At 38.3% G+C, this 144,179-nt stretch overlaps 1 protein-coding gene across 2 annotated transcripts; it reads right to left on the bottom strand.

Annotated features, from left to right (window-relative positions):
* Positions 1-38,696: 38,696 nt before the first annotated feature.
* Positions 38,697-143,922, bottom strand: Snx13 (sorting nexin 13). Of its 2 annotated transcripts, XM_051144953.1 has the most exons (26): positions 143,780-143,922; positions 106,174-106,286; positions 102,207-102,309; positions 99,469-99,558; positions 98,378-98,499; positions 91,250-91,371; positions 91,063-91,164; positions 89,763-89,851; positions 83,046-83,129; positions 79,842-79,980; positions 79,378-79,466; positions 76,868-76,967; positions 74,751-74,944; positions 73,300-73,404; positions 70,148-70,280; positions 68,092-68,129; positions 64,770-64,839; positions 61,480-61,652; positions 57,766-57,873; positions 55,926-56,036; positions 51,976-52,137; positions 50,774-50,845; positions 47,765-47,910; positions 47,478-47,546; positions 45,399-45,511; positions 38,698-42,159 (listed from the first exon to the last, which is right to left on the bottom strand). In XM_051144953.1, exons 1-26 carry the CDS (start codon positions 143,792-143,794, stop codon positions 41,912-41,914), a joined length of 2,910 nt encoding a protein of 969 aa, XP_051000910.1. In that variant the 5' UTR covers positions 143,795-143,922; the 3' UTR covers positions 38,698-41,911. The 2 variants fall into 2 exon arrangements, with proteins under 2 accessions (XP_051000917.1, XP_051000910.1); XM_051144960.1 differs by lacking the exons at positions 102,207-102,309; positions 143,780-143,922 and having other exon boundaries at positions 38,697-42,159; positions 106,174-106,272.
* Between the last annotated feature and the right edge of the window lie 257 nt (positions 143,923-144,179).

Below are 144,179 nucleotides of genomic sequence, written 5' to 3'. Positions count from 1 at the left end.
ATGAGATTGAATTCCCCTCTGTTGTCTATGTTGGACACCTCTACCTTTGTACATCATGTACACCATGATAACGTGACCTAACTCTCCTGTTACGTTCCTCTGTTCTTATATGTCACCACTTGTCTTTTTATTTTCAGGGATTAGAGGGAACAGAAACAGAAATCCATTCAAAGAAGACGATCTCTAGAGATTTCTAAAGTTTAATACATTTTCCTGCAAGGTCACCCTTGAAATTCTTTATGAAGGTAAAATCAGGTTGAACTGTGTCTCCAGAGCAGTCATGATCCAGGCCAGTTGGATGGGACAACCTAGCCCTGCCCTATGACCCCAGAAATGAGCAGAAGTTCTTTGGAAGACAGAAGTTCACACTGTGACCAAAATTTGATGCAATACTGGCCAGGATCAGGTAAAGACCTCCAGCCCTGAGTATTAAGAGATATTTTCCACCATCTCCTACCAAATAGGTTTTTATAGTTCTAAACTCTGAAGAAAAAGAACTCTCAACCATAACGAAGCAATGTTTGCTTTGAAAGATCAAAATTTCCCTCAACTGTGCTCTACTTAATTGAGTTTAGTTCTTGGTCGCTAAACACACATGCAGTTGGTATGCTGCGGATTATAGCTCTGTTGTGCCCTGCACACTTTGGACATGCCACCTGTATTAGTCAGGGATCTCTAGAAAACAAACTTACAGAATGGATATATACATATATATTTATATTAATATATAAGAATATATTCATATTCATGTATATATACATAAAGATATATAGAAGTATATGTATGTACACACTATATACACTAAGATATGTATACATGTGTACACACATATACATATATATATATGCTTATTATTAGTTGGGGTTTTATTGCTGTGAAGAGATACATGACCATGACAACTCTTATAAAGGAAAACACTTCATTGGAGCTGGCTTACAGTTCAGAGGTTTAGCCCACTGTCATCATGGTGGGAAGCATGGTGGCATGCAGGCAGACATGGTGCTGGAGGAGCTAAGAGTTCTATGTCTTGAACCACAGGTAGCAGGAAAAGAATTGGCTGAGACCTCAAAGCCTGATCCCACAGTGACACACTTCCTCCAACTCCAACAAGGCCAAACTTTCTAATAGTGCCACTTCTTATGGGCCAAGCAAACATTCATGAGTCTCCAGGGGTCATTTGTCTCATTCGTGAGTCTCGGAGGGCATTCCTGTTCAAACCACCTACATGGGTGTGTGTGTGGGGGTGTATGCCTGTGTGTGTGTATGTGTGTGTGTGTGTGTGTGTGTGTGTGTGTGTGTGTGTGTGTGTATGATTTATTAGAATTACTTTACAGGCTGCAGTCCAGCTAATCCAGCAATGGATGGCTGTCAACAGAAAGTCCAAGAATACAGGAGCTGCTTGGTCCACAAGGCTGGGTATCTCAGCTGGTCTTCAGTATATGCTGGGGTCCCAAATAAGGAGATTCCAATGCCAGTAAAAGAACAGGTGTGCTAGTAAGGCAAGAGCAAGCCTGCAAGAGCAAAAGCTTCCTTCTATGTCCTTGTGTAAAAGCACATCTTACCTTCTCACGATTTAGATTAAACGTGTGTCTTTCCACCTCAAAGGTCTGGACGAGAAGTGAATTCACCCACTTCAAACCAATCAGACTATCCCTTACAGGTGTGACCCTCCTTTCTGCACTGCAGTTCATTCCAGATGTTGTTAAGTTGACAACCAAGAATACGCATCATGCCACCACATGGCTGTCATTAGTTTGGTTTGATAATAATAAGGGTGTCTGCTGAAACAGTGATACAGAGGTGTCTCCAAAGAGTAGGCTTTTCTAGCATTAAAATAAAATTTTTTTTATTTAATCACTTTAAAGCCTGATCCCAGGCCCCTCCCTCCATTCCTCCTAGTACCACCCTCATTCCCCCCCCCACTAAGTATATCCCCCTCCAATTGTGGCCAGGTCAGGCAACCCAGATAGGGGAAGTGGATCCAAAGGCAGGCAACAGAGAGGCTTTATTGCCATTGTTAGGGGACCCACATGGTGACCAAGCTGCACACACATCTGCTACACATGTGTAGGGGGGGTCTTGGTCAAGCCCGTGCTCCATGCTTTTAGGTTAGTGGTTCAATCTCTGTGAGCCCTCGTTGAGTCAAATTAGTAGACTCTGTAGGTCTTCTTGTGGTGTCCTTGACCCCTCCAGCTTTCTCAATCCTTCCTCCCACTCTTACACAGAACTCCCTGAGCTCTGCCCATTGTTTGGCCATAAGTCTCTGCATCTGTTTCCATCAGCTGCTGGATGAAGACAGTTATGCCAGGCTCTTGTCTGTAAGTATAGCAAGGTACATTAGTAGTGACAAGGGTTGGCTCTCTCTCATAGGGTGGGTCTCAAATTAGGCTACTCATTGGTTTGCCATTCCCTCAATCACTGCTCCATCTTCATCCCTATGCTTCTTGTAGGTGAAACAAATTTTGAGTCAAAGCCATTATGGGGTGTGTTGGTGTCCGCCTCCCTTCACTGGAAGTCTCTCCTGGCTACATGAAGTGGTGATGTCAGGCTCCATATCCCCTGCTGCTAGGAGTCTCAGCTAGGGTCATCCCCATAGACTCCTGGTGTATTTCTTTAATGTTTGTTTCTTGAGCATCTGTAATATTCCAGGCTGGTGCTTTTTTTTCCCTAGAGTAAGGTGACCTTTCTCTGTCCAGTAGTGTTTGACCTGAGAACCCAGGATAACAGAAGGTCATGGTCATCAAAGATAGACCTGGGGCAGTGGTTTGTTAACTATCTTACCCTAATGAGGATTAAAGATGAGGATACTTATGGAAACATGCAGATCAGAATAAAGCTTTATTTTAAAAGAAACTTACCAAAAGGCAATAAATTGAGGAAAAGTGAGAGAGAGTCCTAACAGTGGAAAGAGATGGAAAAACCTTTGTGTGGGGTTTCTATAGGAATATGTCAGAAGCTGGACCAAGGTTGCGGTAATGACTACAGGATTAGTTAACACTCAGGCTTGTTACTGGCCAAGCCAATCGAGGGTCTGCATGCTCTGTGCATGTCCCTCTAGACCAACCCTGAAGATAAGCATGTACTGATCATGACCTACCAGTCCAAGCACAGGTTACTGCAGTCCACCTGTGACTGGCTCTTTGTTAGTTGCTGGCCTTGACTACCTGCTAGCTGCTAGTTACTGGCAGGTGTTGCTATCCTGTGACCCTGCAGGTGGTCTAGTGATGCTAATTATATTACACTCTTTTCTCACAGCTGTAATTAACTATCTGCATTCACTCTTCATAACCCCTTGCCTACAGGATACTATGAGAAGAGGAAATCTCAAGGAGCTATTTTCACTTAGTTTATTACAAAATTAAAAGCAAGGACATTAAAAGCAAGAATATATTACACATGTTCACTGGGGACTAGAGAATTAGGGAGCCAGTCTGCCATCACTGGCTTCGCTTTTCAGAGCCTTTGTCTATCTCCAGTCATATCTTCTTGGCTATTAGATGCCCAACTACAAGGCCTTTGTTTTTCATTCTTGGTATTCCAAATTTGACCATTTAAGCTTAACAATTTTAACCCTAATGTCCATTTTCACTCTCACTGTGTGAACAGATGTGGTCTTCACCAGAATACCTCTCCTCTGCTACCTCACAGGAGTGTAAGAAGAGAGCTACATTGAAAAGATAATACCCAAAAGTAAAGTTCTGAGTGGACAATATGGCAAAAGAAATAGAGAAGTGACCTAAATGAGCAAGGCACATATTCTTCAAGGCACAAGAAGAAGCAGTTAGAAATGGAAAGGGACAGAGACAACATGGAGTTTTCAGCAACTGCAAGGAAAAATATAGGACTTGACATCTGGGTATAAAAAGAAAAGTTCAGATTGTACAACAATTGTCGACATTGAAAGATTTGTCTTACATACTTTCAAAGCAATTTTTATTCCAGGGATGAGATACAAAAGGAAGGTTTTAGACATGGCACAAAATGCTTAGTTCTGAGCTTCATAAAATCAGTTTTACTAATGTTAGTAATGATGAACTGGAAGTGATTAGTGGGCAGGAGGAACTGTTAGGATCTTTTAAAACCAATGCAATAAAGCAGTAGCCAGCAGTCCTTAAGAAATGTTTGCGTCCCTTAGAAAAAGTCACCAGGCTCTGCCTCTGCATGTATAGAGAAAAGGAACTTTTCTGAACAACGCAGTCTGCAGGAACTCAGCTTTAAAGAGATAATTCGCAAAAGCAAGAATAGCCTTTCTTCACCAGTGGTAAGAGATTCTAGCTTTAGCCAGTCTCTCGTCTAGGTGTCTTTGTGCAGCACATGAACTGTACAGATCTATGAGAAATGGCAGCAGCAACACAGAGGTGATGGATTCATATAGCATCAAAAGGAAGCAGTAATTGATTGGATAATTAATACGCCTAGAATGAACTCATATCCCTCCCTTGTGTTGCAGAATACAGGCAAATGAGTCTAGACTAAGTCAAAATATCTGAATCTGTGCTTGCCACTGACAGATGCAGCCCAAGATGTGTGAATGAAGTCCTCCCTCATTTGGAGTTACTGGTTGTGGCCTGCTTCTTCTAGAAGGTAGGGTCTGTTAGAGCAGACAATGTTTCATTCAAATAGGATTGTGCATAAGATGACTATAAGCAATAGCCCTAGTTGAATGACATTCAGGGATAACGACAATAAACCTTTATAACAGATCATGAAGGCAATCCTTTATTCATCCCCACACCCCCTTCCTTCCTTCCTTCCTTTCTTCCTTCCTCCCTTCCTTCCATCCTTCCTTCCTCTCTTTCTTTCTTTCTTTTCTTCTCAATACTAAGGACAAACTCAGAGCCTTGTACATGCCTGGCAAGTGTTATGCCACTAAGCTATGTCTCTACTTGCCTAACCTACAACCCTCAATTACTATTCCAGTCAAACATAAATTTCAACTAGACCTCGTGAACTGCAGACTGTGTTGAGAGCTAAGAGACAGCAAAGGAAAACTGAGTAAGCCAAGCCAATGGGCACTTGAGGAAAGCTGGTGTAACCATGTGAGTTGATAGTTTTTCAAAAAATGATTTGATCAACTTGAAAGTATAAGGCTGATGCTAGATCTGACTATCACAACTGTAACCCTGCACTTGTGGGGCAAAGGAAGGGGTCATAGAAGTTGGAGCTCAGTCAACACTACAGACCGAGTTCCAGGCCAGCCAGGTTACCTAAAGAAACCCTGTACCAAAGGGGAGAAAAAGTAAAACAAGAAGAAAATATGAATGAAAAGGAAAGAAAGTTCACCAGACAACTCTATAGGACAGAAGTGAAAAGAGAGACAGGAAGCACTCTTTTCTTGTTATATAATTGTTATTCTCTATATTTTATAGTCAGAAAATTTCAGTTTAGGCTTACTTTTTAATCGGTGTTTTGGTGATGGTAATGGTGGTTTCATTTAGCTTTGCTGTTGAGTTGTAGGAGTGCTGCAAACTTTGTTTGTTTGTTGTTTTTGTTTTTGTTTTTTGGGCCAGGATTGCTCTTTGTAACAGCCCTGGCTGGCTTCGAACTCACAAAGATCCACTTGCCTCTGCCTCCTGAGTGCTGAGATTAAAGTCAGTGGGCTGCAAATTTTGGGTATTAACTTCTTAGCTGATATGTGTTTGGCAAGTGCTTTCTCCCATTCTCCCAGTCTCTTCACTTTGTTGATTATTTCTCTTACTACATATGAAAACCTCCTAAAGTCACTCAGAAGGTCAAGAGCAACTGAGGAAAGCAAATGACTTTGCAAGGGATAGTAGAGACATCACTTAGAAACAAGAGATGTGTACACAGAGAAAGGGATCAGGCCAAAAGACTCAGGGGCCTCTTGTCCACCAGTCTGTGCTTTCCAGTGACTCACAGCTGCAGCCCGTGATGTTTTCTGTCCTCTAGAGACCTGACACAGCAAGATTAGCTATTGGTGAGAATTCCTTCTGTCCTCCATCTCTTCGCTACAATACTTCTAAGTAATGGCCCCATGACTGACAGATTGTAGGTGATTTGAGAGATTCTGTCTTTGGGACACTGACCTCCGGATGATTTTTCCCTTCTAGTTGCTACCGCATTATTATTTGACCAAGCTTCTATCCCATACACTTCCTCAATTCTAAAGAATTCTTGCCAACCCCTATAGGTATCCACTTCTTTGTAGGAGACAAATCATGTCCTAAAATACAGAATTTCTGTGCAAAAAATGTATATACTAGTATAAGTTCAAAGGGGGCAGTTACTTTCATTTCACTTGGGATATCCTTGCAGTAGAACGTGGAAAGCATTGCCTCTGAGGAGCAGGGGGCACTAAAGTGGTACCTACAATAGTGTAGTGAATAGCATGCTGAAAACTAAGCACCAGATCTGATCTCTAGTCCAACGGCATCACACATCCACCCAAACAACCCTTGTCTGAACTTGGCTCTGAGAAAACAGCTTTTAGGAAATTCACTAATTAATCCCACAATGCTGATGGGTAATTGTGGGGAAAGAGAAATCTTTATTAGTTGTGCTGAGACCCTTCCCTTCCTAACTATGGCTGCTGTACATAGTTCATGTATGCTGTTTCACCAAGTGAGGCAACATGCAGTGAGAGAAACCCAAACTGAAGGACGCAGAAGTAAACTCTCTGGCTAACACAGCGGTTGGTGAGACCCTGGTCTTGGGCTGATTGTGGCCAAGCAGGTGAATGAAAAGTTGTTCAGCATCACTAGCCATCAGGAAAAAAGCAAGCAAACCACAATGACCTCATATCTGTTAGACAGACTATTGTCAAACTTTTACAAGATAATAGGTGTTGGCAAGGATGTAGAAGTGTCATTGCTGGGAACAGAAACTTGGATAGCCATCAAGGAAATCAGTAAGGAGGATCTTAAAAAGTAAAAATAGAGCTTCCACACAGAACATAGTAATCCCATTTCCATGTATCCATCCACAGGAAATAAAATCACCATCTCCAGGAGATAACTGTACTTCCATAGCCATTGCAGTGTTATACACAGCTAAGATATGGAAACATATTTATATGTATATACTTATATATAGATATGTATACATGAATGTCTGTACATATGTGTAAATATAGATTTTGCCTGACAGGAAAAGAAAAGGTAACGAAATATAGCAAGATGGTTATAAATATTTGGGGAGAGTTAAAGAATACCTCAGGGGAGTTCTCAGTCACAAGTGTGACATTTATATCACACACTCCCATGTCCCTGAGATGTGTCAGACAATGTCAGAAGAAGGCACACACAAAACAAAAACAAAAACAAAAAAACATTGTAAAAATCACAGGTCACAGTCTGGAGCAAAACAATGTCTTCTAGACAAGACAGGACCACCACACTCCGGGACTTGCTACAGCAGAGGCTGCCTGCACAAGACCTGCACAAGGTCAAGCCAGATGGCAACATTCTAACATTGTAGAAGCTCCATGAGTTCCCACCCCAAACTGAGAAGGTAGAACAATCTCCACCTGCTGAGGGAAAGAGTCAGCTGTCTTTAATGGTGAAGCCTCAGTAGGTTGAGTACTCTCTAGAACCTTACCCCACACCCAGGAGTGTGTGGGCAGCACAAATTGGATTCCATGAGTTGTTTTTTTAAGAGCCTGATGAGTTGTAGAGAGGAAAGAAAGGGGATGGATTTAGAAGAAGTTAGGGAGATGAGTGGGGGTAAATATGATAAAAAACATTGTATGGAATGCTAAAACAATTAATAAACATGCTATTAAGATACTTTACATTACTGCTGCCTATAATATTCTGATTCAGAGTGGAAAATATGAGAACAAGTACATGTTTTGAGGATATGAACAAATAAATAAAATGTTCATATATACACCAAAGAATATTATGAAGCCTGGAGGAAGAAAAGAATCCTGCATCTGGCACATCAGTGTGCTAAGTGAAAAAAGCCAGAACACAAGCAGTGCATGACCTTACCTACGTGTGGACTCTGCAGAGCTCAGACTCACAGAAACAGAGAATATGATGGTGGTTATCTGTCCTGAGAATTTTGGTTTCTTTAAAACCCCAGTTATGATATGTGAATATGTTTTTGTTTTAATCCCAGGTGTGGTATATGGAGCTTCTTCAGGTTGACCATATATGTATGTATGTATATAGCTCAGTGAGTAAGAGCACTTGCCACCAACTTGATAAATCTCCAGAACTCATATGGTGGAAGGAGAGAATTGTTTACTGCAAAGAATGGCCTCTGACCTCCATGTGTGCATTGTGGCACATATATACCCCTTTTAAGCACGCACACACACACACACACACACACACACACACACACACACACACATCATATCCATATACAATTAACTAAATAGATAATATAAAAAATACATTTTGAAGTATCAGCCATAGCACAACAAAGCCAAAAAAAAAAAAAAAAAAAAAACTTAAAAATAGAGAAATAATTAAAGGCAAGTAGAAGAAAAGGAAGTGAAACATATACCGTAAAATGTGAAAAAATATGATACTGAGCACTTCCATGGATGTGTCTAGCAGATGTGAATATGAGAACCTTGCCTCGTTCTTGTACCAGCTCCCCATATCACCATGCCCACCATCATCAGAAGCAGAACTGGGATGATCCCTCTTCTTGCTTCTAGCCTAACCGTGCTGCAGGGCCCACTCCTCTGGCTGTAACTTGTCTCTATTGTGGGTGCATCTTTGAGTTAACCTTTTATTGTTATAACAAAATACATCAGAAAGCAGCTTGAGGAAGCCTTGCTGGTTCTGTGCTGTCATGTCTGTACTGCTCCTGGGTCTGAGCACAAAGCATCTTGGCAGGGAGCATGAAGCAGAGCATAGAGACCCACCCCATGGTAGACACGAGGCAGAGGGGGAGGGAGGGTTGAGGGTCAAACATGTCCTCATTCCCACAGTCACAAAGTCCTTCAACTAGGATTCCTCTCCTAGCAGCCTATTCAGCTGTGTGATCTAAGCAGCTCTCAGCAGCGCCATCAGCTGGCTACCAAGGTTTCCACACATGAGCCTTCTAGAGGGATGTTCCCATGCAAAGCGCAGCAAATTGCCACCCCCACCCCCCCCCCCCCCCCCCCGCCCCCCCACCCCCCGTGCTGCAGCTAGTGCGCTGCCAGGGCAACGTGACAAGCAATTAAGGATTTCATTCTGCGTCAGGCCTGTTTACTTTCCAGCTAACAAATTCAACTCTTTCACGCGAAGAACAAATGCAAGTTTATAAAATGAATGAAGGCTGGGAAATGCCAAAATGAAAATATGTAATAAATAAAAGAAAAAAAAAACACCCCTTCAACGTTGCATCTGCAGATGAGCAGATTGCAAGCACAGCTCACTGTAATTAAACACCTCATTGTGGTAAACTACGCACCTTGCTTTCTGACTTGATGAGTAAGAAAGATACAGGTGAAAAAGAAGCAGGCATATCACGAGGTCCCCAAGGCCTGCACACCCAATGTTCACTGAATGGCAACCTGCCTAAGGGGTTGAGCTCGAGAGACATGGAGTCCAAGAACGGAGAGTGCTGTTTTATAAATTGAAGGTGGGTATTTCTTAGACAGGGATAATCTCTACTGTTTGGGCTCTAATTTTGTAACTTTTTAAAATGAAAAACATCTTTTGTTGTTTTTTTGAGATAGGGCATTGCTATGTAGCTAAGGCTGGTCCCCATCTCCAGATGCCCCTGCCTCCGACTTTTTGAGTGCTAGGGTTTGTACGCATGTGCTACTACAGTCAGCTAACAATAAGATGTCATAAGCGAAAACAATGGCTCAGCAAGTAAAGGCAAGGATTGCCACAAAGCCTGACACACATGGTGGATGAGAGAACCAACTTCAGGACTTCAGGATGTCTTTGTCCTCCATTAGTGGGCGTGGCATGTGAGCCTTCCCACTTCCACCCTCTTAAACACACATAAGCATCAACAACAAAACCTTTTTTTTTTTTTTTTTTTGGTTTTCGAGACAGGGTTTCTCTGTGTAGCCTTAGCTGTCCTGAACTCACTTCGTAGACCAGGCTAGCCTCGAACTCACTGAGATCCCTCTACCTCTGCCTCCCAAGTGCTGAGATTAAAGAAGTGCACCACCACGCCCGGCCACAAACCTTTTTTTTTAATGGTCAAATCCCCATCTGTTAGAAAAGACAGAAATGTTACAGGTTATCACATTCTGCCCTGAGAACCTGGGCGCAAGGACCATGATTTTTCAATCCTGTGCTTTTTGATGCTGCTTGGTCTCTGGGCCTCTGCTTTCTCAGTCCCTGAAGCAGCAATTCTCAGCCTGAGAGTCGCGACGTTCTGAAGTTGGTTCTCTCATCCACCATGTGTGTCGGGCTTTGTGGCAAGCCTTGCCTTTACTTGCTGAGTTTTTGCTTATGACATCTTCTTATTGCTAGCTGACTGTAGTAGCACATGCGTAGAACCCTAGCACTCAAAACGTCAGAGGCAGGGCTTCTGATAAGGGTTTCCATATCAGATATTTACATTACAACTCATAAGAGTAATAAAATTATAGTTATAAAGTAGCAAAGAAATAATTTTATGGTTGGGGGTCAGCACAACATGAGGAACTGTATTAGAGGGTCACGGCATTGGAAAGCTGAGGGATGCTGCCTTGAAAGGAGCTAACTGTACCCATTCTCCCAGCGCCGCCTTCCTTTTTCTCCTTTTCCTGCTGGGAAAGCGCTCTTGCTGAGGACAAACCCATAGCTAATGTCTGAGCACAGTTTGTGAAACCGCGTAGTTTTAGAAATCTAAGAAACACTAACACTGGGAGGAGAAAGGAGGAGGCCGTTATGACTGCTAGAACGCTGGGAATGTTCCGGTTCTTTTTGGATGAAAGCTGCGTGCGTCCTGGGGCACTGTGAGCTTGTGCTGGAAATCTGTTGGAAACCTGAGGTGGTTCCCAAACTTCCGGTTTCCCTGGCACATGGAACAAAAGCAGTAACACAGAGTCTTCTTAGATGTGACCACTAGAGGGAGATGCTGCTTAACAGTTGGGGCCTTCCGGTATGAGGGAAGATTGCAAGGCTGCCTGGCTCCCCCAACCGTTTATCCCAACACAGGTCGAACTAAGAATTTTAGTTTTCGGTTATGGTGAGCCCCTGTCATGTTGTAAAGAAAATCTAAGCAAAAGGTACTTTTTGTCTTCTTTGAACCCCACAGAATGAAAACAGCTAAACACTGTTTAGGGGCTGAAGAGGATCCAAGAGATGCCCGTGGCTAATCTAATGCCTGTTATAGGAACCTTGAAAATTGTCCCACTTCCTAAGAAACACGAGAGACACTTTGGACAGCATCCCTGGGGCATTACCCAGTCCTGCAGACACATGAGAAGAACTTTATATAACAGTTTGAGCAAAAGGAAAGCCACTAATTGAACTTTATAATTACAATGACTAAAACCTGAAGGATAAAAATTTTCCAAAAAGTTGGGGGGGGGGGATCTGCTAGGGGCTGGAGAGACAGCTGAGTAAAAAGCTTGACATGGGCGTGAGGGCTTGACTTAGATACCCAATATCCATAAAGCTGAGTATGGTGGCAGGCACTCGTAGTTCTGGCATGCCAGGGCAGTGTGAGGAGGATGCCTGGGGCTTGCTGTGCAGGGAAACTCTATCTCAAAAACAAAGTGCAGGGCCTAGGAAGATGACTTCAGTGGGTAAGAGCATGTGCTGTGAAAACCTCGGAACTTGAGTTCAAATCTTCAGCACACATTTAAAAACAAACAAACAAGCAAACAACAACAAACTGACATGGCTTCATATGTCTGTGACCCCAGGATTGGGGCTCAGGGAAGTTGGATCTTGAGAGCTTTCTGCAGAGCCAGCTTAGCCAGTTGTGGGACTCTATTTTAGTAAAAGACCCTTTTTCATGGCAGTAGTAGTACATGGAGTAATAGAAAATACCCAACATCTTGCTCTGGCTTCCACACACATGCATATAGACACACATAGATATACATGTTTCACATACACGTACATACAAATACATACACATGCCATGCCCTATACACAAATAAATGTTAAATGTGTGTGTGTGTGTGTGTGTGTGTGTGTGTGTGTGTGTGTGTGTAAACACGGGGGGGGGCAGAAAGAGGGCACTAGGTACCCTCTCTCATTCTCCACCTATTCCTTTGAGGCGTTGCCTCTTTGTAACCCTGGAGTTCGTATTTCCTCAGCTAACCTAAAAGCCAACGAACCCAAGAAATGCAAGAGCGGCTGCCTCTGCTCCCAAGTAAAGACAGCAGAGAACTGGGCAAACACAGCCTTTATATAGGGTTTTTAAGGGACAGAGCTTTCTAGGGCAGAGATTTTTCAGGGTGAGGATTGATGCAAGTCCTGAGCTTGGGAAAAGTTTGGGGATTGGTGGGGGTTTCATTCAGCCTTTTCACTTAAAATTGGCATAAATCTGAGAGGTCCCACTGAGGGGCTGGAGATGGGTACCGTGACAGAGGCTAGAACTGCCAATCTGACAGAGAGGTGTGGGAGAGGGGCCCTATTAACTTTCACCCTAAGGGATTTACATAGACTTGAACTCTTAAACTGGAGGAAATAATTTTCCTCAACTAAACTATGAATTTATAATAAAGGGTCAGATTTCTAGTTCTAGTCCCTAGCTGGTAGTGTCAGAACATGTAAAGTTCCCTGTCTCAAAGGATGCCTAGCCAGTTTATACATTGTTGCCACAGTGATGGCCCGCAGCTCACAGACTAGCTCTAGGTTGACACACTTCCCTCTCCCTGAGCTCCCTGTCAGCAATAGCCAGAGCTAAGGCCTTAGGTGCTGTTGTGTTCTCTGTGGCTTCAGTGACTCAGTTTCTCTAGGCTTTTGATCTCAGGTCCCAGGGCTGTGGAGACTCAGCCTCAGCCACTCTGGAGTCCTGAGGAGTTGCTGTCCAGAGGTGTAGAGAGGCCAGCAGCACAGGGGGTGGCACCCAGGGAAACTGAAGAGCTGAAGAGGGGGTACCCAGGGAAAGATTTAAAGGGAGCACAGAGGTAAAACTTGAAGTAGCCAGGCCTGGCTGCTGGAGCTCTTCATCAGGAGCCAGGTAACTTTCCTGCAGAGTACACAAGGTTTACCAAGTATCCAAAGTAAATAAAGGGAGTCTGGCAGGGAATATACAAGGAGGAAGGTCAGCTGGGTGCTTTCTCTGCCTCTCTGAGTTAGCAGGCTTTCACCCCAACAACTGGCTCAGAGTCTTTATTGATAAAATCAAACGCTTGAGATTTTGTTTAAAAACAACAGTCCAGATTTTTAGCTTCTATGTAAACTTACATAACTATCCCTATTGATTTTTGTCTTCATATGAGTAAAGTTAACAATGTTTGGAAATTCTTTAAAAGTGGTGTGTGTGTGTGTGTGTGTGTGTGTGTGTGTGTGTGTACTGTGAATATAACTGAGTTGAATTCTTTCCTTTATTTTACTGCTCTTATACATTGTAATGGATATTTTTTAAATCCAGTCCATTAAACTTGCATGTAGTGACACTTAGAGGCAAATTGCTGTGAAAAAAATTAAATAGCAAAAACTCTAGTGTGGCAGCCAGAATTCAAGTGTCAAACCACAGGGCTCTTGTCGGAACATGTTTGTTGGTATCAGTCTGGAAAACTGGCTCAGAGGAATGGACATCTGAGAGATGCTGAGATCCGTGTATCTTCTTCCCCGTCTAAAGCTAAAAAGATGATTTCGAAAGAGTCCAAAGTTCCACATTTTGAAGCAGCAATTTTGCAAGACAGCTTTGCTCACAGCACTGGTGGTGGACAGCTCCCCTTCCTGCAGCTTTGTCATATCCAGACTAACAGTGATCTCAAAAGGTGAACAGAGCTGGAAACCCAGATGATGACACCCTCCAGGCAAAACCTAAATGTCTTGCCCATGCTTGACCCACACCACATCTATTCCTTCTTCATTACACAGGTCCCTGAATGGATGGAGGAGGAGACATGGTAGTCCAGCATGCACAGGGAAGAGATGAGGACAGAGAACACAGGACTCCTCTGCCAATCTCTATCCCAACCAAATTATACAGCATGGTGCTACTATTCAGACATAACCAATATAGAAAACTACCTGAGTTATAAGGGAACAGTTTGATGGCCTTTCTCAAGTACAACACCCTGATTGGTCCCGAGGGACCATCTTCATATGATCCTCAAAGCATTTCTTCTGCTTCATCCTTGACATCACTCCTGCAAAGGCAGTCGTGTTCTGGTTCCTAACATGGTCACCTTTATCTGACCTTCAACTTGAAATGAGGCATCCAGACGCAGTGCAGCAATATGCAAGGCCCTGGGTTCATCTCCAGCATGGCAGAAATACTCAGAGGCATCCACGTGCCGTTCCCACTCCTGTCAAGCAGCAAAGCTCCTCCCAATCCGTCTGCATGGCGAGCAGGGCTGTTGCTATGCACGTGTCACCTCGCGCCATCATTCTGCTGTGTCACCTGTGTTCATATATCTTCATTTTCTCAGTCCTCTGCTTTAGGGTCTGCCGTGGTGTTTCTCCACAGAAACATTTATATCAGGATAATCATCACAACTAGTAGTGCAAATGCATTATGGTTCAAAGAGTCCAAGCCATTGCTTATGCAGGTCTGTTTCTTTTCAGGGGTCATCCCCACATTCTTTGACTCCAAAGTTACCCTTAGCCCATCTCCACTATAGCCAGTTAGGAAGAAGGTGTGAGCACAGGAGGCCGTTGAGTGAGGCTAGCCTGGGATGCAGCACTCGTTTCTGTGTCCAGGGTCTCTATAAACTACCGCAGGTACCCTCACTGGTACCCACACTGCAGAGGTTCTTGGGAAATGCAATCACACTGGGAAGCCAGATAACATGTGTAGTGATGGTCGGCTAGCATTCTCTTCCTATTGTGAAGTCTGCTTTGCTCAACCATTCTAAGGTGCATTCAAGCTAGACACCATCCCCGTGATTATGCTATCGAGCAAGCAAAAACACATAGCTCTGCTCTGATGTGACCACACAATGAGTGTCACATGGGGCAGTTGTGGCGCTGCACTAGAAATGTGTGTATGTAATGTTCCTAGTGCATTGTAGATCTACATTACTTGCCAGTTTTCTTTCAAAGGTTTTATGTTATAGTTGTAATATATTTTATTTTCCACTTATGTCATGTTCTTCTACTTAGGGTACAAGGATATTTTTATCAAAAGCTACACCATCTTTTGCTCTGAGACACCCTGCTTGGGAAAAGTGGCTTAACTCCTCTGAGAAACATTTCACATAAGGTCTTTATAGAAAAATGATAATAACTGTAGTAATAATAATGGCATCTTTTTAGACAAGTGACAGTGGATAATGATGGTGTGCTTGGGGCTGGGTACATGTAGCTGAGTGGTGCTACCATACGTACAAGGCTCTGGGTCAAATCCCAGAACTCCCTTAAATGGCTGTTGGTGGTTTTGAGAGAACATCGATTCCTATGCACACAAAATGGCATTTATCCTCTCTCAAGTTCCCAATGGTACTGACCATTTCGTTTCCCGCTAAGAACACTTACCGCCTGCCAGCATATCCAAAGCTAAGTGGATGCTTTGTAGCCAGTGCCTGTGTGGCTGTGGGACCGGTGTCTGAAGACTAACATGGCCAGGTGTCATCCCTCTGTGATGTACTAACCTCAGCATCTGGGCATGGGCTTAGGAAGAATGCACCCACTGCGTTTGCAGAGGTGCATGGCTTTGAATGCTCTAGAAAACTCAGTATCATTATTGAGGCTTCTAACAACTTTGACACTTAAAAAGAAAAGTTTTTTTAATTATCTGCTACTAAAAGAAAACAAAGCTCACTAAATAGCATGTGTCCTTTGTATTTTTCTTACCACTTAAGAATTATAATCCTCAATCTCTTACTAGAAAGCGGGAGGAAGTAAAGCAAAACAGATACCCTTACCTCACAGCACAGCCAGTGGGACAGCAGAGGAGTCCTGGGTGAGCACAGAGCAAGCAGAGCCAACCCCTGCTCCTGCAGCTTTTAACCACCACTGACTGACACTGCACAGACCCAGTCTCAAAAGAAACAATGGGAAAGGACAGCAGCGAAATAAGATTCCCGTGTGGAAGAGATCTCTGTGTTAACATGGTGGGGCAGAACCACGGGCCAAAGCCTTTGGATATAACTATCCTCCTAAGAGCTCTCTAAGATGCCACAACAGAGTTCTTAGTGGCTCTCTCTAATCATCAAGCAGAGTGCTGCCGTAAATCATGAAGATAAAAGACAGTTTCACCCAGAAGACTGGGCCCTCTTCAAACACCTGGCCCGAAAGGAATCAGGACTGTCACTCAGATACCCTGCTGTGGAATGGGCCGCTAGACTGCAGGTGCTGTGGGCCAACTGTCAAGGCACAGGGATTAATGACCAGACAGAAGGGCTAGCGATCCAGGCACACTTTAATCACTCAGCCCAGGCGGCTGATGGAATCACTTCAGGCCTATCCCTTTGTCCTGTGTTGCTCTGTTTATTTAAAGTTAACTAAGCTGTTCTCCTCTGTGAAAGGAAAAGTTATGTTTCCTTCCTTTCTTCATTAGCTTTTAATTTTTAATTGTAAAACACAATATAAGGTTCACTCTCTTAGCCCCACCAAGTGCAGTGCTCAAATCAGCTCTACAGTGCTTCCTCTAGCTATTAAGAATGACAAAATCTATTCTTTTTTAACATTAAATTGAGGCACTGCCCTAGACAAAATGGCCCCAGCATAGTAAAGCAAACAGAAAAGATGAGGTCTCTGGCTTTCTCTTCATCTGTATTTCTAGGTTGAAGACCAAACAGTATGAAAGAGCTAGGATAATCCAACACACACACACACACACACACACACACACACACACACACACACACACACACACACGCACATACACATGTACACATACACACACATATATACACATGCACACATATACACACACACACACACACACACGCACACACACACACACTTACAACTTGTGAATCCCAGAGGATCTTCAAATTATATGGGCTCTGCTTGGCCTATGTTCTGACACTGTCAAAGCAGATAGCTCAGAATTCCCATCCACCAAGAGCAGCAGCAAGATCCATTTCTTCTCAGCATCTTTATGTCTATGGTGTCTCAGAGAGATGCTCTGAGCCACATTCTGTGTTTTATTCAAATCTCTGTCATGTAAACAATTTCTAAGACCAAAGGAAGCCCCAACTGATAGTTGTCATGGGAACCTTGGTCCCATTCTCCTCTCTAGAGCCAGAAGTTCCTGCTATATGTAGAATCAGGTAGTTTCTTCCAAAAAGCACCCACCTGAGGAGCCATCACTGCAATCCTAGCATTATTCCCGGGATGCTACAGTAATCGCAGACTGCGTAGGCTCCAACAGGGATGCCCATGTTTTCTCTGTGTAAGTCAGGCAGTTTTTATTCTATCACTTCTATGTGCTTCCAGCTGTCCCTTTATCAAGCATTAGAACCCATTGTCAGCACGGCTTAGTACTCAGACATTTTCTGTTTTTAATGAAGCCATGAAATTTCATTATATCATATTCCAAACATTCCCAGACACTACTACTTGCTCAGCTCCCATGGCCACCAAACCAAAACTGAACTGATGGAGCGAGGACTATGAAATGTACAGTGTGGCATGATGCTATAGTGAGAGAGCTAAGTAAAACTCTCAGTATCTGTTCCTACGGGTCCGGGTCCTTAGAGATGGTCAGGACAATTTTACTCAGGTGGTCTCAGCCTCCCTTGTCCAGAGAACTGCCTGCTTATCATTGCCTTCATTTACAGATGGACAACTTTTGCTCAGGAAGGCTTGGATAAAAGGGCTGAGAAGCTAATATGGTAATGACTCTCTGCGGGTAACTGAGAGAAGGAGCTCAGGCCTGGTTACTCACTTTTCCATACATGCGTTATCCTGTTCATTTTCACCAAGTCTATCCCAACACTGGCAGCTCTGCCGTCTCTTATCTGTAGAGACCGAAGTAATTTTCTGATTGTCACAAAGAAGAACAAAACAGCGAAAGAGTTTTTAAAATCATGAGTTTTATTTTATCTTATTTATTTATTTTTGTCAAGGAACCACAGGATGCAAGCAGTATGTCCTTACTACAGCAGAAAAACACCTTCAGATTTAGACCAACCTCTCTTAATGAGAGGCCACGCTGCAGATCAAGGGAAACAGCATGTATTGTCCATGCACTGTCCTGAACATGAGGTGGACTATTTGGCCATCACTTGATTTGGCTGTTTTAAACAAGAAGGTTTTGACCGGCTTTATTCCATCTTTCTTTACATTTCCAGCAATGTGGCTGCAGTTACTAATTATGTAATGAATAAGAAGCTGAATTGTTTCCCCATCTCAAGGAACAAAGTGGTCCCCAGATACTCTGCTCATAGATTAGATGAAAAATAAACGGCTCCAGGGGAGTTGGCATGGGACTAGGGAGATGGAGCTTGTTCAAACACCGGAAATCTCAAATCTGAGATTAAAAATCTCCTGAGAATAGAAGCTGTGAGACAAAGCTCTCTCCTTGTTTTCATGAGTGCCTGAGGAGCATGTGACATAACCCAGGTGGCTACAGGTGGTCAGGCATGTGAGCTAGTCGCCCTGTTATTGGTCCCCATGCAAATAGAGCATCGCCAGCATCCTAGTCCTAGCCAATGAGATGCATTCATCCTCAAAGCCCCGCCCCACCACCCAAGATCTATAAGTGCTGGTTTCACATGAAATAAAACTTCACTACAGGTTGTCTGACACTGGTTGTTTATTCTGAGCAGCAGTACTGGGGCAAAGAAGGGCCTCCCTTCTCCCTGAAGAATTAATCACTGGACCCCTGGACTCAACTGCTAGCCAGGCAGTCATTACAGAACCTCCCTGGGCATGCGGTCAGCAAGAACCTATTTGTGCAGAGCGTGTTCCATGTTTGTGATTCCCACACCCAGGAGGCTGAGCCAAAAGGTCAAGGGTTCAAGATCAGCCAGAGCTATACACTGAGACCTTGACTCAAAAACATCGAGAGCTGGGGATGTAGCTCAGTGGTAGAACTTCACCTCCGGGTTTCACTTACTACCTCAGGAAGAGGAAGCTAGTATAAACTCTGTCAGCCTTTGGTCTTGCCTACAAAGAGTTTGGATTCTTGCCATAACTTTTGAGAATTGGTGTAAGCAAGCTGCCAGTCTCCTTCGATTGATTGATTGATTGATTGATTGATAAGGCTGAAGATCATATAATTTAAGAATGAGTAAAAGCTCCCCACTGCTATCCTTAATCAGAATCTGCTTTAAAAGAGAAATGTTGGTGACCAGGATATTGCAAGGTCTATGGTTTTCTAGTTTTTGCCTACTGTAACAAATGGTATTTGTTAAACTGAGGAAACAGACTTTTGAAATTGGCCTGTTGATTTTGTTTTCCCAGAGAAGCAAAGGAAACCCAAGAAATCTGCTTTTTAAATAATTGTTAGCAAGCCATATCTAAACATGATTACACATGATATACACAAGGCTATTAGATAAATGATTAAATGACTTGGTATGTTTAAAAGGATCACTCGAAATTAGGGATGAGTCCTTATGAATGTCACAATAGTGTTCTTGTAACTTAGGGGAAACATGGCAAGAAATGGTGCCCTTCGGGCTATAATGAAGAAGCCATTAGTACTTATAAATGACCCTAGGGTGCTATATAAAACAGAGGCCTGTTTATTTGATATGTTCTGGGTTTCAAATGCCTTTTAAAAGCCAGGGTATACTTTTCTTTGGGAAATCAAACTGCAGAGAGGCTCTATCAGCTTCTCCAGTCTGAACAACACACCTAGTATTTTTTTAAGTGGGACAGGGAAAGTTGGAAGAGCGAATGAGTGATGGGGTGCCCTGTGAAGGGAGTCCTCACTTCACTGCACTTCAAAGGGTGTGCTGGGAAGCAGGTGCGCCACCCTGTGAGGAAGGTGAGGGACGGTTGCTGTGTTGGAATGCACATGTGGCCAGACAGCAAACGAGGGTCCAGAAGATCAAAAAGAAACCTGAAAATCACAAGTCACCCCAATCCGTCCCTCTCAACTAGGATTACAGTGCCAGGCATCTGAAGGCGAGCACCTGATCTTTTCAGGGTCAGGAGCCAGGACTCCAGTACATCTGTAATGGATGCAAGGCAGTCTGTTTCACTGCTGCCAATTACAGAATGCATGGCAGCTGAAGAGCTCACAGATTTCTGAGTTCATGGAGGAAAGCTGCATTCCACAGGCTCTGTGCTTGTCTGAGGCATCTCTTTAAGCAAAGGAGTCTTTTAGCCCTTTGCACTTGCTCACAGTAACTGCTCAGCAACCGTACCCATGTTTCCCCAAACTAGCCCTGCCCTGTTTGCTAACACCCTGGTTAAGCCAGGACAACCTTGTGCCCTTCTGCCCTGAAGCACAGTCACACACATGCAGCAAAAACATGTATAAATCCTTCCGTGTATAAATGGGATCCAGTAGGTCAAGTAACCTTATTTGTTAAACCTGTGTCTTTCTAGAGAAAGAAAAAGAGGAAAGGAGGGAAGAAGAGACAGAGGGACGGAGGGAGGGAGGGAGGAAGGGAGGGAGGAAAGGAGATCCTTTTTAGGTTGATTTAGATTTAATTTCCCATATGTAGTATTAGCAGAATCAAGGAGTGAACAGCCGCTGAGGTATAGCAAAGGGCCTGGTGGGAACTATTTTCTCGCACCTTATGAAAAGCAGAATAACCTAGTCATTGATTCTGCTAATTACCTTTGTGAATACAAGCAATTCATAGGATACTCTGCACTCTGGTTTCTCACTTTCTAAAAGCTCTTAGTCCCAGTGGTGCATATGGAAAATGTTGACTAGGTCAACACAATATCTTAAATGGTAACTCAAGGATTAAAGTATCAGTCAAGGTTTTGTTAATGTATGTCATAATCGATCCCGTTCCCAAAATTAAATTTTGATTGACTTCTACTGTTTTTTTTTTTAAATACTAACATTGAAAACATATGTAAAATGTAGTCACAGTTTGGCGTTCCTTGGAGGGAAGACCCTAGAGACTGAAAATAATTCCTTTCTTCTCATTGGAATCACACTTGTGTGAGTACCATAAGCATCATTACAGAGGCCTTTCCCTCCTTAGCTAGTGCTAAAGTATCTGGAGAGGTTCAACAAAAGTAGACTTAGTTCTGCGGCTAGTATGTGTGGTTTATTACATTTCATAACTCATCTTGCATGGGTCAGTGTGCCCATCAGCAGAATTTCACAAGATAAAAAACCCAGTCCAATAAGTATTTAAGTACTATTCTCTCTGCTCAGGTCCCTAGGAATATTTGCTCATTTGATTTGATTACAAAAGAGCAAATCAATAAAATGTTACTGCCAGAAAATTTCAAGCTGTGCCTGCTCAATAAATGTATTCATTCAGTTGTCAGACATGGCAAATCATCTGGCAGAAACAGTATGCTCACTGATTATATGGGAAACACCAGTCCTTTGTAGGGAAATTTTGATAGGGAAACTCCAGTCATAGGACAATTGAGTTTTGTGAGTAAGATTTGTTATTTAGAACCTTCCAAGAAAACAGGAACTGAAAAAAAATCTAACTCAGTTACAAAGGTCTCTACATAGGGAATGTAAGTACCACTGGCTCTTGGTGACTTTCACAAAAGTAGGAAAGAACTCATCACTAAGTGAATAGGTGGTACGCTGAGGTGGGCTGAGGGGCTTGGCAGGGACAGCAAAGGTGCAAGGTGACGTAGTGTCACAGTGATATCCTTGCTCGCCATACAGTATCAGGGATTTGACAGCGTTCAACCTGCCATGGCTTCTACCCACATTGCCTTGCAGCATTCCCGTAGACTTCATTAGTCTGCAAATGCTTCTGATACATGCTCCCTCTCCTAGTTAACCATGTTGCTCATTGCTGTCCTGACTCCTACAATTAACAAAATATGATCAAGGAAGAAGTATGTGTAATACAGGAACATAAATGTAGATCTGAGCGGAAGACTAGGGAAGAAAGAAGTGAGAAGCCATTGGAAATGGGCGACTTACCTCAGGAAGTAGTTCAGCAGCTTACTAAAGAGTTCCCTTGTATGGCTTTGGGTACTAAGCCTGACATAAACAGGAAATGGAGACATTTTATTGTGTTGACCTTTGCTGAACACACACACACACTCACAGAGAGAGAGAGAAAGAGAGAGAGAGAGAGAGAGAGAGAGAGAGAGAGAGAGTAGGAGGGAGGGAGGGAGGGAGGAAGAATTCTGGGCAAGATGGTAGCCTGCTTGAAAGCACAAGATTGCCATATTGTTCAGGTGCCAAGTATAATGACTTCGGGGCTTCCTCAGTCAATGTTACATCCCATGCTTCACACGGCATCCTCTGGGGTCATCAGTGACTTTCCATCAAATCCATCTCTGTAGACCACTCAGAAAACAGAGTCTTCATGTGAGTACTGGATATGTGCCATGTTCCTAAGAGGAGCATGCAAGGAGAGTCCATTCTTGGCTCTCATAGGGACCGGGTTTTCCTTGATTCAAGTTGTGAGCCCTCGCATTCAAGTGCTGGACGGTCTAGCCATAACCACCTGACCCCTCACTCCTACCAGTACTATGAAGGTCACTACCCTAGCCTCTCGGTGCCCACCTCCCTTTACACTATCTTGCAGTGCACAACCCGGCAATGCCTTGCTTCGTGTTCCAGCTCATTTGCTTTGCTCCCCAGCTGTTGAAGCAAAAGAAGCCGGCTGTCCTTAGTGGTCCAGGATGTGCACCCTGGAAGCTTTAAGACCAAGCAAGGTAATCTTTTCCTCAGAAAAAAAAAAATCTTCTTAAAGCTTGCTAGCTCACGTGGCCACTCAGAGAACAGGCCTGAGAGGCAGAGCAGTCAGCTGGTTATCAAATGGGAGCTTGCTTGAGGTGCCCTGCCTTGAGCGGCCCTTTGTCTTTGCAACATCGCTTCTATTCCCTCACCTCTACTTCTCTGGGATTGATCTTCCCAATAATGCATCCAAATGTGAGTTTTGCTGGCAATACTTTATCTAAAAGTTGATCTAAAAGGTCCCTGATATTTTAAACTCTATTATATTCAACCTTCATCTTAGACCTCAGCCTGCTCTCTTAATCTCTCCCCAAATTGAAGATACTCTACATTGAAGGTATCATCCAGCTTGGTATTTACATTGAAAGAGACCCCAGTTGCTAGCCCTCATTTTCTTTTTGATTCTCCCTGCCTTGCCCTTTCCAGAATTGTTCTTCCCTCAGTTTACCTTGCAGTCCCGGGTCACCGGTCTGATAGGCCAGCATTTGTTTAGGTCCAGAGCCTCAAAGCTATCCCATCGTTTCATGATGCCCTCCAGTCTTGATGGAGCTCTCCTGACCTTAGGCTGCTCCACACACATGCGCAGCCCATCAGCATTATAGAACTGCCTTCTCATGCATCTGCGGACTGATTTCACTCAGGCTTTGCCGTGACCCTGGCGGCTTGGGTCTCAGTACCCTGGGTAGTGAGGAAAGAAGAAAGGACAGACGTACAGATCTGGGATCAGAAGGGGTTCTTCAGCCACTCCCGCCACAACGGGGAATCTCATTAGGCAGAGCAGAGGTGGGGAGCTTAGGTGGTCTTGGTAGGAGGCCACTCGAGGTGAGCAGTCTCAGGCTGGGGACACGGAGAGGAGCATGGTGCACTGCCAGCTTTTGCATACTCTGATAAATCACCCACAAACACTCACACTGGGTCTACTGGGAAGAGTACTCTCCCTGCTTTGCAGCCTGACCAATGGTAATGGCTTTGCTGATCACCCCATGGGCCCAAGGCCTTTAGAGTGCTGTGCCCAGGTGAAAATACTCACTCCAGACTTCATCACGGGAGGCTTCCTCCTCCACTCCCCACAAAGGCTGGTGATGGCTTCCAACTCTCAATGCAAGAAAAGACTGCAATCTTTGAAATCATACTTATCCCTGAAACCCACACTCTCAGAATCTTATTTCTCTGTATTAATTGACTGTTAGCTAATGTGGTTGACAGTGGCAGATTCATCACCAGAAGGCACTATGCATCTAGAGCCTGTTGACTCTGCTCAGTAACTCAGTTGAGAAGTCTGCAAATGCATCAATCATCCCTCAGATTACCAGATTTCCATTTTCCCAAAATATTGATGAGAAATAATAATGTGAGGAGAAGTCATTCCAGTTGGCTGTTTTATGACACAGCTACTTCTTGTCATAGGAGGGACAGTTCAACTCAAAACTAAGCACATGTGGTGGCGCTTTCCCACGATCTAGCACTGGGGCCTGTCTTGATTAGGGTTTCTACTGCTGTGACGAAATGCCATGACAAAATGTCACTTGGGGGAAGAAAAGGTTTATTTGGCTTCTGTCTCTACGTCACTGTTCAGGGACTAAAGCAGAGCAGGAACCTGGAGGCAGGAGCTGCTAAAGAGGCCATGGAGGGGTGCTGCTTACTGCCTGGGTCCTTGTAGCTTGCTCAACCTGCTTTCATAGAAAACCCAGGGCCCAACCGCCCAGGAGTGGCACCACTCACGATGGGCCAGGCCCTTCCCTCTGGATCACTAGTTAAGAAAAAGGCCTATAGTCTAATCTTATGGAGGCTTCCTCCTCTTTGATGACTCTAGCTTGTGCCAAGTTAACAGAAAACTAGCCAGCACAGGGCCCTGTGGAAGCTTCTGCTTAAAGCCAAGCCTGGGCTATATGTAGGATTCTGTCTCAAAAATCCAAGGTCTTGCCATGTAGCTGAGCATCAGTGAGCCATTCAAGGCTGGGTTTGATCCTTTTTGTGCTTCAAATCCCCTGTGCCAGAAACTCCCATGGTTATGTACATAAACCTGTGCTTGCCCAGATTGGCAAGCTGAGGCTGTCACAGTGACCGTGCAGTTACTTATTAACACCATTATGCAATCAGGGTGTAATTGACTAAGGTCCAGATAGCACACCTTTCTCCCACATTACTGTATGGATATGTTTTTTATTAATTTATTTATTCACTTTACATCCCTTCACTCCTCCCAGTCCAACACTCTCTATTCCCCGCCCCCTCTCCCCTAGTCCTCAGAAAAGGGGAACACCCCCCTACCCACCCACCCCAGCTTATCAAGTCGCATCAGGACTGAGTTTGTCCTCTTCCTCTGTGGCATGGAAAGGCAGTCCTGTCAGGAGGAGGTGATCAAAAACCAGTCAATAGAGTCCGTGTCAGAGACAGCCCCCATTCCCCTTACTAGGAGACCTATATGAAGCCTCCACTGCCTATTGCTTACATCTATGTAGAGGACCTAGGTCCAGTCCATGCATGGTCCTTAGTTGGTGTTTCAGACTTCATAGGCCCCTCTGGGCCCCAGTTAGTTGGCTCTGTTGGTCCTCTTGTGGAACTCTTGTCACCTCTAGGTCCTTTTATCCTTCCCCTGCCTCAATTTTTTTACTAGATTCTCTATGCTTTGCCCAATGTTTGGCTGTGAGTCTCAACCTCTGTGTTGGACCTGTGCTGGGTGGAACCTCTGAGAGGACAACTGTGCTGCACTCCTGTCTGCAAGCATAGAAGAATATCTTTAACAGTGTCAGGGATTGGATCTCTTCCATGGGGTGGGTCTTGGGTTGGGCCAGATGTTGGTTGGACATTTTCTCAATCTGCTCTATCTGCTCTATCTTTATCCCTTCCTGATTTGTAGGTAGGGTAAGTTTGGGATCAAAGGTTTTGTGGGTGAGTTGGTATTCTGCCTCCTCCACTAGGAGTCTTGTCTACTTTTCTTTGAACATCTGAGGAATGTGGAGCAAGTTTTTGTACTGTCAGCTTGCCTGTAGTTCCTGTTCTCACTGAATATTAGCACAGCTCCTTTGTTCCTGCGACAACCAAAGAGATGTACGACTTTGTAAGCTACTTCATAAATAGCACTGTCCCCACTGAAGAGTTTTATATATATTATTATCAAATGTTAATGTATCCCTAGCTTTTGCCCACCAAGGCAACAGAAGCCAAAATAGTTTGTTTCTGTTCTCCCTGAAAAATCAGAATATGAAACTGTCTTATTTTTACTTAGAGAACTGAAGGCCATGGCAGTACAGATATTCTGAAGCAAATATCATGAGTCTATATGTGACTTCTTCATAACAATCATGTCATAAATTAATTTCTGAGGAATTGCTTTAGATCTTCTCTGTGCTTTTTTTAACATTTAATTTTTTTCACTTGCTCCTTTCAACAGCCTAATCTGGGATAGGCAAGCTGACAATACAAAAACTTATCCCACATTTCTCAGATGTTTAAATATTGATTCATTTCCATCAATAAGTAAAAGTTCCCTGCATTGCAACTGTCTATAACCACTCAAGCTGGGGTCTATTGCTTTTTGATTTATAAACACCAGCGCATATCAACATACTTCTTTGGAAACCAGAAACTTCAGAGGTTATGTTCCAACTGGAATGGGAACACTTCAGCATTTTAGCAGCTGCGAGGTCCAGATTGGTACTTGGTTGCTAAAGCTCTCAAAGTGGGCTGTTGCTTTATCAGTGTGTCAAGAGTCTTTGGTTCTTGCCCTTGCACTGGTGTTCAGAACACAAAGCTGTAGTGCTGAGGGCACAAAGACCTTTCCATGCAGGTCTTAATTCAGCATCTCACCTCGAATTATCTGACAATATCTGACAGCTAGCAGAGACATTACTCTCCCAGACACACAAAGCTTTCAGGATAATGACTTTGTATCATAGTTTGCAACTTGCAATTAAATTGTATTTCTTTTTATACTAATATCTAGCAGAGTAAGTGGATCACAGAGATCAAATGTCCTGCTAGGAGCCAGGGCTATACATTCATTTTAAAGTTTGATAATTAAAAATGTCATCTAAATATGTAGATATTTTTCATAATACCTAGCTATAATATACATTTTTAATAATCCCTATATATGTGAATGTATGTGCATATGTATATATGTATGTATGTATGTATGTATGTATGTGCATGCTACAGTGCATGTATAAGGTCAGAGATCAACATGCAGGAAACAGTTCTTTCCATCATGTGTGTGAAAGGAATTTACATAATTAGCTTGGCAACAAACTCCATATATACCGAACCATCTTACAGCGCCATCATACTACACATTTTAAACTCAAAATATAATCAATAGGTGGTCCCCCAAAAGGCTTCTTCAAAAAAAATTATGTAAAAGACAAGCATTGGATGTTCCTTAGCAATAGTCACTTCAGAAGTAATCACGGGCTGTCTACAGGTCCTCAGAGAGCTGCCTTTGTGTCTTTGCACTGTTGTCAATGCTCCAACACAAAGGGGGAAGTGGACAGTGCCCATTTGTTTCAACCTTTTCACCAATGTGATCCTCTCAGCCCACACTTCCTTGAGCTATGATTTCATTGCCTTTACACATGTCTCTGAATGACAATGAACACTCAAGCCCATGCACAAAAGGCCCAGGTGCCCCTTGTTTCTTCTCTTGACAGTTCAGTGGCCTGGGCTATCCTTCTGGATTGTTAAAACATCACAAGTTGCCGTTTTCCTGAAAAATAAAGATCTCATTCTAAATAGGCAGGCATCCTTAAGGCCTGGAGAGGTTTCTCGTCCCATATTTTGGTATTCACATCTTTGCAAAGGATGACCAAGTAAAGAATTCTCATCCCAAGTTTAGTGGCACAGAGGTGCACCGTTCAAAGGAAACCCCCAGAATCCCCTCAGCACAAGCAGGAGCATTTTGCTGGGCTCCGAGCCACAGGTGTGTTGTTAAAAGGTTCATTTGACAAAGGCCTCTGGTTGGAAAGCAGAGCACACCCAATGTTTGTAATGTCACTCTTCACATTGTTAAGTGTTTTGTTCTGTCACCACTCGTTAAAACTGCTCAAAGTATGTGACAGAATGGTTGAGTTCCTGACATTAACCTTGAGATCTTAGGGACAACTTACTTGGCATCTCTCCCCTAATCCACGGTGGCCAACAAGCTCCACACAAACACCAAATCCTGCATGTTATGGGCTTTGTGCACCAACAAGGTCCTCTGAGGCTTGAAAGGAAATGGGTTGAAACTAATTTGCATGCCTGTGCTTTTTAAGGAAAGTTTAATTCTCATGTTTGTCAAGCTCTCCAATTACAAGAGCAAAGGTGATAATAGGCACACTGTGCGCAAAGCTCCCTGGAACTGCCAATGTTCTTTGCTTATTTATGGATATACTAAATGAATTTTAATACTGTCTACAGGGAGGGAAACGTCTCTGAAAATAGACTACAAATTCACACAAGCAATAAGGAAAGGTAGTTAGAGGTGGGGGAAGAGTGCCACACACATTTTCATAGTTAAATGTCTCATCCATTGGTATTAGAGGTTTCTGTCGGCTTATTCAAGATGTTTTCTTAAGTCTTTCTTGACAGGCCAGTTAACCAGGAATAATGATTTGCTTTTTTTTTCTGCTATTGCTGCAGATCAAGGCAAGCATTTCTGTAGAGATGCAGTGTTAATTTGCAGTTTCTTTTGCAGTGTTACTGGCACGTGGGCCATCCTGTGCTGGGCTTACAAGTTTGCACTACCGTGGCTGGTGAAGCAGGCCATGTCTCAGGGCAAAACTTCTTTCACCTCATTCCCTTTCAAGGCCAACTTCTTGCTCTGAGAACCAGTAATTTCTGCCTTGTGTGCATACCTAACAGGAAAGCAGAAAATTCTCTATTTAATACCCTTAACATAGGGAGAATGGTTGTTGGGACACAATGGTGAGCTTTGAAAATGCTAGACTTTCTGTCAGTGAACACTTACTGGGCACTTCCAGTGTGTGTTTATTACAAAACATAGTAAGGCTTACAGAGTAGGTCATATTTTGTTTTTTGTTTTTTTTTTTGTTTTGTTTTGTTTTGTTTTTTGTTTTTTTGTCTTGTTTTGTTTTTTCTTCAGGATAATTTTAGAACTGCAAGGCAACTGAAAGACAAAAACCAGTATTGTATACTGTCACATATGCTAAATTAATTTAAAATCGTAAGCAACGCTACTGTTATTTCTACAAGCCTTTCTTTATACACCCATGAAACCTTTGCCATAGGCTTCCCAGGGTCTCACAGTCTGGGCCTTATCCCCAGATTTATACACTGAGCCACATCCCCAACCGTCTTTGTGCTTTTAATGTTGTGATGCTGTTAGCCAGGCATGACTTGAACATACAACCCTCTTGCCTGGTTTCTCTTAAATATTTTGTAAAATGGCACAGGGGGAATTGGGGGCAGAAATGGACAGTGACATGAACATCTGTGAAAACTGATGTATTATTTTGCTTTACAGCATTCTAGAGGAATGTAAGTGGTTTTATGCTTCGGGTACAATGGTGACTGGAAGGAAATGATAAACCTGATGTCAGGTTTATAAAATTCCATGTATTAATAGTCACCCAACTGCAATTTATGTAAAACCATCAAAGTTTATCTCCATATGTAGGTCCATAATTATGGCACATTAGCACTGAGTGCATCAAAATATATATTAATATTTTGGTTGACATTTAGAATGAATATGTTTAAAACTTCATACTACCATAACTGATTTACTTTGAAAAAAGAGAAATCAGCCAGATATGATGTATACCTGAATTCCAGTATTTAGAAGACAGTAGGTTCTTGGGCTCAAGGACAGCTTGCATAACACAGTGAGCGAGACTGTGTCCAACAAACAACTGGGACGTATGCTGGCATACCACTAAATACAAAACATGTATTGGGTCCCTGAGATAAACATGTTGCCTGTGAGCCCTGCTCTGGGATTCCCCACACCATGGTTAGAGTTCAAGTCCTTATACACATCAGCCTCGTGCTCTCTAGGCATTATCCTAAGGCCGGAGTGATGACAACTTTCCATAGAGCTCATTATGCAAAAAGGCCCTGTGTACAGAGACCCACCAGTTATCGCCAGACTCTCTAGCCCCATCCCACTAGAGAACAGAAGCCCAACGGCGCTCTGTTTTGAAGTCAGTACACCTGGAATGCAGCCAAAGTGTCTGCAGCTTCCACAGGGTCATCAGATGATCCTGAAATACATCAATATGTCAGCACATCTCGACCAGTTCCCCAGGACATGTCCTCTGTGATGTATTGGAGCTTTCTGTGCTCTCAGCATCAGTCTGCCTCTGCATTCTCAGACCACCTCTCAATAAAATGGTGAACCAGGGCAATGCATTTCAGAACATAGGTTCCATGTTAAAATCATGTCTGGCTATCTCTCTGTTACAAAAGCTTTGAGCATTATGAATACTATAGTCAGAGTCCAGGCTTTGTAGCTGATGACTCCTTTTGAGTTTGGCTTCATCATTAGCATGATGTGGTCATCAGTAAATACAGGTGCTTCAGCACTAAACTGATGTATTATCTACTTCAATAGTCTTATTGAGATTTAGCTACATATGGTACATTTCAATAAGACAGTTTAGAGTTTACAAACTGGCTCAGTGCACAGAGGCACCACATGCTGAACTGACCTGATGACCTGAATTCAGTTACCAGATCTCACAAGGTGGCGGGAGAGAACCAATTCCTGAGAATTGTTCTCTGACCTTCAAGTGTACAGTTTGACATTATATGTATGCCTGCTCCAGGACTCAATTTTACCCACACACTCACATCTCTCTCTGTCTCTCTGTCTCTCTCTCTCTCTCTGTGTCTCTCTCTGTCTCTGTCTCTGTCTTTCTCCTCCTCCTCTCTCTCTCTCACACACACTGAATTAGAATATTTTCCTTATTCCAAAAAGGAACTTTGCATCCATTAAAAGTTATTCTCCGTTCCTGTTCTTGCCTAGTACCTTGTATCTCTGAAGAGTTCCTTCTCTACAAGAGTTCACTGAAACAGAACTGTGCCTTAGCTGACCTTTTGAGATTGCTTTCTTTCCCTTAGAGTGTTGTCAAGGTTTATTCACACAGCCACTATAGCAACACTGTACCCCAACACTGCTGCATAGCGTTGCATTATGTGAACATACACTTTGTGTACTGACTCAACAGATAGACATTTGTGTTGTTTCCATCTTTGTGCTATTATTATAAATATAGTGCCGGCATGAATATTTGATCACATGGTTTTATGTGGAGGAAATTTTTATTTCTCATGCATGCAGACCTAGGATAGAATTGCTTAGTTCTTAAGATAATTCTTCACAAATCATTTTGAAGAAATGAACAAATGGTGTTCCAAAGCAGTGTTTCCTGTGACCACAGGCATCATCTCTTTCTGTCTTCTTGTGTTTCTTACTGAAGTCAGACTATTGTGTGTATAGCTGCTGCACGGTGGCTTCATTTCCATTTCCCTATAGTCCTGAGCATCTTCTCATGAGTCCTGACCATTTTTATGTTCTTGCCCTCTCCCCCCCAACTCCATCCTGAGGAATATAGATCTTGCCATTTGCCCATAATTTTACTGGGTCATTTGTCTTTTTCTTTATTGGGTTGTGGGAATTCCTCATAATTCTGGATACAAGTTTCTTAACAACACATGACTTGGAAATGCTGTCTCTCCATAGGCCAGTAGCTTTCAACCTGTGCAGCATGACCCCCTTGGAAAACTTCTATCTCCAAAAGTATTTATATAACAATTCATAACCAGCAAAATTACAGTTATAGAATAGCAACTGAACAATTTTACGGTTGGAGATCACCAGAATATGGGGAACTGTTTTAAAGGGTCACAGCATTAGGAAGGTTGAGAACCACTACTGCAGGCTGTCCTTTTTCCATAAGAGTGTTCTTTGAGGCACAATGTTTTTTACTCTAATGAAGTCTAGCCTGCTTCATTTTCTTTTAGTTTCTTGTACTTTTAGCACCAAGTCTCAGAAAATACTGTTTAATTGGGTTATGATTGACTCCCATGTACTACAGAATTCTGATGACAGCAATGAGACGTGTGCACATAAAAGTCTGACAATGTTAATGTCAGCAGAAAGTAAACAAGTGTACAATTGATACCACCATTGAGAAATGTCCTCCAGCCCCACCCATCTTCATCCAGGTGCCTTGGGTCCCACCCCATTGCACTCTTTTGGCTTTCCCCCTGCTTGAACCCTCTGATTTCAGGCTATTCCTACCCTACTGCCTCTGGCATCTTTAGTGAAAGGAGGGGTCCATCTCCTTGCTTAAGCTAGGTTTGGGGGGCTGTCCAGGAGAGGGCAATCCTCAGCCAGAAGAGAATTCCTGGGAGAAGTTGGCATTCCCTCCCCAGTGTCCATCGCTTCCCGTGAACATGCTCCACTCTGGACATTTAAGTTAGAAAGGCACTACATAACTTAAATGTTCTCAACCCTTCCAGCCTAGGAACTGATAATCTGGGGTTTGGGTTTGAACAATTACAATGCATATAACTTTCCACCAAACCACCAATTTCAACTTTATAGCACAACAGTAGGTCCTAAACCTTCAAACCTTCTGTTTTCTGAAGTATCAAGCATCAGCACTGCAGTAGTAACATGATTGTGTCAAGAAAGCTTACACTGGGCTCAGGCTTAGAAATGCAGTTTCCTAGGGGGAGGCGGATGTGAGAGTGGAACTGGGAGGAGAGTAGAGAGGGGGCTGGGATCAGGCTATAAAGTGATTAAATAAATGAATGGGAGAGAGAAAATAAAAAGAAGAAATGCAGTTTCCTGACCTTCATGGAACTTAGGGTGAAAAGCACAAATGAGTAATGTGCTAAAGGCACATACAAAGTGACTGCCCCACAATAAAGCCAGCCACATGAACCGTGTAGGACTTGTCTCCCTGAACTGGTTTATGATGTCATAGAAAACCCATGGCTTGCTTTTAATAGGACTTGAGCCTGACCAATTTCCCTAAGGCCTTATACCTTAAAACCAGAGTCATCTACCCAGGGGACCATTTAGCAGTGCTTCCTTAAGATGCTGCCTGCTCACAGGGCAGTGCAATCCTCAAGCAGGTTTATTGAAATGCAGCGTCCAGAGCCTGGCCTCATACTGAGTGAATAGTGGCTGGTACACTCCTCAGCAGCTCCTCACTGTAAAGCATGAGGCGCTCACTGCCTCAACATGGGACTCACTTTGCCCAGTAAAAAGATAGCATCTCCCTTTAACTTCCCTCAGGGCTGGTGCCTTAACATTATAAAGGCAGGCTGTTGCTTGACTTTCTCTGGGAAGCAAACTCTGTTCAGCAGAGAAGAGACCAGGATAAGAACAAAGAAATTAATGCACTGAAGTCCAGCTTGGCCAACCAATGAGTTAAGTTTCCAGTAGTGTTGGCAACTCAAGGGTGGCTACACCAAGGACAGTATCCTCCTCTTGGCCATCTGCAGAGAGGGGCAGGACATAGAACTGCCTCTTGAACAGTGTTAGTGGACCAGCCTTGTGTCTCCTGCAGGCCACCACATCTGCTCTCATTTTACAACCACAATGTCCATAACATGCTTGGAGAAAGAGTTCCACAAGGCTGAATTTTATAAAATCAGCAAAACATCTATTGTTTAGAAAATGTGACAACCATGACATTTCCATTATACTTGTCCTGGGCCAGATGCTATTCTAAGTCCTTTATCTATATACCAACATGCTGGATATAATGTTGACACTATTAATGTCAAATCCTTTGCAAACACTCAAAGCTATGAACCAAAGCTCCCTGAACTGGTTTATGATGTCATAGAAAACCCATGGCTTGCTTTTAATAGGACTTGAGCCTGACCAATTTCCCTAAGGCCTTATACCTCCCAAATTTAAAAGCTCCCAAAATTAAAAGCCACACCTGTTTTTAATATTCCATAAGACAAACTGACTTGAGAAGAACCTCAGTGATTATATATGCCAAAGCCAAGCTATCTTGGGTTATTTTCCAGATCCCTTCATAGCCATTCATTGTCCACTTCTGTATTTGGCCTAACAGCCAACCTTATGATTATTAGACAAATATTCATGAAATGCACAGACTATCAACTTCCAGCAAACCAAAGGCCAAGGATGTCGTCAGACCACCTGACTCTATAGCAGAGTCTTCCACACTTTGCTATAACCTAAATGATAGTCCTATCAATACATCTGAAAAATATATTGATTTATAAAGCCTTCATGACAGTGTTACATTGGAGCTAGGTATTTTGAGTAAATAAATGATCGCTTCCAGGCCATACCCACCCATTTTCAGCTCCAGAATAAACTACCGCCTATTCCATTTGAAATGATTTATTTTTGTATCAACAAGGCCAAGGCCATATAGAGTCAAACCAGTTAGAGTCAAATCTCAGTCCACAGGCAATTAACACTCTACAGTCTGCACTCTTAAACACTGCATTCTTTTTTTTTTTTTTTTGGGAAAAAATGACTTGATGCTAAAAGATGTGGAGAGATTTTATGAAAAGTGGGCTGGTTAAATCATTCTCCCACTGAGACACACTATGAAGAACCATATGCCCTCACTGAGGGGAAGAGGAAGGTGAGGATGTGTACCACATAAGTCTTTCTGATGAAAATTGTTTTGTTAAAAATATTTTTTTTGGATACCAGTGAATGTTATCCATATTTTTGTTGCTTTGATGGAAGGTACAAGTTTCCAGCTTTGCTTATGCATACTTTACAAGGCAGAGGGGTTGTTATGCTGTTTAGTTAACCCTTATTTCAGGTCTTCTGGATTCCCAAAGTCATCATTGGAAACATCTTCCTCATTTCCAGGACACCAAGGAATTCTGTTTTCTTCTGGTACTCCTTAGGTTTGTTTACAGTGTGAATGTGTAAACTATTATAAGATTGTTATGATATAGGGATGGGATACAAACAAGCCTATTTATGACAACTTCTAGTCACCTTTCCTTCTTTCCCCACCCCACCTGAACCCTGCGCTTTGAGATGCTTTCTTTTGTGAAGTAAATTCTCGCACATACTTCAGCCTATTCCTGGCCTCATTTCATTTCTGTGGGGGACATTTTCATTTCTGAAGCGGCCTGAGGCATTTGCCTTTGCGCTCAACTGTCATTTTATTCCTTGAGATAAATTTATGGTATGTTTGGTGTACGATACTATTACCAACTTCCCTTACCACCTGGAAAATCACAAAAGTGACTTTCCTGCCACACTTTCACCAGAAACAGACCTCAAGACATAGTGTTCTGGGCATGGGATTGTACCTCTCTTCAGATGACTTTGAAGTGCATATTTTGTTCACCTGCTTAATTCTGTAGGTAACTTGCCTTCTGGAAATAGTAGTAATAACAATCAGGAGAGCATTCATTGTGGCCCAAGACAAAAAGTCCACATGGCCCTTAATATATGGTTCTGCTATACAGTTGTACAAAGCCAAGAGTTCAAAGAAAGCAAGCTTAAAAAACTGACCCCAGACTACAGCATGCAGTAGTACATGGGTGTGGCAGTGCAAGCCACACCTACAAGTCAATCACACAGCCACAGTGACCAACATTCTGTACAGTGGCTAATGTTTGGGAGGTAAATTAAACACATTCTTAACTCACAATTACCTCAACTTACAATGTGTTTAATAGAACATGACCCAATTTATGTCAAGGAATATCTGTCAACTACCCTTGTTCATCTAAATCTACTTGGCATTGAGGGAAGCCTGTGGACCCAAAGTAAACTTTCCAAATACTTAAGTATGTGTATCTGATGTCAGCTTCCAGGTTCTCTCCACATTCTCCAAAACTTCCATCAATATTGCAGCTTCAGAAGTGTGACAAGATCACGAAGGCCACTCTGACCAAAGGCAAAGTTCGTATCAAAAAGGTCAGTGCTGTAGCAGGGTATGAGAACTTGCTAATAGTTAGAAGGCCCTAGCTTCAACTATAAGGGAGGGAGGGAACAAAGGAGGGAAGGAGGAAGGGAGGGAGAGAGACTACTCACACTGCAAAGCTCATCAAGGGCCACTCTTTGATCCAATGTCCCTTTAAAGTTCCTTACAAAGCTCTGTTTGAATACAATAAACGTTGTGAGATTGTGAGATTTGCAGAGTACACATTAAGACCCAAGTTACCAGCTCTGGGATGGGGCAGTATTCTTGCTGGTCCTCTAAGCCTCATAATGTGGCTGGTGTTCTTAGCTAAATCCCTGATCCATGTTAAACTGCAATATCCCCAGCTACAGTGAGAGATTGTCTGTATGCAGAAGTGCCCTACCAACAGCTGCGGGGACAGGGGGCCACAAACAAACAAGTTAAAAGGTGTAAAATGTGGTGAAAAAAATGAACAAAAGATGGCAAAAACAGGTGCCAAAGGGCATTTGTGCTCAACTCCATCAGTTCCAGTTCTCTGTGTACGATGAGCAACTACAGCAGTGCCCATTTCATGCTTATTTGCTCTTTTGATGTCCTGGGAAGAATAAACAGCACCTGCTCTAAGAGTCTCCCAAGACAATCTCCAGTGCAACAGTTCCATACTAGGCAGAGTCCTAGATCCTGGTCTTTTAGAAGCTCTTCACGACAGATGGCTGAACAGTGTAATGGTGCCCCTTATTGCCATGAATATCTACTACGCCTTAGCTTTCTACTAGGAAGCTGCAAGCTTTCTTGACCATAGCAATGTCTGGCTTGCTCACTATCCAGTTGTCTCTCAGATGTCATTTTCAGACTGTAGAAGGCCAGATTCAAAATAAAATGAATAGTAGGTATTAGAAAAATATCTTCTGTAAATACCACTGTTACTCAGTTAAATAAGTAGGTAACCTAGGACACAAACGATCCACTTTTTCATACAGTTGTTTGTCTCACACCTTCATGTGCCCTGAAAATGCAATTTTTCTTTATGTCCTGTGCTCCCCATTGTGGAGTGGTTACATGAAGGTAAAGAAAACCGCATGCATTTCTGCCTTCACTCCACCTCACTTAAGGCAGTTAGGAATTCACTTACCTTTTAACAGGGAAACCACAAGCTTGTCAGGGCTTTGCTCAAAGAGAAGACACTCCATTTTGTGGCCAGAAAGACTGCACAAGCATAAAACAGTGCAGAATATCACGTGCTGGTGTTGAGAAGCCATCCCTTGGGGATGGTTGTTTTGGTACTTGCCAGTTGTGAAACTCTGGACAACTAAGTCCCACCTATAAACTAGAGCAGGCAAACCACTGCCTATACCTCACAAGTGTGCTGAGACCATGACTCTAAGTGTCCTCTCTGGTGGTCCTTATTGTTGCTTGGTCTTCCAGTTGCTTGGATTGTAGCAAATATTATCAACTGTACATTTTCTCCCTTCACTTTCATGTCAACTTTTTTTCTGCCATGTTTCTACTTGAGAGTGTAAGATGCTCCAACACTGTTAGAACTTCTCATCCTTTCTTTGTAACAACTGTGCTAAAGAGGTGACAGGCAGAGCTGGCCTGACTGCTGCCCCTGAAAGCTGGGCAGCTGGTCAGCCTGGCCTCAGTTCTCAGCTGCCTGAGAACTAACTTTGTTGTAGGAGTGCTCCATCTAAAAAGACATCTCATTAAATCTAGACTGTATGAAAACCATGGTTCATACAGAGTATGAATTTCCTTTGAGTGAATCAGGGGGAGAGTAGGGACTTTCAACACACACACGTCTAGCTGTTTTTTCCCCACTGTGTTAATGTCACCCTAACTTAAAAGGTCATAGTTAATACATTTCTCACACACTGCATTGGCATGCATGACTTCAGAGGTACAATTTTCATTTTGAGCTGCCATAAAATTTCCTAAACGAAGTAAACCATTATATATATGAATGTCCAGTATATTCTGTAAGCTCAAACATGTTTTTCCCAAATGGATTTTCTGGGTACTATTGGTTTGCTTCTGGCAGGGGAAAAAATTCTATGGCAAGCACATTTCTCACTTCCCTTAAGGACATAGTCTAGTATCATTCTTTCAGTTCATTATTCTGGTCCTAACTGCCGAATTCCACTTTACCACCCACTGTACAAACAGGTATTTATTAACTTTCTATATTTTCTGTTTTCTCTGAAAGACTGGACATTTCACAAACAAATTAAAAAATTCATCTGTGTCTCAAACTCATTTTTTTTTTTTTTTTTGTTTCAGTGAAGTTTATACTTCCTAACCAAAGATACTACGACTTTTTGTTTTTTCTCAGTGAATATTCCTAGCTCACCACTGGGAACATGATCCTTACACTGCTCACGCCACAGACTCAGTGGGCAACAATGTTTAGGAAGCGGATAAGGCAAGGCAAAGCTGTCAGGGACCCTCTTATAGCCTCTGGAACAATAGTTTGGACTGTGGCCACTGTGGACTCAGATAATACTATAGACAGTTCTGTCATAGCTATCTTAAAGGACATCTTAAAGCACACCAACAACTCATCGTAAAGGGACCAATATTTACAACAGAATCTTAAGAACTATCATGCCAGTTCCTAGTGAGGTAATAGGTATTTGATGTCCGAGCAGTCAGTGGCAATACACCAAGAACATTATGCATATTTTAACCAACCAAGCATGTTATTAAATGCCAAATAATCTGTCTTTTAGAACTGAGCATGTCTAAAATACCAGTCAAAATGTGAATTTCAAATGACATCAAATAAAATTTTCTAAATTCTAGATCTTTGTCTTTTGGAAAGTCATTATATAATTTTATGTGACAAGAAAATATAAAGTTTCTTTAAGATTGTGGTACTTGATAGCCTACCCCATAAAATAAAAAAGTAAAGATAGCTAGTTCTAATTATTCAGTAGCTCATCTAAAACCTTGGAAGTTGACTTCTCAATTTCTAAGTTGGAATTAAAATACATAGAGACTATAAAAAGAAGACTCCTGAGCAAGCATTTAAAAAATAACACATATTGCCAAGTAAACTCAATACAGGTGTTTGTTAATACTTTATTAGTTTTTTCTAATGGACAGAACATAACACAAACCAAATAAAAATTTTAATCTTTTTTGTTAATAAAAATAACTGACATTCTGATTGTTTCCCCTTTGTTAAAGAAGGAGAGCACTGATAGAGCAGTTAGGCACGATTGACACTTACTGTACAATGATATGCACAAGGTAATTTGTTAACAATTAAAATCCTAAAATGTGCTCTTTAGTTTTCCCTTATAATACAGGAGCCATGCTCCCATAAGCAAAATTTTCTACAAATAAAAGAATTTTACAAGGAGTGACAAAAAGACTTTTAAAACAAGTCCTTAATTAAGGTGCAGCAACAACGGAATGAAGTTGTTGGATTAATAAGACAGTTAAACTATATCTCAAAACATTAAAAATGTACTTATTTTACAATTACTCAAACATGCATTAAATGAAAATATTGCACAAAATTGAAACTGTAGATTGTGAAATTTATGTTCTTAATTAAAAAAATTGGTATGCTTTCATCGCATGTAACTGTTTGACTTATTTTTTCCCCAAACACCTGCAGCATAAACTTATAGTGATCAAACTGATATATTCAAGGAAAATTTTGTTTTAAATTAAGGCTAACAAAGTGCATCCATTGGTTAATGGCACAACTGTCTCCAGCAACTACATAGATCACCCTAATTACAGGAAAGACTCATCTAAAGGCTATGTTTAAATCATACAATCAAATTTTAGGTGAATAAGCTGTGATGGTTTCTATGTAGTTACATACTATCTGAAAAAAAAAATCAGAAAACCCAGAAGAATGATTAATTTTGAAGGTTCTTGCCTAAAGGCACAGCTGACTTAAAAGCGTTCAGAAAGTGAACATCAGAAGACATAAAGCCTCTTCATGTATATGTTCATATGTGCAATAAATGCATGAGATATAATAACTGTATTAAATGCAAGTACAGTGTACTTTGCTTATGGGTTAAATCCTGTACACAGCAGGTCCAAGCCAAGGTTATCTGTATCTGTAGCACAGCCATACTCTCTGTTGTAAAACACAGATGTGTACAGACACATGACCATTTGACATTTCTGCTCCTCAAATATAAACTCTTCTCAACAAAAATTACCTTAAAAAGCTATTTACTCAAATAGTTTTATTTTTGCTCTTTGCTTTGTTTTGGTATGATTGCAGTTGTCTTGCAGGGTTTTTAGATGAATTTGCATTTTATATGACCTCTTTTCCCCTGGTTGACAGTTTTCTCACTTTATATAGAAATGCTTTCTCACATGTATAAACTAGGCTCTTGCATGAATCCTTCTGCATACACTTAGATTTACTCATGTAAAAATATAATTGAAATGGGAGGGTATGTATGAAATTATTGCACTTGTGGCCATGCTGATGCTTCCTACAGGCTTGACACATCCAATACTAAGCCTGGGGCAGAGGAAGGGGCGGGCAGGGCAGGGACAGGAGCCTGTGATGAGTATAATAAACATTTCTTCTGCCAGAGAAACAATCTTTTCTCACTTCCAAGTAGGAAAAAAAAAGTTGGGGGTTTATTTATGTAATTCTGCAAGACATGCAACACATGCTGAATATATGCATACTACAAAATATGCACAGCAGCACTGATAAACATCACAAAGCTTTACAGGAAGGCTTCCCTCTGTTGGTAGGCGTCACTGGGTAAGAAGGATCTATGAGAAGGCAAGACACAAATGTCTTGTTCCAATCTTAAAGCTCCCAAAGAATTGGGATATCAATACTCTCTCCCTTTACTGTAAGCAACCAAATGTTCTTTCAATACCAGAATACTGGCTCAGTGGTCTGAAAAGTAGCTTCACGATTTTAAGGTTTTAGTGTTAAATATTTTTAAAACAAAAGGAGCTGATATATCCAAACCCTTAGTCACTGGAAGTATTTAAAAGTATAGAAATCCTGCATATATGTGATATGAAGACTTCCTAACGGACAAAATGCAGAGAACACTAGGAAATGCAAAGGCTTCCAAACTGGAAAAGAGAATTTGCTTCACTGATATAAAATATTAGGGAGTTAAATGTATACACCAAAGGGTTTTGTGTACTAGCTTTATTTAGAATTTTACATTATGCGAAATATAAATAAAAGCATATTTTAAAAAATAGTACAGTTCTGTTTTCATTATTTATTTTCATATATGTACAGATAGTAGAATTAGGCATTTGTATGTTTACACAGGACTATAAGCTCATTAATCCTTTGATTTGCTATGTTGGTAGTTACCTAAGGCATGTCTAGATCATACGATTTAAAGTTTTCATATGGTAACTTTTAATAGAGTACTGTTTTAATTTCCAATTTTCAGAAGGATAGAATGTATTTGGCAGTTCTTACAATAAATAATTCCCCTTCTAAAGAATTAGTAATATGTTAAAAGATTTTTAAAAAATTGAACTTATAAGAGCTACCACATGCTTCTTCTGCACAGAATGCCAAAGGAAAAGTGGAGAGTTGAGCACTATAAGAGCAAAGCTGAGCCCTTAAAGCACATAAAAATCAATGAAAATTTATATTAATGAACAATAAATCCAATCAAATTCTGTTTTTGATTGGCTTTATTTTATAGTGCTTACTTACACCACAAGACTGTAATTTGAGGAAGGGTTATCTCCTAAACTCAAGGCATTCTATTACTTTCACCAGGCCTTGAAAAATTTGCTCTAAAGATCACTCACCTGCTAACCCACATGATAGCAAAATGCTGAAAATGACCCACAAGATCACTGAGTGAAACAGATCTCTCCCAGTCAGACACTGCAGTCTGCAGCTATTAAAGTAATTAGTTAAGTTACCTATGAACCATTGTTTTGTGCTTCCATAGCGTTCACACATGCGCTCTGGCACTTTGTCACTGGTGGGGAATGCTGATTAGGTTGGAACAGAAGAGACAACTCCATTCTTGAGTGCGATGGGGCAGAATCCTCTCAGTGTTGCAAATTATGCACCAAATCATATAAGACACAGGAATCTCTCTTGGTAGTGGCTGGGTTACAGAAGAGAATGAGAAGAACCAGTCGTATGGGTGTCCTAGTAATCTGTTCTGAGACACTGAGGACTGGTGTAGACACACAGCATATGAGCTACGCCCCAGAAGAGCTGTCCACTCCATTAGTCCTGGACAAAAGGAACACCAGCTTCACGGGTTGGAGCGTCACCTTTTTTGTAAAGAAGGCGCTTGAGTACTTTGAAGTTTTTGTTTATATTTCTGCATCTGCTTTGACCTTGAATGAAGTTTGTTGAAAAGTTCACGAAATTTATATTGTGGAAATAAGGTTTCTAAAAAGCCTTCTAAGAAGACATATACCATTCTCCTATTCAACTGGTTGTGCTGAAACATTTCAAAAACACGAAGAATACCTTTCCGTGTTGTCTCAGCTCCAATAATGTGCTTCAGTTCATCTGAATGAAGTAGACAACAATATAAAGATCATTCTCCAGGAAAGGAAATACAGAACTAAAATATGACCATAAATAATCTCAGGCATGTAGCAGATTAACTATAAACAGGAGCTACCCAGCTAATGAGTTGTGTATAAGAGTCTTGTCGCCCATGCGTATCTACATGTGGCCTCATCTACGCAGCTACACTCTAGATCCAGTGAGACAATACAGCACAGGAGAGTTAGGAGCCATGCCCACAGATTTCAGATTCCAGTCACAATCTTATCTCTTAATTCCCATGTGGTACTCACTTTCTTTCCCTCACTACTGAATGAAGAGTTCTAATAACCAATATAACCTTATAGTTGTACGAATTTGTGAGATTAGAAAGATGTCCACAGTGAGGAGACATTTACAGTGGAATAACTAGAAAATGTCTTTTGCAGAAGCAATGACTATAGCTGATTTTGTTACTTGTGCAGCAGGACAAGGGTAGATACAAGGAAATTAAGGATTACCCCTGGTAAACAGAACACCAATAAACAAATGAGAAGTAGAAAAAGTGGTAGAGAAAGGAAGATAGAGAATTTTGGCTGAAGTTTAGAAATACCTGTAAGAGAAACTAAAGAAAAGAATAGAAAAGTTGTCATGACTATGAGGGCAAGCAAGTGTGGAACTTACACGGGTAAGACCAAATTACCTCAGATAGAACATTGAATAGCTTTATGATTGTCCTAGCATTATTAATAAGTGCCCCAAGAATAAAACCATTATTTTGCTGAGTTAGAGAGAAATAGCAAAATTTAGAACTGTGCAGACATAGAATGTATAATATTAAATAAGCAAGGTCACACAAGCTCAGAGTAAAAAAACATGTTCTCCCTCATATATGGAATTTAGTTAGTAAAGTGAGTACATATATGTAAAAAGGTACATGCCTGTACTGTGCAATACGAAAAACAATAAAGACTAAATGTTAGATGAGGAACAACTCACAGCAGGTAATGGACATGAATTACAAATGTTTTTCTAGTTCTGATTCTGTAGTGGAGCTTTTTTTCTTTTTTTCTGGAGGTGAGTGGGGTAGACAAATAGATAAAGATCTGTTCAACATGCCGGGCGTGGTGGCGCACGCCTTTAATCCCAGCACTCGGGAGGCAGAGGCAGGCAGATCGCTGTGAGTTCGAGGCCAGCCTGGTCTACAAAGTGAGTCCAGGATGGCCAAGGCTACACAGAGAAACCCTGTCTCAAACCCCCCCCCCCAAAAGATCTGTTCAACAGTGAACGAACATCTATTCTAAGTGTATACAAATACATTAAAATGTAGGCTCTGGATTTGGTTAATTCTGGTGCATGATGCTTATTTGCAAACTTTTTAATATGACTTTTTGAAAAAACATAAAAACACTTGCAACTTCCAAAAGGTCTGTATTAAAGCACACATACAGTATAATTTAGCATAAATATATGACTCTAATACAATACACAGGGTTAAGTATATATAAAATCATACGGTTTTCATCTACCCTCAATTTCTTTTTCACAGCAAGTTTCTCTGCAGCTGAAGTTCACATGACACTACCTCTTCTCTTCTGCTATAGTATTTTATTTTTTAAAACTGATCACTATCCAACATACTGGTTTTTTTTTTAAACTTGTTTTGTTCGTTGTTCCCTCTAAAAGAATGGAAACACAAATGCCAGTACACAGTTTGATACTTTTAAAATATCCTTTGCTTGTTTTTTGTTTTGTTTTTGAGAGACAGAGTTTTTCTGTATAGCCTTAGCTGTCCTGGACTCACTTTATAGACAAGGCTGTCCTTGAATTCACAGTGATCTGCCTGCCTTTGCTTCCCTGAGTGCTAGAATTAAAGGTGTGCACCATCACTACTGGCTGATACTTTTAAAACAAGTGCCTATGTGACTAAGAGTTTTTCCAGTTGTGTGAGGCCAAAACACAATCTGCTGTATTATAATGGTACGCTGAGAAATAGCCTAACTCACTGTTTCTTTTAATTTTTCTAAAGTGTTATTTCTTTATGCCACCAAATTTAACTACATATGAAGAAATGTAACTGCAATGTGGCAGATGTCTAATTTAAGATGGAAAACTAAACACTGAAAATCTAATTTTAAGTTATATGAAAAGTCAGGCGTATTAGCTTATGCTTAGGTCTATTATCCCTGAACTTGAGAGGCGGAAGTAAGACTGCATGGGTGTAAGGCCAGCCTGGGCTACACAGTAAGTATCCAATCAGCTTGAAACACACACAGCGTGAGACCCCATCTCAAAAAGAAAAAGAAAAAGAAGGAAAGAAACAAAGTAAAATTCTAAGAAGAAAAACAGGTAACGACAGGTGAGGGGACTTATAAATCCTTCTTATCTATTCTCTCTAGCTACAATTAAAGCACAGCTAAGACATATCTAGGCATTCATTTATAGTTTTTAAAAATATACTTGTATTCAATGACAAAACTACCATTGCCATCTGTTAGCTATAAAGACCACTAGTCATGGGCTCTCTTTCTGAGAGAGAGAGAGAGAGAGGAAAAAAAAAAAAAAAAAAAAGACAAGTAAATCAATAGCAGTTATCACAAATAAATAGTCAAATATCAACAAAATACTCATTTCAGAATTATGCTTTTATAAGGATTAATAATTGATCATAGTACATAATGAACATAAAGTGCAAGTACATAAATGAATTTGTATTCTAAGTTACACACACATTCTTTCTTAAAAATTCATACTTTGCTTTTTTTAAACAGTAGGGGTTTCATGTACACTAGGCTGATCAAGTGCTAAGATTAGAGGCATGTGCCCATGATGCCCACTACATTAGGGATGAAATATAGGGCTTTGGCAATGCTGGGCAAGTACTCTGCCAACTAAGCTACAACCTCAAACATACTTATATCTATCTTTCTTTAAGCAAAAACAACAACAACAAAAAAGGCTTGTCCCCTAGGATGGGACCTATCTAGTTCCAGGTCATATTCATATTTCTATCAGTGATTCATCTGTAATATTTTCTTTACATAATTCTATTTTTTAACTTAAAATGTTTCAAAGACCAGAGTAGGGCTTTAATCATTCAAAGACGAATCAGAATCCTGCTACTCCCCAACTACAAATTTTGGGTAGGTGATTTAGAACCTGTTTCCTCATACAGAAAAAGCTAAATTAGCATAGTATCAATGCCAAAAAGCCAGAAGAAATAAAAATAAATCAATTTTTAATCAAATGTGTTCACTCACCTGGCATAATTGCAAATAACTTTGTTTTTCCTGCAATTCTTGTTCTCATTCGAATAGCTTTATCTCTGCACGGAACAGTCTCTGCTAAAATGCCATTGGGCCAGAATGCATCTCTATTTAAAGAAACCAAAATGTTTTTAAGTAGCTTCATTTTTCAAATGATACGAGTTGATAACATCATTACAAACTGCTAAAAAAATAAAATAGCATTTCTAAAAAATTTTATACAGACAAATGAAATATCATCCAACAGCAGGGTTCAATCAAGGCATCAAAGAAGATACACATAAAAAACCAGGTAAATCTGCCTGAGTACTTCACCAACACTAGTAAAATGGAATATATGGATCAACACATAACACATATTTAAACTCAAAAGTGGGCAACTGCTAAGTGAATATCTCATCCAAATCGACCCACAGCACTCTGAGAATGGACAGCCTAGCAGCTTAACAGTTATTTCTTGGCTATGCCATTCCACTCTGATCCCATCTAACTCAGCCAGCAAGAATCTCAAATTGATGCCTGCAATGTACACCATAAAATCACCTCATTCTCCTTGGACTTCAATCCTGCATCTTAAGCTTTGGTCCAAGGGTACCTGTATTAAAAAGGTCTGAAGAAATGAGACTCCATAGACCATCAGAGATGTCCAACCTTCAGACGCTGAGACATCATCTCAATACTGTTATCTACAGACATGCTAAGCCCCATCCTTCTCTGGTTGGATATGCCTGCAGAGAAACCATTCTTAACATGCACTAAAAACACCTTGGGTCTAAGGAAATTAAACCACCTTTATTGTGCAGACCTTCTTTTTATCTCTTAAGATAACCCAATCATCTCTGGAGAAAGGACCCACACAGGGTTAAAATTCCCAGTTGGGTCCAATTTACAATCAAGGCTGCGAACACAGTCACAGAAGAATTCACCTGCCCTGACTGAAATCAACACAGCAGGAGGTAGTACAACTTTCGGAAACACTAAAGTCTAAAAGAGAGAACTTAGCATCTGAGCAGGAAATCAGATCCCCGCCCCCCGTTTCTGTCAGCAGAGCCTATGGGCAAGCTGTTTCCCTTCTCTAGCAGTCCACTGCCTCATGACAATGAAGCCAAGCCACTTACCTGATGAAAAGGATGTAAGATCAGAAAGTGTATGGGGCTCAGGAGCAGCAAGTTAGTGCAGCACTGACAGCTCCTTCCTTATCCCTCCTGACATCCAAAGCACAGCTGTCTGGAGCTGCTATGCACTGCCTGCCCTCGCATTTACAAATGGGGCTCATGTCTCTACTCACTATCTTACCTCTCTCTCCTCAGTGACTGTCAGGCAGTGTTCTCCATATATCATGGAGTATAAACAAGTTAGTGCGCCAATGTTGTTTTTATCTGTACTGTCCTCAAATATTTAGGTAAATGTCAAACCAATGACAGAAATATTTTTCTAAAATCTTCACTGACTGATTTCTATGATAAAAAAATGTTAAGTTTTTGACACAAGGTTTTCAAGGTTGACTCCTGAACTCACAGCACAGCCAAGGCTGCTGTTCAACCTCTGCTCTTCTTGCCTCTATCCTAAACCTCACCATGCCGAGCTTGCTAATACTATGTCAACGATCTTAAAGTTATTCTACGCAATAAGAAAAAAAAATCTAGCATATCACTTTAGAAATGTTCCCTTTGTGCCTTTGGTAGTCTATTTAGAAAAAATCACAGAAGAAATGTTTATCTATTTATAATTATCATGTGTGCATGTTCATGATGAGTCTATCTGTGTGGGGGGGTGGTACACGGCTACAGCACACACAAGGAGGTCAGAGGACAAGAGCATAGGAGTAGATTCTCTCCTTTAACCTTTATCTAGATTCTGGGATCGAACTCAGGTTGCCAGGCTGGTATGCCAAGTGCCTTTACCCTCTGAAGTTCGCCCCAAATATTTATTATAAGTCTCCTAAGTCTCAGCTCATAAAAACCAATGTAAAGGCCAGGAAAGAAACAAAGACCATTAAGTGAACAGTTAGCTGGATCTAGTAGTGCTCTACCCGGCCCTACGTGGAGGAAGTGAGTGTGTCCTGAGACTGACCTGAACCGCTTCACCGAGTCAGCCACTTGTTCGGGTGAGGTCATCCAGTCAACATGGTCCACTATTTTTCTGAAAGTAAAGAACTCTGAATGAGTAAACCAAAGTCTCTAAGGCAAATAAACTGACACACGCTTTAACACTTAAACTTGAGGATAAGCTGCTTCTGAGAAGACATCTTTAAAAGCACTGAGGAAAAAGTCTGCAATAAAGGCCAAGCAATTCCCTCGTAGAAGCAAACACTAATGCTCATCCTTGGGTCTAAGGAGAAGAACAAGAGCCCCAGTTACCTGTTAATAGTATCACCATATGTAGCTCTAATAAGTTGCTGGAGTAAATTCTTGATATTCCTTCGCAACCACTGGTTTCTTTCTTTTAAATCGAACACCTCATCCATTAGAAGAAGCATTACCCTAAGTGGAATATTGTCATCCACCTGAAAAAAAAAAATGAGAAAAAAAAAAATCAGGATAACTGAAGTTAGCTTTGTACTATGAATGGCTATTTCTACTGAACAAACAGTGCTACTGAAACAAGCCAGAGGATATATGACAATAAACCTTCAAAAGTTGACATTGCATTTTAACTCAGAAAAGAGTACTTCTAACAGCCACTTCTATGGAATACAGAATTTTACAATCCTGCAATGTTAAGTAAATTCTTAGGTTGTGGTTTTCAAAAGCTTCTCAAAGTGTATTCATGATGATAACCTTACAGGAATATGATTTATCTGTAACTTTTAGTAGTATAGTAATGCAATGCTAAAATTGAGAATTATTTTCCGGTTATATTTTTTCATTAGAATAAAACTATTTGGTGAGGTGATACATACTTTATTCTCTCCACTCAGGAGGCAGAGGCAGAGTTCAAGGCCAGACTAATCTACAGAGCTAGTTATAGGACAGCTAGAGCGACACAAAGAACCCCGGCCTCCTCCAGAAAGATAGATAGATAGATAGATAGATAGATAGATAGATAGATAGATAGATAGATGTATGTATTCTTGTTATCTCTATTTAACAGATCAAACAATGAATATGTGGTGCTTAGTTAAGATGTTTTATGCATATAATTTTATACACACACACACATAACTATTTTCAGAAGAAGCTACAGTACAACCCAGTATATAATTAAACTAACATTATAAAGCATTTTAATGCAAATTTTATGGTTTAATTGGCATAGTAAATACTGTGGTACTAACAGTATACTTGATATGATTAGTAGAGTTAGTAAATATAATTAGAAACTTATATTAATTTAATTAATATACCTGATTATATCCATCACCAAAACTAGTAAATTAATATACATTTTAAAAAGACTTTTGTCTCACATTGCTCTGTTTGGGCACTTTCATCTTACCAGTCTTTTGCTTATGTATTATGGTTTCAAATTTTATGTTTTTAATATTTTGGGGTTTTAGGCATGTGTGTATTTATTGTATTTTTCCTCTTTTTAAAAATTTTGGGGTTTTGTTTATTTGTTTGTTTATTTGTTTTCAAAAGAAACAGGAGGTAAGCTCTGGAGTTGGGTGGATGGGATGTGGGGAGGATCTAGGACAAGTTGCGGGAGAGAAATGCATGATCAGAATATATTATATGGAAAGTTTTTATCAATTAAAAGAGAAAAACCAATTAATATAGTTTAACTATGAAAGCCTTCAGTCAATAATGTAAAAATAATAGAAAACAGCTAAAATGATTTTATGTGAAAAATTATGCATGCAAATAGAAAACAGTTACTGATTTAAAACTATAAGTAACTGCTGATCATTTTATAATGTTCAATATTTTGAGATTCTTTTCCTAATCAATGCTGTAACTTAAGTAATGAGAAAAGGTAGTATAAGTTTTAAATTTTTCACAATGTTGTAGACACTTGATTAGTATAATTTTTATGCCATCAATGGACAGCTTGTAACTTAAACAGTCCCGGTGGAGAGGGACTAATTTTATTACTGTGGTAGAATAAATAGTGCTCAATTGTCTGATAAAATAACAACATAAGGCAGATAACACAAGACATTAAAAAAGTTAAACTATAAAATCACAGAGTGAAAGATGCTGCAGATATTACAGGCTAAACTCAGGCAGCATTCTAAAACGACCTTGAAGAAGCAAAAGAGTATAAGATAGCTTATTATAAACAAATCTATCTGGAAACTGAAAAAAGAAAATTATAAATTTAAGATAAATCTGCCTTAGAGCTCAGGGCCCAAAAAGAGATTCAAAAACTATATCATACATATATGACCAAGAAAAAACCAGCACAGTAGGGAAAGATAGACTTTCTAGACGTGGAGCTTGGGCCAGCTGAACTTTCTGCCCATCTATACATACAATTACTCACAGATCAAGTGCATATTCAAATGTTTCTATGGCAAAGCAAGAAAAATCACAAGGCAGCCCCACTGTGACCATAAAGCAGGCCTATTTACATACAGAGTACAAAAGCAGCATCCAGCGAGGGGCATCCAGCTGTACGTATCTATGTGATAAAGAACTCATACTCAGACTATATTCAGCACCCAGACTAATAAAACACAAAAACAAAGGCAGCGAGTCAATAGAAAAGTCAGGAAAAGATTGAGATATCCACAAGACAGAACACTGAGCAGCCAACAAACATGAATGCGCAGATACAAATGCTGGCTCTTGGCAGGATGTAGACTATTAACTCTCATGTACTCCGGGAGACAATAAAAGTGGTAGACAGTTTCGTAAAAGTATTTAGTAGCACATACTAAAACTGAATTTATATACATTTTCTGACTCAGGTATTGAATTTTTAGGTAGAAGAATGTATATTTATCTTTGAAATTTTAACATATGAATTATATAGAGAGTTCTACGCATAATCCAATATACAAATTTCCAAGATTAAATACAAATACTACAAAGACACAAGAATTGATAAAGAACAACTACATAACATAGCATAAAAGGCTATCTCAAGGTTGAGCAACAACAAAACCAGACTTGAGGGAGTTCCTTTATTTTTTCATTTGTAAGCATAAAGCATAAAAGGGCGGTAAAACGTAGGAGAGCAACAGATCTGGGGTGGAAAAGAAGGTTAAAAAACCAAGGTTTCTAGGACCCTGGTAATTTCTAGGTTTGTGTTTGTTTTTAAAATAAGATGTTGAAGTCAGGACCCTGTTCAGTGTTTAAGAATTTGCCATGTTTAACACAATATGAAATCTCAATGAATGAAACAGATGCACATTTATTAAAATAATCTGCCAAAAATTATTTGAATTACAGCTTAAATAAAATTATAGAATAAAGTTTACTCACGTTATCATCAAGTTGAGCTGAGACTCGACAATGTTCAGGATCTGAATCAGTCTTTGTAATTAAAGGAGGCACCTACAGATTTTAAAGATAAAATGAAAACTTAACACAGTGAAACACCCTAACACGATCATAAACTAAAACACACACCAGCATGTGACTTGATTATTGTAAAACATGTCAACAAAGCTTAACATTCTAAAATGTGAAATCAGCATAGGCAGGGAACATAACTCCAATCTTCTTTTAAGACCTCTTGAAAGTATGTTAATGGGCTTGAGAAAAACATCTGGCAACACAGCAAGTTTTTTTATTATTATTATTATTATTATTATTATTATTATTATTATTATTATTATTATTATTATTATTATTATTATTATTATTATTTTGGTACAGGGTTATATGAGTTATCAGCAGCAGCTGTTGTGCCACCCATTTCAATGTTTGGCTTTTTCACAATTACAAATAAGGACAAAGCACCATGAAAGTATAATGTTTAACAGAAAAGGAAATGCCTCTAACATTGAGGAAAATCTGTGTTCAATAAATATGTGAATGTGCCATTCAGATTCACATGAAATTAGCTATTACATACTTCTACAATTCAAGTTTTAGGTTTATGGTTTGTCTTTTACAATCTCGATGGCACCCTGAAAAAAACTATGTCAAAATTATTCTAAAAGTATAAGTGCATTTCTGATGCAACAAAGGTATTTAGTCCAACCCACTGTCTAGGAATCAAATAAAAAGGCTTTCTGGAAACCTCTACACCACTCAGAGGTATGCACAGAAAGACAGGTGGAGACACCGACCAGATGAAGGATTTCTCCATGATTTGATCTGATGGGCCTTCAATGTTTGAATGAAGAAAGATTAGACTTTGTATTTGACTGAATGTTAACTATAACTCATTTATTTGCAAAGAAATCTACATCCTTAAAGAATCAAAACAGCCCAGTGTAGTAAGTTGGTACAAAATAATGTTAATTTAAAGTATTTATTATAAAGAAATCTGTAAAACTCTACCACAACAGAGCCTAATGAATGAACAGATTTTTAGTATCAGTTTCTGACATAAATTTACTGTCTAGCCTTTTCTTTTTTATAGATGTATGTCTGACAATTTTGGGAAGAATACCAACACATCTTAGTTGACATTAAACAGTTTGCTTTAGAGACCACTGGAAATGTTTTTTTTTTACCTTAAAAAAAGACTGCTTTATGTCTTGACCTAACCTCTCTGACATTCTGCCCATGTTGTCCGACATTTTTGTCACTCCTTCTGCCAGGCTATCGGGAAGGGATTTGACTGCATTTGAAACATTCCTCATAGAGTTGCGAAGTGGATTTACAAAAGTGTCCATCTAAAGGAAAAAAGAAATTATACTCAGGTCGGTTACATAACTAAGAAACCTAAGAAAATATAGCGAGCAACTATGGAAAGGCTAAATGATTTTCCAGTCAACAGTATGCCATTGCCTTAAAAAGGAAATACAACTATTGATACCATAAATATACATGTTGATACACACATAGATGATTTTGAAATTTGACTGAGGAAATTACTACTGGGATAAGAATAGCACTCACAAGGACAGCAGGCTCCCAAGAAGAGACTCGACACCCTATGAGCATATACATGGGGAGGAGGTCCCCCTCAGTCACAGTCATAGGGGAGAGGAGTAGGGGGAAAATGGGAGGGAGGGCGGAATGGGAGGAGACAAGGGATGGGGTAACAATTTAGATGTAATATGAATAAATTAATAAAATATATTTCAAAAAAAGAATAGCCCTCACTGTGTACTTATCGGAGAAATTCTGAATACCTTCCCAAACAAAACTTGATACAAATATAATTAACCATTGCATACCTCCACCATAATCCAAAGTAACGGTGAGACACTTTCCAGAGCACAAGACATCTACCAAAGAGCTACAGAGAGAGTGGGACTTGGCAAGAGAGGGAAGTCTGTCACAAACTTCAGTCAGCAAGGCCAGAAGGGTGGCGTCATCTAAGCCTTTTGACAACAGACACGGAACTAGAACTACAGCTGCGGCTTCCATTCTGGGTCTCTGTCTTGCTTAGATCCACTACTGCCTCACTCCGCCCCAATCCTCTTTTGGAATGGTAATATATATTTTCTGTGAAAATGTATGTTGGAAGTTTGTTACTTGCTTCTTGCTTTTTACAGAAGGTTACAATTAGGAAGCTGCTGTGAGACTCAGAAGAGACTCTGGGCTTTGTGTTGACACTGTGAAAGACTCTGGGCACTTTTAAGTTGTACTAAATGCACTTTGCATTATGTATGGCCACAAGTCTATGGGGACCAGAGAGTGGAATGTGGTGGTCTGAGTGAGAATGGGCCATATTCTTAAATATTTGTTCCCCAGATGGTGGAACTGTTTGGGAAGGATTAGGAACGATGGACTTGTTGGAGAAGGTGTGTCAGTGGGGACAGGCTTTGAGGGTTAAAAAGAGTCACGCCATTCACAGTGTCATCTGTCTCCTACTTGCAGATCAAGCTTGCTCTCAGCTCCTGATACTCTGACACCACGGACTCTAGCCCTCTGAAACCATCTGCCTAAAGTAAACTCTTTCATGTAAAAGTTGCCTTGGTTCTGGTGTTTACCATAGCAACAGAGAAGTAACTAAGACAGCAGCCATAATAAAGCAGATATGCATTATGGAACTTTCGATCTTAGTTAAGAGCATACAAGTAAAATTCGTATTTCCATTTGTTTTGTTTTTCAAAAGACATAGTTTCTCTGTGTAGTCCTGGCTATACTGGCACTCCCTTTGTAGACCAGGTTGACCTGGACCTCCGAGATCTGCCTGCCTCTGCCTCCTGGCAGGGATTAAGAGCCTGCACCATGCTCAGACAGACATACATAATTCTAAGAAAAGCTTTTTGAGAATATTTATCACAAAAGATGCAAGTAAAGACAAACGTGCAGCTCTCTAATAGAACATAACATCCACTAAAGAGAACTTCACTGGCCCTAAAAGTCCACTCTATGATTACTTCTTCAAATACAGGATTTGTTTTAAAACAGACCTAGAAAGTGTTCTGAAATGTTCTGAAAACAGACAAGAAACAAACTTTAGAATTATGAGGCACAGAGGTACATCACAGAAGGCCAGTGCATGCAAATCCTCAGCAAAAGTACACAGGTGCTATCTATTCTTTAAGTTGCCAGCTCTACTCAGTTCTCTGTTTTAGTAACATTTCATACAAATGGAATTTTAATGTACATTTACACTTATAACTATGGCTAAAAATGAGTTATACAATATAACAGTATATAAAAAGTTATTTCAAGCAGAAAGAAAGGCTGTTTGCCATTTGTTCTATGAATTAATTAATTGTTCTATGGATTTTTAAAAAGAAATAGACAAAATCAATGGTTTCCAAGACATTTCTCAAGCTGTGAAAAGTCTCTCATAAAATGTTTGTAGCTTAATCTAATGTCTTCTTAAAAGGATCTTTAAAAATGTAATAGGCCACTAAATATATGTATGCTTCTGCTGATTAAATTGAGGGAATATTATTATTTAAATTTTCTTTTACCTGAAGAAACTGTTATCAGTTTTTTAGTTGGGATTAATGTATTCATAAAAAAGATAATAAGGCAAATACCTAAAAGATAAAAGACTGGAGCACATCTCTAGTGACATTTAAGGTTGGATAGAGAATGAAATCACTCTGGAAACAAAATATAAATATACATGGCCATACTTATATGTGTGTATGTGTATACATATAGGTGTACATATATATTACTATTTTAAAGTCTACAGACTAGTTAGCATCCATGTTAAGATCCAACATCCTAATCATATAAACTCCTACTTAAAATTTCTAAGTTTATTTTCTATCAATTATTGAACTTCTGGAATTTTTGTGTGTTTGTTTTTGCAATGCCAAGGAAGAAAGGGGTGTGGTAGCTTTTATTTTTTTATTTTAAAATCACCTACAGTTTCTAAAAGGGTTACTGCACACTTTCTTAAATTCTCCTTCTGCTGTTGTTATTACCAGCAAACATTTTTTAATTACGTGTGGGACACATTTAAACACAGAATAAGACCTTACTTGATTTATACAGTGGGTTAAAATGAAGAATAAGATCTTGATTTCTTGAGAAAACTAAAGTAACAAAATGAAAAATAATACAATGATGGCCCCTAACAGAGAAGGAAGCAGGACAGTGAGGCCATTACAAGGCTTTTGTTCATACCACAGCCCAAGTCAGTACCATATTTTAAATTAATTAAAATATTTTAAATAACATTTCACTTAGGAGGTGATGATGCATCCTATTTAGCATTCTTCTCATCTTTAGTTCAACCAAAAGACATTTCTGCTCAGTAAAAAACATTTCCTACTCCAAATTATACAAAGCTTTAATCTATTTTAGGCAAACCTTCTTAATGGACTATTTTAAAAGTTTGCTTGTTTTTCTTTCTTTCAAGCTCCACTAGATCATAATGTGAGCTTGTGTATAAGATATGATGAACCAGACTCCCTCCATCTTAGACTAAATACTAAAGACAAATTAGGTCCATTCCTGTTTGTGATTAAATCTCTTTCTCCAGGACTGGGAACTGTTAATTGCAAGTGGTTCTGCACTGCTTGTTTCAGGAAATGACAAGGAAGTCTTTGTTTCCTAAAGAGGCACAACAATCTTGGAATCCTACCTTTGTTTCAAAATGTTAGACAACCTGGCGCTCTAACTCCCGCTTTCAGGAGGCCTGATAACTAACTTGTTATGCGTATGTTCCGCTCCTGTACCCCGCCTATTTTGTCAGCCAAGTCTTCCACTTGAAGACCCTAGGCCTGACCAATAGAAACCTTGTCTTCTTTACATCCAATGCTGATCTGCTGAATCCTGCTTTTAAGGAGAAACAGCTCGTGTACACAAATTTTTAAAAAGCTTGCTTTAATTAATTTGGCCATGATGATTTGGGTCAGTGGTCTTTCTTCTTGCATCTTTGGGGTTAGCAGATACTCCAGGTAACACTGCACTGGCTGAAGCCAACATTCCAAGACACACTTAACATGTCATTTCAAAATATGTGTAAATCTATATTTTTCTTTTATTAAAGAGGAAGCATGAAAGGAGATCTTAAAAGTAAATTCAATAGCATGCTTACCTTGCGAGCAAAATCTCCTTTGCCTTTACTGTAGGCTTTGTTCTCAAGAAAATCATACACACAGTGAGCCAGAGCTGGGGATGCTTTCATCATCTCAGGGGTCAGGAGTAACTAAAGAGAAATGAAAGCATCTTCAGATGGTGAGATAGCACTGCTTATAATTTCAATTTATAAAAAGAGTATAAAATACTTCCAACTTTATTCTGTTTTCTGGCTCCACAGCTTATCCACATTAGAAATCTCTGTTGTTTATATAATAAGGCTAAAGGTTAACAATATTGTAAGTAGAATTTTGATATACATAAACAAAAACTTTCAAGTGTTATAAAAAATTCCAAAAATATTGCTTTCACAAAGGCTAATGATCTTAGTAATCTAGCTTAGTTCCTTCTAGGCCACAAGTTGTGACATACTGAGTTCATGAGCTAAAAGCACATAGTTTAAAAATAAACGTAAAGTAACACATTTGGGAAATGTAATTTTATCAATTGTATAAACATTAACTGACAGGGATCTTAATGGAACTAAAACTCAATATATTTGAAGGAAAATACTGAAGGAATTTTATAAATGTTACATCCATGCATTCAGTTTCAAACTGGGGAAGAACAAAGGTGAGTGAAAGCACCTTCTCTTTCTTCTCTTCCTGTCCTTTCAGGACACAATTTCAGTACTGAATTACAATAGCAGTTATAAACAAAGCCAGTCACAGCTCTGAATATTTGAGAGGGGAAAAAAATCTTCTAGACAAAATATGTAGTATTTAAATTTCTAACTCTTAATTTTCACTATATTCTGAGAAAGGCTTGCTGAACCTTTTTCTAAAAGTGCTATATAGAACTATGTAGGCTTATGACCACAAAGTCTCTACTGTAACTATTCAAACCTACTGCTTGTTAAAAAAAAAAAAAAAAAAAAAAAAAGTTAAATTAAATTAAAAGCAAGCTACAAGCAAAAGCAATAAGTCCATGGCTCCAAACAAGTAGTTTCCTGTTGCAGTTTGCTGACTCCTCTTGAAGACATGGAGCTAAATAACAAAAATGGAGCCCTGTCATTGGGATGATGACCTTCTAGGGCATGCAGAACATCACAAACCACTGATCAGGATAAACTGCAAAGGTTCACTGCTCTACCTGGGTTCTGGGAAAATATATCTCTGGTCATTCTACCAGCCTATGCAATATGTAACTTGAATTATATTTTGTTATTTCCTATGAGAAAAATTTATGACCAATATGATGGGCCCAGGAACCAACTTCAGCTCTGTTCCTCTCTTGAACTATTCTGAGAACAAAAATGTACTAGTCTTTGTGGCAACCTGAAAAGCTGCTATGTATTGAATCAAAAGCGTTTAACTGTTGGGTACACCACATACTAGCTGTAGTAATATAAAATGTCCCACGTACTCATCTAAACACAAAGAAATAAAAGTCTTGAGTACTTAATAGTGCACACCTTTTATCCCAGCACTCGGGAGGCAAAGGCAGGTGGATCGCTGTGAGTTCGAGGCCAGCCTGGTCTACAAAGCGAGTCCAGGACAGCCAAGGCTACACAGAGAAACCCTGTCTGGAAAAAAAAAATGTCCGTTCATCACTAAATACAGAAAGAGTTAAACTGTTAAAGACTGTATGCCACATTTGACTTACTCCTCCAAACTGGTTATTAGTCCACAATTACAGCCACAATATTCAGTTGTGTTGTTCTGACTGCTAGTAAGGCTGAAGATGGAGCCCAGGGTCACAGGCATCCCCTGCACATGCTGCACCCAACATACATTTACAAAAATCTACATGTGTACTATAGCAAGTGGAATCTATGGGAAATAGTACAATGGCCTTACCTGCAAATAGGCATTTAAATCCTTTTTCCTCTTTTCTAAAAAATCTCTATCCATATTGTTAAAAGTCTTTTTACCAGGAAGCTTCAATATGCTTGACAGATTTTCAAACTATAAGACAAAATACATTCAACAGTTCTCTTTTTAAGAGAAATAGTTTCCAGATAACAATTTCAATGTCAAAAGTGCCTTCAGAAAATTTAAGGCTACATTTTCTTACATTAAACAAAACATCACAAACATATTGTCCCCAAGGCCCAAACTACGGTTATCCTTTTTATTATAAAGAATTGCCAAAGGAGAGTAACAAAGGTGGATAACTGATGAAAATGAGCTTCCAGCCATAGCAAGTTTCATTTTGATGTTCTAAATTTCAGATTAGTCAGAATTTCATAGAAAAGTATTAATGCTTTTCTTAGCAACCACTTGACTCCTGAAGAGAATATTAAGAAATTACAATTTTAATCAAAGTTCTGATATTATGGGTTGTTAAAATCTAATAGACTATTTTAATATTAATGACTACAAAATAATCACTGTAATATATATCTTTAAAAAGCAGGAAAGACAAATTACTAAGGCAGCAACTATATTATAACTCTGTATACACTTGTAATAAACATTAGTAACCTTTCCTCATGATATAAAAAATAAACCCGTAAGACACAATATGAGAAAAAGCCCTAAGAGTCATAGTCATGTTATTTATTTCTTTGTAATATAACAAATACAAAGCAACTTAGCAATCTAGCCTTTACAGACTTAACATTTAGGTGCATCCGTGATAGTAATGTACTAACCCTTCTCAAACTACTGCTGTTACTATATTGGTTGCTATAATAGCCTAAGAAAAAGCAATTACTATACATGGCCTGGCAGACTGCCAGTAGCTGAAACTTTAGGCAGTCTCCTCCCCCTTTCCAAATTACATACACCGAAGCAAGCAGTTTTTAAAACTATCTTTTGTTTAAAAAACATTATCTCTATGAAGAAAACCAATTCCTCTTGCAGACATTGAAAGACAGAGAGAGGGGGCAGGTGGGTGGCAGGAATTATGAGGTTCAGAATCATTTCCATCCCTAACTAGAAGATTCTGACAAATTATCAAATTACCCACTCATTTTTTTCAGAACGCAGGGCAAACAAACCAAGCTAAACATAAAGAGCAGGGCTCTGAGCTGCATTTCCCCAAATTCACATGCTGAAGGCCTTCCCTCTAGTACCTCGTGCTGTAATCACACATTATAAGACTGGTATTTAATTATGTAGTTAAATTACCCTCAAGGCACACACCAGGAATACATACATACAGGAAAGGGGCCACGTCCTGGCATGAGACAACTGAGGAACCTTACGAGAAGGTTAGAAGAAACCTAAGAGATGGATCTTAGACTTGCAGCCTTTGAATTTATAAGAAATGATTTCTGTTATTGATTTGCCCAGTCTTAAGTATTTTATGAACAAAAATGGCAGTATTCATTAAAATAAGAATTTCTTCCATAAACTTTGTGTTAACAAATAACAATAATTTAACATCACAAAACAGAAAAGTCTAGATTAAAAAAAAAAAAACTTGGTTACCATTATTTGCCTGGAGTATCAGTTTTCTAAAATACTGTCATGAGAGAAGGTAATGAATTTATATAACCTTTCAACACATATTGTAATATTGTAAATAATGAAAAACATAGAAAAACTTGCAAAAAGTAAGACTTTACACATATTAAATCAAAATGTCCTTTAAAAAAAGACTCATATACTAAATATAAATCGTAGGCAATCTAAGCTCAAAGATTTTATCTTTCAACATTAAACACACCAAGTTTAGATTCTTAATATAGCACCAAAACTTTGATGAAGTAGGTTTGAAATTATGTTAAGAAAAGTTCAAAATGTATTAATATTCAAACATAAATGTTATTCATTTGTATAGTGAATATTTAATATCATCATTGTCATAAGTCTGCTTGTGCACTCATACAGATTTTTTACTAGGGGAAACAGAAATGTGCAGTATCTATAGGAAGTTATACATCTAGAGTCAAGACTGTTTGGGTCACTGTTAATTGTCTTAAAACTGAGAAGAGTGAGGCACATAAGAAAAACTTAATCTTTCTAGAATAATTGAATGGGCAGTTCATGTCATTTTTAATGCATATAATATTAAATTCTGAACTTTTAGTTTATCAACCTTCTCCATAAATATAAGACTATCTATTAAGCTCTTTAAAGACAATAAATGATTTTTTACTGATTTAATTAGATTGAAAAAAACATTACTCACTAAATTAAACAAAATGAAACCAATTTAAAAATCATTTCACTGTTAAACACTATTTAGAGTTAACATTTATTTATGTTAAGAGAAAAAATACAACTATTTGTATAGAGAAATTGTCCTATAAAACACAATTCCCATTAATTAAGAAACTATTCTTGGCCATTGATAATTTTTAAGAACTTATGATTGGTTTAGTGCATGAAAGAAGAGTTATATACTCTGTATGCTTTTTAGACAAAGATATAATAGATACAAAGTAAGCAATTTTTTCTAGTGTGAGCCGGGAACTCTATCTACAAACAAACCAAGCTAAACATAAAGAAAAGAGCTATTTAGAAAATCTATAATTGAAAAGGCATGTCCTTAGATAATCACTTGTTGATTCCAAACAGTGCTGTTACTTAAAGCACAAAAGACAGTGAATACCTTGTGTTTTTAACCATTTTAAAGCTACTAGTCTATCTTATTCTATCTGCAGAATGTTTTAATGAAATTATTATGGTGTCGACCATGGTTTTTTTAAAATATATTACGTGAAAAAGGATATTTTCTGATTCCTACAGTACAGTGTCATTTTAAATCTAATTATGTGCTATCTTTAACTACCTTGTTGGCCAGATATTACTTATACAACTAAAATTTTAATCAATCAAAGACTTTCAAGAGTAAAAATAAGCTCCACAGATTATCTATTCCATCTCATCTGGTTTTGTGTTTTCTAAGTTAAGGAAAAGAAAAAAAAATAGCTCATCAAAAATAGGAAAGAGAAACACTTTCTTTTTATTTAACTTCAAAGATCTTTATAGTTACTTCTACAAAACAAGATTAAATTTAGTAGGAATTTAAAACAGTATTTGGTTAATGTCAGGTTCATTTTAGATTGTGAATCAAAATAACTTAAGCAAAGGATCCAGGTTTTAGCAGCACTCTTGGATGGAAGTCCCACTCAACGTAACGATAGCTTTGAATTGGGCCTCCAAAACCCACCGTGTCCAAATGAGACATAGCAGTCTCTACCTGCTGCAAAAAACAAACCAAACCAAACCAAAACCAAAACCAAAACAAAACAAAACAAAAAAAACAAAAAAAAACAAAAAAAAGAAAAAAGAAAAAAAACCCAAAACAAAAAACAAACTAAAAAACAAACAAACAAAAAACAAAACAAACAAACAAAAAAACACCTCTCAGAGTACAGGCTTTCTCTCCCAGTCCTCCACCCTGTTGCTTTTTCTCTCAGAAATATACATTCATTTAACTTTTTCATTTTAGAATATCTCTGGTGTTTTGTTGTTACTCCACTTCACAATGAGTTAGAGTGGTTCAAGTTTCCACATTTCATTTACTGGTTCATTGCACAAAACCATGCCACCAATTATGCCAATTATATAAAATATCAGAAACAGTGTGAAGGCCACAAGCTTTACAAAGCTCATTACCTGCTCAGTGATTCTCATGTGGAAGTCATGGAAGTCACTATAACGCCGATAGGTTTTCCACATCTCCTCAGTGTTTAGGTTGCGCCGGTGTACAGTGATGGCATATAGTGCGTATGTCTTGCCATGATCATTACAAACGCCTGCCACAGCATATGGGTCATAGTCAGCATAGACTAGTCATTTCAAACAAAATGAAGAGGAACGAGACACAAAAAGAAGGGAGATGAAGAACAAAAGCAAACAAAAAAGACAACATGAAATGAAGAATTTGAAATGACAGACTGAGACAAAAGAATGGCAACAAAGGATAAAGCAGAATCCTGTGCTCATATATATATGATATAATAAATGATGACTACACATAAAGCAAGCAGAACATGTGATGATGGCACCAACCATAAATTGCTGTCTGCACTGGCTTCTCTTCCCGAGAGCTTTTACATATTATGAAGGCTGTTGCCATAGACACTAAACCAAGTTTTCCTAGCTCTTGTTTCACATCAATCTGTCCTTTATGATACTGAGTTACAAGTAAAGAACACAGTTCTCTTTTCCTAAATGTGAGGGCATAAACATGCCATCAAAGCCAAGACAGTGGTCTTCAGGTTACTATGCACCTCTAGGCTCTTCTGCTTCCCTCTTCAGCTATTTTCGTAACATTGCCATGTGTGGGAGGCATGGTATCAGTTCAGAGTATACAGACTGCAGTGACGCATAATTGTGAAGAAACAAAAAAAGGGGAGGTTTTACAGCCGACTAAATGTTTTGCTGTCTTCCAAATCATCAAGCAAAGGATTTTCTATGTACCTCCTTAGTAAATTCTTTCAGTAACATAAAACGTAGACATCTATTGCCAAATGTACATGAACAGAGTCTCATTCTAACTATTCTTGGCAAATTTTCTAAAACTCGCACTTCCTACTTAAAACTGTCTTTCCTTCCCTTTACATATATTACTAATACTTTTCTTTGGCAATGAAAATAATACTGGTGATAATAGTAGTAACAGAAATACTTTGGTCCTCACATTCTACACACGTTAGACTGTATTCACTTCTCATATTTTGTCAGCTTTCTCTTACAGACTCAACAGAACAAATCATAGACCTATTTTTTCATCAGGTTAAAGACTCTTCTAAACACTGTTGCTAGAGCAATAAAGGGTTGGCCTTACCGGGTTTGACCAGGACATGTTTGGAAAGATAATGTAGAAGCCACTTAGGCAGCTCACCACAACCAATTACAAATTAGTAACAGTGAAGAAAAGATCAAGGGATAGGAAAGAGAAGGAGAGTACGTACTAAAGTATTTTCAAAAAGAATAAATACGATCGAGCACAAACTGTTAGGGAGAAAAGCCTACCCAGGTGCATATGCACCAGGAAGAAAAATTACTGTAATGTTTTCAAATGCAGAAGACAGAACACTTGATTTTGAAGAAAGACATGAAGCTACTTTGTATTATAAACATTGAGAAGATGGAGACAGAACTGGAATGTTTGGTTTTATTAGGCCAATGTTGCTCACAGAAGGCAATTACAAACCAGTAATTATGAAATCATGATTATGTAAACAATTTATTTTGCCAAAATCAACTTCATCATGATAATCACATATAGTTACTCAATATTTTTAATAGGAGGATTTATTGCTGATAGAAACAGAAGACACTAGAGGTCAAGGACATGACCTCTGCCCAGCAGCAGGGCATTGCATTTTTGTAGTTTTTCTGATCAGTAACAGAAATGTTAAGGACATGAGCTCATGAATCAGTGTCCAGTTGGAAAAATAAATCTTTGTTGAAGAAGCCCACACATAAGCAATTACCAGTGTAACTAGATATACATATAGCTATCGCACAAGATAGGCATTTTTATCAAGGTTCCGCTTGGCAAAGGAAGAACATGCAGTCGAAACCTCACAGGAATTCACCTATCTGAGGCTACAGAGTGAGAGCCCAGGCAATTTAGTCAAAGTTGTGCTCTTAACCCTACTACATGATGTTGCTTCCACAGAATTTTTCTAAGTTTGAGAGAGAGAAAAAGAAATTTATTTTAAAATGTTCTTATGCTCATACCTTTAAAGAATAATATGTTGTTGAAAAATAAACTGAATAAAGCAACTAGAAAAATCAGAACTAAAAAGAAAAATAATTAACATCATTGACATGGACATAAATGTCCTCTTCTAGATATAAAATTTAATATTTCTAAGGAATAAAAGACTAACACATTAATAGACATTCTTAAAATTATAAGACAAGCCACTAAAGAATATGGAGAAATTTTTAAATTCGTTAAAAATTTATGGAAGGAAAAAGTGAGATAATTAAGTCAAAAGTTAAAAGGAAAAATAACAAGATCTCTACTTTAACTGCCAATGTGTTCTCTAGTGACTTCCAAAGGGAGAGTGACATATTTAAAGGCAAAGGAACAACTGATAGCTTATTCCAGAAACCAGCAGACAAGAGGATGCAAAATGAATCTCTAGCTCCACTGGGAATCACAAGAAAACACAGCCATTTTTGAAAATGTAGACCATCATTTTAAACTAAACTAAACTAAACAAAATCTCTTTTCAGTATCTAAAATGTAAACTAAATGAATCGAGGCATGTAGTTGTATAACTCAGCATGTAGATACAGCAAGAATACGTCTACATTCTACCAAAGTGAGGGCTTAGGGGAGAAAATTGTAATTCTTAACACTCTTCAGTCTTAAGTTGATGGTCCCAATGAGGACTTCATATCTATCTTTTTTCTTCCTTCCTATCTATCTATCTATCTATCTATCTATCTATCTATTTATCTATCTATTTTTCCTACTGTAAAGTCCTAGGTTGCTCAACCCATTAAAGTATCTGTGAGGTTCTGTTAGGAATGTTTGCAAGAAATCCTCTGCCCTAGATATCTATGCCACATTTAAACGCAATAAGGCAAATACAGATTAGAGATCTTCATGAAAAAAAAAAAAATGGGAAGTATGAAAGTGATTATCAGCAAGATTCAAGTACAAAGAGGCAAAGATTGGCTTTAGAATTTTCTTGAAACGATAAAATGCTTAAAAAAAATAAGCATTTTCAAATGTTAACAGTGACAACCTTAGAGAAGAAAAATATGCAAATACACAAGCAACCAAACATCACAGGACTTAATGACCAACATGTTTCAAAGAAAACAAATTACAAAATATGATCATAAAACAAACTGAATGCAAGAATCAAGGTAAAAGTAACAGAGATATTACACCAACCCCTATTTAAAAGTAGTAGTTGTTTGACAAAGTCTCTTACCAGTGTCTGAAATGTAGGCATGAAGTTGTACAGAATCATCAGAAGACACATTTGAAAGGTCATCTAAAGACTGCAAGAAAAAAATTAGGGAACACCATTTTACAGGATAAGTATTAAGAATTTTATACCAAATGTCCAGCATTCATATCTCCTCACAGACCGCTTACAGTATGTGAATGGCCGCCACACTTTACACAGTGATGCCGCATTCACACTGAGAGAGCTACATAAAGAAGCTACATTGCTATGGTCCTGGCACATGGGAGACAAAGGCATGCGACCTTGAATTTCAAGCCTGCCAGTGCTACACACAAGACTCAGTCTCAAAATTTAAACAATAATGAAAAAGAAACTATAAATCCAAACAACTTAGTAGCCAGCTTAACATATCACAATTAACCTCTTCACTGCTTTTACATACATAGTAACTTATCTTCAAGTATAGTCAATACAAAAGAATTAAAACAGAAACTCTTTACATTAAAGTTTTTAATAAAGAAATACAGTAGACAGATTCATATTTGTTAGCACCTGCATTAACTGAGAAATAATTAATTTAGATTACTTAACACCTGTATCCTATAGCTATGTGAAGATTAAGGAGAACATATGTAAAATATTTAGAGAACTGACTAAATATTGGCTATTATGGCTATTTAACAAGTGGAAGTAAGTCTAGGCTAAGACTTATGTTAGTGAAATTTATAATTACAGAAACAAAATTATTGACTGATCCACAATTAATTAATACACACATACATACACACACACACACACACACACACACACACACACACACACACACACACACAGCGAAAGCAGACAGGGCAGACAAAGACAACAAAGCAAAGCAACCCAAAACTGCTCTTAGATGACCCTGCCTGCAAGGTTCTCTCTTGAGTGCTAACAAGGACAGCAGATATGGAGAGACTGCCACCACTCTCTAACTGACAAAACTGCTATACTGTATCTAAAACTGCCTGTACAGTGGGTTTATGCTAAACATTCATTTTCCTATTGGGCATAGAATCTGGCATTTACAGATGGTATAGGCACTTTGTCATCTGGCTCTAACAAATAAATACTCCTTTGCCCTTGGTCTCTTGTTGTTGCTGTTGTTGTTTTGAGACAGGGTTTCTCTGTATAGCCCTGGCTGTCCTGAAACTCCCTCTGTAGACCAGGCTGGCCTCAAACTCACAGAGATCCACCTGCCTCTGCCTCCTGAGTGTTGGGATTAAAGGTGTGCACCGGCTCTAATGCTGGTAGCACATGTGTTCCTTTTTTAAATTTATTTAATTTATTCAGATTACAACTCAACTGTTATCACATCACTTGTATTCTCCTGTTCCTCTCTCCCTCCCTCTTTCACCCTATTAAAACTCACTGTGTGGGGGAAGTAAGCACAGTCCATGTAACATCTTCAAAAAGGAGCTTTGGAAGATTGTGCCTGTTTTCTCCACTTTGCCCTATGCAACCTTTTCTGATTGCTAATTTTGCTTTACATCCTTTCACTATAATAAATTATAATATTAAAATCAGGGTTAGGGTTAATATAATGCATTAATATTATCTTAAAATAACCACAGTTTTAAAAACAATCCTTAAAATAACATTCTTTAAGTTCTTGCAAGAAAAAAGGTGGTTTGTTTGTTTCTTTGTTATTTATAAGTTAAAGCAAAATTTCTTCTCTCTCCTTTTCCCTGATTTTACAGACAGAGTCTTGCTATGCTATCCAGGATGACAAGGAAGTCTAGGGCTCAAATGTCCTTCCTGCCAGTCTCCAGACTAGCTGGGCCTCCAGGCACATGCCACTGTGCCTAACTAAAAATATAAACTTTCTATGCTAGCTCAGCAAACATAATTCCAATGTCATTGGTACAGAGGACAGGAAAGATTTCCCTACTAATCTCAACAGGACGACATGTCAAATAGCCAATGTATTAAGTATCTTCAATAGCTATGTTTTAGTTTATAATCTTATTTTAAAAATGCATCCAGTCATTAAAGCTCTAATTCATACCATAAAGCAAATCTGAGTGACAGCAATTACATAAAAGCTTGAGTTTAAAAGATTTATGAGAAAAATAAAACACTGCAAGTCACTGACTTCCAATGTGATGTTTTTGATCCAGAGATTTCTTTATCTCTCTTACTTATAAAAGCACCTACATGGAGCAAGTACATTTTACTACTGTTTAAACATTTGTATAAACACTATAAGTCTGAATACTAGAAAATTTCAAACTGAGAAAAAGTTTCCAAGATTTACAAAGTTTATATGTATATAATGAAATTATTGCTAACACTGAATGTTCTAAAAACAATTCTTTTTCGTTGCGACACTTTGAAATGTAACAAGTAAATTGGTAAATGATTAGGAAAGCCTTCAGAAGGTTACAAAGAGTCTGGCGTGCCCATGGCTGATTGCTTTAGTTGTTCTGCAAAAGATATACTCTATGTAAGAAAAGGACATTTACTTAATGATGTTTTTTCCAAATAAGGAACAGCATAGCTGCCAACAAAAGACAATAAATCTCTACATCCATTACAAGTCACAATAAATCTCTGAATTTATTTAGAGGAAAGGGAAAGTAGAAGGAAAAGCTATTCTTTACCTCCCCACCTTGCCCCACCCAGCTCAACTATGAACTGAATATTTCACAGAATGTTATTATTCCTTCCTAGTAGTATTTTAGGAAATAAGTTATTCAATGCTAAGAGCCGATGTATAAGAGAAATAATATGTTCATTACTGAATATATTAACAAATATTGCCAGTGGAGTTTATAGGCTAAATGTCTATCATTCTTAATTCTCTAAATAATAAGATGTATTATAATTATAGATATAATATATATTTGCTATAAAATTCTGACTTGAATTGTTTTGATACACACTTTAATACATATGTAGTACTTTAAATGAGTCCTCATAGACACATGTGTTTACATGTTTAGTTCCCAGTTGGTAAATATTTTGGAAGGAGTAGGAAATCACCTTACTGGAGGAAGTGAGTTAAAAGGCTTTGAAGTTTCCAAACCCCACACCAGGCCTAGTCTCTCTCTCTGCCTGCAGATCAAATTATAGCTCTTCTCTACTTCTGACGCACCATGTCTACCTATCTGATGCCACATTCCCCTCCACGATGATAATGGATTAAGCCCCAGAAGGTATAACCTAGCCCTCAATTAAATGTTTTCTTCTAAGAGTTAACTTGATCATAGTGTCTCTTCATAGCAATAGAACAGTAGCAAAGTTGAAAACCCGGTAACATTATTTTCAAATTACTTTACTAATTAAAGCACCCATAAGAAGTACTTACCAAATTTATGCTTCCTGTGGGAGACCCATTAAAAGATTCTATAAAAGGAAAATACAGCTTAATATACAGCAAAAATCAAACAGACAAAGCAACACACCCACAAAGCTGTTGTTTTATATAAGGTTTAAACATCAATAACACAGGTTATATAAAAGCAGGGCAACACAGTAAGACTGTTTTCTACTTATAGACATTTAACCTCTTAAATCTCCAGCTATCAAGCCAACTAGGCATTTAAGTAAAAATATACATATGCCTGACAGGTGCAAACAAACTCATACTCAAGTACCAAGTAACAATTAGTAATTTGTTTTTACACCTTTTTTCATGTGTCATATGATGTTTCTTAAAGCTATGTAAGCATGAGGCAAGAGCTCAGAGTGAGGCGCATTAGATAAGTGCAGACTCATAAGAAACGGTATAAAAAGACTCAATGTTTTTTATTGTTACCGCATAAAACACTGAAATCCAGATTTTGAAACCACTTGATTGCAATGCTATTTAATTAAGTAATAATGATGAGAAATTAACTTTTAAAATGAATGTTAGGAAAGTAGATAGGCCTGAAAATGGATGCTTATAAAGGGAAAATGCCATAGTTAGAAACAGAAAACAAGAAAAATGTGTACAAACTGCCATGAGACTTATTACGTTGTACATTAACATAAGAAAAATTTTAAAGCCTTGGGGGAAAAAGTACATATTAGAATAGGAACAAAACTGTGCAAATAAATATTAGTAAGTCAAACAGAGATTATTATCTCTAACAACAAGCAACAGTCTGCTCCTCTTTCCCCTGGGTTTTATTATATATCTAAAAAAAATTAAAACTGTCAAATAAGAAATCTCTGCTACACACACACACACACACACACACACACACAAACACAAACACACACGAAAAAGCTATGATAAAACACTATTCATAAACAGTTTAAAGTTAATGTACCTTTTCCTGGCCTTAATAAATATATTAACTTGATTTTATAAATGAATCTTCCAAAAGTCTGCATTACTTGTACAATTCTCAAAGGGGTTGCCTTTTATTCTGAACTTCTTAGTTTCCCAAACCTCTGACCAGAAACAAACAAGCAAACAAAGAACCCAGAAAATTTCATCTCAGAATATTCTTTGGATTATAAGCAGGTAATGACTGACTCCTCCTTTTTTGTTTTTTGTTTGTTTGTTTGTTTGTTTTATTTTTGTTTTGTTTTTTGAGACAGGGTTTCTCTGTGTAGCCTGGGTTGTCCTCGACTCACTCTGTAGACCAGGCTAACATTTAACTCACAGAGATCCGCCTGACTCTGCCACCCTGAGTGCGGATACCAAGTCTGGCTAGCAGATGATTCTCCTTACGTAATTAAATGTTTCCTACCTATTCTGTGGTCTGGCAATTGCTTAAGCCTTGCCAAAGAAAAGTTTCAAAACTAAGTAATAGTATAGAGAGAACCAAACAGTAAGAATTCCACTTGAGAATGTTAGGCCTATGGCCTGGAATCCAAATATAAACGACAACAGAGCTGAGCCATTCAAAATCTCCATATTGAATCTTTTACTAGAAGAGCTCACATAAGTCCATTTCACTCTTGGTATCATCATTTGAAAAAACTAAATGACTTCAGGTCTTCTAGTAAAACAAAAAAACAAAAACAAAAAAACAAAAAACAAAAAAAAACCACCCGCAATGAGTGAGCATTAGGAAAGACACAAAGAAAACAGCTGCGACACTGTCCACTGTTCGCAGCCTGGGGCTTACTCTGAGAAGCACTGCCTCTTGTACCTCAATCACTCCACCTGTCACACAAGTATCACTTTGTGAGTACTTATTAGCAAAAGAGAAATCATCATAAAAATATTTTGGATGACCTATGTTTAACATTCTCACTCTGCTATTCACTCATACACAAAGTGTAATAGAATTTATATTGAGGGTTTAAAAACATCCATCTTTCATGCTTGCAGATGATAAGATAGTATATGGTGTGTGATAAGTGACCCCCGGAATTCCACCAGAGACTCATATTAAGGTCATTCTTTTGGTAATTTTCTACCTTACCTCCGTCCCCATCATCTGACCCTCTGAAACTAGGGTCTTTTAACATATCAAGCTCAGCCAGCATCCGCACATAGAGTGCATTCTGCCTGAAGGAAGGATAAAATCTTTCATCCCGTAGCATTAATTCATACACCTGTTGAAAGAACCAAGTATTAAAAAAAAAATACATTAGTTAATGATTTTGCTACATAAAGTATCACAAAGGCTTCATTTAATGTTTTTTATGATGTATCATTATTCAAAAGGTGTCAACAATAAGATGGTGAAATAACTGATATGATATTCTGAACCCTCCAATAATTAAAAAGGTCTTACCTGAATATACATTTATGTGATATTATACCATTTTTGTGCTCTATGCAGTACTGTTTTCTAAGAAACAAATATGTATTTTGAAGACTCATATTAAGGTAAGTTTTTGAGGCATGCTTTTCTATAGATAGATACACAATTCTAAAACTACTTACACTTAAAACCTGGATCTTACTTGAGATTCAAACAAAGCAACCTAAAATAAAGATTTTTCTCATTGGCCATTCAAGGAAATAAAAAGAAGTCTTGAATTAAAATTATTACTAACCTAACATCTACTTAGTAACTAATCTACTTTTTAAAAAACTTGTGTGAAATCCAACACCCATTCATGTTTAAAGTTCTGGAGAGATCAGGAATACAAGGCACATACCTAAACATAATAAAGGCTATATACAGCAAGCCAATAACCAACATCAAATTAAAACTGGGAACCAGACTAGGCTGTCTGCCCACTTTCTCCATATCTCTTCAATACAGTTCTTGAAGTTCTAGCCAGAGCAATAAGACATCAAAAGGAGATCAAGGGGATCCAAATTGGAAAGGAAGAAGTCAAATTATCTCTATTTGCAGATGATATGATAGTGTATATAAGTGACCCTCAAAATTCCACCAGAGAACTCCTACAGCTGATAAACACCTTCAGCAAATTGGCTGGATACAAAATTAAATCAAAAAAGTCAGTAGCTTTCCTATATACAAATGACAAACATGCAGAGGAAGAAATTAGGAAAACTACACCCTTCACGATAGCCACAAGCAATATAAAATATTTAGGAGTAACTCTAACCAAGCAAGTGAAGGACTTGTTTGAAAAAAACTTTAAATCTCTGAAGAAAGAGATTGAAGATGACATCAGAAGATGGAGGAGGCTCCCTTGTTCGTGGATCAGGAGAATTAACATAATAAAAATGGCCATCTTACCACAAGCAATTTACAGATTCAATGCAATACCTATCAAAATACCTACAAAATATTTTGAAGACGTTGAAAGATCAATTCTCAACTTCATATGGAGAAACAGAAAGCCCAGAATAGCAAAAACAATTCTATACAATAAAAGATCCTCTGGAGGAATCTCCATACCCATCTCAAGCTGTACTATAGAGCAACAGTAATTAAAACAGCATGGAACTGGCAAAGCAATAGGCTGGTGGATCAATGGAATTGAATCGAAGACCCAGAGATGAATACACACACACATGGTCACTTGATTTTTGACAAAGAAGCCAAATCTACTCAATAGAAAAATGGTAACATCTTCAACAAATGATGCTGGTCTAACTGGATGTCTACTTGTAGAAAAAAGCAATTAGACCTATAATTGTCACCATGCACAAAAAATCAAGTCCACGTGGATTAAAGACCTCAACATAAAACCAGAGACATTAAATCGGTTAGAAGAAAAAGTGGGGAAGAGACTGGAACACATTGGCACAGGAGACAACTTCCTGAACAGAACATCAACAGTCCAGGCCTTAAGGTCAACAATTAATAAATGGGACTTCATGAGGCTGAGAAGCTTCTGTAAGGAAGAAGACACTGTCAACAGAACAAAGCGACAGCCTACAGACTGGGAAAAGATCTTCATCAACTCTGCATCTGACAAAGGGCTAATATCCAAAATATATAAAGAACTCAAGAAATTAAACACCACCAAACCCAATAATCCAATTAAGAAATGGGGCACAGAACTAAACAGAGAATGCTCAACAGAGGAATATTGAATGGCTGAGAAACACTTAAAGAAATGCTCAGCGTCATTAGTCATCAGAGAAATGCAAATCAAAACGACACCAAGATTCCATCTCATACCCATCAAATGGCTAAAATCAAAACTTCAAGTGACACCACATGCTGGAAATCTATCTGGCGCTTTCTCAGAAAAATGGGAATATGGCTTCCTCAAGACTCAGCTATTCCACTCCTTAGAATATACCCAGAAAATGTTCCACCACACAACAGGGACATACACTCAACCATGTTCATAGTGGCCTTATTCATAATAGCCAGAACATGGAAACAGCCCAAGTGTCCCTCAGTAGAAGAATGGATAAAGAAACTGTGGTACATTTACACTATGGAATACTACTCAGCTATTAAAAAAAAAGAAATTCCTGAAAAGTGTGGACAAATGGATTGAACTAGAAATGATCATAATGAGTGAGTTCACCCAGAAGCAGAAAGAGTCAAATGGTATATACTCACTTATATCTAGACACTAGCCCAAGGGACATGCCCCATGAAAGTCTTCACTTACCAGGAAGGTGGGTCAGAGGGAGGACATCCTATTGGGACTTTAGGTGAGAGAAGCATGGGAGAATGGGGAAATGGAAAGATCCAGAGGGTCCTAGAAACCTACAAGAAGAACATTATGACAGGCAGATCTGGGCCCAGGGGTCCTGCTCAAACTATGGCACCAGCCAAGGACAATACAGGCAGTAAATTTCTAACCCCTACCCAGATCAAGCTGATGGACAGGAAATTCTCCACCACTGAGTGGAGAGTGGAGACTGACTTTCACATGAACTCCGGTGCCCCATTTTTGACCACGCCCCTTGATGGGGAGGCCTGGTAGCACTCAGAGGAAGGATAGCAGGCTACCAAGAAGAGACTTGATACCCTATGAGCACATACAGGGGGAGGAGGTCCCCATCAGTTACAGACATAGGGGAGGGAGTAGGGGGAAAGCGGGAGGGAAGGAGGAATCAGAGGATACAAGGGATGGGCTAACAATTGAGATGTAATATGAATAAATTAATAAAATATTTTTTAAAATCTGCCAAAAAACTTGTATGCACACAGAAATACTTTTTCGAGAAAACATAAAATATTAATACCTTTCTTTGAATGTCATCAAAGATTTCTGGAGTTGGATCTTCATGATTCAAAGTATCTGCTAATTTTGCTACTAAATAGTCATCAACAATAACTCTTGGAGATGCCTAATAGAGAAAGAAATAATTATCTGTTTAATTCCTAAATAGAAGTAAACATTAAATAATAGAAGTTAATAACAGAATTGTATTATTTAAAGTAACCAGCAGGGAGGAATCACTGGTTTATAAATGATACTTAAGTGTTTAAGAAAGGTAAAATACAGCTATAGTGTTTTGTTCATCCTGTAGATTGCAGGAGACCAACAAAGATTTTTTTAAAGTATTATTTACTTTAATTGTGTAAGTATTTTTTTTTCTTCCTCTGTGTACCACATGTATTCTTGGTGCTCATAGAGCTCAGAAGAGGGTGTTGTATCCGGGACCATGTAGGTGCTATGGTTAGACCTGGGTCCTCCAGAAAAGCAACAGGTGCTCTTACGTGCTGAGCCATCTCTCCAGCACTGTCAGACAGATTTAATTCTTGATTTTTATTGAAAAAATTTCTTCTTACTAGGCCTTACTCGCCAATTGGAAAAATGGAGATAATTCTACATAAGGTTATTCTAGATCCCTATTAAGGACTAACAAAGATTTACTGGCCGGGCAGTGGTGGCACACGCCTTTAATCCCAGCACTCAGGAGGCAGAGGCAGGTGGGTCGCTGTGAGTTCGAGGCCAGCCTGGTTGACAAAACGAGTCCAGGACAGTCAAGGCTACACAGAAAGACCCTGTCTTGAGAAAAGAAAAACAAAAAAAACCCCAAAACCCAAAGATTTACTCCCGACATACTGGTATAGAGTTGGGCACACAGGAGTTAAGTCCGTCAAGCAAGCAGTAGGTAAGAATGTTAGTATTCTACAACTCACTTATTTGATACAAGATAACCCTTCTGAATGGCTACCATTATTCTAAATTTGTTTAGTAAACCAATGTTGCAGCAGAGTTCCAATGTGATACAGGAACACAATAACCCTGAAAGACGAATGTGTTACTAGTGCTTTCATTTCAAGACATTTGTGACAGACGCAGAAATACAAAGTCCGCTCTCGCTCTGTATTAGGTACCGGGACCTAACTGAAGACATATGCAAACTAGACACGTGCTGGACGCTCAGCTCCGCCTGCCGCTCTCTTCTGTCTGCTCTCGTATGTTTATCTCTGTCCCTGGGATTTCCACCATGTCCTTCTATCAGTCTTGATTTTGTCATTTAGTATTTCCATGAAGTTGGGCATATTAATTTGATTTTATAAGCACTAGGTTCCTCCCTTGAATAATGAGGATGAAAAGGAAGACTGTCTTTAGGATTAAACAAGGCAAGGTGACTGACCCCATCATGCCCTGTATATTAAGTCTCACACAGACTATTATGAATAGTATGCCAAAGGTAAAAAACAGACCATAATAAACCCTTACCTTTTCAGATAAATACTGCTCATAAATTCCAACAGCAGCTGCTCTTAGAAGCCCTTTGGTTTGGTTGGTCTGCTGTTTTCCATCTCTCTGACGACTTGATAAAACCTCTAGTTGCTGCTGAGCTGTAACACGGTACCCTTCCACCGTCATCCAAAAGAAGAGATGTGCTTGACCTCCAGTTTGCTGCATGTAATCTACCAAACAAAAGCCACAGCAAGACAGTTATTCAGGTCATTCTTTTAGGTTCATGTACTGCATAACAAATAAGAAGGGTTACAGTTTGAAATACCGAAGACCTCTATGTTTCACACACTAAAGTGGACCAGAGAAAGCCCATGAGTTCTCAATCCCACACAAAGAACTCCAGGCAACTAAGGAAAGCTGAGATTTGGAGAAATCATCTTCCTCAGGGAAGAGCACACACCATCTGGTCATCTAATACCAAATGGTGAGCCCTGGAAACATACGTAAGTAACATACCAACTGAACAGGCTCTTATTTGCATATTAAGGAATACCTACCTACCTACCTACCTACCTACCTACACACACACACATACACACACACACTTGTATACATGAACACAGTTAAAGAAACAGTTAAAGAAAAAAGGTCACTGATTTGAAAGAGCAAGGTGGTATATATGAGAGGGTTTAGAAGGAGGAAAAGTGGGAAATGACATAATTTTATTAATCTCAAAAAACAAAAGAAAATAACAGTTACGTAGGGAAAAAGATAATGCTTTTTCTCTTTGTTTTTTAGATAGAATCTCACTGGCAGACCAGGCTGGCCTGCAACTTAAGATCTTTCTGCCTAATCCTTCTGAGTATAGGCATAAACCACTATACCCAACTTAAAGCTTTTAAGTATTTGTATTGATAAAATTTCTAGTGAACATGCTACATGAGACTTTACATAAGTAACTACACTTCAATATCTTTTCTGAATAAAGATTAGTAATAACATTAAATTGTCTAGATATATTAAAATTAAGAACTAGCACCGTATGGAACCATATATACTTTGATCACACACAAATAATGATTCAAGAATTTATACTCGAAATGTATAGCATAAAAACAAAGTCTTTCATTCACACATGAATATAAATTCTTTCACACATCATTTTCTGATTTTGAGACAGGAACTTATGTAGCTCAGGCTGGCCATAGAACGGCTATACAGCTAACAACCTTGTTCTCTTAATCCTAATACTTCCATTTCCCAAGTACTGGGCCAATAAAGTACTGTTTCTCAATCAATTTTAAATCAAATTAGAATCTTCTATGATTTATTTTAAAAATAATTTGGCAAACGCTCAGTTATGAAAGGCATTTATTTATTTTCAAGCAAATGTCTACCTCTATGGTTTCTAAAGACAAAAAAAAAGGGGGTCAAATCAGAATACAAAATAATAAACATTGAAAATTCACTAATACTTTAAATTATTAAAGATCAAGCCAGATAGCAGACTAAAAAGCAAATTCCATTATGACATACTGGCAGGGTGTAATGAAACTATGAGTGGACACTGAGAGTCAGGGTAAAGACCTGGGAGTTTAAACTAGCTGAAATGTTAGTGGGACAGGCACTGAAAAAAGGGGGACAGTGGTTCTTCCAAACGTGAGCATGAAAATTATGATTCACTAGCTGCACTTATTCTTATATAGCTTCCAGAACTGAAAGAAGTATCTCAAAAAGCTACTTATAGTCTATATACACTGCAGCCCGACTCACACCAACTAAACTGTGAGGATAAATGTTCATGCAAAGGGTGCAGGAGACAGGGGAGGTGAGCACACATGCATATGCACACATGTGTTTATGTATGTAATAGCCTTAAAAATTAGGAGGAAAATTCTGACATATGCTACAACATGGAAGAAATCTGAAAATGTGGTAAGAAAGTAAGCCAATCACTTTAATAAGTACAGAATTCTGCCTTATAACAGAAGAATCAGTTTAAAGAGATAGATACAAAATGTTTGTATCCTAACAATGTATTTAATATCACTAAACTATACACTTAAAAGTATTTTTGTGTTACTTGAATTTTACTACAAGTTTAAAATCCAAAAATATTTAATGTCTATATTATTTAATAAAGTTTTACCTACCCATAAAAAATTGTAGTGCAACATTGTCAACAAGAATGCTGTCCAAGGGGACTGTACAAAGTTTCCCAAAGTTTGCTGCTAGCTTCACAGTATTTATTTCCTACAAACACACATAAATACAAGTCAGCACTTCGATCATCCACCATTAGAATAGAATGTTTACATAAATATAAGAAAAATGCAACATTCTATGAAAATGTGACAAAGACAAAGATTCCTCCTCACTTGCATGTTGGTTCCCAATAAAATATTCTGCTGAGTGATTCTAATTCCCTACTCCTTTTAAGAAATAGTTAGCAAATAGCTATTTAAATATAATAAATATTCATTTCCTCTAATATAAAATAAGCTGTATCACTGTATTTTTGTGTATCTTCTATTTCTACATATTCTAAAATAAAGCAAACAACACAGGAAATACGAGCAAAAGACTATGTTTGAATGCTTCATGTATCCAAAATAACATAATGAACCTCATTACATTATTTTGATTGGAATTTACACAATAGAAAAAAATTCAAAAAGTAATGTTGCTTTTAACAGAGTAAAACATCTATTACTGTTAGAGAAACTGCATTTCTTTCAGAGTACTAGACTACTACATAAACAGTGAACTACATAGTCAAAGCAGTAATACAATATGACAACTACATACAAAGAAAACTATAAGTAGAGGAAAAAGTTCACATTTTAAAGGGTGTTTAGGACTGAGCAGTGTGTTGGATGCATTGTACATATTTCTTCATTTAAGCTGTTCAGCAATCCTGTTGGTTATTAACAACCTGACTTTATAGACAAAGAAAACAACCATCAGAAAGGTTGGCTATTATCTTAACTGACGATGCACTGGAAGGGCCCAGACCACTATGGCAGCACCATCACTAGGCTGGGTGAGTTTGAACTGTGTAAGAAATGAGCAAAGTGAGCGAGGCAGGTCAGCAGCAGTGTTCTTTCAGGCTTTCCACTCCCTTTCCTGCCCTGACTTGTCTTAATTATGGATTGTGACCTAAAAGTGTAAGACAAAATCCTCCTTCTCTAAGTTGCTTTTGATCAGTTTTATTACAGCAACACAGAGGCAAACGAGAGCACGTGTGAAAGCACAACTTGACCATCAATGCACTCCTTTCTGTACTCATCTTTCCTCACCTCCAAGTGGCCTTCAGACTTTGTTCATACCAACTTATTAAAACACTGTATGCTAGCAGTATCAGATATTGGTAGTGCATATGCAGAAGCTATAAAAACTACCATATCACTATATGCTCATAGCAGTCCCACAAATTAAATCTCTGTTGCTTCTAACAACCACCATCAATATTTGTGTATTTTTGTCCTTATTTGTCCTGGATCATCAAGTGTTTCTGAAACGGTTATCAGTTCCACCTTATCTTTATGTAAAGTTCACTTACTATCACTTAAAGCAGACCTTATTCTTTACAACTTTAACAAACCCCATCATATAAAACTGAGGCCCATGTCCATAGTTTAACAGACTCTGCAGGCCCCGCAGCATTTCAGAAGGAAAGCTTTCAAGTAGTGTTGTAATCAACCTTGCTGAATGTTTTAGAAAGTGTCTGTCCTACTACATCATTAAAAAAAAAATTTGCTTTGGGGCTAAGAATAAGCTTGGTTGGCAAAGTGCTAACTGCTGGGATTTGGTCTGGTGCTACGTATTCTAATGCTAATTACAGCCCCTCAAAATCTGGTTATTCCCTAGAGGAGCACACCCCAAGTGATGCCGTGTAACTTTGCTCCCAGTTATCCCTGACTGGCTATTAAAGTTGCTGACAGCCTGGCTGGGCAGAAGAGAGGGAGGTGTCCTGGGCTTGGGGTCTGAGGAGGACAAGGAGGCCTGAGGAGGGGGAGGAGAAGGGTGAAGAGGATGTGGCCTGATGGGGCAGATCCAGCTCAGAAGAACAATTTACTGGCAAGTAACTTGGGCTGTGTCGCTGAGAGACAGCTAAATAGCTTAGAGGTTTGATGTCTGCCTAACATTAGTGCTTTAAGCTTGTAAAATAAATCAGTCTCTCTGTACTAATTATTTTTGGAGCTAGCATGGTTAAAGAAAGCTGCTGCTTTATTAATTATATATTAAACTTGCCATACAAGCTTTAGGACTTGAGTTCAGATCCCCTGGACTCACACAAAAAAGCCAGACACAGAGGCTTGTACCTGCAGCCCAAGCACTGGGGCCTATCCTCAGAGCACTACTCTAGGTGTCAGTTGAGCTCCAGGTTCAATGAGGGATCCTATCTCAAAATAAGGTGAAAAACATCTATGGAAGACACCTGCAGCACACACACACACACACACACATGCACACGCACACACGCACCCACACATGCCCACAGGCATGCACGCACGCGCATATGTACACTCCACTTTTTGTTTAAGTCCTGTTGTAAAAAGTTTCATTAATTAGTATATTTTTTTTTTTGTCACAAACTAGGCATTTAATCACAATGAAGCATTTACAACTAGGCATTATTTTAAAAGTATTTTATACCTACTTTGCCTGACTGTAACCGCTGTATTCTTGAGTCACATACTTTCTTTACAAATAATAAACTATTTATTTGATTTTTGATAGTGTTAATATCTGAAAGAAAGAAAATCAAACTCAGTATGAGCAAAAAATGGTTGTGGTATTTTCAACATACTTACTGTAATTCAACAAAATAATCAATGCAGCAATTTTGCTTCAATAAAAAGCAATCTGAAATTGTTTAATGAAATTATTTACTTACTTTAAATTTAATCATACCTATTATCTGTATGTTAGGGACAATTTCAGTAACATCATCCTCACATTTAGAAAATAATGCTTTTACTCTAACAACATGTTAATACAGTAAGGAAGACTTAATTCAAGCATTAAAAACTAGAAGTTTATGATTCTATTTATGTAAATTAAAATTTTTATTGAGGATAGGATAATCCTTGAAGAGAACATTCTTCGAAGTGAATCACTTACCATCACCAGCTGTGTCTAAAGATCTAAGGTACTGCAGCTCTTCTGCTGCCTTATCTCTGACTGCTTCTAACTCGCCAATATTGTCACTTAATTTAATAATGTTCATAAAGGCCTCATAGTTGCAGTTTGAATCACGGATCTGAAAATAAAGTGTTAAAGAAGAGGTGGTAGGAGGATTGCTTACTAACAGTTCAGTCCTGAATGACAACCATGGGCAGGCACCACCCACTACACCAGTGCTTAAACCAAAAGGAAAAGCAGCGTGCAAGCACTTACATTAAAATGGGTCACACACTACAAACAAAATAGAGTAAGTCACACATCCACATACAGAAAAACAAAGAATCATGCTCAGAATGATTGAGGATAGCAAAGAAATCCAGGTACCTGGAGCTAAACGAAAAAGACCTCAGGAACAGGAGATGAGATCAGCAGGAAGAGTAAAAAGTTCTTTACTTTTGAAAAGGGGTGAGCTTTTACTCAGGGCTAAACAGAACATTACTAGAAACAGAATAAACTATGCTACCATATAAAAATCAAATGCAGGCAATTAGAGAGAGAAGGAAAAGACAAAGCACAGGTAAAACACGGCAGCAGGACCCATGTGGGAGGGGCTGTGGTAGGAAAGGCACTGTAAAGTTTGTGTGTGAGGCTTTAAAGTAGCATGATTGTTACAAACAGTACCAAAAGAATTGGCTGACATAGACAATGTGAGTGAGAAATGAAGAATTATTTTAAAGCTTAGGGCCTGAAAAACAGTAATGGGTCAAGATAGAGATAACACCAGAAGAGAGGGATTGAGGAGCCATTATGCACCCAAATGTGAACATTAAGTACGCTTTTTCATATGAAAAGCAAGAATTCAGGGAAGACTAGGCAGAAATATGATTTCCAAATCACTGACATCAAGACAACATTTAAGACCATAAAACTGCATGGGAATCACAGAGGGTAAGTGTGAACTGAAAAGAGAAGTTATCACAGATCAAGCATATTGAAACAGCAAAAGACTGAGGAGAGCCAAAATTAATTAAACAAAAACAAACAGGAAAACCCAGTGTTGTACCTTAACAAGCTAAGCATTTTATGGCAGTTTCCTCCAAAGAAACATCCCCTCCAGGGAGAAGAAGCCTTATGAACCTCAGAACACAAATCCATCACAGGTCTGCATAAGCTGCCATTTGGAATTCTCTGTCTGTCTGTCTTTATATCTCTCTGTATCCTCCCACACACCAGTCTCTCTGTCTCTCTGTCTTTCTGTCTCTCTCTCCCTTCTTCTCCCTCTCTTTCTCTCTTCCTTCTCCCTCTCCTCCTTCTCCCCCTCCTTCCTCTCTCTCTGTCCACCCTCCCCTTCTGGTTTTTCAAGACAGGGTTTCTCAATGTAGAACTGGCTGTCCTGGAACTAGCTTTATAGACCAGGCTGCGCTCAAACTCAAAGAGATGATCCTTCCTGCCTCTGCCTCCCAAAAGCTGTGCCACTACCAAATGGTAACTTGCAAGGTTCTCTAAGGCTCTCCCCAGTTTTAAGAAGCAGGCAACAACTGCTGGGTGTGAGGGGAAGACATTGTCCAGCCCATGCCAAGAAATTTCATAGACTTACAGTTTTATGAGTTTCATTTTACCCATGCTGGGGTGGGCTATTCACTTACACAGCTGCTTTTAAGTCAGCGCGTGCCCACTTGCCCATAAGTAGTCCCAATAATAATTCACTGGTTTCTTTGGTGCAATTCTTACTTTGGTCTGCCAAGGGTTCCCTTTCTGGAGTGAGGAGACATTTGCACTTTGTGTCTCCCAGGAAAAGGTTCCCACACAACACAAAGACAATGTTTTTAAAAGCAGAAAGAAGTGATGGAAATATAAAAACAGGAAAAACACAAAGATTACAAGGCAGAGTAAGGATAAAGATGAGATGAGTGCTCATAAACTTATAACGAGGGTAGATCCTCATCAAAGCGCATGCAGCAACTACTAGAGAGGAAAGGAGAACAAGACTGTGTCAGACTTAACCATGGCTATGCTATCACGTTCTGAGCAACTGAGCATTTAGTATCTAAACAATAATCACAATTTTAATCATTATATTTAATAAAATACTTTCAACTAGGCAAAGCAACAGAGCTGAGAAAAGGGGACTGAACATTTGCAGTGTTTGTCATTCTCGGCAAAAATCAACAAGCTCGAGACTGTAAAAGTACAGAAAACCAAATAGCTGCGATCAGGATACTTATACTAACCTTTCAATAGAAACAGAAAGAGCAAGAAGACAGACTTATTTCTCCAACCAAACATCTTTAAAAGTACTAAAATAAAAATAAAAAAACTGCCACGCTAGACAAAATAGAAATATCATGGAACCTTTTATAGCAAAACATGTTTTTAAATAAGCAAAGACTCAGTGAGTCTGATGTCACTGATGCCATCAATCTTGAAAATTATACAAATCCTACAAGGAATTGTTCTGAATTTAAAAAAAAATAGACATTTAAAATTATAAGAAAAAACAAGGATCATTTACAAAGATGTATATGTGGGTGGGTGTTCAAGGGCCTAATTTTTTCCTAGTTTTTTTTTAAAGATACAGGAGCCTGAGCTGCACGATTGAACAAGTGACTTATGTGTATAGATGCATGTTTTATATGCAAGAGTTCACAGGAGAGGGAGTTAAATGATCCTGCTGGCAAGGCTCACGCTGGATATGAGACAGTGAAAACACTGTTCTAGCATACAGTGGTAAAGTGGGTCCTTCGAAGTTTTACAATAACCCCTAAAATATTAATAGTCACAAAAAGAAAAAAAGGAAAAAATACTAGCTGAAAAGACATTTGAGCTACTAAAATATTAAATATTATACAGTTTTTAAAAAGCAAGAACTGAAACTGTTAGACTAGCATATAAAAACCATATGTCCCACACACCTTTGGGCCCCAAGACGCTCTCAACATTTCAGATAGGAACATCAATGAGCACAGCTGAACATGCTCATCTCTACCTAGCACAGGCAGTACAAGCCCTCCCTTTAAAATATGTAGTAGCAGCACCCTAACAGTAAGGAAGATACTAAAACATGTAGAGACAAGTTTTAAAACTTCCTTTTACTTCATTTCTCTAATACACTGTTGATTAATCACTCTGATCTCCAAATATAGTATTTTTACTGCTAAAAACCTGTTTCAAATACAAATCACAATTTAGAAAGGTACTTACCATCCATATGACATATTGATTAATATAATCAGGATCACTGAGTTGATTTATTAATGGAAGAAGAATTCCTCGTGCAAGGATTTCCTAAAATTAAATTTAAAAATAGATAGCTGAATTTAACATCTTCTCAAATTTAACACAGTGGTTTCCTGAAACAACAATACGAGTTAGGGTACACATGGAACATGTAAATTATGGCAGCCTTAGAAAAATGTGAGCCATCCTCCCCACATCAAAATAAAGAAGATAAAATTACCAATATCAACTTAAACACATTATCTATGGCTAATATAGAGGAGAATTTTAAAAAATAAAAATAAAAGAACAGCTCTGGTATATTAGTATTTATATGAATTTTTAAAAGACAAAATATTTGTATAAAGATGTTTATAAATTCAAGCATCTATATTAGATGTAAGAAGAAAACACACATCAACTTCAGATTATATTTACTTAAAGTGGTGAGAGGAACAAGTACCAAGTAGTTTCAGCATTAAGTAAGTCTGGGTAGCTAAGTATGCAAATGTCTCCTTGAAGTATTTTCATAATGAAAAAAATGTGGAAAATAAATAATAAAACCTACCCACATCCTCTAGATGGATTCCCATTTTTTGCAGTTTTTACTCCCGCATTTACTAACTCTGCCCTCGCTCTAAGAACCAATGGTCCTTCCAGCAGAAGGCTTTTTCACTTCCAACTTTAAAATACATCTGCACCTGTATTTACAGTATTTGTCTCTTTGTATTTTTTGTTATTTTATGTCTTACATTTCTCTGATACAGTAGCACTGCCTAAGAATTCTCTGTGTATAAGTGCAATTCCTCAACTGACCTAGTTACTTAGCTATCTTTAAATATACTTACCATTCCTCTAAATTATTTAAGTCCAACATGAGCATTTATTTACAAGAATGGAATGGAAGACATAAAAATGTAGAATTGATACTACTAACATAGACTTTTTTTTTAGCAGCTACTAGTCATTCCTTAATGCCTGTGATATCTAAAGTTATTAAAATTCATTTCTTGAGAATACTAGTAATGCTAACAATATTCACTTGCCTAAGTAAAAGACCACATATTCTCTTAGCAGACCTCTAATGTATGAGCACCATTTATTTTCTCACACACACACACACACACACACACACACAAACACACTCGTCTGTCAAAATAAATATTGTCTAAATCTGAGTGAATAAACAGTGTCACTGACAACCATTACCCAATAACAAGTTAGTATTTTTAACAAGCATTATTATAGGTACCAATAGTTTCTAGACATTAAGATTCTTTATAGTTTTGAATTATAAGGAATTAATCCTTTCGAAGTTTGCATTAGCTTCTAACTTTTTATTTCTTTGTTTTATTTCTGAGACAGCATCTCAGGTGACAGAAGCTGGCCTTGAGCTTTCTATGTAGCTGAAGATGACCTAGAATATCTAATCCTCCTGCCTCAGTCTCCTAATGCTTGGGATTACAGGCACAAGTCACCACCACATAAGGCTTTCTAATGTCTTTAAAAGTCACCACCACATAAGGCTTTCTAATGTCTTTAAAACTATTCAATTAAAGATTTATGAATACATGAAATTCCATTCTTCAAATTCTATTTCTGACCTATGTGTTGAAATTTTAAAATGTACTTCATAAGAAAAAAAAATGATCCCCAAAATAAATTTTCCAGAGTTTCTTTTCAAAATGAAAAAACAACAGATTGGAAATAACTGTCAATTTATGTGTATCATTTAACATAATCAGTGAATCTGTTTTAGAAAGTTACTTTGATCTTCTATTTCTCCTCATAAAATGCCTGGCTAGACAAAGGTTTGTCACAGGACTCTAGTGTACCCCTGCAGTTGCAGGGATGTTCTGAAAAGCACCTCATAAGTAGCCTCTGGCTTGCAATCCTTAATTTAGAACCCCAGTTACTTTCACATGTTTCATTACACTGGGGGAGGGGGGCGGCGCACATGTGGAAGTCAGAGGAAAACTTACACAGCCTCCTCTTCCATTATGTGGGTTCTGGAAACTGAACTCAAGTCATCACACTTGGTGCAGATGCCTTTTACCACAGGGCTTTCTTGCTGGCCCACAAACCTAAATTTCTAAGACTGTACCAAATGCCAATATGAGAACCTAACAGAAAGCTACTAAAGACAAGATTCCTTCAGTGAATAAAAGAGAAAGAAAGCAGAGGTAGTTAAATGGTAATTACCTTAGACAAATACTATATTCATAAAAATCTATGCAACAACAACAAATCCACACAACAGGGAGAGCTCTTCACTCATTATTTAATCTAAGCAAAATGCCTGCTGTGAAAGTTTGAATGCACTGAGAAAAGAAAAGTGATAAAGAACTGTAAGTGAAATGAACAAAAATTACTTGATCAAATCGGTGAAATTAGATTTGACCCAAAAGAATAAAATCTGACCTAAAAGCTATCTATAGCAAGACAAATCTGCTCACTACCTTCTTGTATAGTTTTAAACAATAGCTTCACTTCAAAAAGCATATCTCCGTTCTTGGCTCTGCAGTAGCATATATTTCACAAACAGCAAGAGGATAAATGGGTTTCGTCTTTCGTCACAGGGGAGTCACTGACTTGACACCTGCTATATACCATACACTGTGCTAGCTGCCAGGAAACTCACAACACAGAGATAATAGTAGGCATGGTGCCAGTTCCCAGTCCACTCTGGAGAAAAGCACCAAGTTAATAAACACAGAAAACAATTAACCACGTTCAGTACAGTAAAAGTACGACCTATGGAGGACAAGACCTGGGTGCAGGCTTCAGTACAGGGAAATACCAAGAAACTTAACAGTTATTGGTCATAAAGGAACACTGGGATACAAAATCTGAACATGATCTAGCTAAGAGTAACAAAAACAATTCTGAATGAGAACAAAAACATGATGCAACTATCAGTTAGTGAAAACAAGTTTAAGTAGAATTGACTGGTGACAGAGTTTTATCCTCAACTAAAGCCTGGTTACTTGAACCCTCTTCCAAATTAGATCACCACCTTCTTTTCATCATTGTAGCACACATTTTAGCAATAATCCAACCAAAGGTGTAGAGTGCCTCCACCCTCAACATCTAATCAGATTTCTCATCCTCACTCTTTGTATGTGATCATCCTGGCCTACCTCTAGTAAGAATCCTAATGAGGGTATATAACTATAGCCACTCCTTATCTTTCATATGCTTCTGTCATAGTTAGTTTCAGCTATCAACTTGATATAAACTTAAGAGTCATTAGGGAAGCACAACTGAAAAACCATCTGAATCAGATTGGCCTGTGGCCATGTCTGTATGGTATTTCTAAATTGCTACTTGACGTAGGAGGGCACAGCTACCATGGGAGTGCCATCACTAAACAGGTCAGCCTAGCCTATACAAATATAGTGAGCGGCATGCTGGTGTCAATGTGGGGTAAAGGGAACAGTCATCCACTGCTGGTGGGAGTGAAGACTTGCACAATCACTTGCACACTATGTAAATCAGTGTGGCGGCTCCTCGGGAAGCTGGCTACCTCAAGATCCAACTCTATCACTCTTGGGTGCACACCCACAAGGCTCCGCATACTACCAGAAAGACACTAGCCCATCATGTTCACTGCCGTCCTATTCAAACGAGCCAGAAACTAGGAACAGACCAACAGAGATCTACCAATGGAAGAATGGGTAACAACAATGTAATGTTCAACCCACTGATCTACACCCTCTTACCTGACTATAAATCTCCTTTCTTTTTCCTATATTCAGACCTGGTTCTGGCTCCATAATGAAGCTTTATTTCTCCTACTTGATTCATTAGTAAATATAATCTTTTTGGAAATTTTCTACACAAAATGGGTTTTCCTTGACACTAGTCATAAAGGCTAGATATAAAAGTCACATCATATAGAACCTCCAGAGGGACCTTAGATTTGAAAAACTTGCTTAATGGCTGTATTATATTCACTGGGATTTTTACAAGGCTAAACTACAAACATGATAGAGGATTAAAAGTAAGACTTCCATTTTGATGTTGGGGATTTTCTTTCCCTTTTTATGTGAACATGTGCTTTATCTGTCTGCCACATCATGAATGTGTACCCTCAGCAGTTTATAGAGGATATTGGCTCCCCTGGAACTGAGTTACAGGTGGTTGAGAGCTACCTGATATGGGTGCTCAGAACTGAACTCTGGTCCTCTGTAAAAGCAGCAAGTGTTCTTAAGCAGGAAACCATCTACTCAGCCCTAGCGCTTTAATCTTGGATATTTACAGGCTTAAAATGTAACTGAGTAAATCAAGTAGCTGTTTCAGAGGAGGAGCTGATCAGAATAACATGGAATTCAGAAGCAAAATTAGAACTAAAGACACAACATTTAGACAGTATTTAAAGCCATAGAATGGTAAGTAGGAACAGGGATTAGGACTAAAGAACTTAAATATTTAAAAATTAGGCAGAAGAGTTCAAAAGTAATGCAGATCTGAATCTAGTAGCAGGCATGCTGAGAGTTAATCACCTTTTGTAATGATTAGGCCAATAATTGGCTGTTACAGGATTACTCTCCTCCCATCAAAACTTAACAGTCATTTCTTTCATCAACATACCTGTAAAACCAAGTTATACAGATGTTGGAAATTGTGTGGTACTGGCTGAACAACAGCACAGAAGCATAATAGCAAGGTTGCAGAACTGTTGCCTACTTTGTAAGAGGAAAACTAAGACAATTATGAGCTTATAATTAAGGCCAATGTACTTTCACTTAACCTCTTGTACCAGGGTATGCTCTTCTCTTAGCATTCACAATCAGCAGCCAAAGCCAAAATTTACATTTACACAGTTTTACACACGCAATTTCAATTAGAAGATACAATTCCAGATCACTCCTATCATCTTACTCTTGTTCCAACTAGAAAAACCTGCCAATTTTATTTTAAAGCTTCTTCCTAGAAATGTTATATCTATCTAACCTAATTTATGTAAAGGTATAAAACCAAAGACGTATTTTCAAAGTCTATCTCTCTTGTTACCCAAATGGTCCTCATGGAGTGTCCAAAACATAACAGGCTACTGCCAAGGCTATTTGGTTGCTCACCACAAGCTGATGGTGAGGTGTCACTGCTGAAGACAACACCTAATTATGTCATTAAAGATGGAAGAGTTAAGCCAGAGCCCAACTAGAAGCTTCACCCCTAATGACTAGTGTTCATGGTACTGGAAGGTATTCTGAACACTACTGGAGAAGGAAAGTAATCATCAATACCACCTAGCAACAAACCCTGAGACGTAGTACAGTGACCTCCTCCATGATGCACTGGTGGGATAATGGCATAAATGTTATAGGTAGGGCCAATCACTTCCTCACTGGACTCCATGACACTGCTAAAATGGCCAAGAATCTAAGAACAGATAGGCTTACGGGCTTAAAGGAAAACCTACTACTATTCTTCAGCTAAAGGAACAAAGCAATAAAGTAACTCCGAAATACACAGTGCCTTAGATCTGTGCCTTACTCAACCCAAACCAGAGAAGATTCTTATTGTAGAATGGAATAGAGATCTACAACTGGTTAGCATGCTGATTGAGTCTTTGGGCCCTCAGTCCTGTAAGTGATATTGTCACCAAAGCCCTCCTCTTAGGGCTGAGGGAGCTATGCAAAAGAGAAAAGGATTTTAAGAGCCAAAGATGATGGATGACTTCAAGGAAACATTATCTTCCAGCCATGACAGGACTCACATATGAACTCAGAAACTGTGGCAGCATACCCAAAACCTGTACAGGTTCACCACAGACAGGGTCCCAGCACTGAGAGGGGGAAGCACACAGAGTTCCACCGCTAGCCAATAACCTACCTATAATAGATGCTATTGACAAAGAGAAAACCTGTCTTCCCCCATGGAGTCTCACTTGGTATATCAATACACTTCAGGGAAGGCCCATGCCCAGGAGTAGTTGGCTAACACAAAATGAACCCAGTGGTATTTTGTGGACTTCTTGTGTTGTTTTGTTTGGTTTCACTGGACTTGTGCTACTTTGCTGTGATTTTCCTTTCTGTGTTTCTTGGGTTTTGTTTTGTTTTTGAGAGAGACACTAAAGGAACATGCAATAGGGTGGGTAGGGAGACAGGGAGGACCTCAGGGAGGAAACATAATCAAAATATATTGTATGGATTTCTTTCAATTAAAATAAAAGGTCTACATATTATAATCAAAGATCAAAGCACCTACCTCTAAGGCAGTTCTCAAAAGGATTGGCCAATGACCTCTGGGGAATTCAGAGAAGGTCTCCAAGGTCATTTCTCCCATTCAAATACTAACCAGGCCCAACCCTGCTTTGCTTATGAGATCAGACATCAGTGTGCTCAGGGTGACATGGATCCAAAATAGTCTCTCCAAGAATGAACTTGGTCAAAATCATTTTTAAAACGATAGTGAAATGTTATTTACCGTTTCATTCTCAGTCCCTAACAAGCATATAGTAAGATTTTAAAGGTGGCATATCACTGATCTATCAGCTAATGGAATATGTACTTACATACTCTTATTTGTTTTTGTTATTTTAACACATATATGTATTATAGAAGAAAAATCACAATTTTTAAAAGTTCCTTAATGCTTCAGTAATTGTGCAGTTTATCTGGGTCTTGAGGCCAAAGATTTTGAGAACTACTGCTCTAAGTTCCTTTACGTCATTACTTGGTATGAATTTACGCTTACCCTGACAAAGTATCGCATGATCTTGTTCTGGAAATCTCCAGGAGGTAGCAATAAATATAATAAAACCTCACACAAATCCCTTAGGAATCCTAAAAACAGAAAAAGTTGCCATAATAACATTAGAAAATCTAGAGTCTCCACCTACACTTAATATAAATAACATTTTGAAAGATGGCTCATGTTCATAACAGCATCCTGCTTCGCTACTTACACATCAGTGTTCACTAAACACCTTCACTGTTCTCCAAGTATTTACTATTCATTAAACTCACATCAGATTGAACCAGTCTTAGTAATCACATGAGAAGTTTTAATGACAGAACTATTTTTCTCTAAGACAGTTTTAAATGCACAATATACTTTTCACTTCAATTATGCATTATTTATCTTTGCATACTTAGAAGTTATTTGTGCACATAAAGATTACCTGTAATAATTATTTTAGGAAAAAATATTTCTACAATTTCATCACATAATAACAGTGTGGGTATATACTCTTCCAGTCTACTGATTTAAAAAAGCTCAACTCATATACAAATGCTTCACACCACTGTTTTTGCTTTACTATGATTTCATACAATGTTAATGAACTGGCAGTGAAAACTGAACCTATGAACAAGTATAAAGATGAAAAAAGAAAAAGAGGGAAAGAATATAATAATAATAATAATAATAATAATAATAATAACAACAACAACAGCAGCAGCAGCAAAGGCAGGAAAACAGTTTAGCATATTCTCAAAACTGAAGAAAATCACTTCCTGTACCACTAATTCTTCCTCATTGTTATTCTCACAAGGATGTTTGCTAGGAAACAATCCAACAACTACTTCCATTGGTAAAAATACATCCCAAATAGTAAAGGCTAAATTATGAAACTAAGTTGAAAATGTTTAAAAACCTACAACTAAAATTTATCAAACTTTTCATCAAGAGAAATTCTATTTGAACACCGAGAAGCACTTATTCCAGTAACTAGTCAGACAAAAAAACCAGCACATAATAATCTAAACATTTTTATTTGAAATTAACTAGAAAAGAGTTTAGAATAACAGGTACACTCTTCAGGGAGAGATAATAAACTGAAGAACAGAAATTACTATAGTTCTTAAATTGTAATTGGTTATTTAAAGGTCACTTCAGGATGAGGAAAGAATGCAGAAGCTATTTGTAAGAATTAGAATAAAATAGTGTTTTCTATTGGAGCTGTCCTGTGGAAGAAAACGCCACCTCAGACTTGTTCTGTTAACTTGTGTCTATGCTGTAACTGGCCTCAAAAGAGCTATAGCAAAAATAGAACCTTCTTCATCTTTGGGAGAAGTGCACACCAGGTCCCGGCAAACGTCCTTCTCCATTTCAACTTCCACTTCAAAAAAGGTTTCGACCAGATCCTCTGCGGTACCTAGAGCAACAAGGAGTCACTGAGAATACACAAAAAGCGAAGACACTTTCACATCTTAGCTTTCAAAATGAAATAAAGCCAGTACCTTTTACTTGATCATCTTTCTCTGTTACTTTCTGTTGGGCCTTTCTGAATACTCGTAGGTGAGTGCCAAAATCATCTACAATGCGTGTAGTAAAATAAGGCTGCCAGTCGATTTCTTTTGACCTTATAGAAAAAATATTAAATCATCATATAAATGCTTAACAGAAATGTAAGTTTACTTTAATGAAGGTGAGTGTCAGATCTCCCAGAGCTGGAGGTATAGCAGTTGTAAGCTGCTAATCAAACTCTAGTCCCCTGCAAGAGCCACAGGTGCTCAGAACCAACAAGCATCGCTCCAGCCTCCCATGTTGAGATTTTGTTCCTTACTATTTTTATACCTTAGATTTTATTTCATAAGACTCTTAAGAATATCAGTTCATGTAGCCTTCTGATAATATATTTTAATGTCCAAAGGCCCACAAATCTAATTTAAATTATTAAAATTGGTAAATATAGTAAAAATTTCCAGTTAAATCTGAAATAAGCCTGCCCATAGGTACATCATGTAATTTCTCAGCCCAGATACAGAAACATCTGAGAAATTCAGAATACTTCTATTTGCTTAAGAGTGTTTTTTAATGGGGCTGGAGAGATGGCTCAGTGGTTAAGAGCACTGTCTGCTCTTCCAGAGGTCCTGAGTTCAATTCCCAGCAACCACATGATGGCTCACAACCATCTATACTGGGATCTGATGCCCTCTTCTGGCCTGCAGGTATACATGTAGATAGAGTGCTCATATACATAGAATAAATAAATATTTTTTTAAAAAAGTGTTTTTTAAAATTCTACATTTTTCACTCTTTTTTAAGTTATACAACCTATTTTCTGAAACCAAATGTCTATGGTAACTTTTTTATTAATTTATTCATATTATATCTCAATTGTTAGCCCATCCCTTAAATCCTCCCATTCCTCCCTCCCTCCCTCCCTCCCTCCCACTTTCACCCTATTCCCCTCCCCTATGTCTGTGACTGAGGGGGACCTCCTCCCCCTCTATATGAACATAGGGTATCAAGTCTCTTCTTGGTTGCCTGTTATCTTCCTCTGAGTGCCACTAGGCCTCCCCATCCAGGGGACGTGGTCAAATATGGGGCACCAGAGTTCATGTGAAGTTAGTCCCCACTCTCCACTCAACGGTGGAGAATGTCCTGTCCATTGGCTAGATCTGGGTAGGGATTCGATGTTTACTGCATGTATTGTCCTTGGCTGGTGCCATAGTTTGAGCAGAACCCCTGGGCCCAGATCTGCCTGTCATAATGTTCTTCTTGTAGGTTTCTAGGACCCTTTTATTTCCCCATTCTCCCATACTTCTTTAGTCATCAGGGAAACGCAAATCAAAACAACTCTGAGATTCTATCTTACATCCATGAGAATGGCTAAGATCAAAAACTCAAGTGACACCACATGCTGGTGAGGATGTGGAGAAAGAGGAACACTCCTTCATTGCTGGTGGGAACGCAAACTAATACAACCACTTTGGAAATCTATCTGGCGCTATCTCTGAAAACTAAAAATAGGGCTTCCTCAAGACCCAGCTATTCCACTCCTTGGAATATACCCAGAAAGACGCTCCAGCACACAACAAGGACATATGCTCAACCATGTTCATAGCAGCCTTATTCATAATAGCCAGAACATGGAAACAGCCCAAGTGTCCCTCAGTAGAAGAATGGATAAAGAAACTGTGGTACATTTACACTATGGACGACTACTCAGCTATTAAAAACAAGGAAATCCCGAAATTTGTGGACAAATGGATGGAACTAGAAAGGATCATAATGAGTGAATTAAGCCAGAAGCAGAAAGACTCAAATAGTACATACTATACTCACTTATAATTGGACACTAGGCCAAGGGGTATGTCCCATGAAAGTCTTCACTTACCAGGAAATTGGGATAGATGTGAGGACATCCTATTAGTAACTTATTTCTTTTCGAATATACTAGCACTATAAAGTACAACCACTAAATGATGAGACATAGAACTGCTGGTCTAAAAGATGATGGTAAGCATAACATGTATAAAAACTCTTTAGAATACAGATGTTGAGTAGCATCCTATGAAGTTATCTAGTACTGTATCCCAACAGCAGAAAACCTCAAGAAACATTTCAGGAACTGACAAAGAAATAAAAACAGCATGTAACTCTGTTAAAACTTTCAGAATCATACCTAGGACAAACAGAAGTAAGATAAGCTCATAAAGATCCTTGTCAATGAGAGAACGCAGGACAATATGACCAGGACAGCACACAGTTCATTATGACCAATGATGACACATGTACAATGAACAACTCGGGCAGATATTGACTTGATGACTGGCACTGTATTTCTTTTCAATTAGAGGCTCTGCATTCTAGAAAATAAGCCAGTCTTAACAAGCAAGAAAGCCAACAAACAAACAAAAAGATACTGATCAAGAGTATGGCAGATGAGCGGCACAGACAGATGCACATGCCTTTACTGTGGACACCAAACTATCTCCAAGCAGTCTGGTGGTGTCATCAGTAGGCAGCATACAAGCACATTTCCATAAAATCCACATCTGAACAGAATTGCTATGAGGAAACATTGAGGAGTAGTGATGACACTACTACTAATTGTAAAGGCTCAGCGATAGTAGGACACACATAAGAAGGTAGAATGAACTGAACAGTGTCCCAGGCTTTAAGAGCTGACAAAGAACCACCAGTCTCCAAATACAAGCACATGTTTAAGCATATAAACAGACCTGGCAGCAATATTATGACTCTTTATAAAATCTAAAATAAAAACATAAACTTAGCAGTCACGAGATGCCCTTATTTAACAAACTAGATCAAACTGAGTCAGTCATGCTAACACATGGGTCACCCAAAGCAAGCAGAAGCTGAATAATCTCCAATTAGAGGCCAGCCTGGGATTATATACCAACTGTAGACCAACCTTGGCAACACAGTGAGACCCTGGCCATAAAAACCATTTAAGCTACAGTCTTTAAGAATAACTTTCAATTTTATAAAATACAGTGTCCTTACTATAGGCCATTAGCTAAATTATTTCATAAAAAATTCCTTTTAACAACTTTGGAAGAAAAAACATTTGTTTTCCTTTATATAACAATGCCATCTATTGCTGAATTTTTCAAATGACACAAAATTTGCGAAAATTAGAAGACATTTCAAACCCATCTCAATTCATTAAACTTCTGACATTTAAAATCAATAAAACCATCAATTAATTCAAGTATTTATAATAGAACACTCAACATATTAATCCAGATTTTCTACTTCTAAATATAGAAATATGACTAAAGTGAAAAAAGTATACTACCTCTATTTTGATTTTCTTATAATTACATGCAAGTCAAGCAGAAATTTGAACACCAAAGAATGTCCTAAATTAAGAACAACCATATTATTGTTTTCTATTTACAAACAGGAGAATATACTACCAATGTTTAATTCTGTCTAAACGCAAGCAGAAAACAGTTTATGAAGTACTTTATAAAATGTTGCATGATAAATATACAAGAAATGAGACATGAATATGAATCGAAACCATTCCAGCTACACATTCAAAACAGTTTCCTATCAGAATTCTTAACATCAATCACTCCAAAGTTACCAACAACCCCAAATCTGTCCACTTGTTTACAGTGCTCCTCTGTATGACACCTCCTGTAATAAAAGCATGTGGGTTACTATGAGGACTCTGACAACTAATACTCTAATTGCCATTGCTTATGTGGTAACACTCCTTAAACTGAAAAGAGCATATTTCATGTCACAAAAAAATACGAATAATGTGCCCCAATCTAAAGAAACAAGTATATTTGCCCCCAGCAGCTTATATGCTTTGACAAAATGGCTGCCTAAATAGGGAAATTAGCTAGCCTTGAAACAGGTGATGGGATTTTTACTTCAGCACAAGATCAAAGCCAAAAATGCATTCTTTTCTCCAATCCTAAGTTCTGCCTGCCCTTGTCTGTCTTCCTCCTCAGCACTATGCTGTTCCGAGGTCTCCCACACCTATAACCTCACATCTCCCCTCCACTCAGTTTTCCATACAGTAGTCAATGTTGTTTTTAAAATACAGATATGCAAATAATAATACAAAATGAAAGTTTTACAAGCTCTCCAACACGCATCTCTTATTCATATTGTCACTGGTGCATATACTTTCTCCAATTTTGCAAAACTAAACTCTTATTTCCTCTTCATCAATGTCAGTTTCCCTCCCTGTCAGCTCTGCAGACTGTAAGGCTTCACTGAAATTCTCAAGCTTAAAAGGACCGACTCTTTAAATACATCAGGGAGCACTGGGTAAACGAGTCCCCGGGCAGTCTCCAAATGTTTCCCTTTGCTCCCCAACTCCACCCAGAGACATGTAAAATGGCAATCCCATGTGGCACGCCTCCCTGACTCTTACCCCCTCCACTGCTCTAGGTCAGGTTCTCCAGCTGCATATTCTGCTAACACCACACTGCAATTCACTCATTCACTCATCTGTTCATTCATTCATTTATTTATTCATTTAGTTTTCAAGGCATGGTTTCACTGTGGAGCCTTGGCTGTGCTGGGACTTGTGTGCTATCATTCTTATTGCACGAAATATTTTCATTGTTAAAATAAAAACAAATCTTAGGCAAGCAGACTTTCTTTTAATGTTTTCTGCTTTATTTACAGTTGTACCCCTCAGTAATATGCTAAGCATTGGTCCTCAATACATCATGACTAATTGATCCCTCTCTCAGAACCAAAACACTGCTAACAGGTACTAAACAATGGCCACATTCAACACACAAACACTTGCTTCTTTCTTGAAGGTCTAAAAAAGCACATATACTGAGCAGCTCTTTCTGCTCCCAAGCTACATGTCTTTGAAAGGCAAAGGAGATGTTTTAAGTTGATAGAGATGAGATAAGATAGATAGTCAGAATTTTAGACTTACCAAGGTTGCCAAATGAAATTAGACAAAACATTATGAACATAACATTAATATAATCCCTGATTGTTTCGTGGTTCTTCTTGCTATATGTAGTTTATTTTATACATGTGTAATAATATAAATATATATAATTTGTTAATTAAAAAAGAAAGAAAACAGGAAAAAAAAGGCAAAGATGTCACAAATCTGTGGGCTGGGATTGCAATGATCAATTTTACTTGTTCTACCAACTATAGGCAGTGTACCACTCATTACTACTAAGAGAAAGCAGCACTGAATCTAATTAGTTCTAGAAAATATTAGACTGGCACAGATATCCTTTATTTAAAACTCATCAGATCATTAGCTATGAAATTGTACACACAGGTAATATCCCAGGATGTGTCTTCTCCAAGGACACACAGCTTTGTAGATATAATTATACCAACCAGACAATAGCACTGTTGACCAAAATGGCTATTTAATACACTGCAACATCACATAAGCCACCCAGTTCTACACTGTTTCCAAACTGCATGGATGTCAAAATTCTGGGTTTCCCAAAGGCCTTCGATTCCCACATACAATGAGCAGTCCTTAGATGAACACACACAAAAGAAGAGCAAGAGTGGAAAGCCTTAATCAGGCTCTAACAAAAGCCACAAATGAACTTAGGTTAAAGTATATCCTTCAAGGTATGTACTGAAATTTACCTGTAAAGTGAAACATTAATTCTTAATATATATTAAAACTTTTTATAAAAGTAACATAGAATTCACAAATGGAAATTCAATATAAAAACAATTTTTGAATACTCACTATTCTATCAAGTACAAGGCAAAATATTACATATTAATTTCTGGACCAGCACTTGGGAGGTGGAAGCGAGAGGATCAAGGGGTCAGCATCACCCTCAGCTACACAGCGAGTTTGAAACTAAGCTGGGACCAAGATGGCTGAGTAGATAAAAGCACTGTCTGCCAAGACTAGACCTGAGTTCAGTCAGCTACTAATATAGTAAGAGAGAGAACTGATGCTTCTCCTACCTCCACATGTGCAATGTTGCACGTAAGGTACACGCACACGCGCACAGCCTCCTCCCCCTCGGCAACACATATCCATACACTAACTAAAACTGCAATCTAAATGAGACATCTGTATTACACCCTTGTCCCCCAAGGCTTGGGGATCATCAAAGTGGGAGCAGAACAACTGTAAGGTCAGTAAGAAGGGGAAGCAAAACACTATTTGCCAGACATGACAAAGCGGTAGCACATATGGACCCAGAGCTACAGGGACAGCACACAGGACTTCCAGCCACAATTTTGTTTTTAATTTTAAAAGAGGATAGAACATAAAGAGTCATCTTAGATATCATTATTACTAACTACAGCTTTAAAGCAAAATATCCAATTTAAAATGCAATATTCTTGAATTAACTATATTCAGCTATAAACTGAAAACCCAAAGATCACTATTAGCATCTGCTATATTTATCCGATGTACTTATAATGTCATTGGTGTGTGTGTGTGTGTGTGTGTGTGTGTGTGTGTATTGATACACATACAACTCCTATATACTTAATGTTTCTGAAAAGTCTTAACGGCAGAGATGGAGAGACCGCTCAGAACTTCAGAGCACTGACTGTTTATTCTAGAGAACCAGAGTTCAATCCCAGCATCTACACAGCAGCTCATAATGGTCTGTAACTCCAGTTTTAAGGGGACTTGATGCCTTCTTTTGGCCTCCGTGAAACAGAGCAATGATATACCCAGACCTTTGCTTAGTGGTGATACGCAAGAGCTAGTAAGCATGCAAGAGGATGCTCAGGGTTAGCTTTCAGAGGAATGCATGGCCAAAAAAAAAAGCGAAATGCTGTCTTGCTCCTACTAGGTAGCTGTAATCAAAAATGACGAACAGTAACAACTGTTGACAAAGACAGAAAATATCACGTTTCACACACTTCTAATGAAAATGTAACACAATGCAAACACTTCAAAGAAATTTGCATTTCCTCAAAATAGCAAATATAAATAAGGCATTAAATATACTTTTAGATGTATACCTAAGAGAAATGAAAATATTATTTCATATAAATAATATGTGATATTATTCCATAGCAATATTCTATTATTTTACTTACCTTTAGTTAACAATTAATTTTCATTCTGAAGTTATTTACATGTGTAATATATGTATAACTACAAGCAGCAATCTTACCTAGTAGCAAACTGAATGAGTGCATTTTGAAGAGTCTGCCTAATTTCAAGAAGAAATGACTCATCATCGCTCAATGTGTAATACCAGTACTGGACATAATCCCTCAAGGAAAACTGGATAACCTATAGCAAAATATTAGAGAAAAACAATTTAAAAACTAACAGCAGAAAATAAAAAAACCACATACACTAAGACAATTACTTGCCAACTTATATTGTTCTATGCATCTTAAATTATGATAGTAAATTCCTGTCTTCACTATAAAATCATCATGTTTAAAACCATTTCAAAAAATGTTCTGAAACCCCAACTCATCCACTTCTAACTTTTAGGAAAGCACAGCATCATGTAAAACTACCCACATTCAGATAGAGTGTGGAAAGAAAATCCATCTTCAGTGCTGGCACATGCTGAAGGGTTCAACTCCATTCAACCAGGATAAGATGTAAGCAATGCCAACAAACACTAAGGAAAACGAATGTTTGAGGATGCCCTCATCAGATCCACTGTAATCTAATTACAAAAACTAACTCACTTGCATTAATACCTTTGATACAGCCAGTACTGATAGTCTATAATATCAAGATTATGATTTCTACAAATCATATAAATTAAGTACAGGTTCATTCATAAAATATTAGAAGCTTAAAGTATAAATTATTTATAATGATCAATAATCAAAATATTCTCAGAAACTATTTGTGAGGGGGATACCTAATTCTAATCAACATTTTTAATCAAATCAGAAACGTGCAATTTAAAAGGAATTAAAAACAACTCAGAAGTCTAATTTACCAAACCCCTGAGCTTGCTCAACAAGATTGATACATTATTGTTTTAAATTATAAAACTATTAGAGTATCAGATGCCAGCAAAACTTTTTTCTAATATACAGCTAACCCATAATGGCTATCATGTTAAAGAAAACACCTTAGTATAGGTACCTAGTAAGTAGAGTTATTAAGTACAAAATTTAAAGATAACATTATTATAAAATTGTTTAAACAGTAAGAGGTATACACTAGTATTTATAAAAGAAATATACATCAAATACAATAGATGGAATTGAAATACCACATACTGAAACTCACTTGCTGGAGAGGCTCATCGATTATATTGGCACCTGTCAATCTTCTGTCAATCTTAATAGTCCTGGCTTCTCGTTTCATTTCTTCTAAGCACTTTAGGAAAATCATGATATATTACTGAATATTTACTTGATTTCAGATCTTTTCAGTTTGCTGCAAATTCATTTGTTATTATACTTTTCTGTATTTTCCATCCAATAAACAATTTATTTTAAAATGTATATGCTAAACTTGATTTCTCAGGGTACCAAAATTAGATATCCAGGAAAAAAATCTATTATTTTCTATGTTAGATTAGCAGAGGAGATCTAAAACAGAAATGTATAGTAACTGTCATTGTTCAGGCAACCTTCAAACTATGAAGGTAATGCTTCTGATTGGTCAGTTTACTTTCTTTACTTATTTGGAGTTTTCCCCTCCTTTTCTAGAAACCAAGAGCTTACAATCAAACAAATTTACTTTTAAGATGATTTTAATTAAAGACATTTTTAAAAACAAGAAAAACAGTTCATTACTTTTTAGTAGTTATCAGAATGATCATTAGCCTGGGAATAGAGGGAAAAACTGAAAGACTCTTAAATGCATCTAAACATCAATAAATAGCCATACACTAAATGCACTTCAATAGCTATGGGCCAAACAGAAGAGGAATTCCTATCATCTAGTAAAGAAGCAAAAGAAAAGGAAACTAGAGAGGATATGAGAAAGAGGAAAGAAAGAAAGAAAGAAAGAAAGAAAGAAAGAAAGAAAGAAAGAAAGGAAGGACAAACCCACAAGACAATTTACAGCCAATGTTTAGCAGAAGTTTTTACAGACTTCAACAAACTCTCTTAAAAATCCTGAAGCTAAAACCCCTACCGTTAGATGGTTTTATTAGGCCACTCTTTTTTTTTCCTTTCTTTTTTTCTTGTTTGGCTTTTTGTTCATTTGTTGGTTTGTTTGAGGAAGGATCTGACTATATAGTCCTGTGTAGCCTAGAACTTACCATGTAGACCAAACTGGCCCCAACCACACCTGCTTTTACATCCCAAATGCTGAGCTTAAAGCCAATCATTAGAAGAGTGTGCCACCACAAAAGCTTAGACTACATTTCCATTGCTTCTTTTCATGGTTTAGATAACGCACATACTTATGGTTGCACTAGAGTGACCAGAGTATTCAGGACAGAAACATACTGTGCAGTTTGTTGTCTAGAGCAAGAGACAGGATCACACACCCTAGGTAGGCAATAGGCTATACCATCTAGGTTTGTTTCTGCACATTTTATGATACTCATATTGATAAAATCCCTAATAATGTACAGCTTAGAATGCAAACTTATTGCTAAACAATATGTAACATATAAAATGCATATGTAAGTATAATATCAGCCTCCAAGCTTTTTTTGTATTTACATATCACATTTTATTTTTCTTTGTGTAACAGCTCTGGCTGTATTGGACTAGCTCTGTACACCAGGTTGGCCTCGAACTCACAGAGATCTGCCTGCCTTTGTCTCCCAAGTACTGGGATTAAAGACATGCACTGCCACGCCCAGCTTACAAGTCACATTAAAAAAAAAAAAAAATAGGTCTAACAAAACAGAAAAACATGATTTCAGGTAGGGAAGAACTATTACCTCCAAGATATTTATCTTTACACAAGTAAGTCAGTAATCAGAAACATGTGCCCAGCCATGCTTACTGTAGCATCACTCACAGCACCTAAGACAGCACAGCCACAGATGAGTTAGTTCAGGCACGCAAGGAAGTATTACTGCGCCATAAAGAACGAAACCAGGGAAATTGGAGGACAATGGACAGATCCTGAAGATAATGTATTTTTTTAGGCAAAATAAGCCAAACATAGACATATAAATTAGTTCCCATGATTTCTCTCCTATGTGAAAAGCATAAGACAATGTGAGAATATAGAGGGACAATGAGGATGAGGATGAAACAGGGGGAGAGGGAGAGAAGAAGAAAAGAGGCCAAAGAGTGGATGTGATCAAAGCATGCATATATAGAAATTTCACAGTGGACCTACTAATTACAATATTATATAAATGAAACTGCAGCTGATGAACACAAAACAGAATGGTGTAGAATGCTTTCATTTCTATAATTAAACTAATATTGTACATTACTTATTCATCTACATTTTAGTATTTATATAAGGTTAAGTTACTGACATCACATTTAACCATTTGCCTCTCCATATAAAATAAGACCGCTATCACACAAAACTTGATAGTATAGCAACTGTGAGGCATATGTACCCACAGATTCCAGTAACTACTTCATTTATAAAACCTGATACTTTAATAGAAAAATAACATTATTCAGAATGATAAAATAAGACCTGAGATCTTAAAACTACAGACACTGTATAGCTTAACAGCAAACAGTGCTTTTCAAAGTAACTAAACAAAGTGTACATTTTGTCTCTGATTCCTATTTATTTTACTCAAACCAAATATCCATTGGCATTTTTTAAAACTATATAAACGAGTTTGATATTAAGACAAGAAAACAAATTAAACTAACCAGTGTCTACCACCTTTTCCTCACATATGCATTCCTATTTGTTTACATATAATACTAAAAGTTTTCAAGATGATGTTTTAGATCTCAGTAAGATCAAGCAGCTCCCATTAATACATACACACTTGTGAATGACAGCTTTGGGAGGCCATAAGAGGATTACATTGATCGCTGCAAAGAAGTGTCCTGTGGGGTTGCGCATTCCTTTACATAACCTACCTTAGGGACCCCAGACGATGTTGGAGGAAGAAATGAGTGTTCACACTGCTCTAGGTATTTTTCTGAGTTTGTTTTCCCATACAGGAGAGTAACCACTAAACCCCTGTGGGGGGAAAAACAATTATAGATTAAAAACAAAGTATTTCTATACTTTATCATAATGTTACTAAATATACTTCAAACTTCACTGCTTAGCATTTCCTAAAAGTAAGTCTGGAAATTTAGAAAACTCAACATTAACAGATTTTTGTTAGACTCAGGAGTTTATAACAGCTAGAAATATTTAATGAATCATAAAGTGGTTTTCCAAGTTTTACTCAAATAACTTTTCTTTAGAAACCTTCCATCTCAAGCATAATGATGCTCATCTTAGTCCTAGCATTAAGAAGGGAGAGACAAGCACATTTCTGTGAGGTTGAGGCCAGCCAAGTTAGGTAAAGACCCCATGTCTCATTTGATTGGTGGGGGGCTCCCTTTTTCCAAGGAGAAGGGGAGGAGGAAGAGGGCAGGAGGATGAAATCAGGAGGAAAGGAAGGAGGGGGAAAGACAGGTCAACACAGGAGGGAAGAAAGAGGGTAGAATAACACTGATGATGTCTTAAAAATCATAAGATAGCATAGCATTTATTTACCTAAAATTACATATAACACACATAAGCCTTTGCAATACCTATCACTTGTGGCTAAAACAGCCTTGTGTTTCAGTTTAATTAAGAGCATTAAAAATATAATAGAGTAATTACTTAAACTTGCAGTCTTAAGATCATGACTGATGAAACACTAATCTTAGCCTATGATGCAATAGTACAACAGTAAGGCAGCAAGTGCAGAGAATGCTTCTTTTTTTTGTAATTACAAACAACTAGTTAATATTTTAGGCTAGTGTTTACGTAAATCTGGAAGCTACAATTGGTTGGGGGATGGCTGAGCCATTAAGGGCTAGACTCAGACTCACAACTGAAATCTAGAGGCTACAAATTATTAAATAACCCACCCAGCTGGCCATGGCGCTTCATGCTTTAATCCCAGCACTTGGAAGGCAGAGTCAAGGCTAGCTTGGTCTACAATCAAATTCTCTGTAGCCAGGGCTACAGAGAAAAACCCAGTCTTAAAAAACCAAAATAAACAGATAGATAAATAAATAAATAACTCACACAATAAATACAACAAAATGTTCTAAAATAATAATGAAGTACTGACCAAATCCCATGATTTAAAACAAAACTGCACTTCTCCATGCCCCATCAAAGTGTTTTTCTTAACATTTGCAAAAAAGAATTAGCTTTAACTGCAAGAAAAAAAAATGTCTATATCATCATCATTTTGAATGGATGAACTACAGAACACTTTTACAGTTGGTAGTTTTTTGTTTTTGTTTTTGTTTTAAGTCAGAAAGCAAGACACGTTGTTCACAGAAAAATATATTCCTTTCAAATGTGCACTTTAAGTAGATAACAAAAACACATCTTTAAAAACTTAAGAAAAAGCAGGGCTAAACTAGCAAATGATTTAGAATTTATAAAATTGTATCACTTGGCTCTTAAAAATCTATTTTGTTGTTTAAATTTACAATGCACTGAGTAATAAAAAGTTTTATTGAAGGGCCAATCAGTCCTCATAAGGTCACAAAAAGGCAAGATTTGATTCAGAAAATTATGACCTTGTTGACCATAAACTGAGCATTCTTAGAATGTCTGATTTGCTAATCCTCTTCAACTGGGTTACAGAGGAAACAAAAGACCCTTATGGCAGGGATTCCAATAGGACCAACAGGTCAGACAGAATCACACTAACTCATGGCACAGCAAGTAGCCTGGATTCTCAGACTCCATCCTACCACTGGAAACTCACTCTTTCTTTTTTTCTTTCTTTTCTTTCTTTCTTTCTTTCTTTCTTGTTTTTCAAAACAGGGTCTGTCTGTGTAGCCCTGGATGTCCTCGAACTCAGAGATCCACCTACCTCTGCCACTCGAGTGCTGGGATTAAAGGCGTGCACCACCACACGCAACTTTGGAAACACTTTCAAAAACGGTTTCACCACACTTTCCAACAATCTATCTGTATCTAAAACTTTTACCCAATATCCAAACCACTTTTGTAAATTATTCCTTGATAATTTGCAAATTCAGAAAGGGGTCAACAAAACTTCTACTAACTGTAGTGAGTAGATAATCATCCTTCTGTTTGTCAAAATCAGTTTGTAATTTACTGTTAAAACAGGTAGGTAATTGTATGACATCAATTCCAGCACTCCAGAGGCAGAAACAGGCAGGTCTCTGAGTTTGAGCCAGCCTGGTCTACAGCGCAAGTTACAGGACAGAGAAATCCTGCCTCAAAAAAAAAAAAAAAAAGAAGAAGAAGAAGAAGAAGAGGAAGAGGAAAAGGAAGAAGAGGAGGAAAAGGAAGAAGAGAAAGAAGGAAAGAGGGAAATCAATCCCAACAATCACCTTAGAGTTCTCACCTTTATCTCTCAGACTACAATTTCCTCTCTTTCCAAAGTGGCAGGAAATATTTTTGAAATACTTTTCATTCAGTCTTGACAAAGGGCTGATTCTAATTATGAAATTAATTAGGAGAATCTCTACCCTTTAGAGAAACATCTTTTTGTTTTGTTTTGTTTTTGAGACAAGGTTTCTCTGTGTAGCCTTGGCTGTTCTGGACTTGGTTTGTAAACCAGGCTGGCCTCGAACTCACAGAGATCCTCCTGCCTCTGCCTCCCTGAATACTGGGATTACAGGCCAGCGCCACCACACCTGGCTAGAGAAACATCTCTTTATGAAAAATAACCTGTCCAGTCAGTAGAAGCAACCTTGACCCTGTGGAAATAAAGAGCAACCATGCAACTCTGCATAGTTAGGTATCTCTTTTGGCTTTGGACCTACACATTTGGCTCCAGATATTTTGTACTAATGTTTTTTCATTCAACATATTCTAAACTCTGTGTCACTTGACTCCTGTGGCTGAAATAGATTTAAATATTTCGGTTCAAGATACTGCATGTAGGCAGTTGCTAAGAAAATATTCAATCTAACAAATATACAGCTTTGTGACAGAAGTGCTCAGTAACCACTGCTGTGCTCCCTAGAAAATGACCATACATGACTTTCAATATATACATACTCAAAGCCTACCTGAAAGAGATGGTGGGTAGTAGCTATCCTCAGAAGCCACCCCTTCCATGCCTCACAGACTCTATGCCCTTATGTACATGTACTAGTCAATCAGCTACGTCACCTGGGACTGTGAGCTCAGAAATGCCCCGAATGTTCAGAAGGTTTCAAAATTATTTTCAAAAATAACTACAACGTGTACATTATACACAAATTACATAAAATGGACTGTACAGACATAAAAGACCAACAACAAAATACTCATTCCAGCTGAGTTACACTGGATTGTGTTTCACTCGCATCTCACAATCTAGGTTTTCCTTATAACTTTATGTCTAAAATCAACTGTTCTGCGCAGAAAGCCACAATAAAGTTCGGTTGGAGTCTTTTTTAAATGTTTCTAATTTAAGGGAATCATGAATCCCCAAATAAGCATAGGAGAAAACTACAAAAGCAAGTATTTATCTGAACTGTCTGGACCAAAGTAACAGCATCCATTTGAGGGCACAATTATTTGACATATAATCAAAGAAATAGTATATCTTCTAATGTAAAGCTAGCAGATAGTAGTATCACAATGGACAACAAAATTCTCTCCTTAAATCCAGGCTAACATTAAAAGATTTCATATTATAAAAGATATTTTCATGATTAGTAATTGAAACTTCATTTTTAAAGATAACCACCACATATAAATGGGTATCTTTACTTTACTTGTATTTTCTTTTTAAACTTTGGTTAAACAAAATTTGAGAAAATAGCACTCACAAGTAAATCATACTCTCAGTTCTCAGTCATTTTGTTTCAATTTTAACAAACATGACACATAAATTATAAAATTATTGATGCACATACTTACCCTCCCACAAAGCAGAGGATATAAAATGCCAAATAAAATATTACAAAGGGTCCAAAGGTTACTAGAAAAAGGACAATGCCAAGGCTTCCCCATCCCCATATGGATAGACTGGCCTGAAATAAAGCAAAGGAACAAAGGGGGGAAGTAAATAAAGACAAAAGAAATAGTTCATCACAGAAATTAGAAAAAAAGCTTTTCAGTAGGTTTTAATTTCTTTTTTTAGACATAATGATTTTAAATTTCTTTTTTTATATATTTACAGTATCATTTTAGTAAGCATTAAAATATTTGGTTTTAGAAATGTTATATATCCTTGGACATTTATTTCTAAGAAACAATACACAAGAGATTTAGAGAGACCATCAACAAACAGTGAGGAGGAAAATGGCAATACGAAATTGCAATAAGAAATAGTTATATAAACTATTAAATAAAAAACTTATATGAGAAACAAAGCATTTATAAAATAATTGAATATTTATACTTGCAAAAGCATAAAGAAAAGTTTTTGAATGACTAGTTGACAAAATTATTATTGATAATACTTTTAAGTTAAATCTCAAAACGTATAACCTAAAGAAACATTTTTAATTAAAATTTCAATGTGCATAACCTATGTCATTTTTATTTTATACAAATACTACACAGAAACTTAGAAAAATATATTGAAAAAAAATCCCAACTTCCATCACCAAAGCTAGCCACAAGTTTAACAAAGTATGTCCAAAGTCTCCTTCTTTTAAGAGAGAAAAACTAGTCATGGAGAATCATACTGTTCTATATAGTAAAAGTATCCTTTGTTAAAGCACACTGTATTTCAACAGTTTAATTCTTAATGAATAAATAAAGATATTCAATTCAAATAGTTTCTCCATAAAAGTGCTGTGCACTGTGATGTATACAAAAATGGTATTTGTCTCACTCTTTTATCAAGAAGCACAGAGAAGACTGTCTTATAAGGCAAAACAATTAGACACTGAGCCAAAAAGTGAAAGAAAGAATAGAAAGTATTACAAGATGCTACACTAAGCAAAATTAATGACAAAAAAAAAAAAAAAATAACAAAACAAAACAAAAAAAAACTATAGCATAGACAATACGTATTGTGGACTATGAATGGAAGGGTTTTATGTATTCATTCACGGTCACCGACTGCTTCCTATGTACTAAGCACAGTTGAGGGTCCTGATAGCTCTAAGTAGCAAAGCACAGCTATGTCAAAGAAGCACAACAAGCACACATGTTTATACACCTCCCTATGTTTACATCCTGAAGGGAGAAAGCACAAACAAGTGAACATCGTCTGTCCGTCTGATGGGACAGCCCCTCCAGAGAACACAAGCACCTTTGATGGTCAGCAGCTCTGCATGATTAGAAACCACAGGAACAGAAAGCTCTTGCACAACTCACTTAGGAAGACTTTACTTGTGATACTGAGTCTTCCTGTGGGAAAATTGGTGTTTTCATTTATTCACAGATGAACATCTGAGGAACACAGATGTTCTGCATCAGAGTCTTCTTACCATCACCACTGCCCTACTTCCAGGAGTAGCACAACTGTTTTTCGTTTTTATTTTTGTTAACCTTTCTCTGAATCCTGGCCACTGATACTTTTAGCCAGAGCCAGAATGGCTGTTAATTAGCTTTTGGTTCTGCCTTTCCATTCTCCTTCCTGAATCAGTTGGAAACAGTATTTCACTCAAAGTGGTCACCTGCCCTTCCTCTGAAGAACTGAAAGTAGGACAGGAGTTGGAAATAAAGCAAAAAGCAGGCTGGTCCATGTGATCATCAGTGACATCAGCATTTGGCACCTACATCTCAGCACAGTCCTGCCAGATCCCAAGGTCCACCCAAAACTCTGTTTACCAATTTCCACCAAGAGTTCTGGCAAACTCTCCATCCAGAAAGGTGAAAGTGGACATGCTCCAGGTGCTATTTAGCCCACCTTCCCTAGTGCAAGCTGACTTAATGTTAGCATTGATACTCTTTCTGTATACAGATTGTGCTTGTTAGTTTCAGAACTCAATAGCTTGTTGATTAATGATATATTCCTAAATTTTAAAAGCACTAAAATAACTAGCTCAGCTTCTAACTGGGGGACAAGAGAGCCTTCTCAAATATTTATTTACTTCTAACTGTATAACTTTTCCAGTCTTATGTCTGAGTTATATCTTTCTCAATTAAAAAGATTTTTAAGGAGCTAGCAAGATGGCTCAGCGACAAACATTCCTGCTACCAAGCTTGAGGACCTAGGTTCCATCCTGGGACTCATATGCACATGTATACACACACAAAATAAAGAATGAATGCATGAATAAAAATGGAATATTTGATTTTTTTTAAATTTCAAAGTAAACACAAATGAAGTGGGGAAAGAGGATGCTGAAACAGTATGGGATGGCCAAAAGATTTTTTTTTCCAACACAGGGTTTCTCTGTGTACCTCTGGCTGTCTTGGAACACATGCTGTAGACCACATAGGGTGGCCTAAACCCTCACAAAGATCCACCTGCCTCTGGCTCCCAAGTGCAGGGATTAAAGGCATGCACCACCACTGCCAGGCAGTCAAGCTTTTTTAAAAGACAAAAAATATAGTAATAATAATACTTTCAAAGGTCTCAAAATCAAAAGTAAAATAGAATCATATATGCCTCTTGATAATATATAGCAAGTAGAAATAACTACCTTCTGATAATTTATGCCTATCAAAGCATATTTATGCTCAAAACTTGAAATTCACCACATACAGCTGATACCAGCTTATATATTCCTAAAAAATTACTAAGAATCTTTTAATGTAGAATTCTCAAAAGAGATCATCTTTCAAGTCAGCCTGCCCATAGCCGATTAGTTAAGCAGCGTTGTTCATAGATGCATATTCCATTATAGTCAGTCCTAGAACATGCTGCCTTAAGAAACAGAATCAATGGCTCAGAGGTTAGGCTGCTCTTGCAAATTCCAAAGGTCCTGAGTTCAATCTCCAGCAACCACAAGGCAGGTCACAATCATCTATAATGAGATCTGGTGTTCTCTTCTGGCCTGCAGGCGTATGTGCAGGCAGAACACTGTATACATAATAAATAAATAAATTTTAAAAAAGAAAAGAAAGAATCAGGATCAAGTGAAAACAGGTATTTTTGATCAGCAGATGAACAAGCTATCAAACTTCCAATGTGAAGTACCTTGGGCTCTAATTTGAGTCACAAAAGGGATAGGTCTTAGGACTATAAAAACCAAGCATATTTTAGTTATTTTCATAGCTTTTTTTTTTAACTTCTGTGTGATCATGGGCATGCCTGGTGTTCACAGAGATCAAATGAGGGCATCAGATCCCCTGGAACTGGAGTTCCAGACAGTTATGAGCTGCCATGTACATACACAGGTCCTTTGTAAGAACAGCCAGTGCCCTTTACCACTGAGGCATCTCTCCAATGTCCAAGTACATTTTAGTATGTTATATGACAGAGGATAACCAAACAGATAGGACCAAGAATCAAAGTTTATATAAATTTAATGCCAATCTAAGAAATTATATATAGTTCAACAACAAAAATAGCCCTAAGAGTGGCATTAGCACAAGCACAGCCTGTCTTCCTCCCCCCTCATTCTATCTATAGTAAGGTAGAAACTATTCTCTAGGAATTTTAATTGAATATTATCTTAACAAGAGACCCAAGCCTCATTTAAGACTATAATGTAATCAAGGTCTTGTATATACAAGCCAATTTATTAAATATTAATACATTTACTAGCTAAAAACGAACAAAATAAAAATAGAGATGAGAGAAATAAAGGGCAGGATGATAGGAAAGAATGTGAAAACAGATCCTAAATGGAAGTGCTCCTCTTTACCTGACCATATGGCTTCAAGCATCACATGGTCCTGCCAGTACAATCCATGCCAACATCTCACCCTCCAAAACAAAAGCAATTCAGGGCTCCATGCTCCTTCTCCCCAGGGAGTAACACATAAACATAGTAGCAATCTCTTGGCTAACTCCACATACTTTGGCACACTCTATCTAGCCACTGTGATTTGTGGGAGCAACCACACAAGCAACTGAAGTTGAGTTAACAGCCCAACCTTCCCTTTTCCTGCTCAATAACAGAAGAACAAACATGCTTTTTCACTCACCCCAACTCAAGGTACCTAATGTACCTCTGGGAGGATGCCTCAAGATGATGACATGGTTTAAGTTTTCAATACAGCTGTTGCGTAGGCAAGGACAGAGGACTTCTAAGGACACACACTTCAGTTAGGCACTTGCCTCAAATATAGCTAACTGGACAACAGGAGAACGTGATTATAACTGACTACCCTCGGAGTTTCTCCTTCCTACTCCAATTGCAGAGTGACCACAATAAGTAAATTATACATACATATAAGTTTTGGTTCTTTGGTAGTAGAACTGTCTCCTTTATACTTTTCTAAGACAATTATTTGCATATATGTAGAGGACTTCCAAAAATCCGTAGTATTTTTGATTAAGGCAATGTTAATAAATGGTTTGTTATTAGCTAAGAGGACTCCAAAACTCCAACAATAAAGAAAATAGATGCTCTTAATTCACTAGGTTTTTAAGATTGTATTCATTATTATTGTATGTATACCTGATGTGCACATGCACAGGGTCAGAGGACAACTCTGTGGCAAGTTTGTACAGCAGTATCTTTACCCACTGAGCCATTGTGTCTGCTCAAATTCTGTCTTATTTAAACTAGAGTCTATCACTTCTATAATACCTATACAAAGGGTAAAGTAGGAAAATCATGCCGTGTGTTATTTATCACAATACAAACTAGGTTAGGTTTCAGCCTTCTCCTTGCTCCAATAAGGAATCAATGATTTAGGGACCAGAAACAACTACAGTACTAAATATATATATATATATTTATAAATATATATATTTATTAATATTACATATACATACATACCTGTATATGTGTGTTTTATATACATATATACATATATGTAATGAATGCTTTATCAGATGCAGAAAGAACATTAAAATAACATAAAATACTGATAGCAGTATTTAGAAATAAGTAATCCTAGATGATGTCCCACAAACATTCAAAGTCAAGAAATGCAAAACTAGTTTGCTACAATCTTCAGGATTTCTAACAAGAGGCTTAGCAGAGAGTGGGGGAGAAAACAGACTAATCAAATGACTACCAGAAACCTATTTGTCATAATAATAAAAATAACTCTCAATAAAGACTTTTTAAAAAAATAAATAAATGAGGGCTGGAGAGATGGCTCAGAAGTTAAAGGCACTGGCTGCTCTTCCAAATAAGCTGGTTTTATTCCTGGCACCCACACAGTGACTCACAACCATATGTAACTCTAATTTCAGGGGATCTGACACCTTCTGGCTTCTCGGAACACCAGGCATGCATGTGATGCATAGACATATATACGGGCAAAATACACATACACATAAAAAAGTAAATACTCTAATTTTCAAAAATACTTTATCTTTACTTAATGTGCAACAGTGTCTTGCCTGCATGTATGCCTGTATGAGGATGTTAAATCTTCTAAAATTGGAGTTGCAGACAAGTGTGAACTGCCATGTGCGTGCTGGGAATTGAACACAGGTCCTCTGGAAAACAGCCAGTGCTGTGAACTACTGAGCCATCTCTCCAGGCCCATAAATAGGTTTTTAGAGAATAGCACTCTCACAGTCAACACACACACACACACACACACACACACTCTCTCTCTCTCTCTCTCTCTCTCTCTCTCTCTCTCTCTCTTTCTCACACACACATACATACACACACAGAATGAAACTGACCTCGCCTCTACATTATGCCACAAATGTTAGTCAGTAAATGCCATTTAAAAATGCTTACTTCAAGGGTAGGGGTTAGCTTATGAAAATATAAATATTTTTTACTATTTAGGAAACATGTTGGTATCTACAAAATTTTCCCTTTGCAAAATTAAAGTCAATTTAAAACTCTTTAGCAATAACATTGATGTATATCTTACCCAAAAAAAATTCTCTTAAAAAATAACTGAAAGCTATTCTCCCATGCTTCTCTCATTTAGAGTCCCAATAGGATGTCCTCCCTTCTGTCCCAGTTTCCTGGTAAGTGAAGGTTTTCATGGGACATGCCCCTGGGGCTAGTATGCAGATATAAGTGAATATATACCATTTGAGTCTTTCTGCTTCTGGGTTAACTCACTCATTATGATCATTTCTAGCTCAATCCATTTATCCACACATTTCGGGAATTCCTTGTTTTTAATAGCTGAGTAGTAGTCCATAGTGTATATGTACCACAGTTTCTTTATCCATTCTTCTACTGATGGACACTTAGCAAAATAGAAGGATCCAGAGGGTCCTAGAAACCTACAAGTAGAACATTATGATAGGCAGATTTGGGCCCAGGGGTCCCGCTCAAATTAAGGCACCAGCCAAGGACAATACAGGCGGTAAACTTTAAACCCCTACCCAGATCTAGCCAATGGTCTGAACATTCTCCACAGTTGAGTGGAGAGTGGGATATGACTTTCTCACGTACTCTGGCGCCTCACATTTGACCATGTCCCCTGGAGGGGGAGACCTGGTGGCACTCAGAGGAAGGACAGCAGGTAGCCAAGAAGAGACTTGATACCCTATGAGAATATACAGGGGGAGGTAATCCCCCTCAGGAACAGTCATAGGGGAAGGGAATAATGGGAAAATGGGAGGGAGGGAAGAATGGGAGAATACAAGGGATGGGATAAACATTGAGATGTAACAAGAAGAAATTAATAAAAAAAATTTAAAAAAAAGGAAAAAAACCTGAAAGTGAAAATTTAAATATACTGAGGATTAAGACACATCTCCACTGTGATTTAATTATGTGAGTTAACAAAATCTATTAACTGAAAAATAGCAATGCTATTTATCCTGAACAAACTGTTTTTCTATCAGCATATTTTTCTAATTATTTACCCTAAATAAAATTGTATACTATTAAAATATACACAGATATCAGTCATCTAAGAGAAAGTTACAAATGCTCCCTTTCTAAAGGTAATGACAGACAGGTTCTGTCAGGCAGTTGGGATGCAGGGGGCATGGGTGAGAGCTAAGCATCTCTAAAAACACCTTGTTCTAGATATGACCATCAACAGTTTTAATATTTTACATAATTATGAAAGCTACACAGAAAGAGAATAACCACACATAGAGGAACTCCTTCGAGTGTTTTCACAGCATGGCAAGCTGACAGTGGATCTTTAGTGGAAAACAGCCTAAGAATAGCAACCATCATACCTGTCTTTTAAAGAGCCTTAAGCAATGCTGGCAATTCCTATAAAACGCATCAAGACTAATTGGAAGAATGACTGATCTGAGCCAAGGCAGAAATGTTTTTGAGATGAACCCTCAAGCACCAGGAAGATAACAAGTTATACTAAGAGGATTCAGTAGATATCTGAAAACACACCACCCAGCAATGGCCCAGTCAGAGCAACAGCTGGGATGGACTGAGGGGACACTGCTTTTAACATCCCAGTGATTTTGTCTGAAGACTGACACACAATCCTGACACTATCCTTAAAGGCCAGAGAGAATTAAACATCCACCAAGGTAATCAGTGCTGACAAAAATGCAGGTTATTAAGAAATGTTTCATATAGTGATGGATGAGCTGTAATTCTTAATGAATTATGTGTCTATCAATAATCTAACTGTTAGTCCTTGAAAGAAAAATCAGCAGAAACAGATGCCTCGTGGATTAAGGCTATACAAACACCACTAGCTATGAAAGTGTTGCTGGAAAAATTAAAATCAAACCTGAAACTTACTTTAATATTGCATAAAACTGAGAAAATGTTACAAATGTCATGGAGATGAATTAACCAAAATTCATATCATTCATATTGTGGGAAACACCAAAAGACAAAAAACATAAGAAAACAGTTTTTTCAACAAATGAAATTCAAGAAGAAGAATGACAATGGAATAAGAACAGGAAGCAATCTGTCGATTAAAACAGCAATGTGTTGAAATTACTCAAACTGATTTTAAGCAAAGTACAGTGGAAAAAAGAAGAAAGCAAGTAAAAGGAAGAAAAAAGGAATTTGGTAGTTCTAAGCACTGTTAGAATAATTATATTAATACATTTCTATTTATTTTTTAGTAAAATTATATTATAGTTGTTTTAAAAGTAGGAATGTTTTGATGTATTTTTCAATATGAAATCAAGTACCTGGACTTTTCTTCAAGATAATCTTCAAGGTTCTTTGTTGAGAAAAAGTAAAAAGAGCATAGCTACAATAGCCTGTGGGCCGGTAAGGTCCTAAGATGGCATGAGCACAGGGTGCCTGGGGCATTAGTCTTCCCATTTTATGTTTGTATAGTATTTTTCCTATTTTTATGCTTAAAATCTTTCACTGAAATATTTTGAAGCACATCAATCGTAACACTCATTTGGATAGTAAGTACACATACTATCAAGTAAGCACTGCAGGGAAAAAAATAATACCTACGGGTGCTGCATGTTTACAGCCAAGGAAACGCCATTTCAGCTAGACACTTCCTGGGATTAGTTAATAGTGGGGCAACATACCTGAAGCTATTCAACTAAGAAAAAGATTATTTTTAATATGGAAATGCTGGGCGTAATGGAGTACACTTTTAATACTAGCACTCAGGAGGCAGAGGCAGGTAGATCTTGTGAATTCGAGACCAGACAGAACAATTTCCAGGACAACCAGGGCTACACAGAGAAACCCTGTCTTAAAACACCAAATGGATGGATGGGTGGGTGGATGGATGGGTTGATGGATGATATGAAACTAAGTACTCTAATATCTTGTTTTATGTATAGGACAGTAAACATAATATAAAAACTACTGCCCTTCAAAGGATTGTTCTGTAGGTTTCAGGCTGATTCTACAATAACTAGTTAGGTATGTGCCAAGCCTTAATGTCGAAAGCTATAAATCCAACAGCTTCTGTTTGCAAGGGAAAGAGGATAATATAAACTTAGAATGTTGGTTTGTGCTAGAATCCCAGTATTCAGGAGTTGGAGGCAGAAGGATCCAGAGTTCGTGGCCTGCCTGTCCTTAAATAAAAAGGAGGATACGGAATAGGCAGCCAGATGGCTCAGCAGGCTAAAGCACTTGCTGCACAGGCTTGGCCACTAACGTGCACAGGCTTGGCCACTAACGTGCACAGGCTTGGCCACTAACGTGCACAGGCTTGGCCACTAACGTGCAAGAGAGAATCTATTCCAAGTTGTTCTCTAACTTCCTACCCATGCACTGTGGCATGTGTGTGTGTGTGTGTGTGCGCGTGCGCGTGCACACACACACACACACACACACACACACCATGCATGCAAATACAAATACTACAAAAATGTTTTTAAAGATAAAATATATATGTAGCAACATGAAAAGTGCTACAAATGGAATGAAGAATAGCTTTTTAATAAAAATGTTTCCAGTTTTCAAATTCCTTTTAAATTGTCTTCAAAATATAGTTTTGTGGGGAATGTGTCTCAGAATAGAGTGCATACCTGTATATACAAGAAAAAGCCATAGACTTAGTCCCCAGTATCAAAAATAAATCTGAAACCAACACAAAAGACACTTAAATCATCATACAGTGCTGTTTTGCTAAATGGACATGTGGTCAAGTTGCCATCTAAACATTTGTGCTTACACACGTAGAGTGATTCTGCCCTCAGTCTTAGCCAGAGAGCTTCTTCGTGTAGTAGGCAACAGTTAGAGCAGTGACTCACACGCAGTCAGACGGCAGACAGTAAGTTAATGCTCAGGGCTCTGCCATAAACAGGATATTTAAACCTACTCCAAAACCCTATTCACTCAATCAAGAATCAGAGAACATCACAGAAGGGAACAAAAATATGTAAAAGCCAGAGAACGGGAGGAGTATTCTGAAATGCTGTGTGCTAGATATGACACAGCCATGATACTCAGTCACTGCACAAGATCAAGCCAGCCAGACCAGTCAGCGTTAGAGCAGGCTCAACTAACGAATCCACAGGGTTACAAAAGGAGAAGAGGAGACAGTATATGAAGGTGAGAGGAGGAGATGCTGGGACTATTTGAAGGAGTGGAAAAGGGGAATTGGTGGATAACAAAAATATCAAAGAATAAATGAAAGATACAAGGGAAAAGTCAATCTCTTTCCAGGAATTCAGCCCATCTCCTTTTCCACTACTGTCAAAAATATACCCATGATGCTGTCTTTTAATTATTACAGAGAATTTAAAAACAGAAAAAGGGATAAGAAAGTCATTCCATTCCATCTGTCCATCATGTTTTCCCCTTCTATTCTAAATAACCTTTAAAAATCGTTATGAATTAAGATTTCTAACTTTTCTTAACAGAAAATTCAGTTTATCTTGCCTGCAGGAGAACACAGGCAGCAGAGCTCCATAACCTTCCCTCTGGAGAGGCCTGCTGGCCCTAGGATTATCCAGGCCTGAGGATCCCAGGGACAGCTAGCACCATAACCTTCCCTCTGGAGCACCCAGGCCTGTAGGACGCCAGGAACAACCTTGTTAGAGCACGCCCAGCATTTCTCCTGTTGGCCAGGGGACACAGGCCACATAGTTCTATAACCTTCCCTCTAGAGGAGGACTGCTGGCCCCAAGATCATCCAGGCCTGTGGGACACAAGGAACAGCAAGGTTAGAGCCTACCCAGCCTTTCTTCTGCCCAGCCAGCAAAGGAACATCCAGGCCTGCAGGTCCCCAGAAACACCTAGCCAGAAGAAACGAGTAGTCTGCTAGTCCCTGAGTTCCACTATCTGTCCCAAAGTCCTGCCTGCCTCCCCAACGAGTCCTGTCGGCATCAGGAACATGCAGGCAACACCAGGGACAAGCAGATGGCTAAGGGCTGGTATAAGACCACAAACAACAAGAGGCAAGACACTACGGCATCACCAGAACCCAGCTATCTTATTACAACAAGTTCTGGATACACTGACACAGCTGAAGCAAAAGAAGATGACATTATGTCCAATCTTATAAAGATGATAGAGGCCTTTAAAAAGAATATGAATAAATCTCTTAAAGAAATACAAGAAAATTAAATCAAACAGATGAAGGCAATGAATAGTGAAGAGTCCAAGCTCCAAGGACCAGAAAATATTTTCAACAAAATCAAAGAAGAAAACTTCCTGAACCTAAAGAAAGAAATGCCAATAAATAAACAAGAAATGTACAGAACACCAAATGGATTGGACCAGAAAAGAAAATCCTCCTGCCACATAATAACTAAAATGCTAATGTACAGAACAACAAATAAATAAATAAATAAAAGCTGCAAGGGGAAAAGGCCATGTAACTTAAAAAGGCAGACCTATCAGAATTACACCTGATTTCTCAACAGAGACTCTAAAAGCCAAGAGGGCCTGGGCATATATCTTACAGAAACTAAGAGACCACAGATGGCAGGCCGCAGCTACTATACCTAGCAAAGCTTTTAATCCCCATAGATGGAGAAAACAAGATATTCCATGACAAAACCAAATTTAAACAATATCTATCCAAAAATCTGGCCCTACATAAGATACTAGACGGGAACTCCAATCCAAGGAGGCTAACTACATCCAAGAAAATACAGGAAATAAATAACTCCACATCAGCAAAACCAAAAGAAGGGACACACACACACCACACATACACTCTACCATCACAAACAACAAAATAATAGGAATGAACAATCATTGGTCATTAATCTCTCTCAATATCAATGGACTACACTCACCAATAAAAAGACACAGCCTAACAGAATGGATGTGAAAAGAGGATCCATCTTTCTACTGCATACAACAAACATTCCTGAACAAAAAAGATAGATATTATCTCAGAATAAAGGGCTAGAAAAAGGGTTTCCAAGCAAATAGAGTAAAGAAGCAAGCTGGAGGAGCCATTCTAGTATCTAATAAAATAGACTTTCAACCAAATTTAATCAAAAGAGATGAGGAAAAACACTTCATACTCATCAAAGGAAAAATCCACAAAGATGACATCTCAATTTTGAACGTCTAATGCCCTAAATGCAAGGGAACCCACATTCACAAAAGAAATATTACTAAAGCTTAATCACACATTGAACCCCACACATTAATAGTGGGAGATTTCAGCACCCCCACTCTCACCAACAGACACATCATCGAGACAGAAACAAAACAGAGAAATAATAAAACAGACATCATGAGTCAAACTGACCTAACAGATATCTACAGAACATTTCACCCAAACACAAAAGATTATACATTCTTCTTAGTACCTCATGGAACCTGCTCCAAAATTGACAATACACTTAGTCACAAAGCAAGCTTCAACAGATACAAGATAATTGAAATAACCCCTTGTATTTTATCAGACCACCATGGCTTAAAGCTAGATTTCAACAGCAACAGAACACAAGAGAATACCTACGAACTCATGGAAATTGAACAATTCTCCACTCAATGACCGCTGGGTCAGGGAAGAAAGAAAGAAATTAAAGACTTTTTAGAATTCAATGAAAATGAAGGCACAACATACCCAAACTTATGGGGCACAATGAAAGCAGTGCTAAGGGGGAAGTATAGCATTAAGTGCCTTCATAAAGAAACTGGACAGTTCTCATACTAGCAATTTAAAAGCACACCTGAAAGCTCTAGAACAAGAAGAAGCAAGCATACCCAAGAGGACTAGAAAGCAGGGAAAATTGATCAAACTAGGGCCTGAAATCAATAACTTAGAAACAAAAAGAACAATACAAACTAACTAAATGACAGAGAAACAGTTTTCAATTTAACAAAATCAGAAATGAAAAGAGGAGCATAACAACAAATAATGAGGAGATCCAAAGAACCATTAGATCTTAATTAAACAACCTGTATTCCACAAAATTGGAAAATCTAAAGGAAATGGATGATTTTTCTTGACAGATTGCACTTACCAAAGTTAAATCAAGATCAGTTAAGCAATTTAAACAGCCTATAACCACGAAATAAATAAAAGCAGTCATCAAAAGTCTCCCCACCAAAAAAAGCCAGGGCTAGATGGTTTTAGCATAAAATTCTACCAGACTTTCAAAGAAGAGCTAGTACCAATACTCCTCAAACTATTCCACAAAATAGAAACAGAAGGAACATTATCAAATTCATTCTATAAAGCCACAGTCATCCTGATACCTAAACTACACAAAGACTCAACAAAGAAAAAAAATTTCAGAGTAATTTCCTTCATAAATAATGATGCAAAAATATTCAATAAAATACTTGTAAACTGAATGCAAGAACACATCAAATACATAAGCCACCATAATCAAGTAGGCTTCATTCCAGGGATCAGGGATGGTTGAACATATGAAAATCCATCAATGTAATACACCATATAAACAAACAAAAAGAAAAAAATCACATGATCATCTCATTAGACACAGAAAAGGCCTTTGACAAATTCCAACACACCTTCATGATAAAAAGTGTCAAAACAATCATGGATAAAGGCCCATACCTAAGCATAAATAAAGGAAATATACAGGAAGCTGGTAGCCAACATCAAACTAAATAGAGAGAAACTCAAAGCAAGTCCACTAAAATGAGGGACAAGAAAAGGCTACCTACATTCTCCTTATCTCTTCATATACTACTGCAAATTCTAGGCAGAGCAGTAAGACAACTGAAGGAGATCATAGGAGTACAAACTGGAAAGGAGGAGCTGAAGAGTCCCTATTAATAGATGATACTATAGTATATGCAAGTGATGGCAAAAACTCTACCAGCTAACAACAACTGATAAACACTTTCAGTAGAGGGGCTGGACACAAAGCTAACTCAAAAAAAAAAAAAAAAAATCAGTAGCCCTCCTTTATATAAACAGCAAAAGGGCTGAGATAGAAATTAGGGAAAGAACACCCTTCACAATAGGCACAAATATATCAAGTATCTTGGTGTAACTCTAACTAAGCAAGTGAAAGAACTGTTTGACAAATATTCCAAGTCTCTGAAGAAAGAAACTGAAGAAGGTATCAGAAGATGGAAAGCTCTCCCATGCTCATGGATAGGTAGGATTAACATATATCCATCTTACCAAAAGCAATCAATTTCCTGTACAGAACACCAACAGCTCAGGCTCTAAGAACAACAATTAATAAATGGGATCTCATGAAACTGAAAAGTTTCTATAAGGCAAAGGACACTGTCAACAGAGCAAAGCAACAGCTACAACTAGGAAAAGATCTTCACCAACTGTACATCTGACAGAAGGCTAATATCCAAAATAGATAATGAACTCAAGAAACTAAATACCAACAAACCAAATAATCCAATTAAAAGATGGGGAACAGAGCCAAACAGAGAACTCACAACAAAGGAATCTTGAATGGTTGAAGAACACTTAAAGAAATGTTCAATATCCTTAGTCATCAGGGAAATGCTAATCAAAATGACTCTGAGATATCATCTTATACCTATCAGATTGGCTAAGATCAAAAACTCAAGTGACAGCTCATGCTTCCAAAGATGTGGAGAAAAGAGAACACTCTTCGACTGCTGTTCCAAGTGCAAACTTGCGCAACCACTTTGGACAGCAATCTGGTGCTTTCTCAGAAAATTGGTAATAGTTCTACCTCAAGACCTAGCTATGTGGGACTTTGCTGGGCAGAGGTCTTGAGTCCGCTCTTTTCCTGAAAAGTCAGTTTACCTGCACATGGAAAGAGAAAGCACTCTCTCCTGTCGCCAGAAAGGAACCATAAAATCCAACTTGGCGAAAAAGGTGTCATCAACCTGCCTCTGTTCAAATAAAACACTTCAAAGCTGCCTCTGAATTAATAAGAGGCCAGGTCCCAGAGACAGGCTTTCTTCGGGGTATTTGCTATAAACAAAAAGCATATCTCCTCAACCCACCCCTTCTGCCTTTTTTTTTTTTTTTTTTTTTTTTTTTACAACCAAAGGTCTGGTCTCTTGGCTGTCTTATTCTGGCAAAGTTCGGCTACCTTGTTCTCTCAAGCCCAGAGCTCCCTTTCCAACTTGCAGAAGGGGAGGTTTATCCCACAGAGATCATGAGAATCTGTTTCCCCTCTGCCAGAGAACTTGGATCTACCTGCTACCTCTACAGGGCAGCAGCCACCCTGCTTTGTCACAGATTAATGGCATAAAGAATGTTGACCTGTGTCCCTGTTTAACCTTGAGTCTTTCCTTGGGGTTGCTTTTTGATCACTTCCCCCTAGCCCCTATTGGGGCTGCTCACCAGGACACTGAGGAAGAGGCTATGCTCAGACCTGATGTGATTTGATGTGCTTGGGCTGGGGGGAATCCCCTTTTCTGAGTAGGAGGGGAGCAGGGAAGGGGAAGAGGGAGGGATGGAGGGGCTGGTAGGAGAGGAGGGAGGGGGCTACAATTGGAATGTAAACTAAATAAATTAATTGATTAAAAAGGGGAAAAATAGAAAATTCTGGCTGGGATCAGCAAACTTAAAATCTCAACAAAGTTGTAATCAGATAAAGAGAGGTCAGTAGTGGTATCTGCCATAAAAATGAGCATGGTATACAAGAGAGCCATGGTCCCCACATGTGCTATAAGGGGTTACCTGTCTCCATATATGCTGAGTCTCATTGTTTGAAAAGTGGTCTCTCACTTGGTTACCCACTATGGTCTTGAATTCCTAACTTCAAGTTAGCCTCCAACATCAGCCTCAAGGAGTAGCAGTCATGCTATAAAGATTAATTTTCACTCCTGTTTTGATTCAAGAAACAAGACATGTATCTGTATTTAAGTCACTATCAAAGTGAGAAAACAAAAGACTAATGCACTATTAAAATGCAGATAGCCTATTTCTTAGTGGAAGTTAAGAAATAAACATGTAAAGCCAGGGGTGGTGGTGCATGCCTTTAATCCTAGCCTTGGGAGACAGAGGCAGGTGGATCTCTGTGAGTTCAAGGCCAGCCTGGTCTACAAAGTGGGTCCACAGCCAGGACTACACACAGAGAAACCTTGTCTCAAAAAAACAAAACAAAACAAACAACAACCAAAAAAAAAAACCCAAACCAAACAAACCCAAACGTGTCCATTTCACAAAGGGATTTGATTTAAGCATTCTTTCCCCTACTGTCAAAGCCTGAGGCCAATCCTTCACTGTAGGTACCTAACTGTGGTAGTTTGGATGAGAATGAGCCCATATGCTCACATATTTGAATGTTTGCTTCACAGTTGATAGAGTGTAGACAGGATTAGGATTAGGACATGTGACTTTGTTGGAGGAAGTATGCTACTGGTGGTAGGCTTTGAGCTTTCAAAAGCCCACACCAGGCTCAGCCTCAAGAGCTTTGCCTCCATCTTGTGGCTCAGAGGTAAGCTCTCAGCTACCATTCCATTACCATGCCTGCCACCATGATTCCACCATGATGATTATGGACTAAACTTCTGTAATTATAAGCAAGCCCCCAATTAAATGTTTTCTTTTACAAATTGCCTTGATCATGGTGTCTCTTCAGAGAAATAGAAGAGTACACTGACCTACATTTTCCTTAATGTCAAAACAATCTTTGATTAAGTTTGCAAAATACTTTAAGACCAGTTAGTTCTCTTGCTTCTGTCCGCTAGGATAAACTACTTTTCCATTCCAGCAAGATTCTCTCTCTAGAAAGTTCTCTTCAAGAGCCAGCAAAGTGTTATTTTTCATAAAGTAAACCTTTCCTTTTAAACATCTGTGTTGTATACTTTTATGTCAACTTAACATAAGTAAAGTTATCTGTAAGGAAGGAATCTCAACTGAGAAAATTAGTGATTGATGGGGAAGACCATCCCATTGTTTGTGGTACCATCCCTGGTCTGGTGGTCCTGGGTTCTATAATAAAGCAGGCTGAGTAAGATGTGGAGAACAAGTCAGTAATCAGCATCCCTCCATGGCCTCTGCATCCACTTCTGCATCCAGGTTCCTGCCCTGTTTGAGTTCCTGCTCTGACTTCCTTCATTGATGAGCAGGGAGATGGAAGTGTAAACCAATTAAGGCCTTTCCTCTCCAAGTTGCTTTGGTCATGGAGTTTCATTAAAGTAACCCAAACTAAGACAGCCACTGTGCCTTCTTACATCCTCAATTTTTAAGTAAGTATAACATTTTTCATAAGGTATTGTGTGGAGGAAGCTCGAGTGAGTGAAGTCCTGGAAGAGTGTGTATTTTGACATGAGCACTGCCTATTGAAGACTCCAAGACCAACTGGCCCATGGGAAGCTGGTCAATTCATTACCCATCTGGCCCAGGCCTAAAAGAAAAGGAAAAGCTTCTCTCAGGAGTCTAAGAATAAGTTATTATGAATGAAGGATGAGTGTGTGAAAAGACTAACAACTGTAGCTTCCTCTTCCCTGAAGTCTACAGCCTGAGACTGCTGGCCTACAGAGACCTCCTACTAGCCAACCCTCCCCCATCCAGTACCTAATATACCTCCTGCAAATCTAAGTAGCCTTGGAGAACTTTACCTGATCTCAGCTTCACTGTGAACTGCTGTGTGTCTGTCTTCTCTTTAATCCCTCCCCACCCAAGCAAAGGAGGAAAAGAAACATATAACAATTAATGAAAAACAGAGGCCATAAATTTGAAAGAGAGCAAGTTAGAGTATATAGGAGGATTTGGAAAGAGGAAAGGGGGTGGGTAACGTAACTATATTATGATCTCAAAAAAATTTTAAACATTTTTTAAAAGACTAAAGGCATCCAACAGACTGGTCTGTTGATCTTTATTTTTAAGATCAAAGTTAAACAAGCTTTCATTTAAAGTATCTAATTGTTTCCTGTATTATATCAAAAGACTCTATTCTTTTCTGTAAGGATATCATGAAGCTCCTACTAAGTGGTATAATAACTTTTAGGTATTTTTTTTTCAGAAACAAACTATTCCAACAAACCCCAATTCTTATATAGAATGTAGAAATAATGCAGTATAAATCTCTTTCCCTTTTATTTCTATATGCTTTTTATTAACTAGATCATACAGTATACACTAAATACCTGAACATGAATAATCCATTTAGCAAATTATTAAAAATGTAAATGATGTGCTAAAATTAGTCTTCTATCAGTCAACTATATACAAAGACAAATTAGAGAATCTAACCATGACTGAAAATTAACAAGTAGTAATTTTAAAATAAAGCCTCGACAAGAAAGGTTGGATTAAATTACTCATGGGCCTTTTTTCCACTACCAACTTTTTACAGGCTTTGAAGGGTGGAGACTCACTTATTACTGACATTCTTTGCTTGGCACTTACCCAATTAGACACCATAAATCTGCATCTAAACCTCAGGTAGGCCATAAGAATTAAAGGGTCTTATCATCCTGCTTCCATAAGGTTAAAGACTACAGCAATCCAGTTTTGGATTATTCTAATACTGCAAATTATGAGTTACCAAAAAAAAAAAAAAAAAAAAAAAAAATCACACCATACAGTATAACATAAAAGAATCTGGGCCCAGAAACTTTTAGCAAATGATGTCACCTGTCACAGCCAAAGAAAGAGCTTAATTAGTACTCTTACAGACATTCTGAATCTACAGCTATGAAACCAAAACTGTACAATGCACCCAAGAGACTTAGGACAATTGACTTGCTCGCCAGAGTTCTCCAACAAATAACCACTAAGTTTTTAAAATATAAAGAAAATCTATATCCACCAGTAAAGGAAACAACTGCTCCCCAATTTCCATCTTGCAAGTGCGTATATATAAAATTATATATAAAAATGTTTGTCACAACCCACTTGTAACAATATATTTTGACATAGCTTAAAACTCCATAACTCACCCCAAGCTACATCTACTTGGCAACACATCCTTAGAAAGTTATTCCAAACTTTATAATTTAAATACATGTGAAATTAAGTAACTATATACAAGATCATTTAATTAAACAAAATAGGGCCAACTAAATTCTTCAGTAAGTTAAAGCACTTGCCACCAAGCTTAATGACTTGAGTTTGCTTCCTTGACCCACATTATGGAAAAAGAAAAATCAACTGCCAGTTCCTCTGCCCACCAACATATTATAGCATGCACATGTGCACACACACAAAATAAATGTAATAAAACTTTTTGAATTTTGAATCATGACATGGATTTTGTTTAGTAAATGAGTTTTAATCATTAGTTAACATGGTAATACTATAATTATGTGCAAGTTGTATTTTCACATAAGGTACTATTTTTTTTATTTCTCCTATAAGCTAATGCCAAATGTATTATTTTATAGTTTACCTTATTCTGACTAATAACTTACTGAACTTGTATGACAATATTTTATAAAGTACTTATTCAAAAGCATGTTCATAATCATACTTACCTAGAGTCATTCTTTTTTTTTTTTTTTTTTTTTTTTGAGACAAGGTTTCTCTGTGTAGCCTTGACTGTCCTGGACTCACTTTGTAGACCAGGCTGGCCTAGAACTCACAGCGATCCACCTGCCTCTGCCTCCCAAGGGCTGGGATTAAAGGCGTGCACCACCACTGCCCAGCCTCCTAGAGCCATCCTTAAAGCTTGCAAGTATTGGACATCTAAAAGTTTTCATTTTTAAAAGAAACTGAAGCAATCTACACACAGTCATATCTGATGTCTCATATTTCCAAGTTATGATACCAAAAAAAAAATCAAGTTACATGTAAAATTAGCAAGATGGGTGGACTGACAGGTTTGCTGGAACATGCACTCCAGACAACTGTCAAATTCCAAAACTAGCCTGAGCTGCATGGAGTTCCAAGCCAGCCTTGACCAGACAGGGGCACTGACAAATGGATATGCTTTTCTTTTACTGATATGAGTCAGTTGTCAGTATCAATCACAAATTTCCAGTCCCATGTAGTTTTTCCTTGAGACTAAGATAAGTAGTTTCTTTTGGTTTTGGATTGTTGGTTTGTTTTTTTTGGGGGGGGGGTTGGGGGGATGTTTCAAGACAGGGTTTCTCTAAGTAGCTCTGGCTGTCCTGAACTCACTTTGTAGACCAGGCTGGCATGCTTCTGCCTCCCAAGTGCTGGGATTAAAGGTGTGGGCCACTATGTCCAGCAGTAAGACGTTTCTTTATGAAAGGTATTTGAAAGCACCACGCACAAAATCCTAATGCACAAGTGTTTTCCTAGATAAGATTGCTTTTCACTCTGTCTTAAGCCCATACTGTTATACACTGAAAAAAGTAAAATCTACCGGGTGTGGTAGTACACACCTTTAATCTCAGCACTCAGGAGACAGAGGCAGGGGACTGCTGTGAGTTCGAGGCTAGCCTGTTCTACAAAGTGAGTCCAGGACAGCCAAGGCCACACAATGAGACCCTATCTTGAAACCCCCCCCCCCCAAAATCTAGGAGTGGGCAACATAAATTATTCCTGAAAAGCAGAAAATATAAAAGCAAAAACGTAACTAAGCTTTGTGGTTCACTGTCAGGCACAGACAGAACAGACACTTCCCCCAAGGGTGAAAGTGGTACGCTAGGCCAAAGTCATCAGGCTCTGAGATCTGGAACCTTGCAGAACAAGCAACCAACCTATAACCATTTCACTCGCTAAGGAAGCTGGGGAGCAACAGAAGCAATCCAAACCTCTAAAGAGGGAACAAGGCTAGAACTCCCTAAGATCTTCCATGCATCAAAGGTTTAGAATGTCACCTGAGGACTAGCCATCCAATTACAGCCCACCAGAGGAGTGCTGGACATATTTTTAGACTACTTCTGAACCTATGAGCTCTGTTAATATGAAGCAGCAACTTTATTATTATTCCTGTTCCGTACTCTAGCCACAGTTCTTCTTTGTATCCAATTTCCCACTTTCCCTCCTCCCTAAAGCTTTCCTTTAGGCCCACTCTGTTCCACTGTAAAAACAAACACTCCCATATTACAAAAATTTCATTATCTTACATAAGGAAAAGCTGCTTCCCCTGTAACTTTCTCCAAGACTGACTATTCTTTCTTGTCATTACTGTCACCTAAACTTCAAGTCACAGGCCATGCTCAGCTTTCTATATAATAATAATAATAATAATAATAATAATAATAATAATAATAATAATAATAATAATAGTAGTAGTAGTAGTAGTAGTATACAGTATTACGTAGTAGTGGTGGTGGTGGTGGTGGTGATATTCCTCTTCCTGAGCAATTCTTGTACATTAGGAAATACTTAAGGAAGGGAGAGGTAGGAAGTTATTTTACATGCCACTACCAGGCTATGCCACTTACAAATCACATCTGAAGAACTAAGGATGGAACCATGGCATTGCACTTTCCAATGTGCAGCATAGCTAAGGACACTGGCTGTTTATAAAATTTTCCAGGTGATTGCAAATGCAGTCACTTTAAAAACTGACCCCCAAAGCATAGCTAGCCTTTCACTGCACATGGATACATGGAATCCAAGACTCTTCTTATCCCACGTGCTAGATGATTTGAGTCATCTCAAAATACACGTGACAATCTACCTCATATCTTTTTTAAATAAGCATTTCATACCAGCCAGCATTCACTGCAGCTGCACTATAAGACCAGCACTCCTTTCTTTCACCTTCTCTTCTGACTGGAAAATGCAAGCATTACCTATTCTACTTTCTAAGCCCTCTAGCTTTTAGTTAGTTATGGTGACTGCATCTAGAGTTCACTGTCTTTAAGAGTTCCCAATAGCTGATTATCCTACGTTTTCCTTCTTAGCCTACTTCTATAGCATCCTGCTTTCTAGACTGAACTCCAACATTCAGCATTTCAAAGACTCTCTTGCCACTATCTTCCTTCATCACTGTATGCTGGAATTACCTGTACTTTCCCATGGTGAACACATGCACTGGGTTTGATGAGGACCTAAACTGTAGCTGTTCTGTCTGTTGTTGTATGCCTGATATACCACTTACAGGAGACTCCTAAAACTACATGCTGAGTAAGCTCAAACAAAACCAAGACAGATCTGATAAACCATCCTAAGCCAAGGTCTTGGAAATCAAGACTATCTTCACTCCCAGTGATGTACCCCACCACTTCACTTCTCAGTCTGAGGATTTACAGACATCTGTACATCAATGCTCTATTTGCCCTTGGAGTGTGCATTATATCAGTGTAGTGACAAACTACTTCTACTGAGCAGGAGTGCAACAATAAACAAAAACTTATAATTAAATAAAAATTATCAAAGAAGAAAATTCACAGCAATATACTAAGTCATTTTCCTATATTTAATGAAAATTCTCTCACATGCATACACACAAGAAAATAAAAGGAGATTGTTTAAAACAGAAAAACTACGGGCTAGGAAGAAAGCTCAGGCAAACTGCTTGCTGTGTAAGCGTGAGAAGCTGAATTCAGACCCCAGCATGCACAGGAAAAGCAGGGCACCGCAAGATGTGTCCATACCCAGTACCAGAAAGCACGCAGGCAGACCGCTGGGCTTGCTGACCAGCCAGTCTAGCCGTATGGGGTGCTCTCGATACAGTAAAAGATCTGCTCTCAAAAAATAAGTAGAGGGGATTAAAATGTAGCTTAGTGGTAGACTGCTTGCCTTGTACGCACTAGCTCTGAGATGAGCCCCGAGCACTACAGAAATAAAAAATTAAGGGGAGATTACAGAGAAAAATACCCAGTGTTGAACTCTGGCATCCACAAACACACATACATGCACACACATGCACCCATTTCTCACGGTCTCACACATACATACATACATACATACATACATACATACATACATACACACACACACACACACACACTCAGAAAATATTTTTATCCCTCTTTATTCAAGAAGCATGCAATTTCTATATTTCTTTATTCATCAAGCAGCATGTAATTTTGAGAACAAAAAAACGCTGTAATCAATATTTTATTATTTTTCACTGGAACAGGTCACTTTTCTTATTTAAAAAATCATCTTAAGTCATGTTTTGTATCTTCAATTAACAACAAATGTTTAAGCAAAGAAGCCCAAGACTTTAAAGCAAGTATATAACTTTTCATTTCTATGATAAACATGAAAACTTCTAAATCAAAATAGGTTTTTTAAATGACTCTAAAATATTATGTCAACATTTGTTTAGATATGTTTGGTTGTTTTATGTATTCATTTATGCCATTTTTCTATTACATATAATTAACTTGGGACAAAAGGAGTTTTCTATCACATGCCTTCTCAACATTTATTGTAATATTACAATTTTTCTCCTCTAGACTACTGTCAAGTAATGAGACATCCTGTAATGTTAGACAAGTCTATTTGTAAAGCATCGTTTACAAATTTTAGTAAAAGTGCTCTCTAAATCCAATTTCTATTAGGTGAAAACACATTATAAATTTGTATACGTATGAGCCCTTTTTTAAGTATACAAATATAAAGTATAGTTTTGACTGCCTGCATGAGGAAATGTGTAACATTTCCTCTGTATAACAACTCAAAGCTCAAACAGAGGAACACATAAAAATGACATGATTTCCAAGTTATGATACTTCCTCACCTAAAGTCAAAAGCAGAAGACAAGAAAGCTGGATTTTCAAGAATACTGTGAGATTTTTTTTAAGTGTCGGTAGGATTTGGGGAGATGACTCACACTGTGCTCCTACAGAAGATCTGGGATCCACCCCCAGGACCCACATGGCAAATCATAACCCTATGATTTGTTCTAGGGTTCTACACTTCCCTCTGGCTCCTGTGGGCACTAGGTACATACACACACATGCAAGGAAAAGACATACAGAATAAATCTTTTTAAAATTTAAAAATGTTAAAAATTGTGTTGATAGTAATTTTAAATACCTCCTTTAAAATAACCTGGCATACTAAAATATGTTTCATACAAAACATCTAATTACAATAGTTTTAAGGCTATACTTAAGTCATTTCTTTAGAAAATTATCTCTGAATAACAGATAGGGTTTTGAATCATTATGTTCTTTGAAGTAGCTAACAAAATGTTGTAACACAGAAAAAACACTGTTCAGCTATATTTTTCAAGGCAAGAAAGAAGAAATCAAAAATGAAATTAAAATCTTGTAAAGTCCATGTTTCTCAATAAGTTCCTACTGTTCTCTTCATTTTCTCTGTGTATTTCAAAAATGATATAAAACATAGAACCGTAACATAACACAGTGCGATGCTTGGCATTTCTAGGTAAGCACACTGCCTACTGTCTTCTCCATCATCATCTCATTCTAACAATAACTCAATTCCAAGGAAATTAACCTCATATACTTTAACATAACTAAATTCAGTTTTCACAATAACAAAGCTCCATTCACCAGTTGTGGTGGTTTCAATAAGAATGCCCCTCAGAGTCCCATAGATTTGAATGCTTGGTCATCAGGGAATGGCACTATTAGGAGCTGTAGCCTTGTCGAGGAAAGTGTGTCACTGGTGTTGGGTTTGAGGTTTCTGATGCTCAAGCCAGGTCCATGTCTCACTCTCTTCCTGCTGATCCAGATATAAAACTCTCAGCTACCTCTCTAGTGCCCTGTCTGCCTGCACACCACTATGCTTACCCACATGGCAACAAATAATAGATTAAGTTTGGAATCTGTAAGCAGCCCAATTAACTATTTTTCTTTATAAAAGTTGCTGTGGTCATGGTGTCTTTTCACAGCAATAGAAACCCTGATACCTAAGTACACAAAACTTGTATCACAGCAGTTCATGGCACAAAGCAAAGCAGAACATATTCATAAAGAGCCTATATTTACCCTTCATCCACACAGACTATAACAATGAAGAATACTGGGGCTAGAAAGATAGTTTCATGGTTAAGAACATGAATTGCTATTGCAGAAGATCCTGGTTCCCAGCACCCGCTTTGGATAGCTCACAAATACCTCTAACTCCAGGGAAACCCACAGGCCTCTCTGCGCACACATGCACATACTCACACATATATACATGGTCTTAGTTAGGGTTACTATTACTGTGACTAAACACCATGACCAAAACAAGTAGGGAAGGAAAGGGCTCATCTGGCTTATGCTTACATATCACTGTTCATCACTGAAGGAAGTCAGGACAGAAACTCAAACAGGGCAGGAACCTAAAGGCAGAAGCTGATCATGGAGGGATGCTGCTTACTGGCCTGATTCCCATACCTTGCTCAGCCTGCTTTCTTGGAATCCAGGATGGCATCACCACAACGGGCTGAGCCCTCCCACATCAATCACCAATATCCTATAGGTTTGCCTAAACCTATGGAGGCATTTTATCAATTAAGGCTCCCTCCTCTCTGATGTCTCTAGATTGTATCATACTGACATAAAACTGCACATACATACAATTAAAAACAATAAACATAAACCTCAGAACACACAAAATACTTCTGGTATTTTTGGTAATACCCAAAAGGAAATCAAAACAACAGAATTCTGTAATGATGAGCTGACAAAGCAAGAATCCCACTGTGCAACCTAACACTGTCACCCACCTGGTAATACTTCACTTCTATCTTATACAGCAAATAGCCTCTAACACAGCAATATGAGCTACCAATTATTAAGCTCTCACTATTAGCTCAGGACCTTTGCTGGCTTTTAAATATATCTGACTATAAGTTCTCTTTAATGAGTAAATTATATTAGCAGCTATTTTATACAGATATGGGGGGGGAGACCAAAACAATACAAAAATGGTGAAATCATAGAACAAGAAAATGAACTAAGCCTGATATTAAAATCAAGGTATAACACAGACTATTATTCTGAAAACTGCTAAGCAAGGATTTTTGCTTGTTTATTTGTTTAATAGCAGGGACAGGTATATTTCTGTACAGAAAATCTGAATAATCAAAAGTTAGTAAAAGTGAAAAATCAATTAATTATAGAACAAAATAGACTGCTCTAGCATCATAAAACCCTTGCTACTCTTTAAGAATCTTATTGAGAATTTGCAGGTGTTACAGTAACTTTCAGGCTATGTTCCAGGGCTAGCAGAAACTGACATAATTTTCTTTACAATGCTAAGGTCTTTACAGTGGCAAGGTGATAAATAACAAGTCAATGATCCTACCTTTGAAAATACAATAGTCTTCATTTGACTAAAAGACAAAATAAATGCAGGGAAGAGCCATGAAAAGAAATTACACTAAGCTACACACCCCTGATGTGACTGCTTCAATGGGCCACAGAGGAAAAGGACAAATTCAGTCCTGACACAACTTGATGAGCTTGGGGGAGGGGAGGGTCCAGCGCTCCCCTTTTCCAAGGAATAGGGGAGGGGAGAGTGAGGGTGTGTCTGGGAGGATAGGAGGGAGGGGCCTACCACCAGGATGTATAGTAAATTAATTAATTAATTAAAAAAAGAAAAAGCAAGCTTTTTTTTCCAGCTTGCAAATTAACATGAAAAGCATCTTTACAATTAAATGAAAAAAAAGATGAAGATTAAGGAAAAATTCCTAAGACAGCACACTACAGGGTTTAAAATGTAGAGGAAAACAGATAGAAAGAAGCAAGAGAGTTGTGGGAGAGGGAATACCACATACAGTAACAATGGCAAGAATGAAAAAGCTAAATATAGAAAGGAGAGAGCCAGACATGAATTCATGCACAAAGGACCTTGATGGCTAAGTAGAAAGTTACTGTAACAGAAACATTAGGCACCCTGAGAACAAAACCCAACTTTTTTTTTCTTCAAGACAGGGTTTCTCTGTGTAGCCTTGACTATCCTAGACTCACTTTGTAAACCAGGCTGCCCTCAAACTCACAAGGATCTGCCTGCCTTTGCCTCCCTGAGTACTGGGATTACAGGCATGGGACACCATGCCCAGTTCAAAAAAAAAACTTTGTTATTACATGAGCCTGCCTGTACACCTGCTGCATTAAGAGACCAAAATTACTAATGTGCTTAAATATCCATAATTTTTATTTATACAAGAAAACAATTTATTTGCAATATTTGGCCCTTTATAGAACTACATACTGGAGGGGTTAATTTTACTATTTCTCGCTCTTCAGTTCCTTATATGAAACATGTCAGTAGGATTTAATGAGTTAAACATATTCACCTATTTAACTTTCTAAGACATTTATCTCAATTATTTGTAATTACTTTAATGAAACATTTATCAAGCTGAAAGAACCATAGTACTTTGTATATGAGAACACTGCGTGGCAATGACACGTTTCAAGTGTAATATAAGTGCAGTGTAATTTTCTCTTCCCTTTCATCTACACTAAAAGCTTTCATGGACACAAGGAAAATAATAACCAAATTTTCTGATTATGTCCAATTTATATTATATAGGTATCATCCCTGTTGATTTCCTCCTGAAATTAAATATAAATTTAATTCTTACAAATTACACTAGAAATATAATGCCTAAAATAAAAAGTTACTAACTACTAACAAAGGAAAATAGGAATATATTAGATTATCTGGCTCAAAGAGTATGTATGTATTAGCTTGTTCAGCATTTTGAAGCTTCTTCAATGAAACAAAGACAACAGAAAACAACTTAAAACAAAACAGAATCTAAGTTTGAAAAAATATACTACTTGCATTGCTTCTCGGCCTTTTGGCTAAGATCAAGTGTAGAAAAAAATACACTACTTGCTATTTACATCCAAAGAAATAGTCATGAGGCGTAGTATTTACTCAGCGTCAGTTCTACACAGAACTACTTCACTTCATACTCATTTAAACCTATGTGATAAGCACCATGAATACAAATTTTATCACTAAGAAAACTGTGGTTCAGAAAGACTAAATATTTCACCAAGGTTAAAAAAAAAAGTGCTTAGAATGACAAAAGTTATATCCAACCCCAAGCAATCTGGAACTAGCCATCATTCCTATCCAAAAGTACACACAGTTCTTGAGAAAGACAATTGTGGTATGTAGAGAGTATCTTAGCTTCTTTCTATTGGAACGGAACACCATAGTCAAGGCAGTTTATACAAGAGTTTAGTTAGGCTTACGGTTTCAGAGGGTTAGGGTTCGTGATGGCAGAACTAAGGCAAGGCATCAGGAACAGCTCACAGTTTATATCTGGAAACTCCAAGAAGAGGCGGAGAGCACAATGGAATGGTGTAAGTCTTTTTGAAACCTTAAAGTCTACCTCAGCAGTGACATACCTCTTCCAACAAGGCCAAGCCTGCTAATCCTTCCCAAACTGTTCTACTAAGTAGGTACCAAGGATTCAAACAGATGAGCCTATGGGAACCATTGTCATTCAAACCACCACAGAGCATTAGAGTCCCCATACAAACATAGTCACAAATATTCACCCAAGTCTTGCTTTAGTGTTCATTAACTTTTTAAACTATTGGACATTCATTCTGGAAAGTTTCTTAATTGTAAAATGAAATTTAACAAACCATAAAATATTCTCAAAGCCTACTCATCTTTCTAAAACCTGTATGTAATTAATATCCACTAATTTCTAAAGTCTGCTGTTTAGTTCTGTACTTTTTATGTATTCTTTTCTTTATGTTTTCTCCAATCTCCCTCTGTGCAAGTTCCTTCTAACAGGATCAGACTAATGCAGTATTATATGTTGGACACTTAGGTGATATATAAAAAAGGAAACACATAAAAACACTGATAATTCTAAAACAGTTGCAGTCTGATTAAAGAAAAAAGTATATCCCAAATTCAGAAGCAGAAATCAAGAACAAAGTGTCTTATCGATTGTATGAACTCACAATGCAAAGGATTACATACCTATCTTGTTCCAAACCACAACAGGCTAAAGCCATTCTCAATGTTTCAGGAATAAAATCAATCCAAGATTAAACAGAGCAGCACCCAAAGACTTTTCAAAAATCACCTTAGGGTGGTCAGAAATGCATGAGATTTGAAAAGATGTCTCAGGAAACTGGAGAAAATAGTGTTACAGAGTTAACAATGAACTATCTCAGTTGACACATACTAACTTCTCCTGCTTCAGAATATGCTATGTAGACCATCATCCTACAGAACTGAACACAGCAGAGATAGGTTACTAACAGCAAACTCTCCTAGCACATATTACTGCTGTAAACCATGATCAATAGATGGACAAATGGCCAGTAGTGCTCTGTGTAACTAAGAAGTATTTTAATCCAAAGAACCTAGTAGCACCTGCACATTTTGGAAATGTGCCCGGCCTCCAAATTTCCAATTCTGAAATCAGAGATAACAATTTTATTCATACATACTTGTAAACTTCCACAGTAGCATTAAAAGTCATCAAACTTAAACATTCAAAGAAGTACAATGAAAATCAGCCTTTTTGTACTATTACAAAATTTTTAGGAACTCATGAACTCAAAATAAATACCATGTAGTCAGAGACACAAGATAAAAACTACCACTTTGCATTCACAGTTTGTTTTAAATTGAAGCCTGTTAGATTTCACCCGGTCCAAAACACAGACGCTTAAATTCTTAACTAAATCCTTCCGCTCAACTTTTTCTTTTTCTTTCTCTTTTTTATTGGGGGGATATGGGGGTAACCCAAATTTGAAATATAACGTTCTATCCATATACTTACCTTTATAAATTTTCTAAGAAATAAATAATAGCCAATCCTTTAAGAGTAATTATTGTGGCACCTTAAATTTATTGTAGAAGATATTATACAAGTTATTTTTCATTTGTCTTAATTTTTCTTGAGGGAATGTTTAAAATTCATTCTGTCAACACATACTTTAGAATGAAGTACCTAGTTTAAATTTCTGCTTTAGAATGTGGGAATGCACTTTAACCAGCAGTCTCAAGTACTCACAATGGTAGGAAAAATACAGCAAATAAATAAGTAAATACATGGAAATCAGACCAGGCCATGAGTATTATTTTCACTAGGGTAATGGGATTTGGCAGTCTGTCAGTAAAATGTGATTGACTACTCTACTCTAAGGATACGTAAGCCTTTAGAAAAACGAAACATACTCAAAGGCCTCACAGGGTTAGTTTAGTCACAGAGCACCCATGGAAGAAAAAGAACCAAGATTCACAGACTTTCTCTAACTAGCCTTCTGAATTCTTCTCTAGGGTCCCTGCAGGCAGTCGGGAAGTGAGGACACTGCTGCTGCAGGAAGCTGAATCAGGACTGCCTTCTCACCCCAGCTCAACAAGTGCGTGCTTCTTCACTTGGAGCTGTGTGGCTAACTTTAAACCACAATCTCCACTCTCCTTTCCTCTTAATTTCACTCTTTAATCTGATAACTTCTTTCATTCTTAAAAAAAATAAAAAATAAATAAATAAATAATTGAGGCCTCGGTTTGATGGCCAAAGTGGCACTAAATTTAGCCATGACAATGAGGTTTCTGAGCACAGATTTCTCAATCTGACTAACCACATCACCAGATCTTATTAGCATGTGTCTAACACAAAATAGCCACATTCTCACTTGATAAACAAACACACCTCCATACAATTTTAACTAAAGCCTTATCAATATTCTTTATAACTGTGTTTCAATTGTCTATCACGAATTGACTAAGGTGTTATCTCACTTTTACTGAAAGGGAAACTAATGCTTACAAAGTTCAAAGGACTATTTCATGATCCCATCAGTAAACAGGGACCGAGTCACTCCTCATAATGCTCAGCACACAGGCTAATTTGTATGTTGCCTCACTCCTGTAGCATTAACAACAGGCTTAAGTATTATTATTGCATTTACTCAATTACAACTTTTAATGTTTAAAGCAATTTAAAAGCTATCATTTGCTTCAATTCAAAGTTCCCTCTCCTGAATATTTAGGACATTATCAAAATTAAACCTGACTCTGAAATAGAAACTTAATTCTAGAGTACTGTCAAGTGAGAAATCCTTGACAGTCTGTGAAATCACAAAATTCCGAGACATAATTTTTAAAAGCCAGAATTTGAGAAGCTTGCAGAGGAAAAGAAATCTGTGAAGTCGCCCATCTTTTCCATTAAATGCCATGTTATTGCCCAGCACTGGAAACTCGCGACAGAACTCAGCTTCTCCCCTTTGTAGCTCACGCTCCCTATCTGGCACTGCTGCTTTAGTTAGTTGAGTTTTGTTGATTCCGCCTGTGGCACTCTACTTCAAATATCCCCTCAAACCTTTAATGTAAACTAGAAATGACACAAATCCTCAGTAAGCATGCACACTACACCTAGCAATATGATTATATTAAAATGTCTAGCCTTTTATTATCTGCAGAAGTGTACAGGTAGTGTTTACGTTAAGAGATGTACAGCAAAACATTTTGCAATGCTCATATGATGTATAAAGGCCTGAAATCTTAAAGCTTACTTCCTATTCCCAACCCAACATTGAGCCCCTTACTTCCCCCAAATACACTGTAGGAAAGTTTGTAAATATGTAACAATGTCACAGTGCTTCCCATCATAACCTATTCCATAACCTATACTTATTACACAATCCTCTATCCATTTCCGTGAAAAACTGATCATCTATTTAGGGAGTAATATCACTGATGGAGCATAATACTTCCATAGCATGCAAAAAGCCCTGGGTTTATAGTTGTAGGTGTTAACTAAAACATCACCTATTTTTGCTTTTTTTGCAATCATAATACCTCCCCGTAGACAGGAGGCATGATGACACATATCTATAACTCTAGTTCTCAAAAAGCTAAGACTGGAAGATCTAAAGTCTAAAGCAACTTGTGCTATACAGTAAGACCCAATACAACAGAAAGGAATAAAAAAGATAGAGGCATGATGAATTAAAATATTAAAAATAAAAACAATCACTTTATGTTAATGTCCAACCTCTGAAAACCTGAAAAAATACAAAATTCAAGTCCTTTAAAATTATTAAAAATACATATACATTATTATTTTCCAATTAAAATAATCTTTTTTTTTTTTTTTAATTTTGTGTGCAGGATGGAGGAAAGAGACCATGAATAGCCTAGCAATGCAAGACCAACTCTGTGAAGTCAGTTCTCTCTGCCACATTCACATGAACTTTAGAGGCTAAACTCAGGTTACCAAGCTTGTGGGGAAAGTGCCTTTATGTGCTGGGCCAACTCACAGGGCCTCAAATTAAATTTCTGGGATGGGGAGCTCAGATCCCATCCACTAGAATAGAAGATGGAATTAGAGCACAAATATGGGGTCTGTTACCCCTCTGCTAAGGATGATGACACACGTAGACGCAGGGGATCACTGGCCAGCAAGCCTAGCATAACCAGTGGGGTCCCGGTTCAGTGAGAGATCTTGTCTCAAACATAAGGCAGAGAGCACTACAGAAAGACACCCTTCCAAAACTTCTGGTTTCCACATGCACAGGCAAGTACACATACACATGTATACATGCATATACACGCCAAATTTTAAAGATAGAAATCTCATAGAATAGAAGAAAAAACTTGCAACCATAGCTCTGGTAAAGGGTTACTGTTGAAAACATATAAGGGATTCTAACAATTTAAGAAAATCGTAACCCATTTTAATAATGAGCAAATGAGATACTGCTTCATATCTTCCTGTTCGATTAGCTATTATCAAAAAGATGAAAGATACCTAGAGTAGCCTGGAAACTAGTATAGTTGTCACAGACTAGGATACACTATCATTCTTAAAAAAAAAAAAAAAAAAAAAAAACCTGAAGTAGTATTGCTATATACTCCTATAATACATATGTTGGATACACATCTAAAGGCATGAATTATATGTTAAAGGGATATGTGCACTGTGCATTAGGACACTTTTCACAGCATCCAAATAGGTATAATCAACTTAAGAGTCCATCGGGGTAAATAGAGGAAGCTAAATCATTATGCTAAATGAGGTAAACATAGCAAGGAAATAAATACTTCAGTCTCACATATAGACTACAAAATGAATTCACCATGTAGGGAGGATGAGCATTACCAGAGTTCATCTAGTAGAGAGATGGCAATGGTTAGCCAAAGGCTACAAAGTTCCAAGTAGGAGAAATGTTTAGGTAAAGTAAACAGAGGGATACTACCAATATAGTTATTGAAATAACTAAGAAAAATTCATTTTAAAAAGTTGTTACTGCTATTAATGCTCAACAGCATACTGCTATTACTGAAGTCTCTGAGTAAAATTATATTGATTGAACTTGAACTTCTGGAGACTTTAACAGTGTTATCAGCTTTGCAAAAAAGGTACCCCAGTTACCTGTGATAAATTAGCAGTATTCAGAAATTAACAGTCACACTGGGCTAGAAATGGTAAACAATTTTTCCACTTGCACAGAGGTAATGCACTGTATTAAATATGTAAAATCCTAGCTACAAGAATTTGATTACAGAAAGAAACCAAAATTCTCTAACAAGGAACGTGTACACTAGCAAATTAGGGTCATTCCAGCAAAGAGAACCTCCACTCCCTTTGTAAAGTTCTCCGCACACCTCTTCACATGCCTGGAATACCAAGAAGCCTCCAGAGTTCTAGTTCTGGTTAGCAGCCTTTACAATGCCATTATTTAATAATTAAAGAAGCAGCTCATATAGTTTAAAGATTAATCGATCTCAAGAGTATTTCCACCATAAATAAACTAATCAATAAAATCCTGCCATACTATTTTACATAGTCCTTACAGGCAAGTATATGTGCACATTATTTACTTAAAGGGTCCCAGAAGCTCAGCCTGCTCTTGATGCACATTCACCCACTAACTCTCAAGGCTTCACCACAGAACGCACAAGCATTTCTGGAAGTCTCCATGGTCACATAACTTCACAAGAGGCTATAGCTGTATCACTTTCTTTCTGAGTCAATCACCCATGGAAAGCAATGAGCAGGCCTCCAGAGAGGAAACTGATTTCATTTTCATTGAACAAGTATCATCCTAATTTATCTGAACCACAAAGCCTTTTCATTTCTTAACAAGCTGCAGCTTCTAAAAGTCCTACCATTAAGGCCCTTTCCATCTGTTTCATGTCTGTTAACCTCGAGGTTAAACAACATTAGTGTTCAGATCTAAAAATCAAGAAAGAAGATTTAGTGATTTAACACAAGTATAAACTATTTTACTTAGAATTCACTTAATATCCTACATATACAAATCCAAGCGCGTGCGCTCGCGCTCTCTCTCTCTCTCTCTCTCTCTCTCTCTCTCTCTCTCTCTCTCTCTCATGTCTGTCTGTTTTTTGAGGCAAGGTTTCATCACATAGCCCAGGCTAGCTTTAGAACCAGATGTTGGCCTGGCTCCTCTTGCTCCCACATCTCAAGTGCTGGAATTGCAGGTCTGAACAGTCTTGTCTATTCGTTATTTGTACATGCAGAGAATGGCAAATGATTGACAACTGATTACACAAAATAACCTTACGCCATATTACCAGAATGATTTTATGACAGCTAAATAAAAGTATATAGGAGGTAGAGGAAAATGTGCTAACCCTTGTATAGCTTCTGAAAAAACAAGAAAACTTTAAAAGTTTACTAATGAAATTCAGTGATATTTAACAATATTTTAATACTGAGAAAATTCACACTAATTTTTAAAAACCTGACATTTAAAAAGCCCCAATTTTGAGACGTATAGCTTATTATTAATAAGCAGAAAGCCAGAAAATATTAAGCAAATAATTTTCAAGGATATCAGATAAATTTTTGCAACTGTTATAGGAGAAACATTGAAAATACTAAATCTTAAAGGAAAAAAAGAGGAAGAAATCTTAACTGGATATTAAAAGTAGCTGTATCATCCCTGACAGAAAATATAAAAACACACAAATACATAAAATGAATAGCCATCCAAATAATTTAACTGCATTTAAAAAATACTTTAAAGAAAAAAAATGAAGCCAAAAAGTTAAAAATGAGAGCTCCCTAACTAAGCCTATACTATTATCTTTTACAGGTTTCAAAGTTCAATGTACATACTAGTTGGCTTAATGGAGTAATTTTCCCTTTCCCCTTATTTAAAATAGCTCTTAATGAATAACTCATCTGTTATCTCATTTCTGAAGTTTCAATTAAATATATAATTTGACAAATGCAACCTTAATAGTTTCATATGAATGCTCATTATTGATGTGATCATATCTATGTATCTCCACTTTTTAAAAAAATTAATGCTAGCATAGGGACAGTATCAGAAGTGGAAGGAAAATAAAAAGGACAGGAATGGAGGGAAGGAGAAAGAAAGAAGGGAAAGAGGAAAAGGAGGAGGGATTCTGCATCTCGGGGGAAGGTGATGATACTCCACAGAATCTTAAATAAGACTTAAATGTGACTCTTGTCTTATTCTGTGGTTTTTAATCAGGTTATTTTCACCTTCTCAGCCTGTTTTGTCACCCAGCTAATGGTGATCATACCACCTACCTTAACTCACTACCTTCAGAGCAGGGAAAACACTTGCTGAACAGGACTACTAAAAAGGTAGGAAAAGCTTGCAGGATGCAGCTCATTACTGTAGATTTTAAGATCTAAGATTAATTAAATCACATCCCCTCAACCCTAAGACTTGCTGGCTGGTTTTAGTTACCACTTACACAGGAGAGAGAGAGAGAGACAGAGAGAGAGAGAGACAGAGAGAGAGAGAGAGAGAGAGAGAGAGAGAGAGAGAGAGAGAGAGAGAGAGAGGTGGTATCTCAAATATTTCAAAATGGGACTGTTCATGGGACTTTTTTTTTCAAATGACAAAAAGCTAAGTTCAGCAAAAAGTCTCAAGTAATGAATTCTTTTCTGTTCAACTGCTGACAATATTCAGACAAGGAAGTAAGATGTTTTAAAATTGGTCAAGAAAGCTGAAAACTACTCATTGAGAGGCAGCTGAGCAAGGAGATTGGTATTCTGTCTGAACTGAGTGAGATGAGATTTCTAGTGTCAACTATTTCTCTAATAATTATTCGACCTTGGACAAGTCTCTGGGCTTCAGTCTGCTTCTATATAAAATGTCTGCTGAAAATCATAGATATGATCAAAGCACAATTTAATCTGAGTTTTACTTTAGAGCAGCAGCCCAAAGTAGTGCTTAGTAAAATAGCTCTACAGGAATTGCCGAGATTGGAACCCTGGCTCTGCCACTAACAAGCCTGTATGCTGTGTGTGTACACACACACACACACACACACACACACACACACACACACACACACGAACACACAGAGCAACAAAGGAAGGCTTACTACTATCTCTGATCTACTGCTTAAAATACTTTACTGGAAAATTAAGTCATATTAAAATACAGAAGTTTAGAATGTTCGGGCTAGCCTCACAGCATGGTGCACACCAGTAAAACCAGCATTGGGGAGGCAGAGGCAGGCAGATCTCTGTGAGTTCAAGGCCAGCCTGGTCTACAAAGGAAGTCCAGGATAGTCACGGGTACACAGAGAAACACTGTCAAGGGCGGGATGCTCAGGCTATCCAAATCAAAACGTCTTTGTATTAGCACACTAATCTTGTGTGAAAAGATCAAAACTCTAAAAAGTCTTATAAAAAAGGTCATTTCATACCATATATTATAGACACCACGGAAGTTATTAATACTAAGATAAGGACAGCTTCTCACCGAAATATTAGTATACTAGAAATAGGTGACAATGTTTGACATAACCGTAGTCTGTGACAATGAACGTAACTTCAGAAATACATAGAATCGGGAAGCCTAATGTGAACTTCTAACTCACAGAAATGTGTGGTTCATAAGTTAACAATCAGCCAATAGGGATTTCCCAGGCACACTGTGTATGCCAGATTCTGGGCACAGATGAAAACAAACAACAAAGTACGAAGCTTCTCAGCTAAGGCAAGTTCCAAAGACTTGGAAAAGTTCAGCGTGTCCTACTTTATCGTTGCTTTTCACACAGTAAGCCACGCAAACATTTTATTTCCTTTTTGGCCCGTGTAGGACTGCTTCCCAAAGACCACTAAAGTTGTGTATTACCCTGACATCAGCTCACAAGGATGTCCAAACCCTGACAGCAAGATTCTCACGAAACCTGAAATGAACAGCTGCTAGGAGTTTATGAAATCCACAAGCGTCAAACATCCACACCTGCACAGACCATTCGTTCGCACAGCTATGTCGCCTCCCGTCATTAAACTAGTTGCACCGATTAAGTTCTTCCCCCTAAAGTACTGCCAGTGCAGGCAAACTCTACTTCTTCAACGTCTGGTCTCTGCAACTGGACAGTGGGCACTAAGAAAAGGGAAACTGATTGGTTCATCACTGTTGCCCTACTTCCATTTCAGGTCAAATGAGGGGAAAAAAATGTTCCACGGAGAGAAGCAAGGGGGCCGTTCGCAGGTCAGGAAGGTGGATGCCAAACTGAACTTTGGGATCTGAGGACTGCAGGAACGTGACTGGATATGGGGGGCAGGGGAGGGGGGAACAAGCCCAGCGGAGCCCTGCCTCTCTTAACGGAGCATTCCCAGCAGGGGTGGAAGGCAGAATCGCCCCGGCCGGCAGCCACCGCCAGGATGCTGACCCAGCCGGGAGGGGAAGGGGCCCGGAGGCCGGGGACACGGACAAGGACCAGCACCGGGACGCGGGGGGCCACGGCCGCCCCCAAGGCAGCGGGGAGCGGACACCATGGAGGAGCGACAGCTCGGGGCGACAGCGAGCGGCGACAAGAGGAGGTGGAACTCTGCCGAGTCAGCACCGCGCCCACTCGGTGGCACTTGTGGGATCCCGGCGGCTGCCCGGGCCGTGCCGCGGCGCAGGTCGGGCCCAGCGCCGGGAGCGGCGTCGGTGACGGGCTGGCGCCGGCCGCTCACCCGCCTCTCAGGTAAACACTGGGCGCCGCTTACCTCTGTTAACATCATTACACCCCGGGGGAGTGAGGTCCTCCCTAGCCTCGCCGCATGGCAACAGCCGTAGCAGCAGCGGAAACTGCCCGGGCCGCCGCCAACGGCGGCAACTGCTGCTTCAGTCCTGTCCCGGGCGGCGGCTTTACTCGGCTTCGCTGGCTTCCCCCTGGCCCGGCTGCTCGCGACGGACGCGCCGCCATCTTGGAAGAGCGACGTCCGCGTCTCCCCGCGACGTGCGCTCCCATTGGCTGGCGCGCCGGGCGCGGGCGTCTTGTGACTGTCTCCATGGCGCCGGCGCGCGCAGGGACGGAGGCGGCGGCTGGGCAGCGAGCGACCCGGCTCCTCCGCGCCTGGCTGGGTCCAGGATCGTGGAGGCCGGGACGCGGACGGGTGGCGCTGA

Source organism: Acomys russatus, chromosome 1, assembly GCF_903995435.1.
Source record: "Acomys russatus chromosome 1, mAcoRus1.1, whole genome shotgun sequence".
NCBI classification, from domain to species: Eukaryota; Metazoa; Chordata; class Mammalia; order Rodentia; family Muridae; genus Acomys; species Acomys russatus.
Note: the sequence above shows the minus strand (reverse complement) of the source record. Positions and strands in the feature narration are given on the sequence as shown.

Coding starts and splice junctions, on each gene's coding strand:
- Snx13 (XM_051144953.1), bottom strand. Junction 74,945..76,867: donor TGCACTACAATTTTTTATGG/GTAGGTAAAACT, acceptor TTTGTTTGGTAG/ATTACATGCAGCAAACTGGA. Junction 68,130..70,147: donor GTCAGATGATGGGGACGGAG/GTAAGGTAGAAA, acceptor TTCCTTTTATAG/AATCTTTTAATGGGTCTCCC.